The sequence below is a fragment of the Cavia porcellus genome, unplaced genomic scaffold (assembly GCF_034190915.1).
Source record: "Cavia porcellus strain 051 isolate PalLab524CR breed Dunkin Hartley unplaced genomic scaffold, mCavPor4.1 scaffold_5, whole genome shotgun sequence".
Taxonomy (NCBI): Eukaryota; Metazoa; Chordata; class Mammalia; order Rodentia; family Caviidae; genus Cavia; species Cavia porcellus.
Genome location: NW_026947488.1, coordinates 102,816,674 through 102,953,325, shown reverse-complemented (window position 1 = coordinate 102,953,325; position 136,652 = coordinate 102,816,674).

The window sequence follows — 136,652 nt, the reverse complement described above, 5'->3', positions numbered from 1 at the left end:
GGGGTAGGATTAGTTTTACGGTAACGTTTAAGGTTATTGTTAGGGCTAAGTTTAGGATTAGAGTTAGGGGTTAGGTGTTAGGGAGAGGGTTAGAGTTTGGCTTCTGGTTACGTTTAGGTTTTGTGTTACAATTAGGTTTAGTCTTAGGGTTATGGTTACAGTTAGGGTTAGGTTTAGGGTTAGGGTTAGATATAGAGGTAGGGTTAGGTTTAGGGTTAGGGTTAGGGTTAGGGGTTAAGTGTTAGCGATAGGGTTAGGGTTATTGTTAGTGTTAGTGTTAGTGTTAGAGGTATGGGTTAGGGTTAGGGTTAGTGTTAGGTTTAGGGTTATGGTAGGTTTAGTGTGAGGTTAGTGTTAGAGGTTAGGGTTAAGGTTAGTGTTGTGGTTATGTTCAGGGTTAGTGTAGGGTTAGAAGTAACTTTTAGGATTAGGTTTAGAGGTAGGGTTAGGTTTAGGGATAGTCTTATGATAGGTTTATGGTTAGGGTTTGGCTTACATATTACAGTCTGTGTTAGGGTTATTTTAAGGGGTAGGGTTAGGGTTAGGTATTAATGTTAGATTTAGGGTTAGGTTTATGGTTAGGGTTAGTGTTAGGGTTAGGGTTAGAGTTTAGGATTAGGGTTAAGTTTAGGGTTAATGTTAGGCTTAGGGTTAGGTTTAGGTTTAAATTTAAGGTTAGTGTTTCGAATAGGGTTAGGGTTATTTTTAGGGTTAGAATTAGAATTTAGGGTTAGAGTTAGGTTTAGGGTTAGGGTTACAATTACATTTAGGGTTTGTGTTAGGTTTAGGTTTAGGTTTATTTGTTAAGTGTTAGGAAGAAGGTTATGGTTAGGCTTTGGTGTAGGGTTAGGGTTAGTTTTAGGGTTAGGGGTTAGATATTAGGGATAGACCTAGCGTTAGGGTTAGGGTTAGGGTTAAGGTTAGGGTTAGGGTTAGGTCTAGGATTACAATTTATGGTTTTAGTCGTTTTAGGGTTAGTGTTATGGTTAGGGGTTAGGTGTTAGGGATATGTTTAGGGTTAGGATTAGATTTACAGTTAGGGTCAGTGTTAGGTATAGTTATAGGTTTAGAGTTAAGGTTTATGGTTAGTATTAGGGTGTAGGTTAGCTTTAGTGTTAGGTTTAGGGTTAAAGCTTAGGGTTATAGTTAGGTTAGGTATAGGGTTAGTGTTAAGGTTATGGTTAGTGTTAGCATTAGGGTTAGGGTTATGATTAAGGTGAGGATTATTGGTTAGGTGTTAGGAAGTGGGTTAGGGTTAGGCTTTGGGTTAGAGTTAGGGTTAAGGCTACAATTAGGTTTAGAGTTAGGTTTAGGGTTAGATTTAGGGTTTGTTTTAGAGTTAGGGTTAGGTTAGGTTAGGTGTTAGGTGTTAGGGATAGTGTTAGTTTTAGATTTAGGGTTAGGATTAGGGGTAGTGTTAGGGTTAGGGTTAGGGTTAGGATTAGGTTTATGCTTAGAGGTTAGCATTCGGTTTAGTGATAGAGTTTGGGGTTAGGCTGAGGGTCAGTGTGAGGCTTAGAAGCTATCATTAGGGTTATGATGAGGGTTAAGGTTAAAGCTTAGGTTTAGTGTTAGAGTGAACATTAAGGTTAGGGATAGGGTAAGAATTAGGATTAGGTTTAAGGTTAGGTTTACCTCAGGGTTAGGGTTAGGTTTTCATTTAGGTTTAGTATGTGGATTAGGATTAGTGTTAGGGTTATGGTTAGGTTTAGGTGTTAGGTGTTAGGGATAGGGTTAGTGTTAAGCTTCGGGTTATGGTTAGGGTTAGGGTTACAATGAGGTTAGGGTTAATGTTAGGGTTGGGGTTAGGAGTAGCGTTTGCGTTAGATTTAGGGTTAGGTTTAGGGTTATGATTAAGGGTTAGGTGTTAGGGATAGGGTTATATTTAGGGTTAGGGTTATTGTTAGGTTTAGGGTTAGGTTTAGGTTTTAGTGTTAAAATTATGGTTAGTGTTAGCCTTAAGGTGAAGGATAGGTTTAGGGTTAGGGTTAGTGTGATAGGGTTAGGGTTAGGTTGAAGTTTAGGGTTAGGGTTACGGTTATGATTAGTGTTTGGCTTAAGGTTAGGGGTTAGGCTTAGGGTTATTGTTTAGGGCTAGGTGTTTGGTTTTGGGGTTAGTGTTATGGTTAGGCTTAGGCATAGGTTTAGGGTTAGGCTTAGGCTAGGTTTACGGTTATAGTTAGTGTTAGGGTTATGATTAGGTTTAGAGATTATGTTTATGCTTAGGGTAATGGTTAGGGTTAGTGTTACGGTTAAGGTAGAGGTTAGGGTTAGTTATAGGGATAAAGTTAGGGTTAGGTTTAGGTTTAGGGTTAGGGTTAGCCTTAGGGTTAGGCTTAGAAATCAGGGTTAGTGTTAGGATAGGTTTAGGGTTAGGCTTAGTGTTAGTGTTAGTTTTAGTGTTAGGGTGTAGTGTTTGTGCTAGGCTTAGGGTTAGGGTTAGGGTTATGGGTAGGCTCCGGGTTATGGTTAGGGTTAGGGTTACCATTAGGTTTAGCCTTAGGCTTACGGTTAGGATTAGCATTGGGGTTTGGTTCAGTGTTAGTTTTAGGGTTAGGGGTTAGGTTTTAGGGATAGGGTTAGGGTTAGGTAGGGTTAGGCTTAGGTTTACAGTTAGGGTTTGGTTTATGGATAGTGTTAGGTTTATGGTTATGGTTTAGGGTTAGTGTTAGTGTTGGTGTTATCCTTATGGTAAGGATTATGATTAGTCTTCGGATTACAGTTAGGGTTATAGTTATGATAAGGTTTGTGTTAGGGATAGGTTTAGTGTTAGGGTAATTTTACTGTTAGCGTTTAGGGTTAGTGTTAGTGTAGGGTTACAAGTTAGGTTTAGGGTTAGGTTTAGGGTTAAGGTTAGGGATAGGTTTAGGGTTAGTGTTATGGGTTAGGGTTAGTGTTAGGGTTAGGTTTAGGGTTAGGGTTAGAGGTAGGTGTTAGGTTTTAGGGTTAGCGTTAGGGTTAGGATTAGGGTTAGTGTTAGCCTTAGAGGTTATGATTAGCATTAGGGTTAGGGTTAGGATTAGGGTTATGATTAGGAATATGATAAGGGTTAGGATTAGGTTTAGTGGTTTGTTTTAGGGTTAGGGTTATGGTGAGAGTTAGGGTTAGGTTTAGAGGTTAGTATTAGGGTTAGGTTTAGGTTTTGAGTTAGTGTGAGGGTAGGGTTATGGGTAGAGTTAGGGTTAGGGTTACTTTTAGGCTTAGGTTTATGGTTAGAGTTAATGTTACAATTAGGTTAGCATTAGGGTTAGGGTTAGGCTTAGGGTTAGACTTTGCATTAGATTTAGTGTTAGGGTTAGGGTTAGGGTTATGGTTATGGTTATGGTTAGGGTTAGGGTTTCGGTTATGGTTAGGGGTTAGCATTAGGTTTAGGTTTAGGGTTAGGGTTAGGGTTTGGGTTAGAGTTAACGGTTAGGTTTCAGATTAGGGTTATGATTAGAATTTAGTGTTAGTGTAAGAGTTAGGTTAAGGTTAGTGTTAGTGCTAGGGTTAGGGTTAGGGTTATGCTTAATGTTAAGGTTATGTTTAAGGTTAAGGTTAGGAGTTAGGTGTTAGGGAGAGGGTTAGGGTTAGGCTTTGGGTTACGGTTAGGATTAGGGTCACAATTAGGTTTAGGTTTAGGGTTAGTGCTAGGTTTAGGGTTACTTTTAGTGTTAGGGTTAGCGTTAAGATTAGGGGTTAGATCTTAGCAATATGGTTAAGTTTAGTTTTACGATTAGGGTTCGATTTATGGTTAGGTTTAGGGTTAGAGATATTGTTCAGGTTAGGTTTTAGGGTTAGGGTTAGTGTTAGGTTAGGGTTAGGTTTAGGTTTATGGTTAGGGATAGTGTTAGGGTTAGAAGTTAGTTTTAGTGTTAGGGTTAGCGTTAGGATTACCGCTAGGGTTATGGTTAGAGGTTAGCGTTTGGTTTAGGGTTAGATTTAGGGTTATTGTTAGTGTTAGTGTTAGGCTTAGAGGTTATTGGTAGGGTTAGGGTTAGGGTTAGGGTTAGGGTTAGGGTTAGGGTTAGGTTTAGGTTAGGGTTAGGGTTAGGGTTACCTTTAGAGTTTAGGGTTAGTGTTACTGTAAGGGTTAGGGTTAGGGTTAGGTTTAGGGTTAGGTTTCTGTTTAGGGTGAGTGTTAAGGATTATGGTTGGGTTTATTGTTAGGGTTAGTGTTAGAGTTAGGGTTAGGGTTACGCTTAATGTTAGGGTTATGATTAAAGTTAGGGTTAGGATTTAGGTGTTAGGGAGTGAGTTAGGGTTAGGCTTTGGGTTACGGTTAGGTTTAGGGTTACAATTAGGTTTAGGGTAGTGTTAGGGTTAGGGTTTGGTTTAGTGTTAGTTTTAGGGTTAGGTTCACTGTTAGGGTTAGGGGTTAGGTGTTAGGGATAGGATTAGTGTTAGCGTTACGATAAGGGTTAGGTTTACCATTAGGTTTGGGTTAAGGATATTGTTAGGTTTATGGTTAGGGTTTATTGTTAGTGTTAGGCTTAGTGTTAGGGTTAGGGTTACGATTAGGCATCGGTTTATGGTGAGGTTTAAGGTTAGGATTAACTTTAGTGTTAATGTTAGGGATACCGTTAGGTTTAGTATCAGGTTTAGAGTTAGTGTTAGGTTTAGAGTTAGGTTTAGCGAGTAAGTGTAAGGAAAGGGTTAGGGTTAGGGTTAGGGGTAAATTTAGGTTAGTGTTAGGGTTAGTGTTAGTGTTAGGGTTAGGGTTTAGTGTTAGGGTTAGCATTAGGGTTAGCGTTAAGTTTAGCTTTATGTTTAGGATTAGGTTTAGGTTTAGGTTTACAGGTAAGGGTTAGTTTTCGGGTTTGGTTTAGTGTTAGGTTTAGGATTACGGTTAGGGTTTAGTTTAAGGGTTAAGGTTAGGGTTTAGTTTTAGGGTTAAGGTTAGGGTTAGGGTTAGGTTTAGTGTTAGGGTTAGTTATATGTATAGGGTTAAGTTTAGGCTTAGGTTTAGGGTTAAGGGTTAGGGTTAATGTTAAGGTTAGGTTTAGGGTTAGGGTTAGGTGTTAGTGTTACAGTTAGGATTAGGGTTAGGGTTACAGTTAGGCTTAGGGTTAGGTTTAAGGATAGGGTAAGGTTTAAGATTACATTTAGAAGTTACGATTAGGGTTACGGATATTGTTAGGTTTAGGGTTAGGTTTAGGGTTAGGGTTAGTGTTAGGTTTAGGGTTATTGTTATGGGTTACTTTTAGAGGGTTAAGGGTATGGTTAGGATTAATTTTAGGGTTAGGTTTAGGGTTAGGGTTAGTGTTTCTTGTTAAGGTTAGTGTTAGGGTTAGGGATTTGTGATTGGCTTAGGGTTAGTGTTAGGGTTAGGTTTAGATTTAGCGTTAGGGATTATGTTTAGGGTTAGCATTAGGGTTATGGTTAGGTGTAGGTTTATTGTTAGGGTTAGAACTAGATATATGGTTAGGGGTAGTGTTAGGGTTAGGGTTAGGTTTAAGGATTAGTGTTATTGTTAAGGTTAGTGTTAGGGCTCAGTTTTAGGGTTAGGCTTAGCATTAGGGTTAGCTTTAGAGTTAGGGTTAGGGTTAGGGTTAGAGTTAAGGGTTATGTTTAATGATATGGTTAGGGTTTTGGTTAAGGTTTAAGTTAGGGTTAGTGTTAGCTTTAGGTTTTAGGGTTAGTGTTACTGTTAGGGTTTGGGTTAGGTTTAGGTTTAGGTTTAGGTTTAGTATTAGGTTTAGAGGTTAGGCTTAGGGTTAGGCTTATGTTTAGGTTTAGTTTTAGGGTTAGGTTTAGGGTTAGTTTTAGGGTTAGGTTTAGAGTTTAGGGTTAGCATTGAGTTTAGGGTTATGGTTCAGGTTTTGGTTAGATTTAGGTTTAGGGTTCGACAAGGTTAGGTTTCGGGTTAGGGTTAGGTTTAGGTTATGGTTAGGGTTATGGTTAGGGTTACGGTATTGGTTGAATGGTTAGGATTAGGATTAGAGTTAGTTTTAGGGTTCGGGCTTAGGCTTTAGTGATAGGGTTAGCGTTAGGCTTCAGTTTATGGTTAGGTTTAAGGTTACGATTAGGTTGAGTGTTAAGGTTAGGGATACTGTTAGGTTTAGTATCAGGTTTAGAGTTAGTGTTAGGTTTAGGGTTAGGTTTAGGGAGTAAGTGTAAGGGATAGGGTTAGGGTTAGGGTTAGGGGTAAAGTTAGGTTAGGGTTAGGGTTAGGGTTACTGTTAGGGTTAGGGTTTAGTGTTAGGGCTAGCATTAAGTTTAGCATTAAGTTTAGCTTTATGGTTAGGTTTAGGTTATGTTAAGGGTTAGCATTAAGTTTACCTTTATGGTTAGGTTTAGTGTTAGGTTTAAGTTTAAGGTTACAGGTAAGGGTTAGTTTTAGGGTTTGGTTTAGTGTTAGGTTTAGGGTTACGGTTATAGTTTAGTGTTAGGGTTCAGGTTAGGGTTAAGGTTAGGTTTAGGGTTAGGTTTAGGGTTAGGATTATTTATGCATTTAGGGTTAAGGTTAGACTTAGGTTTAGGGTTGAGGGTTAGGGTTAATGTTAGGGTTAGGTTTAGGGTTAGGTTTAGATGTTATTATTACAGTTAGGATTAGGGTTAGGGTTACAGTTAGGTTTAGGGTTAGGGTTAGGGATAGGGTAAGGTTTAGGATTATGGTTAGAGGTTAGGGTTAGGATTAGGGATATTGTTAGTTTTAGGGTTAGGGTTAGGGTTACGGTTAGTGTTAGGGTTAGAGTTAGTGTTTTGGGTTACTTTTAGAGGGTTAAGGTTATAGTTATGATTAGTTTTAGGGTTAGGTTTAAGGTTGAGGTTAGAGTTTGGTTTAGGATTATGATTAGGTTTATGGTTTGGGTTAGGGCAATGTTTAGGTTTAGCGTTAGGTTTAGGTCTAGCGTTGGGATTTAGATTTCTGGTTAGGGTTAGTGTTAGGGTTAGGGTAAGGGGTTAGGTGTTAGGGATAGGCTAGGGGTAGTGGTAGGGTTAAGGTTATTGTTAGGTTTAGGTTTAGGGTTAGGGTTTGAGTTAGTGTGTTAGAGTTAGGGTTAGGGTTTACAATTAGTGTATTGTTGAGGTTTAGGTTTTTGGTTATGTTTAGGTTTGGGTTGAGGTTTAGGGTTAGGGTTATGTTTATTGTTAGGGTTAGGGTTAGAGTTAGAGGTTAGAGTTAGGGTTCTTTTTAAGGTTATGGTTAGGTTTAGGGTTTGATTTAGGATTAGAGGATTAGGGTTAGGGTTAGGGTTAGAGGTTAGTGTTAGTGTTAGGGGTTAGGTGTTAGGGATAGTGTTAGGATTAGGGTTTGGTTTAGGGTTAGTGGTAGGGTATAGTTTAGGTTTAGAGGGCTTGGGTTAGGTTTAGGATTAGGATTAGTGTTAGGGATAGGGTTAGGGTTAGGGTTAGTGTTAGTGGTTAGGGTTAGGGGTAGCGTTAGGTTTAGTGTTCGGGTTTTATTTGTTAGGGTTAGAGTTATGGTTATGGTTACAGTTACGGCGAGGGTTAGGGTTATGGGTAAGGTTATGGTGAGTGTTAGAGTTAAGGTTAGGGTTAGCATTAGGGATAGGGTTAGGGTAGAGATTAGGGTTAGTGTTAGGATTATGTTTAGGGTTACAATAAGGGTTAGGTATTATGGTTAGTTTTAAGGTTAGTTTTACGGTTAGCGTTAGTGTTAGGGTTAGTTATAGGTTAGGGTTAGGGTTAGGGTTAGGTTTAGGGATTAGGATTAGTGTTAGGGTTAGCATTAGGGTTAGGGTTAGAGGATTAGTGTTAGGGTTAGGGTTAGGTTTATGGTTAGGGTTAGAGATTAGGGTTAGTGTTAATGTTAGAGGTAGGGTTATGGTTAGGTTTAGGGTTAGGGTTAGCGTTAGGTTAGGGTTAGGGTTAGGGATATTCTTTGGTTTGGGGTTAGCATTAGGGTTAGTATTAGGATTAAGTTTAGTGTTAGGGTTAAGGTTTAGGGTTTGTGTTACTGTTAGGTTTAGGGTTAGTGTTAGGTTTAGGTTTAGGTTTAGGTTTGGGGTTAGTTTTACATTTAGAGGTTAGGTTTAGGTTTTAGTTAGGTTTATGTTTAGGGTTTGGGTTAGTGTTAGGGTAAGGGTTAGGGATAAGGCTTAGGGTTAGGTTTAGGGTTATGGTTCAGGTAAGGCTAAGGTTTAGGGTTACACAAGGTTAGGGTTGGTGTTAGGGTTAGGGTTAGGTTTATGGATAGGGTTACGTTTAGGTTTGTGGTTTGGGTTTAGGGGTTAGGGTTAGGGTTAGAGATAGGTTTAGGGTTAGGGCTTAGGTGTTAGGGATAGGCTTAGGGTTAGACTTCAGGTTAAGGTTAGGTTTAGGTTAAGGATTAGGTTTATTGTTAGGGTAAGGGTTACGTTAGGTTTAGGATTAGGGTTAGGGTTAGTTTTCGGTTTACAATTAGGTTTAGGAATTAGGTTTTAGGGATAGGGTTAGGGTTAGTGTTAGAGTTAGGGTTAGGTTTATGGTTAGGGGTTACGGTTAGGGTTAGTGTTAGGGTTAGGATTAAAGTTAGGGTTAGTTTTAGGGTTAGTTAGGCTTTGGGTTAGTGTTAGGATTAGGTATAGGTTTATGTTTAGGGGTAGAGTTAGAGTGTTAGGGCTAGGGTTAGGGTAAGTGGTAGAATTAGGGTTAGAGATTAGGGTTAATGTTAGGGATATTGTTAGGGTTAGGTTTAGTGATAGGGTCTGGTGTTAGTGTTACGGTTAGGATTAGTGTTAGGGTTACAGTTATGGTTAGGGTTAGGTTTAGGTATAGGGTAAGTGTTAGGATTATTGTTAGAAGTTAAGGTTAGGGTTATTGATATTGTTAGGCTAAGTGTTAGGGTTAGAGTTAGTTTTAGGTTATGGATTAGTTGTAGAGGGTTAGGGTTATGGTTAGGATTAGGTTTAGGGTTCCTTTAAGTTTTGGCTAGTGTTAGGTTTAGTGTTATGATTAGTGTTAGGTTTGGAATTAGGGATAGTTTTAGGTTGAGGGTTAGTATTTGGGTATGGGTTAGTTTTAGAGGATTAAGTTTATGGTTAGGATTAAGTTTAGGGTTAGAGTTAAGGTTTGGGTTATGGTTAGTTTTAGGGTTAGTGTTAGTGTTAGGTTTAGGATTAGAGGATTAGGGTTAGGGTTAGGGTTAGAGGTTAGGTTTAGTGTTAGGGGTTAGGTGTTAGCGATTGGGTTAGGGTTTGGGTTAGGGATAGTTTTAGGGTATGGGATAGGTTTAGGTTTAGGGTTAGGGTTAGGGTGAGGGTTAGTGATAGGATTAATGTTATTGATCGGGTTAAGGTTGGTGGTATGGTTATGGTTAGCATTAGGTTTAGAGTTAGGCTTATTGTTTAGGGTTAGGGTTATTGTTATGGTTAGGGTTAAGGCTAGTGTAAGGGTTACGGTTAAGGTTACAGTGAGTGTTACGTTTAGGGTAAGTGTTAGCTTTAGGTTTAGTGTTAGGGTAGGGATTAGGGTTATGTTTAGCGTTAGGGTTACGTTTAGGGTTAGGGTTACAATTATGGTTTGGTATTAGGTTTAGAGTTAGGGTTAGGGTTTGCGTTAGTTTTAGGCTTATTTATGGGTTAGGGTCAGGTTTAGGGTTAGGGTTAGAGGTTAAAGTTAGGGTTAGTGTTAGCATTATGGTTAGGGTTAGAGGATTAGGGTTAGGTTTAGGGTTAGGGTTAGAGATTAGGTTTAGTGTTAGGGTTAGGGGTACGATTATGGTTAGTTCTAGGTTTAGGTTTAAGGTTAGGGTTAGGGTTAGGGTTTAGTGGTAGTGTTGTGATTAGTTTTATGGTTAGGTTTAGGTTTAGGGTTAGACATGTTTAGGGTGAGCGTTAGTGATATGGTTTGGCTTGAGGTTAGCATTAGGGTTATTGTTAGGGTTAGGGTTAGCGTTAGGTTTTAGGTTAGGTTTAGGGTTATGGTTAGGTTTAGGTTTAGGGTTAGAGGTTAGGTTTAGTTTTAGGGTTAGGTTTAGTGTTAGGGTTAGGGTTATGGTTAAACTTTAAGGTTAGGATTAGATTTAGGGTTATAGTTATGGTTATGTTTAGGATTAGTTATAGGTTTAGGGTTAAGGTTAGGGTTAGGTTTAGTGTTTGGATTTAGTGTTAGGTTTAGGGTTAGGTATTAGGGATTGTCTTAGGGTTAGTGTTTGGGTTAGGTTTAGTGTTAGCGTTAGGGATTATGGTTAGGGTTAGGGTTAGGGTTATGGTTAGGTGTAGGTTTAGTGTTAGGGTTAGAGCTAGAGATATGGTTAGGGATGGTATTAGGGTTAGGGTTAGGTTTAAGGATTAGTGTTAGGGTTAAGGTTAGTGTTAGGGATCATTGTTAGGGTTACGGTTACGATTAGGGTTAGCCTTAGCATTAGGGTTAGCTTTAGAGTTAGGGTTAGGGTTAGGGTTAGAGGCAAGTGTTATGTTTAATGATATTGTTAGGGTTAGGTTTTAGGTTAAGGTTACGGTTAGTATTAGGTTTAGGGTTTAGGGTTAGAGTTACTTGTTAGGGTTAGGTTTAGATTTAGGGTTAGGGTTATCGTTAGTTTTAGGCTTAGTTATGGATTAGCGTTAGGTTTAGCGTTAGGGTTAGGGTTAGCATTAGTTTTACGCTTAGTTATAGGTGAGTGTTAAGTTTAGGGTTAGGGTTATTGGTTAAGGTTAAGGTTAGTGTTAGCGTTAGTGTTAGTGTTAGAGGATTAGGGTTAGCTTTAGGGTTAGAGTTAGATATTAGCGTTAGTGTTAGGGTTAGGGGTACGATTATGGTTAGTTCTACGTTTAGGTTTAGGGCTAGGGTTAGGGTTAGTTTTAATTAGGGTTAGGTTTATGGTTAGGGTTATTCTTAGTGTTGTGGTTAGGTTTATGGTTAATGTTAGATTTAGGGTTAGACATGTTTAGGGTTACGGTTAGGGTTAGAGATATAGTTTGGCTTGGGGTTAACATTAGGGTTAGTGTTAGGGTTAGGGTTAGTGTTAGGTTTCAGGTTAGGGTTAGGGTTAGGGTTTACTGTTAGGGTTAGCATTATGTTTAGGTTTAGGGTTAGGGATAGAGGTTAGGTTTAGTTTTAGGGTTAGGTTTAGTGTTAGGGTTAGGGTTACAGTTAAAGTTTAGGGTTAGAGTTAGAGTTAGGGTTAGGATCATGGTTAGGGTTATGGTTTTGGTTAGGGTTAGTTATAGATTTAGAGTTAAGGTTAGAGTTAGGTTTAGTGTTCGGAGTTAGGGATAGGTTTAGGGTTAGTATTAGGGATTGGGCTAGGTTTAGGGGTTGGGCTAGAAGGTTATGGTTAGGGTTAAGGTAAGTGTAAGGATTAGTGTTAGGGGTTAGGATTAGGGATATTGTTAGGGTTAGGTTTAATGTTAGGGTAAGGTGTTACTGTTACGGTTAGGATTATGGTTAGGATTACGGTTATGGTTAGGTTTAGGTTTAAGAATAGGGTAAAGGTTAGGATTAGGTTTAGAGGTTAGGGTTAGGGTTAGGGGTATTTTTAGGTTTAGGGTTAGGGTTAGGGTTAGGGTTAGGGTATGGTTTAGTTTTAGAGGGTTAATGTTAGGGTTAGGATTAGGTTTATGGTTAGGGTTAAGGTTGGAGTTAGGGTTAGGTTTAGTGTTAGGATTAGGGTTATGGTTAGGTTTAGAGCTATGTTTAGGTTTAGGGTTAGGGTTAGGGTAAGGGTTACCATTCGACGTTAGGTTTAGGGTCAGGGTTAGTGTTAGTGTTAGGGTTAGAGTTACGTTTAGAGGTTAGGATTAGGGTTTGAGTCAGAGATAGGCTTACAGTTAGTGTTTATATTTAGGATCAGGGTTAAGGTTAGGTTTACAGTTAGGTTTAGGCTTAGGGTTCTGGTTAGAGGGTTTCATTAGGTTTAGGGTTACAGTTAGGGCTAGGGTTAGAGGTTGGTTTATGGTTATGTTTAGGGTTAGGTTAGTGTTAGACGTTAGCGTTAGGGTTAGAGTTTGGGTTATGGTTAGCAATAAGTTTAGTGTTAGTGTTAAGGTTAGGTTTAGGGTTAGGGTTAGTGTTAGAGGTATGTTTTAGTTTATGGGTTAGTTTTAGGGTTAGGTTTAGGGTTAGTGTTTGAGGTATGCGATACAGTTAGGGATAGGGTTCGGGTGAGGGATAGGATTAGGGTTAAGTTTAGTGGTACAGGTTAGGGTTAGGGTTAGGGTTAGGGTTAGGGTTATGGTTAGGGATAGGTTTAAGTTTAGGGTTAGGTTTAATGTTAGGGTTAGTGTTAAACCAGGTTAGGGTTAGAGTAAGTAGGGTTAGGGTTGGGATTCTTGTTAGGTTTCGGGTTAGGGTTTTGATTAGCGTTAATATTAGGCACAGGTTTAGGGTTAGGGTTACTGTTAGTGTAAGGGTTAGGGTTAGGTTTCGTGTTTAGCATTAGGGTTTGGGTTAAGGTTAGGATTATGGTTAGGTTTAGGGGTAGATTGAGGTTAGGGTTTGATTTTAGTATTAGGGTTATGTTTAGTGTTAGGCTTAGCTTTAGGGATCATTTTTGGGCTAGAGTTTAGAGTTTGGGGTTAGGGTTAGGTTTATGGTTAGAGTTTACGGTTAGGTTTAGCGTTATGTTTATAGTTAGGGTGAGAGGTTAGCGTTAGAGTTAGGGTTAGGGTTAGGTTACGGATAGCGTGAGGGTTAGGATTAGGGTTAGAGGTTAGGTTTAGTGTTAGGGTTAGGTTTCTTGTTACGGTTAAGGTTAGGGTTAGGGTTAGAGGTTGGTGTTAGAGTTAGTGTTAGCATTAATGTTAGGGTTAGTTTTAAGGTTAGTTTTAGGTTTAGGAATAGGGTTTAGGGTTAGGGTTTATGTTCGGGTAAGGTTAGGGTTAGGGTTAGTGTTAGGGTCAGTGTTAGGTTTAGGATTACGGTTTAGAGTTATGGTTAGTGTTCGGGTTCAAGTTAGAGTTAGGTTTAGGTTTAGCGTTATGGTTAGGTTTAATATTAGTTTTATGTTTACGGATAGTGATTCGGGTTAGGGTTAGTGTCAGAGTTAGGGGTGGTGTTCGGGTTGGATGGTAAGGTTAGTGTTAAGGTTAGGGATAGGTTATGGTACGGTTACATTTAGAGTTAGGGTTATGCTTAGGGTTAGGGTTAGGGTTAGGTTTAGCATTAGGGTTAGGGTTAGAGGGTTATGGTTAGGTTTAGCATTAGGTTTAGTTTTAGGGTTAGGGTTAATGTTAGGGTTAGAAGTTATGGTTAGGATTAGGGTTAGGATAAGGGCTAGGATTAGGGTTAGGGTTATATTTCGGTTTAGAGTTACAGTTTGGTTAGGGTTAGAGATTAGGGTTAGGGTTAATGTTAGGATTAGGGTTAGATTTAGGGTTAGTGTTATGTTTTGGGTTAGGGTTAAGATTAAGATTAGGGTTAGGTTTAGGGTTAGAGTTAGTGTTTTGGTAGGGTTATGGTGAGGGTTAGGGTTAGAGTTAGGGTTAGGTATATGGGTTAGGTTTAATGTTAAGGATAGCTTTAGGGTTTGGGTTTGGGATTAGGGATAGTTTTAGGGTTAGGTTTATGCTTCGGGTTAGTTTTAGGGATTAGGGTTAATGCTAGTGATAGTTTAAGGGTTAGGGTTAGTGTTAGGCTTAGGGTTAGGGTTAGGGATAGGGTTAGGTTTAGGGGTAGGGTTAATGTTAGTGTTAACGTTACGGTTAGGGATTAGGGTTAGGTTAAATATTAAGGTTATGGATAGGTTTAGGGTTAGGGTTTAGTGTTAGGGTTACGGTTATGGTTAGAGTTAGAGTTAGGGTTAGATTTAGTGGTTTAGCCTGAGGGATAGCATTAGGGTTACGTTTAGGCTTAGGGTTAGGGTTGGGGTTTTGGTTAGGGTTATGGTTAGAGCTTAGGGTTAGGGTTAGGGTTAAGTTTAGCGTTAGGGTTAGTGTTAGGGTTAGGGTTAGGGTTAGTGATAAGATTATCGTTAGGTTTAGGGTTTAGTGTTAGGGATAGGGTTAGTGTTAGGGTTAGGATTAGGGTTAGTGTTACGGTTCTGGTCAGGGTTAGAGTTAGGGTTAGGGATTTGTGTTAGTGTTTATGTTAGGTGATCCGGCCTGCAGATCAACAAGTTAAGAATTCCTGGAGGGGAAATGGGGATTAAATAAAAGACATTGGGGAGAGAAAAAGAGACGAAAGCAAGACAAAATAATCCGATCAAGATTCCAGTTTATTCAGAAAATAATCACACCTTTTATAGGCTGAGGGCGGGAGCTGGGACAGGAAGAGGTTAAACAGATGAATACAACAGGGTCACCATCACATCCGGATACGTGACGTAAGCAGAAGAGGATTATGGTTAATGTAGGCAGACGCAGTGCCCATAGGAGAGAGAGAGAGAGAAAGACATCGAGGCAGCAATGCCTGTCACTCGGCTCCCTACATCTCCTCCCTTTTTATATTATTTAATTAAGAGTATGGCAGGCCCTGTGAGGACAGCGTCTGTCTTAGGTCAAGGACCTCATTGCATGAACCCAACCAAGCCTTACCTGTCATGGGCTTGCAGAACAGCAGTTGGTCCTGTGCCTGTCTTAGGTGGCCATTGGAATTAACATGCATGTCCTAGTTGCCCGTCTCTGACTGCCTGTCCATTGCCCCAGGGCAGTCAGGCCACATCATCATATGGGCCACTCGTGGGAATTCCTTCCCTGTAGGTTTGTTGATCTGCCATCTCCAGCTGATGATAGTGTACCTGAATGGGCTTTGCCATAAATGCGTCTATCTGGTTATTAATGAACATCATAATCCTCTGAAAAATACAAGAACTCACAGAAATGAGAAACAATAGGTCAGCTAGGGGACCCAAAAGGGGCATTAGGTAAGGGTAAAACTCCCCCCCACAAAATCAAGGAGAAGGGGTTGACAGCCATTTGTTGGTGTCTCTGTATGAAGTCATTCTCCTGTGTCTTGGAGCATGCCTTGTATAACACTGGATGCAGTCTATTTCGCTGGTGTATGTTCCTCCAGACCGAGAAGAGCCTCTTCTGCAGTGATGGGGTTCTGTGCATGGCTGTCAGCAGTTGTAGTCTGTTTGGCAGGGGTCAAAATCCACCATGGGTGTGGTGTGGCTCAAGAAGGCTGGCTAAGCAGCATAAGGCTCCAGGGAGATGTGTCACCTGTAAGAGAACACAGAGGATTGTGCCTCAGGAAATAACATTATTCCTGGGCATTACATGGGGTCTTTGAAGAACTGTCTACTTGCTTTACGAGGCGTTCAGGTAGCCATCTAGCTTCTCTATCTTGTTGAGAGTAAACACACACTGAACCTCGTCCCCAGATAAGGACTGGATCAGGGCCATTCCACACATTGGTTAGTGGGTCTCTCCATAAAACAGATGCAAACCGTGTTTGAGTTTGAGTATGCCAAAACCGAGATGCTACGGAGCAGCCTGAAGCATCCAGGGTCAGAAAATTTAAAATAAAAAGGGCATGTGAAAGGACATTTCTAGGGGACCCCTGGGTGGGGTACCATGTCTCCCTTTTTATTTTATCTATGGTGAATTTAAGAGAACGATGCGCACATTCAACAATGCCTTGTCCCTGAGGATTATAAGGTATACCTGTAGTGTGGAGGATATTAAGGCTTTTACAAAATTGAGCAAAGGAGGTACTGGTATAGCCAGGGCCATTATCGGTCTGGAGCTGTTGAGGACATCCCAGAACTGAGAAGGCTGACAGCATATGGGCTATAATGTGTTTAGCAGCTTCTCCAGTCTGGAGAGTGGCAAAAATGAAGCCACTATAAGTGTCAATAATGACATGTACATATTTTAGTTTGCCAAACTCATTGAAATGGGTAACATCCATTTGCCATAAGGCGTTAGGAATTAAACCTCTAGGGTTGACTCCTAGGTGTTGGACAGGTGAGTGGATAGCACAAGATGGACAATTTTTTACAGTTTGTCTGGCTTGCTCACGGGTAATTTTGTAGAGAAGGCGGAGGGTGTGAGCATTGAGGTGGTGTAGCTGATGGGCTTGTTGGGCCTCAGACACCTTGGAGACCTGAGCCATAAAAACCAGTGCTCGTACAGCAACATCAGCCAAATGATTTCCTTGGGCAAGAGGCCCTGGGAGGTTGGAATGAGCTCGCAGATGACCGATAAAGAACTTATGACGGCGAAGCCATATGAAGCATTGTAATTGTTTGAACAGATTTGCAGCTGGGGAAGCATGACATATAGTAGCAACAGTCTCTAATAACGGAACAGACTGGGCAAGATAAGCACTGTCCGTATACAAATTAAATGGTTGGTCAGAGTAAGCAGCAAAAGCTGCAAGAATAGCTTCTAACTCTGCTAATTGTGCAAAGGAAGTATCTGCCTGGAGGGTAGAAACATTGTCTTGAGATACATAAGCAGCCCTTCCGGAGGATGAGCCATCAGTGAATAAAACCAGGGCACCTGGAAGGGGTTGTGAAGCTGTGACTTTAGGGAATATAAATGAGTGACGATTAGCAAAGTCAACTAGCTTATTTGGAGGGTAATGATTGTCAATAGTCCCTGAATAGGAAGCTAAGGCAATAGGCCACACTTCCGTACTCTGAAGTAGCCAATCTATTTGGTCTTTTGTAAAAGGTTGAATGATAATATCTGGTCCTTTGCCAAAGTAACATTTTCCTTGCTTTCTACCCTGCATTATTAGGTCTGAGACAGCTTGGAAATGAGGCAAAAGTGTTCTTTTTGGAGAGACTGATAAATGGACCCACATGAGGGGAGCTTGTTGCCAGAACACTGCTGTGGGGCAAAGCTTTGTGTTAAAAATGAGAAACTGTAAAGTCTCATTGTAGTCCATAAAGGAAACAGTTTGTTGAGCAATAGCCTCTTCTACTTTACTGAGTGCTCTCCTGGCATCAGGTGTAAGCTCTCAGGGGGAAGTTGGATCTATGTCTCCCTGAAGCAGCGCATAAAGGGGCTGTAAATCATGTTTAGTTAGTTTTAAAAATGGTATGAGCCAATTAATGTCTCCCAATAGTTTTTGGAAATCATGAAGTGTTAAGGAATAGAGAAAAGGCAATCTTTAAGATCTATGACAATTTTTAAAAATCCCAAAGGAATGGCACTGGGTGAGGGGAGGCCTGGCTGTAGGGGCCCCATTAAGAACATTGTTTTATTTATCGCCCTAAGGTCTTGTAGCAGCCTCCACTTCCCTGACCTTTTCCAGATAACAAAGATAGGTGTGTTCCAAGGGGAATTACTAGGAACAATGTGGCCTGCATCTAACTGGTCCTGCACCAGCTGCTGTGTGGCTGCAAGCTTTTCAGAGTTAAGGTTGTTTCTAAAGGCTTGTATGAATCCCCAGTTTGCCATGGAGGCACAGAGAGTGGCGGGCTGCCATCCTGGGACCTGCTGATCATGTCAACAGGTGGAAGTGGTGGCAGATCACCATGTATGAGGACCTCTAACAGGCCATCATTCTCTGCATCTGAGAAATTAGAGGCTTCAGATTTTTCTGAGGATGGTTTTGAGGTAGATTTAACGGAGTCGCGCAAGGCAGCCTCACCTAGTGTAACTGTCTCCTCAACCTGAGGGTTTGCATGCCTGTGGGCAAGCAGCTCAGAGATTAAATTTCAACATGTAAAGGTGGTCACAGGAACCTTTTCTGGACCGAAAACTCTATAATAATCTTTTAAAGCATCTCTTATTGTATTCCACCTCTTGGTATCTATAGAACCCTCTAGGGGGAACCAAGGGCAAACCTTATGAATAAATTGAAAATACTGTAATAATTTTTGTTCCAACCCTTATCTCTCTTGTCTTTCATGCCTTTATAAGGCCTCCGACGAACACTTTGTGTTCGCTCAATACTTGACCCGTGTCGGGGAAGGGAAATGGGGTTGCCGTTCACTCACCGTGACTCGGGCAGGACGTCGGGTAGTCGTCTGCGCAGGTCTCGGCACTTGATTTAATGTCCTGTTGCTTTAAGCTTTAATCCTTGATTCAGTTTACTCATTCCTCGACCAAGGTCTCTGATTCAATTTGCTTTCACTTTCAGTTTAAGCCGGCTGTCTCTCGAACGGCTCCCTCGTTAACATCTCCGTGCCAGGAGCCCCCACTCTGGGCGCCACTTGATCCGGCCTGCAGATCAACAAGTTGGGGATTAAATAAAAGACATGGGGGAGACAAAAAGAGATGAAAGCAAGACGAAATAATCCGATCAAGCTTACGGTTTATTCAGAAAATAATCACACCTTTTATAGGCTGAGGGCGGGAGCTGGGACAGGAAGAGGTTAAACAGATGAATACAACAGGGTCACCATCACATCCGGATACGTGATGTAAGCAGAAGAGGATTATGGTTAATGTAGGCAGACGCAGTGCCCATAGGAGAGAGAGAGAGAGAGAGAGAGAGACATCGAGGCAGCAATGCCTGTCACTCAGCTCCCTACAGTTAGGCTTAGGGTTAGGATTGGATTTGGTGTTAGGGATAGTGTTAGTGTTAGATTTATGGTTAGGGTTTGGGTTAGGGATTGTTTAGTGTTAGGAATAGTGTTAGTGATATGGTTAGTGTTAGGTTTAGGAAGAGGTATTTGGTTTAGGGTAAGGGTTATTGTTAGGGGTAGGTTTAGGGTTAGGCTTAGGATTAGGTTTAAGGATAGGGTTAGGTTTGTGTTTAGGGTTAGTGTTAGGGTTAGGATTACAGTTAGGGTTAGGGTTAGGATTAGGGATAGTTTTAGGGTTAGGTTTAGGGGTTAGTGTTAGGGTTAGAGTTATGTTAGACCTAGAGTTAGGGTTAGTGTTAGAGGGTTAGGGTGAGGGTTAGGTTTACGGTTACAGTTAGGGTTAGGGTTATTGTTAGAGGTTAGGGTTAGAGTTAGGGTTAGGGTTATGTTTAGGGTTAGGGTTAGGGTTATGTTTAGAGTTTGCGTTAGGGTTCGTGTTCGTGTTAGGGTTACAGTTAGGATTAGTGTTAGATTGAGTGTGAGAGATTAGGTATAAGGATAGGGTTATTGTTTGGGTTAGGCTTAGGTTTAAGTTCAAGGATAAGTTTAGGTTTAGGATTAGGATTAGGGTTACATTTTGGTGTTCGCTTTAGGGTTTGGATTAGGTTTAGGTTTAGGGTTAGTGTTAGGGGTTAGTGTTTCTGTTAGGGATAGGTTAAGTTACAGTTAGGGTTAGGGTTAGAGTTTTAGGGTGAGGGTTAGGTTCAGGGTTTCGGTTAGTGTTAGGGTAAATGTTAGGTTTAGTTGTTAAGGTTAGGGTTAAGGTTAGAGTTAGGGTTATGGTTAGGGTTAGGGTTACAGTTAAGGTTAGAGATTAGGATTATTGTTAGGGTTAAGGTTAATTTTAGGTGTTAAGGTTACGGTTAGTGTTTAGGTTAGTGTTAGGGATAGAGATTAGGTTTAATGTTAGTGTTAGGATTAGGCTTATGGATTAGGGTTAAGGTTATGGTTAGGGTTAGGATTTGTGTTAGGATTTGGATAGTGATTCAGGTTAGGGTTAGTGTTAGAGTTGGGGGTGGCGTTCAGGTTAGATGGTAGGGTTAGTTTTAGGGTTAGTGTTATGGTTATGGTTATGGTTATGGTTAGGGTTAGGGTTATGGTTAGGATTACAGTTAGTGTTAGAGATTAGGGTTATTGTTAGCCTTAGAGTAAGGATTAGGGTTAGGGTTAGGTATAGGTGTTAGTGTTATGGTAATGTTAGGGATAGGGATTAGGCTTAGTGTGAGGGTTAGTGTTAGGGTTATGGGTTAGGGTTAGATTTAGGGTTAGTGTTAGGGTTAGAGATAGCGTTCAGGTTAGAGGTCCGGATTAGTTTTAGGGTTAACGTTACCGTTAGGTTTAGGTTTAGGTTTAGGGTTAGGATTAGTGTTAGGGCTTAAGCTTAGGGTTAGTGTTAGGTTTAGGGTTAGGGTTAGTAATAGGGTTAGGGTTAGGGCTAGCGTTAGGGTTAGATTTAGCATTAGATTTGGTTTTAGAGTTAAAAGTTAGTGTTAGGGTTAGGGTTGGTGATAGCGTTATCGTTATGGTTAGGGTTTAGGGTTAGAGATAGGGTTTGTGTTAGGATTAGGTTTAGAATTAGTGTTATGTTTAGGATCAGGGTCAGAGTGAGGGTTAGGGATTTGTGTTAGGGTTAAGGTTAGGGTTAGGTTTAGGGTAAGGTTTGGGGTTAGGGATAGTGTTAGGGTTAGTTTTATGGGTAGGGTTAGTGTTATGGATTAGTGTTAGGGTTAGTATCAAGGTTAGCGACAGGGTTAGTGTTAGGTTTAGTGTGAGTGATTTTGTTTAGAGATAGGGTTATTGTTAGGGTTAAGGTTAGGGTTAGGCTTAGGTTTAGATTTAAGGATAGGGTTAGGTTTAGGATTAGGTTTAGTGTTAGGATTAAGGTTACCTTTAGGGGTTACGCTTAGGGTTAGGATTAGGTTTAGGTTTAGGGTTATTGTTAGGTGTTAGTGTTAGTGTTAGGGTTAGGTTAGAGTTAGAGTTAGGGTTAGGGTTAGGGGGTTAGGGTGAGGGTTAGGTTTAGGGTTACAGTTAGGGTTAGGGCTGGGTTAGGGTTATGGTTAGTGGTTAAGGTTAGTGTTTGGGTTACAGTTAGGGTTATGTTTAGGATTAGGGTTAGGGTTACGGTTAAAGTTAGAGATTAGGGTTATTTTTAGGGTTATTGTTAAGTTTACGTGTTAGGGTTACAGTTAGTGTTAGGGTTAGGGTTATAGACAGAGATTAGGGTTAGGGTTAGTGTTAGGATTAGGCTTATTGGTTAAGGTTAGAGTTATGGTTAGGGATAGGATTAGTGTTAGGTTTACGGATAGTGATTTGTGTTAGGGTTAGTCTTAGAGTTAGGGATGTTGTTTGGGTTAGATGGTAGGTTTAGGGTTAGGTTTAGTGTTAGGGTTACGGTTAGGGTTAGAGATTAGGGTTAGTGTTAGGTTTAGCATTAGAGTTAGTTTTAGAGGGTTAGTTTTAGTGTTAGGACTAGCATCAGGTTTAAGGTTAGGGTTAGGGTTAAGGTTAGGGTTAGAAGTTAGGGTTTGGGTTAGGGTTAGGGTTAGGGTTACAGTTCGGTATAGTGTTAGGGTTACAGTTGGGGTTAAAGATTAGGGTTAGGGTTAGGTTTAGGTTTAGGGTAAGGCGTAGAGTTAGGGTTACCATTAAGTTTAAGGTCGCATTTAAGGTTAAGTTTAGGGTTTAGGGTTAGGGTTAGTCTTTTGGTTAGGGTTACGGTTAGGGTTAGGGTTAGAATTAGGATGAGGGATATTGGTTACGGTTAATGTTAGGGATAGGTTTATTGTTAGGGGTTTGGGTTAGGGATAGTGTTAATGTTAGGTTTGTGCTTCAGGTTAGTTTTTGGGATTAGGGTTAGTGTTAGTGTTAGGGATATGGTTAGACATAAGAATATGGTTAGGGATTAGGTTTAGTGCTAGGGTTATTATTAGGGTTAGGGTTAGGGTTAGGCTTAAGGTTAGGGTTAGGGATAGGGTTCAGTACAGGGGTTAGGTTAGTGTTAGGGTTAGGGTTACGGTTAGGGATTAAGTTTAAGGTAAGTATTAGGGTTATGGTTAGGGGTTAGTGTAATGGTTACAGTTATTGTTAGAATTAGGTTTAGCGATTTAGGGTGAGGGATAAGCTTAGGGTTACGGTTAGGGTTAGGGTTAGGGTTAGGGTTATGGTTAGAGGTTAGGGTTAGTGTTAGGGTTATGGTTAGTGTTAGGGTTAAGTTTAGCGTTAGGGTTAGAGGTTAGGGTTAGGGTTAGGGTTAGGGTTAGGGTTAGGGTTAGGGTTAGGGTTACCTTTAGGGGTTAGGCTTAGCATTAGGATTAGGTTTAATTTTAGTTTTAGTGTTAGGGGTTAGTGTTAGTGTTAGGGTTAGGTTAGTGTTAGAGTTAGGGTTAGGGTTAAAAGGTTAGGTTTAGGGTTAAGGTTACCTTTAGGGTTAGTATTAGGGTTAGGCTTAGGATTAGTGGATAGGATTAGGCTTAGGGTTTGGGTTATGGTTACAGTTAGGGTTAGGTTTAGGATTACCATTAGGCTTAGGCATTAGGGTTATTGTTTGGATTAGATTTAGGGTAAGGTTTAGTTTTAGGTGTTAGGGTTACAGTTAGTGTTAAGGGTAGGTTCAGGGATAGAGATTAGGGTTAGTGTTAGGGTTATGGTTAGGGTTAGTGGTTGTGGTTAGTGTTAGTATTAGGGTTAGGGTTAGGGGTTATGGTTAAAGTTAGGATTATTGTTAAGGTTAGGGATAGTGATTCGGGTTAGGCTTAACTTTAAAGTTTGGGAAAGTGTTCGGTTGACATGGTAGGGGTTAGGGTTACTTTTAGGGTTACAGTTAGGTTTAGAGTTAGGCTTACGTTTAGGGTTAGAGATTAGCGTTAGTTTTAGTGTTAGGGTTATGGTTAGGGTTAGTGTTAGGATTCGGGTTACGGTTAAAGTTAGAGCTAGGGTTACGTTTAGGGGTTTAGGGTTAGAGTTAGGGTTAGGGTTACGATTAGTGTTACGGTTAGTGTTAGGGTTTGGTTAGAGGTTAGGCTTAGGGTTAGGGTTAGGGTTAGGTTTATGATCAGTGTTAGTTTTAGGGTTAGCAATTAGTTTAGAGTTAGGATTCGAGTAAGTGTTAGGGTTACTGTTAGGGTTAGCATTACTGTAAGGGTTACAGATAGGATTAGGATTACCTTTAGCATTAGGGTTAGAGTTTTTGAGTTTGGGTTAGGGTTAGATTTAGTATTAGGTTTAGTGTTAGGCTTATGGTAGGGTTCGGGTTAGACTTTAGGGTTAGTGTTGTTACTGTAAGGGTTAGGGTTACGGTTAAGTTTAGAGTTAGTGTTACGGATCAGGTTAGTGGTTAGGGTTAGTGTTAGGGTTAGGTTTATTGTTACTGTTGGGTTTAGGTGTTAGGATAGTGTTAGGTTTAGTGTTAGGGTTAGTGTTAGGGTTGGGTTTAGGGTTAGGGTTTAGGGTTAGGGTTAGGGTTAGGGTGAGGGTTAGAATTAGTGTTAGGGCTTAAGGTTAGGGGTTACGATTCGTGTTATGGCTTAGGGTTATGAGTTAGGTTTAGGGGTTAGTGTTGTGGTTATGGTTAGGGTTAGTGTTAAGGTTAGGGTTATGGTTAGGATTAGGGTTGTGATTCGGGTTAGAGATTATCGTTACAGTTATGGTTAGGGTTAGTGATAGGGTCAGGGTTAGGGGTTAGGGTGAATGTTACCTTAGGGTTAGGGATAGGGTTAGGGTTAGAGCTTAAGATTAAGTTTACTGTTAGTGATATGGTTATCCTTAGATTTTGGGTTTAGAGTATGGTTTAGGGTTAGGGTTAGGGTTATGGTTGGGATTATGGTTAGGGTTAGGGTTAGATTTAGGGTTAGGAATTTCGGTTAGGTTTAAAGTTAGGGTTAGGGTGAGGGGTTGGGGTTAGGAATAGTGTTTGGTTTAGGTTTATGGTTGGGGTTAGGGTTAGATATTAGGGTTAGGTTTAGTATTAGTGTTAGGGATAGCGTTAGTTTTAGGTTTAGGATTAGGAATTAGGGTTAGGGTTATTGTTAGAGTTAGTGTTAGGGTTAGGGTTAGAGTTAGGGTTAGAGTGAGAGTTAGGGCTAGGGTTATGGTTAGGGTTACGGTTATGGTTACGTTAGAGGTTTAAGTTAGAATTAGTGTAAGGTTAATATTAGGGTTAGGGTTAAATTTAGCATTAGGGTTAGAGGTTAGGGTTAGTGTTAGGGTAAGGTTTAGGTTTAGGCTTAGGGTTCAGGCTCGTGTTAGGGTTATAGTTAGGCTTAGCTTTACCTTTAGGTTTAGTGTTAGGGTTAGGGTTAGGGTTACCATTAGGGTTAAGTTTAGCATTAGGTTTAGTATTAGGGTTATGTTAGAGTTCAGGGTTAAAGTTAGTTTTTGGGTTATGATCAGGATTAGGGTTACATTTAGACTTAGGTTAAGTGTTAGTGTTAGGGTAAGGTTTAGATTTCGGGTTCGAGTTAGGGTTACAGTTAGGATTAGCGTTACTGTTATGGTTATGGCTAGGGTTAGTGTTCGGGTTAGGGTTTGATGGCTAGGGTTAGGGTTAGATTTCGGGTTAGAGTTATTTTTAGGCTTTTGGAAGTGTTAGGATTAGGCTTAGGGTTAGGCTAAGGGATACCATTTGAGTTAGAATTAGGGTTAGGCTTAGGGTTAGGGTAAGGGTTAGGGTTAGGTCTAGTGTTAAGTTTAGGATTAGGGTTAGGCTTAGGGCTAGGGTTATGCTTAGAGATTTTGTTTAGGGTTAAGTCTATGGTTAGTGTTAGTGTTAGTTGTTGGGTTTAGGGATAGTGTTCGGTTAGGTTTATGGTTACGGTTAGGTTTAGGGATTATGTTTAGGGTTAGTGTTAGTGTTATTGATAGGGTAAGTGTTAGGTTTAGGGTTAGGGATTAAGTTTAGACTTAGGGTTATTGTTAGGGTTATGATTAGGGTTAGGCTTAGGGTTAGAGTTAGTGATAGGGTTAGGTTTATGGTTCTGGTTAGGGTTCGGGTTCGGCTTAGGGTTAGGGGTTAGGGTTCAGGTTATTGTTAGTGTTAGGATTAGGGCCACGGTTAGTTTTAAGGTTGTAGTTATGTTTAGGGTTAGGGTTAGTGTTAGTGTTAGGGTTAGAGTTACCGGTAGCGTTCTGTTTAGAGTTTATGGTTAGGGTTAGGTGTAGAGTTACCTTTAGGTTAAAGGTTAGGGTTAGGATTAGGAATATTGTTAGATATTAATGTTAGGCGTTAGGCTTAGGGTTATGGCTTAGTGTTATGGGTTAGTTTTATTGGTTAGGGTTAAGGTTAGTGTTAGTGTTAGGGTTAGCGTTCGGGTTCGTGTTACGTTTACAGTTAGGGTTAGTGTTACCGTTAGGGTTACGGCTAGGTTTAGGTTTAGGGTTAGGGTTAGAAGGATAAGGTTAGGGTTACTGTTAGGTTTAGGGTTAGGCTTAGTGTTAGGGTTTTGGTAGGGTTAGGATTAGGTTTAGGGTTTTAGCTTAGGGATAGCGTTCTGGTTAGAGGTTAGGGTTAGAGTTAGCGGTATGTTTAATGTTACGTTTAGGTTTAGAGGTTAGGGTTAGTATTAGGTTTAGGGTTACATTAGGGTTAGGGTTAGGGTTAGGGTTAGAGTGTTAGGGTTAGTGTTAGGGTTAGGGTTATCATTAGAGCTTATGGTTAGTGTTAGGTGTAGGGATACGGTTAGGGTTAGACGTAGGGTTAGGGTTAGGGCTAGGGTTAGGATTATTGTTAGGTATTAATGTTATGGGTTAGGCTTAGGGTTATGGCTTAGGTTTAGGGGTTAGTTTTATTGGTTAGGATTATGGTTAGGGTTAGGTTTACGGTTAGGTTTAGGGTTAGGGTTACTGTTAGGGTTAGAGATTAGGGCTAGTGTTAGTGTTAGGGTTAATGTTAGGGTTAGGGTTAGGTTTAAGGATAGGGATTAGGGTTAGGGAAAGGGTTAGGGTGAGGGTTAGGTTTAGGGTTAGAGTTAGGTTTAGGTTTAGGGTTAGGTTTAGGGTTAGGGCTAGGAAAAGTGATTAGGATTAGGGTAAGGTTTAGAGTTAAGTTTAGGGATATCATTTGGGTTAGACGGTAGTGTTAGTTCTTGGTTGTAGGTTTAGGTTTATGGTTATGGATAGAGGTTAGGGTTAGTGTTAAAGTTAGCGTTAGGGTTAGGGCTTAAGTTTAGTGGTCAGAGTTGCAGTTAGGTTTATGGTTAGGGTTAGGATTTTGGTTAGAATTAGGGTTAGGCTTAAGGATAGGTTTAGGGTTAGGGTTAAGGTTAAAGTTAGGGTTTGGGTTATGGTTAGGGTTTGGGTTATGGTTAGGGTTAGAGTTAGGTTTAGGTTAGTGTTAGGGTTCGGGTTAAGGTTAAGGTTAGTGTTATGGTTATATTTAGGGTTAGGTTTAGGGATAGGGTTAGGGTTCAGGTTAGAGGTTAGGGTTAGGTTAGGGTTAAATTTATAATTAGGGATAGAGGATATGGTTGGTTTAGGGTTAAGGTTAGGTTTAGAGTTATGGTTACGGTTAGGTTTAGAGATTAGGGTTAAGGTTAGGGTTAGAGTGTTAGTGTTAGGATTAGGGTTATGGTTATGGTTATGGTTATGGTTATGGTTAGGGTTAGGTTTAGGGGTTAGGGTTAGGGTGAGTGTTCGGGTTCATTTTGGTATAGGGTTAGGGTTAGGGTTAGTGTTAGGGTTAGGGTTAGAGGGTTAGGGTTAGGGTTAGTTTTCGGTTTCATGTTAGGATACGGTTAGGGTTACGTTAGGGTTAGGGTCAGGGTTAGAGTTTTAGGTTTAGTTTTAGGGTTTGGGTTAGTGTTAGGGTTATGGTTGAGTTATGGTTGGGTTAGGGTTAAGTTGAGGTTTAAGGTTAGTGTTAGCGATAGGTTTTGAGGTTAGGGTTAGAGTTATGACTAGTGTTTGGGTTACAGTTAGGTTAGGGTTATGGTTAGGTTTAGTGTTTGACTTAGGGTAAGTGTTAGGGTTCCGGTTATATGTCCCTTTTAGTGTTACGGTTAGATTTATGGTTAGGGTTAAAGGTTAGGTTTAGCATTAGGGTTAGAGTTTTGGTTTAGAGTTAGGGTTAAGGTTAGTGTTATGTTTAGGTTTAGGGTTAGGGGTTAGGGTTAGGGTTTGCGCTACGGTTAAGTTTAGGGTTATGGTTAGGTTTAGGGTTAGGGTTAGGTTTAGGGTTAGTGTTAGTGTTAGTGTTCAGGGTAGATGTTAGGGTTAGGGTTAGTGTTAGAGGTTAGTGTTAGGATAAATTTAGTATAAGCGATATGGTTAGGTTTAGAGTTAAAGTTTTTGTTATGGTTAGAGATTTGTGTTAGGTTTAGGGTTATGGTTATGGTTAGGGTTAGGCTTCGGTTTTGAAGTTAGGGTTACGGTTAGCATTAGTGATAGGGTTATCTTTAGAGTTAGGGTTTAGGGTTAGTGTTAGATATAGGGTTAGGGTTAGTTTTAGGGTTACGGTTATGGTTAGGGTTAGGGTTAGGTTTATTGTTAGGGTTAGGTTTAGGCTTAGAAATTTTGTTTAGGGTTGAGGTTATGGTTAGGGTTAGGGTTAGGGGTTGGTGTTAGGGATAGTGTTAAGGTTATGTTTATGGTTAGGGTTAGGTTTAGGGATTAGGGTTATGGTTAGTGTTAGTGTGTTTGATAGGCTTAATGTTAGGTTTAGGGTTAGTGATTAGTTTTAGGCTTAGGGTTATTGTTAGGGTTATGGTTAGGGTTAGGCTTAGGGTTAGGGTTAGTGATAGGGTTAGGTTTATGGTTAGGTTTATGGATCAGGTTCGGGTTAGGGTTAGGGTTAAGTTTTGGATTAGAGTGATCCGGTTAGGGTGAGGGTTAGGGTTAGAGTGTTCGTGTTAGGGTGAGGGTTAGGTTTAGGGTTTGGGTTAGTGTAAGGGTTATAGTTGGATTAGGGTTAGATTATGTTTAGGGTTAGGTTTAGGGTTAGTGTAATGGTGAGAGGTTAGGGTTAGAGTTAGGTTAGTGTTATGGTTAGGGTTAGGGTTAAGTTTAGAGTTAGGGTTAGAGGTTACGGTTAGGGTTAGCTTTAGGTTTAGAATTAGGGTTAGGGGATAGAGTTAGGCTTAGTGTTAGCGTTAAAGTTCGGTTTCGTGTTAGGGTTACAATTAGGGTTAGCGTTAGCGTTAAGGTTATGGCTAGGTTTAGTGCTAGGGTTAGGGTAATAGGGCTAGGGTTTGGGTTAGGGTTAGATTTAGGTTTAGTGTTATTGTTAGGGTTTTGGTAGGGTTAGGATTAGGCTTAAGGTTAGACTTATGGATAGCGTTCCCATTAGAGGTTAGGGTTAGGGTTAGGGTTAGTAGTATGATTAGGGTTATGTTAGGGTTAGAGGTTAGGGTTAAGTTTAGGGTGAGGGTTAGGATTAGGGTTACAGGTAGGGTTAGGGTCAGGGTTAGAGCTTTAGGGTTAATGTTAGGGTTAGGGTTATGGTTAGAGGTTCAGGTTAAACTTAGGATCAGGCTTAGGGTTATGGTTAGGGGTTTGGGTTAGGGTTAGGTGTGTGTTAGTGTTATGTTTAGGCTTAGGTTTAGGTTTAGTGTTAGGGATAGTGTTCTGGTTAGAGTTTAGGTTTAGGGTTACTGTTAGGGTTAGGCTTAGAAATAGCTTTCGGGTTAGAGTTTGGTGTTAGTGTTAAGTTAGGGTTGTGTTTAGGATTAGGGTTAGGAGTAGGGATTAGATTTAGGATAAGGGTAAGGTTATGTTTAGGCATAGCTTTTGGGTAAGATGGTAGGGTTTGGTTTACGGGTAGGTTTCGGGCTTAGTGTTATGGTTAGAGTTATAGTTAGGATTAGTGTTAGAGGGTTAGCGTGAAGTTTAGGGTTAGGGTTACGGTTCAGCTTAGGTTTAGGTTTAGGGATAGGGTTATGGATAGTGGTTAGTGTTAGTGTTAGGGTTAGGGTTATGATTAGGGTTAGCATTAAGTTTAACCTTAGGGTTAGAAGTTAGTTTTAGGTTTATGGTTATTGTTGGGGTTAGGGCTTAGGTGTTAGGGTTAGGGTTAGATTTCCTGTTCGTGTTAGGGTTACGGTTAGTGTTAGCATTACCGTTAAGTTTATGGCTAAGGTTAGGGTTAGTGTTAAGGTTAGTGTTAGTGTTAGTGGGTTAGGGGTAGGGTTAGGCTTAGGTTTAGGGTTAGTGTTAGTTTTAGTATTATGGTAGGTTTAGTGTTAGGGTTAGGTTTAGAGATTCGGTTTAGAGTTAGGTTTAGCCTTAGGGTTATTGTTAGGGTTAGCGTTGGGGTTTAGGTTTAGGGTTAGGATTAAGGTTATGGTTAGTGTTAGGGTTATGTATAGTTTTAGGGTTAGGTTTAGGATTGGGGATAGTGTTTGCTTTAGACGTTACAGTTAGGGTTAGGGTTAGTGTTAAGTTTAGGATTAGAGGTTAGGGTAAGGGTTAGGATTAGGGTAGGAGCTTATGGTTATTTGTTAGGGTTAGGGCTATGGGTACGGTTTATGGTGATTTTTAGGGTTAGGTTTGTGTTAGGTTTAGATTTAGGTTTGGGTTAGGGTTAGGGTTAGTGTTAGGGGTCAGGGTTAAGTGTTAGGGTTATGGTTACGGTTAGCTTTATGGTTAGTGTTACAGTTAGGTTTAGGGTTATGGTTATGGGTATGGTTAAGGTTGCAGTTAGAGTTAGAGTTAGGAATTTGGGTTAGGGTTAGGGTTAGATTTAGGGTTATGGTTAGGATTACGGTTACAGTTAGGGGTTAGTGTTAGGGTTAGGGTTAAGATTTAGTTTTAGGGTTAGAGTTAGGGGTTAGTGTTAGAGTTAATGTTAGGGTTAGGGTTACGGTTAGGGTTAGGTTTAGAAGTTAGGGTTAGGGTTAGCGTTAGTGATAGTGTTATTGTTAGAGTTAGGGTTTAGGGTTAGGGTTTTGTTTAGGGTTACGGTTAGGTTTAGGGTTACAGTTATAGTTAGGTTTATGGTTATGGTTAGGTTTATTGTTAGGGTTAGGGTTAGGGTTGGTGTTAGGGCTAGGGTTAGGCTTATATTTTTTTGAGTGTTAAGGTTATAGTTAGTGTTATGGTTAGGTGTTGGGGTTAGGGTAAGTGTTAGGGTTATGTTTATGGTTCTGGTTAGGTTTAGGGATTAGGGTTATGGTTAGTGTTAGTGTTATTGATAGTGATAGTGTCAAGTTTAGGGTTAGGGATTAGGTTTATGCTTAGGGTTATTGTTAGGGTTAGGGTTAGGTTTAGGGTTAGTGATAGTGTTATTTTAATGATTAGCATTAGGGTTCGGGTTTGGTTTAGAGTTAGGTTTGGTGTTAGGATTATTGGTTATGTTTAGGGTTAGGGTTAGGGTTAGAGTGTTAGGGTTAGGGTGAAGGTTAGGTTTAGGTTTTGGGTTAGTGTAAGGGTTGTAGTTGGTTAGGGTTAGGTTACATTTAGGTTTAGGGTTACGGTTAGGGTTATGGTGAGAGGTTAGTGTTAGAGTTAGGTTAGGGTTATGGTTAGGATTAGGGTTAAGTTTAGAGTTAGGGTTAGAGTTTAGGGTTAGGGTTAGCGTTAGTTTTAGAGTTAGGGTGGGGGTTAGGGCTAGGCTTAGTGTTCAGGTTAGGGTTCTGTTTCGTGTTAGGTATACAGTTAGGGTTAGCATTACTGTTAGGGTAATGACTAGGTTTAGGGTTAGGTTTAGTTTTAGGGTTAGGGTTAGAAGGCTAAGATTAGGTTACGGTTACTTTTAGGGTTAGGGTTAGTGTGAGGGTTTTGGTAGTTTTAAGATTAGGCTTAGTGTTAGGCTTAGGGATAGCGTTCAATTTAGTGTTTAGGTTTAGGCGTAGCGGTATGGTTAGGGTTACTTTTAGGGTTAGAGGTTAGGGTTAGTTTTAGGGTTAGTGTTAAAGTTAGCGTTATGGTTAGAGGTTCGTTTTAGAGTTAGGGTTAGGCTTAGGCTTAGGGATATGGTTAGTGTTAGGGCTAGGGGTTTGGGTTAGGGTTAGGTTTAGGGATAGGATTATTTTTACAGTTTTTGTTAGGGTTATGGTTATGTTTAGGGTTAGGTTTAGGGTGAGGGATAGTGCTCTGGGTAATTTTAGTGTTAGGGTTAGTGTTAGGGTTAGGCTTAGGGATATCATTTGGGTTAGAGTTTGGGGTTAGGGTTAGGTTTAGGGTTAGGCTTAGGAATAGGGATTAGGATTAGGATAAGGGTAGGGTTAAGTTTAGGGATAGTATTTGGGTTAGATGGTAGGGTTAGTTTTAGGGGTACGTTTAGGTTTAGTGTTTGGGTTAGTATTAGGGTTAGCGCTTAAGATTAGTGGTCAGAGTTGGGGTTAGCTTTATGGTTAGGGTTAGGATAAGGGTTAGAGTTAGTGTTAGGGTTAGGGTTAGGGTTAGTGTTAGGGTTAGAGTTTGGGTTATGGCTTGGTTACGGTTAGGGTTAAGTTTAGGGTTTGTGTTACAGTTAGGGTTAGAGTTAAGGTTATGTTTAGTGTTAGGGTTTTGATTAGGGTTAGATGATAATGTTGGTTTTAGGGTTAAAGTTAGTTTTAGAGTTAAGGTTATGGTTAGGGTTAGAGATTAGGGTTACGCTAATGTTAGGGTTAGGGTTAGGGTTAGAGGTATAGGGTTAGGGTTAGTGTTTGGGTTAGGGTTAGGGTTAGGGTTAGGGTTAGGGTTAGGGTTAGGGTTAGTGTTAGGGTTAGTGTCAGGGTTAGTTTTAGGGTTAGGGGTTAGCGTTTAGGGTTTGTGTTACGGTTAAGGTTTAGGTTATGGTTAGGTTTAGGGTTCGGGTTAGGGTTAGTGTTAGGGTTCAGGTTAGAGGATAGTGGGTGGGTTAGGGTTATGGTTAGTGTTAGAGGCTATGGTTAGGGTTACGGTTAGATTTAGAGTTTAGGTTACGGTTAGGTTAGAGATTTCGGTTAGGGTTAGGCTTATGGTAAGGATTATGGTTAGGGTTAGGGTAAGGGTTAGAGAGTTATGTTTAGAGTTAGGGTTAGCTTTAGGTTTATGGTTAGGTTTTGAGGTTAGGGTTAGGGTTAGGGTTATTGATAGGGTTATCGTTAGAGTTAGGGTTTAGGGTTAGAGTTAGGGTTAAGGTTAGGGTTATGGTTATGGTTAGGTTTAGGCTTAGACATTTTGTTAGGGTTAAGGTTATGGTTAGGGTTATGGTTAAGTGTTGGGGTTAGGTATAATATTAGGGTTAGGTTTATGGTTAGCATAAGGTTTAGAGATTAGGGTTTAGGTTAGTGGTAGTGTTATGGATAGGGTTAGTGTTAGGTTTATGGTTTGGGGTTAGGTTTAGGCTTAGGTTATTGTTAGGGTTAGGTTTAGGCTTACGTTTTGGGTTAGGACTAGGCTTAGGCCTATGGTTAGGGTTAGGGTTAGTGTTAGTGTTAGGGTTAGGGTTAGGATTAGGATTAAGGGTAGGGTTAGTGTTAGGGTTATGGTTAGTTTTAGTATTAGGGTTATGTTTAGGGATAGGGTTAGGTTTAGACTTTAGTGTTAGGGTAGGGTTAGCGTTACGGTTAGGGTTACATGTTAGGGTTAGGGTTAGGATTACGGTAAGAGCTTATGGTTAGTTGTTAGTGTTAGGGTTCAGGATTAGGGATTAGGGTGATTTTTAGGGTTATGTTTAGTGTTAGGTTTAGGTTTAGGTTTAGGGTTAGGGTTAGCATTAGGGATAAGGGACAAGGTTACTGGTTAGGGTTATGGTTATGGTTAGCTTTATGGTTTGTTTTGGTTAGGTTTAGGGTTATGTTTAGGGTTACTGTTAGGGTTAGGGTTAGAGTGAGAGTTAGAGTTAGGAATTTGGGTTAGGTTTAGGGTTAGATTTAGGGTTATGCTTAGGTTTATGGTTACAGTTAGGGGTTAGGGTTAGGATTAGTGTTAGAGTTAGAGTTAGGGGTTAGTGTTAGTGTTAAGGTTAAGTTTAGGGTTAGTGCTATTGTTAGGGTTAGGTTTATGAGTTTGGTTTAAGGTTAAGTTTAGGATTAGGGATAGTGTTAGGGGTTGGGTTAGGGATAGTTTTCGGGTTAGGTTTAAGTGTAGGGTTAGGCTTATGTATTACAGTTAGGGTTAGGGTTAGAGTTAGGGATATAGTTAATGTTATGTTGAGGGTTAGGGATTAGGGTTAGGATTAGGGTTAGGGTTATTGTTAGGGTTAGGGTTAGGCTTAGGCTTAGGGTTTGCTTTAGGGATAGGGTTAGGTTTAGGTTTAGGGTTAGGGTTTGGGTTAAGGCTATGGATAAAGTTTAGGGTTAGAGTTAAGGTTACGTTTAGGGTTAGGGTTATGAATAGGGATTAGGGTTAGGGTAAGGGTTAGTGTTAAGTTTAGGAATAACGTTTGGTTTAGAGGTAGGGTTAGGTTTAGATGTAGGTTTATGTTCAAAGTTAGGGATAGAGGTTAGGGTTAGTGTTAGGGTTAGTGTTAGGTTTAGGGTTTAAGTTTAGGGGCCATGAGTTGGGGTTTGGTTTATGGTTAGGTTTAGGATTAGGGTTAGAGTTAGGGATAGGGTTAGGGTTACGGTTAGGGTTAGGTTTAGGGTAAGGGTTAGGGATAGGCTTAGGGTTAGGCTTAGGGTTAGGGTTTGGGTTACGGTTAGGGTTAGGGTTAGGGTTAGGGTTAGGGTTAGGGTTTGGGTTACCGTTAGGATTAGAGTTAGGGTTAGCTTTTGGGTTAAGGTTAGTGATAGGGTTATGGTTATGTTTACGGTTAGTGATAGGGTTATGGTTATGTTTCAGGTTGGATGTTAGGGTTAGGTTTAGGATTAGGGTTATGATTAGGGTTAGAGGATAGTGTTGGTTTTAGGGTTAAGGTTAGGTTTACAGTTAAGTTTACAGTTAGGGTTACAGATTAATGTTAGGGTTAGGGATACCTTAGGGTTTGGGTTATGTTTGGGGTTAGAGGGTTAGGGTTAGGATTACAGTTAGGATTAGGGATAGCTTTAGTTGTTAGGGTTAGGTTTATGTTTAGTGTTAGGGTTCGTTTTGGGATAGGGTTAGGGTTAGGGTTAGGATTAGAGAGTTAGGGTTAGTGTTAGTGTTCGGGTTAGGGTTACGATAGTGTTATGGTTATGGATAGGTTTAGAGTTAGGGTAAGGGTTTGGGTTCTGTTATTGTTCAGGTTTAGGGTTAGGGTTAGGTTTAAGGTTAGGGTTAAAATTTGGTTTAGGTTTAGGGTTAGAGTTTTGGGTTAGAATTAATGTTAATGTTAGTGTTATGTTTAGGGTTAGGTTTAGGGTTAGGGTTAGGTTTAATGTTAGGGCTACGTTTAGTGTTAAAGGTTAGGGTTTGGGTTATGGTTAGCATAAGGAATACGGTTAGGTTTACAGTTAAGGTTTTGGTTAGGGTTAGAGATTTGGGTTAGGTTTAGGGTTATGGTTACGGTTAGGTTTAGGTTTAGCGTTTAGGGTTAAGGTTAGCCTTAGGGATAGTGTTATCGTTAGAGTTAGGGTTTAGGGTTAGGATTAGGTTTACAGTTAGTGTTAGGTCTAGGGTTATGGTTATGATTAAGTTTATGGTTAGGGTTAGGTTTATTGTTAGGGTTATGGTTAGGGTTACAGTTAGAGTTAGGGTTAGGCTTAGAGATTTTGTTTAGGTTTAAGGGTATGGTTAGGGTTAGGGTTAGGGGTTGGTTTTCGGGATAGTGTTAGGCTTAGGTTTATGGTGAGGGTTAGGTTTAGGGATTTGGGTTATGGTTAGTGTTAATGTTCTTAATAGGGTTAGGGTTAGGATTAGGCTTAGGGTGAGGGTAAGTGATAGGGTTATGATTATGTTTAGGGTTAGGGTTCGGGTTTTGGCTAGAGTTAGGATTAGGGGTCAAGTTTATGGTTAGTGTTAGAGTTAAATTGTTAATTTTAGGTTTAGGGTTTGCATTAGTTTAGGGTTATAGTTTGGTTAGGGATACATTACGTTTAGGGTTAGGGTTAGGGTTAGGGTTATCGTGTGAGGTTAGGGTTAGAGTTAGGTTAGGGTTATGGTTAGGGTTAGGGTAAAGTTTAGAATTAGGCTTAGAGGTTAGGGTTAAGGTAAGCATTAGGTTTAGAGTTACGGTTAGGGTTAAGTTTTAGGCTTAGAGTTAGGGTTAGTGTTCGGGTTCGTGTTAGGGATACAGTTAGGGATAGCGTTACCGTTGGGGTTACGGCTAGGTTTAGGGTTAGGTTTAATGTTAGGGTTAGGTTTAGAGGGCTAGCATTAGCGTTAGGTTTAGGTTTAGGGTTAGGGTTAGTGTTAGGGTTTTGGTAGGGTTAGGATTAGGATTAGGCTTAGGGTTAGGCTTAGGGATAGCATTTGGTTAGAGATTAGACTTAGTGTTAGCAGTATAGTTAGGGTTACATTTAGGGTTAGAGGTTAGAGTAAGGGTTAGGGTTAGTGTTAGGGTTAGGCTTATGGTTACAGTTAGTGTTAGGGTTAGGGGTTTGTGTTAGGGTTAGGGTTGGGGATAGGATTATTGTTACAGTTAGTTTTAGGGTTATTGTTAGGTTTAGGGTTACGGTTACGGTTAGGGATAGTGTTCTGGTTAGGGTTTAAGGTAAAGGTAAATGTTAGGGTTAGGCTTAGGAATAGCGTTTGGGTTAGAGTTTCGGGTAAGGGTTAGGGTTTGGTTTAGGGTTAGGGTTAGGGTTAGATATAGGGATTAGGTTTAGGATTAGGTGTAGGGTTAAGTTTAGCGATAGCGTTTGAGTTAGATGGTAGGGTTAGGTTTATGGGTAGGTTTAGGTTTATGGTTAGGGTTAGAGGTTAGGTTTAGTGTTAGGGGTAGGGCTTAAAGTTAGGGGTCAGAGTTGAGTTAGCTTTATGGTTAGGTTTAGGATTAGGCTTAGAGGTAGGGTTAGTGTTAGTGTTAGGGATAGGGTTAGGGTTTGGGTTATGGTTAGGTTGAAGATTAGGGTTAGGCTTAGGGTTAGGTTTAGGGATTGGGTTATAGCTTGTTTATGGTTAGGTTAGGGCTAGGTTTAGGGTTAGGGTTAAGATTAGGCTTAGAGGTAGGTTTATTGTTAGTGTTAGGGTTAGGGTTAGGGTTTTGGTTATGGTTAGGTTGAAGATTAGGGTTAGGCTTAGGGTTAGGTTTAGGGATTGGGTTATGGCTTGTTTACGGTTAGGGTTAGGGCTAGATTTAGGGTTAGGGTTTGTGTTACGTTTAGGGTTAGGGTTATGGTTATGTTTAGGTTTTGGTTTAGGGTTAGGGTTACTATTAGGGTTAGAGGATAGGGTTGGTTTTAGGGTTAAGTTTAGGTTTAGAGTTAAGGTTACGGTTATGTTTAGAGATTAGGGTTAGTGTTAGTGTTAGTGTTACTTTAGGCTTAGTGTTAGGGTTAGGATTAGGGTTAGTTTTAGTGTTATGTTTAGGGTTAGGGTTAGAGGTTAGTGTTAGATTAAGGGTTATCAATAAGGTTATCATAAGAGTTAGGGTTTAGGGTAAGGTTTAGGTTTAGTGTTAGGGTTAATATTAGGGTTAGGGTTATGGTTAGGGTTTTGGTCGAGTTAGACTTCCAGATTTTGGTTTGGGTTAAGGTTAGGGTTAGGGCTTGGTTTAGTGGTTGGTGTTAGGAATAGTGTTAGGGTTAGGTTAGTGTTAGGGTTATGGGTTAGGGTTAGGGTTAGTGTTCAGGTTCTTGTTAGGGTTAGGGTTACGGTTAGGATTAAGTTTTGAAGGTTAGGGTTAGTGTTAGGTTTATTGTTAGGGTTAATGTTAGGGTTAGTGTTAGGGTTAGTGTTAGTTTTAGGGCTAGGTGTTAGGGTTAGAGTTACGTTTTGTTTTCAGGTTCATTTTGGGATACTGTTAGGTTTAGGGTCAGGGTTAGGGTTAGGGTTAGGGTTAGAGGGTTAGGGTTATGTTTAAGTTTAGGGTGAGTGTTAGTGTTAGCGTTATGGTTGGGTTTTGATTGGCTTATGGTTAGTGTTAGGGTTAGGGTTAGGGTTAGTTTTTGGGTTCATGTTAGGATAGGGTTAGGGTTAGGGTTAGTGTTAGGGTTAAAGGCTTTAAGTGAGGTTTAGGTTTAGGGATTGGGTTAGTGTTAGGGTTATGGTTGGGTAGGGTTAGGTTTAGGTTTAGGGTTAGTGTTAGGGTTAGGTTTTGAAGTTAGTCTTAGGGTTAAGGTTATGGTTAGGGTTTGGGTTACAGTAAGGTTAGGGTTATGGTTAGGTTTAGGTTTAGAGTTAGGGTTAGGTTTAGAGTTTGGTTTATAGGTTAGGGTTAGGGTTATGGTAAGGTTTACGCTTAGGGTTAGAGGTTAGGTTTAGGTTTAGGGTTAGAGTTTCACTGTAGAGTTTGCGATACGGTTAGTGTTATAGTTAGGATCATGTTTAGGAGTTAGGGTTAGGGTTTGGGTTACGGTTAAGGTTAGTCTTATGTTTAGATTTAGGGTTAGGTTTAGGTTTCCTTTTAGGGTTTGTGTTATAGCTTAGTGTTAGGGTTAGGGTTAAGGTTATGGTTAGTGTTAGAGGTTACATTTAGGGCTAATGTTAGCGTTATGGTTATGGTTAAGTTTAGAATTTAGGTTACAATTAGGGTTAGAAATTTGGGTTAGGATTAGACTTAAGGTTAGGTTTAGGATAAGGGTTAGGGTTAGGGTTAGAGAGTTAGGTTTAGAGTTAGGTTTAGCGTTAGGTTTATGGTTAGGATTTGAGGCTATGGTTAGGGTGAGGGTTACTGATAGTGTTATCGTTAGAGTTAGGGTTTAGGGTTAGGGTTAGGGATAGGTTTAGGGTTATGGTTAGGGTTAGGGTTAAGGTTAAGGTTAGGTTTAGGCTTAGACATTTTGTTTAGGGTTAGGGTTAGGGTTAGTGTTATTGATAGCTTTAGTGTCATGTTTAGAGTTAGCAGTTAGGTTTAGGCTTAGGATTACTGTTAGGGTTAGGTTTAGGTTTTGGCTTAGGTTTAGGGTTAGACTTACAGTTAGGGTTAGGGTTAGTGTTAAGGTTAGGGGTTAGTGTTAGGGTTAGGATTAGGTTTATTGTTAGTGTTTGGTTTAGGGCTTAGTGTTAGGATTAGTGTCACCGTTAGAGTTAGAGTTAGTGTTCAGATTAGAGGATTAGAGGTTTTGGTTGAGGGTTAGGGTTATGGTTACTGTAAGGATTAGGGTTATGGTTAGGGTTATGGTTAGAGTTTAGGGTTAGGGTTAGTGTTAGGTTTATCGTTAGGGTTATGGTTAGATGTTCCGGTTAGGGTTGGGGTAGGGTTAAAGTTAGCGTTATGGTTAGAGGTTCCGTTTTGGGTTTTGTTAGGGTTAGGCTTAGGGGTTAGTGTTAGGGTTAGTGTTCGGGTTCATGTTTGGATTAGGGTGAGGTTTATCATTACCTTTAGTGTTACGGCCAGGGTTATGTTTAGTGTTAGATTTAGGTTATGGTTAGAGGGTTATGGTTAGGTTACTGTTAGGGTTATGGTAGGGTTAGAGTTAGGGTTAGGATTAGGGTTAGGGTTAGTCTTAGCATCTGGGATAGCGTTTGGGTTAGAGGTTAGGGTTTGTGTTAGGGATAGTGTTAGGTTTACGATTAGGGTTAGAGTTTAGCATTAGGGTTATGATTAGGGTTAGTAATTAGGATTAATGTTAGTGTTAGTGTTAGTCCTAGGGCTTAGGGTTAAGGGTCAGTGTTAGGGGTTAGGGTTATGGATAATGTTAACCTTAGCATTAGAGTTAGGGTTAGGTTTAGTGGTAGGGTTAGAGTTTTAGTTTTAGGGTTAGGGTTAAGGTTAGGTTTAGAGGTTTGGGTAAGTGTTAAGGTTAGGCTTTGGGTTATGGTTAGTGTTAGAGTTAGGGGTTAGGGTTAGCATTATTGTTACGGTTAGCAATATGGTTACAGTTAGTGTTAGGGTTAGGGTTAGGGTTACGTTTAGGGTTAGGCTTAGGTTTAGGGATAGAGTTTGGGTTAAAGTTTAGGGTTAGGGTTAGGGTTAGCATTACATTTAGGGTTAGAAGTTAGTGTTAGGGTTATGGTTAGGATTAGGGTTAGAGTTTAAGGTTAGGGTTAGTGTTCGAATTCCTGTTAGTGTTAGCATTAGCGTTATTGTTACAGTTAGGATTATGGCTTGGTTTAGGGTTAGGGTTAATGTTAGAGGGTTAGGGTTAGGGTTATGGTTACGGTTAGGGTTAGTGTTAGGGTTATGGTACTGTTAGAATTAGGGTTAGGGTTAGGTTAGTGTTAGAGTTAGGGTTAGTGTTAGAGGGTTAGTGTGAGCGATAGGGTTAGTGTTACCATTAAGGTTTGTGTTAGGTCTAGGGTTATGCTTATTGGTTAGGGTTAGTGTTAGGGTTAGGGCTATGATTTGGGTTAGGATTATGTTTGGCGTTAGGGTTAGATATTAGGGTTTGGGTTATGGTTAGTGTTGGGGTTAGGGGTTATGGGTTAGGGTTACGGTTAGGATTAGCCATATGGTTAGGTTTACAGCTAGGGTTGGAGTTAGTGTTAGGGTTAGGATTAGGTTTAGAGGGTTAGGGATAGGGTTAGCCTGAGGTTTAGGGTTAGGGTTAGTTTTAGAGTTACGTTAGGTTTAGGGGTAATTGTAGGGTTAGAGGTTCGGTTAAGAATTATGGTTAGCCTTAGGGTTTTAGTTAGGTTTAGGGTTGGGGGTCAGGTTTAGGGTTAGTGTTAGCGTTAGGATTAAGGTTACGGATAGTGTTAGGGTTATGGTTAGGTTTAGGTTTAGGATTACGTTTAGGGATAGTTTTCAGTTTAGAGGTTAGGGTTAGGGTTAGCGTTAATTTTAGGGTTAGATGTTAGGGTTATGGTTAGGGTAAGGGTTAGGGTAGGAGTTTATGGTTAGTTGTTAGGGTTATGGTTAGGGATTATGGTTAGGTTTAGTGTTAGGTTTAAGGTAACGGTTAGTGATCGGATAGTGTTAGGTTTAGGCTTAGGTTTAGGTTTAAGGATAGGTTTAGGTTTAGTGTTAGGGATAAGATTATGGTTAGGGGTTAGAATTAAGGTTAGGTTTAGGGATATGGTTAGGGGTTAGTGCTAGGGTTAGGGTTAGGTTCATGTGTTAGTGTTAGATTTAGGGTTTTTGTTAGTGGGTTAGGGTGAGGGATAGGTTTAGTGTTATGGCTAAGGTTAGGGTTAGGCCTAAGGGTTGCTTAGTGGTTAGGGTTAATGTTAGGGTTAGAGTTATGATTATGGTTAGGGTTAAGTTTAGTGTTAGGGTTAGAGGTTAGGATTTGAGTTATGGTTAGCATTGGGGTTAGGGGTTATGGATTAGGGTTACGGTTATAGTTTGTGTTTGTGTTAGGGTTACACTTAGCGTTAGCATTAAGTTTAGGTTTACAGCTAGGGTTAGGGTTAGTGTTAGTGTTAGGGTTAGGGTAAGAGGGTTAGGGATAGTGTTAGGCTTAGGTTTAGGGTTAGGGTTAGTTTTAGGGTTATGGTAGGTTTAGGGTTAAGTTTAGGGTTAGAGGTTCAGTTTAGAATTAAGGTTAGCCTTAGGGTTTTAGGAGGGTTATGGTTGGGGATCAGGGTTAGGGTTAGTTTTAGGGTTTGGATTAAGGTTATGGTGCGTGTTAGGGTTGTGGTTATGTTTAGGGTTAGGGTTAGGGTTAGGGATAGTGTTCAGTTTAGGGGTTAGCTTTTAGGGTTAGGGTTAGCATTACGGTTAGGGTTAGGGTTACGGTTAGGATTAGAGTTGGAGCTTATGGTAAGTTGTTAGGGTTATGGTTAGGGGTTAGGGTTAGGGGTAAGGGTTATTGTTAGGCTTAGGTTTAGTGTTAGGTTTAAGGTAACGGTGAGTGTTTTGGTTAGGATTAAGCTTAGCGTTAGGTTTAGGGTTAGGGTAAGTTTTAGGATTACAGGTCAGGTTTAAGGGTTAGGGTTATGATTAAGGTTAGCCTAAGGGTTAGTGTTGCACTTAAGTTTAGGGTTATGTTGAGGGTTACTTTTAGGGTTAGTGTTAGAGTTAGGGTTAGGAATTTCAGTAAGGGTTAGGGTTAGGTTTAGGGTTATGGTTAAGTTTACGGTTACAGTTAGGGGTTAGGGTTCAGGTTAGGATTAGTTTTAGTGTTAGTGTTAGGGTTAGGGGTTAGTGTTAGAGTTAAGGTTAGGTTTAGGGATAGAGTTAGGGTTAGGGTTATGGTTAGCGTTAGTGTTACCTTTAGGGTTAGGGTTAGGCTTAGGGTTAGTGCTAAGGTTAGGGTTAGGTTTAGAGTTAGGGTTAGGGATTTGGGTTAGGGTTAGGGGTAGGGTTAGGTATAGAGTTCATGTTAGGTTTAGGTTTAAGGATTAGGGTTAGGGTGATGGTTATTATTAGGGTTAGGGTTAGGGTTAGGCTTAGGTTTAGCCTTAGGGATAGGGTTAGGTTTAAGTTTAGGTTTAGGGTTTGTGTTAGGGTTACGGTTAGGGTTTAGGGTTAGGGTTGGGATTAGTGTTAGGGTTCGTGTTAGCGATGGGATTAGTGTTAGTGTTAGGGTTAGCGATAGAGATAGAGTTAGGATTAGGGTTAGTGGATTAGGGTGAGGGTTAGGGCTACTGTTAGGGTTAGGTTTAGGGTTAGGTTTATGTTTAGAGTTTAGGGTTAGGGTTTGTGTTAGGGTTAGGGTTTGTGTTAGGGTTATGGTTCGGGTTAGCATGATCGTTAGGGTTAAGTTTAGGGTTAGGGTTTGAGTTAGGGTTAGGGTTAGGCTTAGGTTTAGGCTTTGGGTTAGTGTTAGGGTTATGGTAGGGTTAGGGTTAGAGGTTCGGGTTAGAGTTAGGTTTACACTTGTGGTTATGTTTAGCGTTAGGATTAGGTGTTAGTTTTAGGGTTAGTGTTAGTGTTAGGAATAGTGTTACGGTTAGTGTGAATGTTTCGCTTAGGTTTAGGGATAGTGGTAGAGTTAGAGATAGGTTTCGTGTTAGAAGTGAGGGTTAGGGTTAGGGTTAGTGTTACGTTTAGAGTTAAGGTTAGAGTTAGATTTAGGGTTAGGATTAGGGTTAGATCTTATGGATAGGTGTTAGGGTTAGTGTTAGGGTTTAGTTGTCAGGGTTAGGGTTATTGTTAGAGTTAGTGTTAGGGTTATTGTTAGGGTTAGGGGTAGGTATCAGGGTTAGAGTAAGGGTTACGGTCAGGGTTAGGGTTAGAGTTAAGGTTACAGATAGGGATTAGGGTTAGGGTAAGTATTTGGCTTAAGTTAATGGATAGCATTTGGGTTAGATGGTAGGGTTAGGTTTAGGGGTAGGGGTAGGTTTACGGTTAATATTAGAGTTTCGGGCTAGTGTTAGGGTTAGTGTTAGGGTTAGGGCTTAAGATTAGGGGTCAGAGTTGTGGTTAGGTTTATGACTAGGGTTAGCACTAGGGTTAGAATTAGGTTTATGTTTAGGGTAAGGGCTGGTTGAGAGAATTAAAATCAGGGTTAGGGTTAGGGTTAGAGTTTCGGGTTAGAGTTAGTGTTAGGATTAGTGTTATGGTTAGGTTTAGGGTTATGGTTAGGTGTAGGGTTAGGGATAGTTTAGGGTTAGGGTTCGGATTAGAGGTTATGGTTATGGTTACGTTTAGGTTCACGATTAGGGTTAGAGGATAGAGTTGGTGTTAGGGATAAGGTTAGCTTCAGATTTAAGGTTATGTTTAGGGTTTGAGATTAGGGTTAGGTTTAGGGTTACGTTAGGGTTGGGGCTAGGTTTAGGGTTAGAGGTTTATGGTTAGGGTTAGGGTTAGCGTTAAGTTTAGGGTTAGAGTTAGAGTTTAGGGTTAGGTTTAAGTTTAGTGATAAGGTTATCCTTAGAGATAGGGTTTAGGATAAGTGTTAGGGTTAGTATTAGCGTTAATGTTAGGGTTATGTTTAGGGTTAGGGTTAAAGTTAGGCTCAGAGATTTTGGTTTGGGTAAAGGTTAGTGTTAGGGTTAGGGTTAGGGTTAGGGTTAGTGTTCCGGTTCATGTTAGGGTTAGGGTTACAGTTAGGGTTAGGGTTAGAGGTTTAGGGTTAGGGTTAGGGTTAGGTTTAGTGTTAGGTTAGGGTTAGTTTTAGGGTTAGGGTTAGGGTTAGTTTTAGGGTTAGAGATTAGTGTTAGATTTAGAGTTAGTTTTAGGGTTAAGGTTAGGGTTAGGGTTAGGTTTACTGTTTACGTACAGGTTAGGATTAGTGTTAGGTTTAGGGGTATGGTAGCTTTAGAGTTAGGGTTAGTGCTAGAGGATAGGTTTAAGGTTAGGGTTGTGGTTAGTGTCAAGTTTAGGATAGGGTTAGAAGTAAGGTTTAGATTTAGGTTTAGGGATAGGGTTAGGTTTATGGATAGTGTTATGGTAGTTTTAGGGTTAGGGTTCGTTTTAGCTATTACAGTCAGTGTTAGGGTTCGTTTAAGGGGTAGGTTTATGGTTAGGGTTAGGGATTAATGTTAGGTTTAGAATTAGGTTTATGTTTAGGAATAGGGTTAGTGTTAGGGTTAGGGTTAGGTTTAGTGTTAAATTATAGCGTTAGTCTTCTGTTTAGTATTAGGGATATTTTTAGGGTTATAATTAGAATTTAGAGATAGGTTTAGGGTTAGTGTTAAGGTTACGGTTAGATTAAGGGTTAGGTTTAGGGGTTAAGTGTAAGGAAGTGGGTTATGGTTAGGCTTTGGGTTAGGGTTACTGTTAGGGTTAGTGGTTAGGTATTAGGATAGAGTTAGTGTTAGGGTTACAGTTAGGGTTAGGGTTAGTGTTAAGGTTACGGTTAAGGTTAGGGTAAGGTTTGGGGTTAGGGATAGTGTTAGGTTTAGTGTTAGGTTTAGGTTTATGTATAGTGTTAGGTTTAGTGTTAGGGTTAGGTTTAGCATTACAGTTTACTTTTAGGGTTAGGTTTAATTTTATTGTTAGGGTTAGATTTAGGATTACAATTTATGGTTGGGGTAGTGTTTGTTTTAGTGTTACATTAAATGTTAGGGTTAGGGCTAGGTTTAGGGTTAGAATTTAGTTTTAGGGTTAGGTTTAGGGTTAAGGTTAGGGTTAGGGTTAGGTTTAGGATTATAATTTATGGTTGTGGTAGGGTTAGTTTTAGGGTTACGTTTAAGGTTAGGGTTAGGGCTAGGTTTAGGGTTAGAGTAAGGGGTTTGTTGTTATGGAGAGGGTTAGTGTTAGGTTCCAATTATGATTAAGTTTTGGGTTGCTATTAGGTTTAGGCTTAGGTTTATGTTTAGGGTTAGGGTTAGGTTTCGGGTTAGGGTTAGATTTAGTGGTAGGGTTAGGGTTAGAGTTAGGGATTATGTGTTAGCGACAGGGTTAGGATTAGGGTTAGTGTTATGTATTACAGTCAGGCTCTGGGTTAGTTTAAGGGGTAGAGTTAGGGTTAGGGTAAGGGATTAATGTTAGGTTTAGGGTTAGGCTTAGGATTATAGTTTAGTGTTAGTGGTAGGGATGGATTATGGTTACAGTTATGGTTATGGTTAGTGTTAGAGTTAGGGTTAGAGCTAAGGCTTAGGGAATTGCACGAGGCTTAATGTTAGGCTTTGGATTACGTTTAGGTTTAGGGTTAGGGTTAGGTTTAGGTTTAGGGTTAGGGTTAGGTTTAGGGTTAAGGTTAGAGTTTAGTTTTATGGTTAGGTTTAGGGTTAAGTTTAGGGTTAGGTTATGTTTAGGATTACAATTTATGGTTGGGGTAGGGTTAGTTTTAGGGTTACGTTTAAGGTTAGGTTTAGGGCTAGATTTAGGGTTAGAGTTATGGGCTAGGTGTTAGGGAGAAGGTTAGAGTTAGGCTTCCGGTTACGATTACGGTTAGGTTTAGGGTTAGCGTTAGATTTAGGGTTAGTTTTAGAGTTAGGGTAGGGTTAGGAGTTAGGTTTTAGGGATAGTGTTAGGGTTAGTGTTAGGTTTAGGTTTAGGGTTAGGCTTAGGGATAGAGTTAAAGGTCAGGATTAAAGTTAGGGTTAGGAGTTTGGTTTAGTGTTAGTTTTAGTGCTAGGGTTAGGGTTAGTGTTAGGGCTAGATGTTAGTCTTAGTTTTAGAGTTAGGTTTAGGGTTAAGATTAGGGTTGAGTTTAGGTTCAGGCTTAGAGGTACGGGTTAGTGTTAGGGTTATGGTTAGTTTTAGGGTTAGAGTTATGGTTAGGCTTAGGGTTAGGTTTAGGTTTAGTTTTAGGGCTAGGGTTAGTGTTAGAAGTATAGGTTAGGGTTAGGTTTAGGGTTATGTTAGGGTTAAGTTTAGGGTTATGGTAGGTTTAGGTTTAGTGTCAGGGTTAAGGTTAGAATTTAGAATTAGGGTTGGGTGTTGTGTTAGTGTTTTGGTTATGGTTAGAGTTTAGGGTTAGGGATAGTGTTAGGGTTAGTGTTAGCTTTAGGGTTGTGGTTATAGGTTAGCGTTAGGGTTATGGTTAGTTTTAGGGTTAGGGTTATGGTTAGGCTTAGGGTTAGCTTTAGGTTTAGTTTTAGGGCTAGGGTTAGTGTTAGAAGTATAGGTTAGGGTTAGGGTTAGGGTTAGGTTTAGGGTTATGTTAGGGTTAAGTTTAGGGTTATGGTAGGTTTAGGTTTAGTGTTAGGGTTAAGGTTAGAATTTAGAATTAGGGTTGGGTGTTGTGTTAGTGTTTTGGTTACGGTTAGAGTTTAAGGTTAGGGATAGTGTTAGGGTTAGTGTTAGCTTTAGGGTTGTGGTTATAGGTTAGTGTTAGGTTTAGTTTTAGGTTTAGGTTTAGGTTTAGGGTAGGGTTAGTGTTAGGGTTAGGGTTAGGGTTAAAGCTTAGTTTTAGGGTCAGGGTTAGGGTTATGGTTAGGGATAGAGTTAGGGTTAGCATTACATTTAGGGTTAGGGTGTGGATTAAGATTAGGGTTAGGGTTAGGGTTGGGATTAGGTTTAGGGTTAGGGTTAGGGTTAGCATTTGCGTTAGATTTATGGTTAATTATAGGGTTAGGGTTAATGTTAGGTTTAAGGTTAGGTGTTAGGGATAAGGTTGCATTTAGGGTTAGGTTAGGCTTGGGTTAGAGTTTAGGTTTAGAGTTAGGTTTAGGGTTAGTGTTACGGTTAGTGTTATGAGTAGAATTAAAGTTTAGGATTGGGTTAAGGTTAAGGTGATGGTTACTGTTAGGGTTAGGGTTAGCTTCAGGCCTAGGGTTAAGCTTTAAGTGTTAGGGAGAGGGTTTTGATTAGGCTTCGGGTTATGGTTAGGTTTTGGGTTACGATTAGCTTTAGGGTTAGGGTTAGGGTTAGTGTTAGGGTTAGGGTTAGGGGTTAGGTGTTATGGATAGAGTTTAGCATTAAGGTTAGGGTTAGGTTTAGTGTTAGTCTTATGTTTAGGATTAGGTTTAGGGTTAGGGTTAGGGATAGTGTTAGTTTTAGGGTTAAGTTTAGGGTTAGGGAAAGGGTTATGGTTAGTGTTTGCCTTTAGGGTTAGCGTTAGGGTTAGGGTTACTGTAAGGTTTAGGGTAGTTTGAGGTTTAGGTTTATGGTTAGGGTTAGGGTTAGTGTTAGGGTTAGGTTTATTGTTAGGGCTAGGTTTAGGGTTAGCTTTAGGGGTTAGTTGTTAGGTAAAATGTTAAGGTTAGGCTTCGGGTTACGGTAGGTTTAGGGTTATGATTAGGTTTAGGCTTAGGCTTATGGTTATGGTTAGGGTTATGTTTAGGTTTAGGTTTAGATTTAGAGCTAGGATTAGGGTTAGGGTTAGTGGTTAGGTGTTAGTGACAGGGTTAGGTTTAGGGTTAGGGTTAGGTATTACAGTCAGGCTTCGGCTTTGTTTAAGGGCTAGAGTTAGAGTTAGTGTAAGGGATTAATGTTTGGTTTAGGGTTAGGGTTATGGTTAGTTTTAGGGTTAGGTTTAGGATTAGAATTTAGGGTTAGTGTTAGGATTAAGATTATGGTTATGGTTAGGGTTAGGGGTTAGGGGTTAGGAGAGGCTTAAGGTTAGGCTTCAGATTACGCTTAGGGTTACGGTTATGATTAGCTTTAGGGTTAGGGTTAGTGTTAGGGTTAGTTTCAGTGTTAGTTTTAGGGTTAGGTTTAGCTTTAGGGTTAGGTGTTAGGTGTTAGGGATAGGGTTAGGGTTAGGGTTAGGTTTACGGTTAGGTTTAGGTTTAGGAATATGTTAGGTTTAGTGTTAGCGTTTAGTGTTAGTGTGAGGGTTATGGTTAGGGTTAGGTTAGGGTTAGGTTCAGAGTTTAGGGTTATGGTTAGGTTAGGGTTAGGGTTATTTTTAGGGTTAGGGCTATAGTTATGATTAGCGTGAGGGTTAGAGGATAGGTGTTAGGAAGAAGGTTAATATTTTGCTTTGGGTTAGGGTTAGAGATAGGGTTACAATTAGGTTTAGGGTTAGGGTTAGGGTTAGATTTAGGGTTAGTTTAGGAGTTAGGGTTAGGGTTAGGATTAGGGTTAGGTTTAGGGGTTAGGTATTAGGGATTATTTTAGGGTTAGTGTTAGCTTTCGGGTTAGGGTTAGTTTTAGGGATAGTGTTACGGTTTGAGTTAAAGGTTAGGATTAAGGTTAGGATTAGAAGTTTGGTTTAGTGAGTTTTAGGTTTAGGGTTAGTGTTAGTGTTAGGGTTAGTGGTTAGTGGTTGGTTTAGTGTTAGGTTTAGGATTATGGTTAGGGTTAGGTTTACGGTTCGAGGTACGGGTTAGGTTTAGGGGTAGGGTTAGGTTTAGGGTTAGGTTTATGGTTAGGGTTAGTTTATAGGTGTGGGTTAGGGTTAGGGTTTCTGTTAGTTTTATGGTTTTGGTAGGTTTTGGGTTAGGCTTAGGGTTACGTATTTTGGTCAGTGTTATTGTCAGTTTAACGGTAGGTTTAGGATTATGGGTAGGGATTAATGTTAGGTTTAGTGTTAGGTTTATCTAGGGTTAGGGTTCGGGTTAGTGTTAGTTTTAGGATTAGAGTTTGGGATTAGTGTTAGGTTTAGCGTTAGTGTTAGGTTTAGGTGTAGAATTTAGGTTAAGGTTAGTGTTAGGGTTAGGCTTAGAGGTTATGGTTAGGGTCATTGTTAGTGTTAGGGTTAAAGCTTAGGTTTAGGTTTAGCATCACAGTTAGGGTTAGGTTTAGAGGTTAGTGTTAGGGTTATGTTTAGGGTTACTGTTAGTGTTAGGGTTTAGTTTAGGTTTAGAGTTATGTTTAGGTTTCGGGTTAATTTTGGGGTTAAGGATAGAATTAGGGTTAGGCTTAGGGTTAGGGTTAAGTTTAGGGTCACGTTAGGCTTTGGGTTTCGGTCATGGTTAGTGTTAGGTTTATGGTTAGGGTTAGGGTTAGGTTGAGGTTTAGGGTTAGAAGTTAGGTTTAATGTTAGGTTTAGGGTTAGGTTTAGGGATAGGTTTAGGTTTAGGGTTAGTTTTAGAGGTTAGGTTTAGGGTCAGCATTAGTGTTAGTGTTAGGGTTAGGGTTAGAGGTATGGGTTAGGGTTAGTCTTAGGGCTAGGGTTAGATTTAGGTTTTGAGTTAGTATTACGGTTAGAGTTTAGGGTGAGTGTTAGGGTTAGAGTTAGGGTTAAAGTTAGGGTTAGTTTTAGATTTAGATTTAGGGTTAGGGTTAGGGTTTAGGTGTTAGAGAAAGTGCTAGGGTTAGGCTCGTGTTACAGTTAGGGTTAGGATTAGGGTTAGGGTTAAGGTTAGAGTTTAGAATTAGGGAAAGCGGTAGCGTTAGTGTTTTGGTTACAGTTAGAGTTTAGGGTTAGGTTTATGTTTAGGGGTAGTGTTAGGTTCAGGGTTAGGGTTAGGCTTAGTTTAGGGTTGGGGTTATGGTAGTGTTAGGGTTAGGGTTAGTTATTACTGTCAGATTACCATTTTTTTAAGGGACAGTTTTATGGTTTGGGTTAGGGATTAATGTTAGGTTTAGGGTTAGTGTTACGATTAAGGTTAGGGTTAGGTTTAGTTTTACGGTTAGGATTAGGCTTTGTGTTACAGTTTTGGGTTAGTGTTAGGGTTAGGGTTAGTATTAGGATTAGTGTTCTGGTTACGATTAGGATTAGAATTTAGGGTTAGGGTTATGTTTAGGATTAGGGTTACGGTTAGGGTTAGGGTTAGGTTTAGGTTTAGGGTTAGGTTTAGGGGTTAGGTGTTAGAGAGAATGTTAGGGTAGGTGTTAGTGTTAGGGATTAGGTGTTCGGGAGAGCGTTAGGATTAGGCCTTGTGTTAACCATTAGGGTTAGGGTTATGATTAGGTTTAGGCGTAGTGTTAGGTTTAGGGTTAGAAGTTAGGTTTAATGTTACCTTTAGGTTTAGGGTAACGAATAGGTTTAGGGTTAGGGTTAGTGTTAGAATTTAGGGTTAGTGTTAGGGTTAGCATTTGTGTTTGGGTTAGGGTTAGAGGTATGGCAGAGGATTAGGTTTAGGCATAGGCTTAGTTTTAGGGTTAGGGTTAGTGTTATGGTTATAGTTTAGGATTAGTGTTAGGGTTAGGGTTAGAGTTAGGGTTAATTTTAGGGTTAAGTTTAGGTTTAGGTTTAGGGTTAGAGTTAGGGGCGAGGTGTTAGGGAGTGTTTTAGGATTAGGCTTTGTGTTACTGTTAGGGTTAGGTTACGATTAGGTTTAGGGTTAGTGTTAGGGTTAGGGTTAGAGTTTAGAATTTGTGTTAGGGGTAGCATTAGGGTTTTGGATATGGTTAGTGTTTAGGGTTAGGGTTAGGGTTAGGGTTAGGGGTCGTGTTAGCATTAGGGTTATGGTTAGGGTTTAGCGTTATGTTTAGGGTTAGGGTTAGGTTTAGTGTTAGAGTTAAATGTTAGTGTTAGTGTTAGCGTTAGAGTTTAGGGTTAGTGCTAGCTTGAGTGTTAGGGTGAGTGTTAAGGTTAGGTTTAAGGTTAAATTTTAGGGTTAGGGATAATGTTAGGATTAGAAGTTTGTGTTAGGGGTAGGGTGAGGGTCATGCTTATGATTAGGGTTAGGCTTAGTGTTACAGTGAGTTTTAGAGGTTAGGTGTTAGGAGGGGGTTAGGGTTAGGCTTCGGGTTATGGTTAATGTTATGGTTACGATTAGGTTTAGGGTTAGGGTTAGGGTTAGCGTTAGGGTTAGGTTTAGTTTTACGGTTAGTTTTAGGTTTAGGTTTAGGGTTGGGGTTAGGTGTTAAGTGTTAGGGTTAGGATTAGGGGTTGGTTAGAGTTAGTGTTAGGTTTACCTTTACAGTTAGTTTTAGGTTTAGAGGTAGGGTTAGTGTTACGGGTTAAGTGTTAGGGGTAGGATTAGGGTTATGGTTAGGGTTAGGGTTAGGATTAGGGTTAGGGTTAGGTTTAGGGTAGGTTTAGGGTTACGGATAGTGTTAGGGTTAGGGTTAGGATTTAGGATTCGGGTTAGGGTTAGGATTATGTTTAGGGTTATGGTTAGAGTTTAGCGTTAGGTTCAGTGTTAGAGTTTTGGGATAGGGTTACGGTTAGGCTTAGTGTTTATGGTTAGGGTTAGGTTTATGATTAGGGTTAGGGTTATGTTTAGACGTTAGCATTAGGTTCAGTGTTAGAGTTTGAGGTTAGGGTTAGGGTTAGGCTTAGTGTTTATGGTTAGGTTTAGGGTTATGGTTAGTGTTAACGTTAGATTTAGGGTTAGGGTTAGAGGTATGGGTTAGGGTTATGGTTAGATTTACTGTTAGGGTTAGGTTTATGGTTATGCTTTGGTTAGGGTTATTGTTAGGGTAGGTTTTACAGTCAGGTTTACCGTTAGTTTAAGTGGTAGGATGAGGGTTAGGGTTAGGGATTAATGTTATGTTTAGGGTTATGATTATGGTTAGGGTTATGTTTAGGGTTAGTGTTAGGGTTAGGATTAGATGTTAGGGTTAGTGGTAGGGTTAGGGTTATGGTTATGGTTAGGTTTAGGTTTAGTGTTAGATTTAGGGTTAGGGGTTAGTTGTTAGGGAGAGGCTTAAGATTAGGCTTCGGGTTATGGCTAGCGTTAGGGTTACGATTAGGTTTAGGGTTAGGCTTACAGTTAGGGTTAGTGTTAGGGTTAGTTTTAGTATTAGTTTTAGGTTTAGGTTAAGGATTTGGGTTGGGGTTAGGTGTTAGGGATAAGAATAGGGTTAGGGTTAGAGTTATGGTTAGGTTTAGGGTAAGGGTTAGGCTTATGGTGAGGTTTAGGTTTAGGAATAGTGTTTGGTTTTAAGGTTAGGGTTTAGGGTTAGGGTTAGGGTTTGGGTTAGGTTTAGGTTTAGTGTTAGTGTTAGTGTTAGGGTGAGAATTTGGTTCAGTGTTTTGGTTAGGTTTAGGGTTATGGTAGGTTTCATGTTAGGGTTAGGGTTACGTATTACAGTCAGTGTTAGTGTTAGTTTAACCGGTAGGTTTAGGGTTAGGGGTAGCGATTAATATTAGTTTTAGAGTTAGGTTTATGGCTATTGTTAGGTTTAGGCTTAGGGTTAGTGTTAATGTTAGGGTTAGGGTTAGTGTTAGGGTTAGGCTTATGGGTTATTGCTAGGGTTAGTGTTAGTGTTAGGGTTAAACCTTAGGTTTAAGGTTAGCATCACGGTTAGGGTTAGGGTTAGGTTTAGAAGTTATTTCTATGGTTATGTTTAGGGTTAGTGTTAGTGTTAGGGTTTGGGTTAGGTTTAGAATTATGTTTAGGTTTAGGGTTAGTGTTACGGTTAAGGACAGAATTAGGGTTGGGCTTAGGGTTAGGGTTAGGTTTAGGGTCACAGTAAGGCTTTGGGTTACAGTTATGGTTAGTGTTAGGGTTATGGTTAGGGTTAGTTTTAGGGTGAGGTATAGGATTAGGGTTAGGGTTAGAAGTTAGATTTAATGGTAGGTTTAAGTTTAGGTTTAGGGATAAGTTTAGGGCTAGGGTTAGTGTTAGGGTTAAGGTTAGAGGGTTAGGGTTAGTGTCAGTTTTCAGATTCATATTAGGATAGAGTTAGGGTTACGTTAGGGTTAGGGTCAGGGTTAGAGTTTTAGTTTTAGGTTTAGGTTTAGGGTATGGGTTAGTGTTAGGGTTATGGTTGAGTTATGGTTGGGTTATGGTTAGGTTGAGGTTTAAGGTTAGTGTTAGTGATAGGTTTTGAGTTTAGGGTTAGCGTTAGATTTAGGTTTATGGTTTGGGTTATGGTTAGGTTAGGGTTATGGTTAGGTTTAGGGTTAGACTTAGGGTAAGGGTTAGGGTTCGGGTTATAGGTCGGTTTTAGTGTTATGGTTAGGTTTATGGTTAGAGTTAAAGGTTAGGCTTTGCGTTAGGGTTAGTGGTTTGGTTTAGAGTTAAGGTTAGGGTTTGTGTTATGTTTAGGTTTAGGGTTAGGGGTTAGGGTTAGGGTTTGTGTTACAGTTAAGGTTAGGGTTATGGTTAAGTTTAGGGTTAGGGTTAGGTTTATAGTTAGGTTTAGTGTTAGGGTTCGGGTTAGAGGTTAGGGTAAGGGTCAGGGTTAGAGGTTAGGGTTAGGATAAATTTATCGTAACATATATGGTTAGGTTTAGAGTTCAGGTTTTTATTAGGGTTAGAGATTTGGGTTATGTTTAGGGTTATGGTTATGGTTATGGTTAGGATTAGGTTTTGAAGTTAGGGTTATGGTTAGCGTTAGTGATAGGGTTATTTTTAGAGTTAGGGTTAGTGTTAGGTTTAGTGTTAGGGTTAGTTTTAGGGTTACACTTATGGTTAGGGTTAGGGTTAGGTTTATTGTTAGGGTTAGGGTTAGGTTTAGGCTTAGAGATTTTGTTTAGGGTTGAGGTTAAGTTAGCGTTAGGGTTAGGGGTTGGGGTTAGGGATAGTGTTAGTGTTAGGTTTATGGTTAGGGTTAGGTTTAGGGATTAGGGCTATGGTTAGTGTTAGTGTTTTTGATATGATTAGTGTTAGGTTTAGGGTTAGGGATTAGGATTAGGCTTGGGGTTATTGTTAGGGTTATGATTATGGTTAGGTTTAAGGTTAGGGTTAGTGATAGGGTTAGCTTTATGGTTATGCTTAGGGTTCGGGTTCGGATTAGGGTTAGGGTTAGGTTTAGGTTTAGAGTGTTAGGATTAGGGTGATGGTTAGGGTTAGAATGTTAGTGTTATGGTGAGGGTTAGGTTTAGGGTTAGTGTTAGTATAAGGGTTATAGTTGGATTTGGGTTAGATTATGTTTAGTGTTAGGTTTAGTGTTAGTGTAATGGTGAGAGGTTAGGGTTAGTGTTAGGTTAGAGTTATGGCTAGGGTTAGGGTTAAGTTTAGAGTTAGGGTTAGAGGTTACGGTTAGGGTTAGCATTGGGTTTAGAGTTAGGGTTAGGGGATAGAGTTAGGCTTAGTATTAGCGTTAAGGTTCGGTTTCATGTTAGGGTTACAGTTAGGGTTAGTGTTAGCGTTAAGGTTACGGCTAGGTTTAAGTTTAGGTTTAGTGTTAGGGTTAGGGTAAGAGGGCTAGGGTTTGGGTTAGGGTTAGGTTTAGGGTTAGGGTTATTGTTAGGGTTTTGGTAGGGTTAGGATTAGGCTTAAGGTTAGGCTTAGGGATAGCTTTTGGGTTAGAGGTTAGGGTTAGGGTTAGCGGTTTAGTTAGGGTTACGTTTAGGGTTAGAGGTTACAGTTAGGGTTAGGGTTAGGGTTATGGTTAGAGGTTCTAGTTAGAGTTAGGTTTAGGCTTATGGTTATGGTTAGTGTTAGGGTTAGGCTTATGGTTATGGTTAGTGTTAGGGTTAGAGGTTTGGTTTAGGGTTAGGGTTGGGGATAGGATTATTGTTACGGTTAGTGTTAGGATTACGGTTAGTTTTAGGGTTACGGTTAGTGTTAGTTATAGTGTTCTGTTTAGAGTTTAGGTTTAGGGTTAGTGCTAGGGTTAGGCTTAGGTATAGCATTCAGATTAGAGTTTGGTGTTAGGGTTAGGTTAGGTTTAGTGTTAGGGTTAGGAATAGGGATTAGGTTTAGGATTAGGGTTAGAGTTAAGTTTAGGGATAGCATATGGTTTAGATGGTAGGGTTAGGTTTAGGGGTAGGTTTAGGTTTATGCTTGGGGTTAGAGGTTAGGTTTAGTATTAGGGTTAGTGTTAGGGTTTGGCTTAAGGTTAGGTCAGATTTGGGTTTGGTTTATGGTTAGGGTTAGGATTAGGGTTAGAGGTAGGGTTGGTGTTATTGTTAGGATTAGGGATAGGATTAGTGTCAGGGTTAGGTTTAGGGTTAGGGTATGCGTTACGGTTACGTTTAGGGTTAGGTTTAGGTATAGGGTTTGGGTTATGGCTTGGTTTACGGTTAGGGTTAGGTTTAGGGTTAGGGTTAGGGTTAGGGTTAGGGTTACGATTCGGGTTAGAGAATAGGGTTGGTTTTAGGGTTAAGGTTAGGTTTAGGGTTAAGGTTACGGTTAGGTTTATAGATTAGGTTTAGGGTTAGGGTTACTTTAGGATTAGGTTTAGGGTTAGGATTAGGGTTAGGGTTAGCATTATGTTTAGGGTTACGGTTAGAGGTTAGTGGTAGATTTAGGGTTAGTGATAGGGTTATCGTTAGAGTTAGGGTTTAGTGTAAGTGTTAGTGTTAGTGTTAGGGTTAATGTTAGGGTTAGGCTTATGATTAGGGTTTTGGTTAGAGTTAGGCTTAGATATTTTGGTTTGCGTTAAGGTTAGGGTTAGGGTTCGGTTTAGGGGTTGGTGTTAGGAATAGTGTTAGGTTTAGGTTAGTGTTAGGGTTATGGGTTAGGGTTAGGGTTAGTGTTCGGGTTCTTAGGTTTAAGGTTAGCGTTAGAGTTAGGTTTAGCGGCTTAGGGTTAGGGTTAGTGTTAGGTTTAGAGTTAGGGGTTAGGGTTAGGGTTACGGTTTGTGTTCTGGTTTGTTTTGGGATTGGGTTAGGTTTAGGGTTAGGGTTAGGGTTAGAGGGTTAGGGTTATTTTTAAGTTTAAGGTTTGTGTTAACGTTATGGTTGGGTTTTGATTGGGTTACCGTTAGGGTTAGGGGTTAGGATTATTGTTCGGGTTCGTGTTAGGATAGGGTTAGAGTTAGGGTTAGGGTTAGAGTTAGAAAGTTAGGGTTAGGTTCAGGATTAGGGATTGGGTTAGTGTTAGGGTTATGGTTCGCTTATGTTTTGGTTAGGGTTAGGTTTAGTTTAGGGTTAGTGTTAGGTTTAGGTTTTGAGGTTAGGCTTATGGTTATTTTTAGGTTTAGGGTTAGAGTTATGATAAGGGTTAGGGTTCGTGTTATAGGTTAGGGTTAGGCTTAGGGTTAGTTTTACGGTATGGGTTAGAGATTAGGTTTAGGGTTAGGGTTAGAGTTTCACTGTAGAGTTAGCATTAGGTTTAGTGTTATGGTTAGGTTTAAGTTTAGGGGTTAGGATTAGGGTTTTGGTTATGGTTAAGGTTATTGTTATGGTTTGGTTTAGGGTTAGGGTTTGGGTTCGTGTTAGGGATTGGGTTGGAGATTAGGGTTAGGGTTACGGTTAAGTTTAGAGTTATTGGTCAGGGTTAACCATTAGTGTTATGGTTACGGTTAGCTTTATGGTCAGTGTTACGGTTAGGTTTAGGGTTATGTTTAGGGTTACGGTTAGGTTTAGTGTTTGGAATTTGGGTTAGCTTTAGGGTTAGATTTATCGTTAGGTTTACAGTTACAGTTAGCGGTTAGGTTTAGGGTTAAGATTAGTGTTAGTGTTAGGGTTAAAGTTAGGGGTTAGTGTTAGGGTTAAGATTAGGTTTAGGTTTAGGGTTAGGGTTAGTTTTATGGATTTGTTTTAGTGTTAAGGTTAGAGTTAGGGATAGGTTTAGGGCTTGGTATTAAGGATAGTGTTAGTGTTATGTTTATGGGCAGGGTTAGGGTTAGTGATTAGATTTAGGGTTAGGGTTAGTGTTAGGGATATAGTTAATGTTAGGTTTAGTGTTAGGGATTAGGGTTAGGATTAGGGGTATTGTTAATGGTAGGTTTAGGGTTAGGGATAGGGTTAGTGTTAGGGATAGGGTTAGATTTAAGTTTAGTGTTAGGGTTTTTTTAAGCCTACGGTTAAGGTTTAGGCTTAGGGTTAGGATTAGTGTTAGGGTTAGGATTAGTGTTAGTGTTAGGGTTATTGTTACTGGTTAATGTTAGGGTTAAGGTTAGTGTTAGAGATAGAGTTAGGGTTAGGGTTAGGTTTGTGGATTAAGGTGAGGCTTAGGGTTATGGTTAGGGTTAGGGTTAGGGTTATGGTCAGGGTTAGGGTTATGGTTAGAGGTTAGGGTTATGGTTATTTTTAGAGGTTAGGGATAGGGTTATGGTTAGGGTTAGGGTTAGGGTTAGAGGGTTAGTGTTAGGGTTATGTTTAGTTTTAAGGTTTGGGTTAGTGTTAGGGTTATGGTAGCGTTAGGTTTAGAGGTTTGGGTTAGAGTTAGTGTTAGGCTTGTCGTTATGTTAGGTTTAGGATTAGGGGTTAGGGTTAGGGTTAGTTTTAGTGTTATGATTCATGTTACATTTTGTGTTAAGGTTATGTTTCGGTTTAGGGTTAGTGTTAGTGTTAGGATAGGTTTCGGATTAGAGGTTAGGATTAGGGTTAGGGGTACCGTTTCGGTTAAGGTTATTTGTTAGAGTTAGAGTTAGGGTTAGGATTAGGGTTAGATCTTATGCTTAGGTGTTTGGGTTATGGTTAGGGTTTAGGAGTAGGGTTAGGGTTAGGGTTATGGTTAGGTTTAGGTGTTTGAGATAGGTTTAGGTTTAGAGTTAGGATTGGGGTTACAGTTAGGGTTAGGTTTAGGGTTAGTGTTAGGTATAGGGACTAGGGTCAGGGTAAGGGTTAGGGTTATGATTAGGTTTAGGGTCAGTGTTAAGATTAGGGTTAGGGTTAGGTTTAGGGTTACGGTTAGTAATAGGGCTTAGGGTTAGTGTAAGTGTTAGGGTTTTAAGTTCAGGGATAGCATTTGTGTTAGATAGTAGGGTTAGGTTTAGGGGTAGGTTTAGGTTTACGTTTAGATATAGAGGTTAGGGTTAGTGTTAGGGTTAGTGTTAGGGTTAGGACTTAAATTTAGGGGTCAGAGTTGGGGTTAGGTTTATGGTTAGGTTTAGGATTAGGGTTAGAGTTAGGGTTAGGGTTAGGGATAGGGTTAGGGTTCGGGTTATAGGTCAGGTTTATGGTTAGGTTTAGGTTTGTGGTTAGGGTTAAATGTTAGGTATAAGGTAGGGTTAGAGTTTCAGGATAGGGTTAATGTTAGTGTTAGTGTTATGTTTAGGTTTATGGTTAAGGGTTAGGATTAGGGCTTGCATTACCGTTAATGTTATGGTTATGGTTATGGTTATGGTTATGTTGAAGGTTAGTATTAGGGTTAGTATTAGGGTTCGGGTTAGAGGTTAGGGTTACAGTTACTGTTAGGGATACGGTTAGTGTTAGAGGTTAGGGTTAGGGTTAGGATTAGCTTAAGGGGTACGGTTAGGTTTACAGTTAAGGTTACGGTTAGAGTTAGAGATTTGGGTTAGGTTTAGGGTTACGGTTAGGTTGAGGGTTAGGTTTAGAGTTTAGGGTTAGTGTTAGCCTTAGTGATAGGGTTATCATTAGAGTTAGGGTATAGGGTTAGCATTAGGTTTATGTTTAGTGTTAAGTTTAGGGTTATGGTTATGATTAAGGTTAGGGTTAGGGTTAGGTTTATTGTTAGGGTTACGGTTAGGCTTAGGGTTAGCTTTAGGGTTAGGATTAGAGATTTTGTTTAGGTTTAAGGTTATAGTTAGGGTTAGGGTTAGGGGTTGAGGTTTGGGATAGTGTTAGGCTTAAGTTTGGTTAGGGTTAGGGTTTGGGTTATGGTTAAGGTTAGTTTTATGGTTAGATTTAGGGTTAGGGTTAGGTTTCGTGTTAGGGTTTGTGTTATAGCTTAGTGTTAGATTAGGGTTAGGGTTACTGTTAGAGTTAGAGATTACGTTTAGGGTTAGGGTTAGCGTTAGGGTTATGGTTAAGTTTAGAGTTTAGGTTACGATTAGGGTTAGAGATTTGGGTTAGGATTTGGCTTATGGTTAGGGTTAGGGCAAGGGTTAGGATTAGGTTTAGAGAGTTATGTTTAGAGTTATGGTTAGCATTTGGTTTATGGTTAGGGTTTGAGGTTTAGGTTAGGTTAGGGTTACTGATAATGTTTTTGTTAGTGTTAGGGTTTAGGGTTAGGGTTAGGGTTAGGTTAAGGGTTATGGTTAGGGTTAGGGTTAGGGTTCGGGTTAGGGTTAGGTTTAGGCTTATTTTTAGGGTTAGGTTTAGGGTTAATGTTAGGGTTAGCTTTAGGGTTAGAGGGTTAGGGTTAGGGTTAGCGTTAGTTTTAGGCTTAGAGTTTAACTTAGTGTGAGTGATAGGTTTGGTGATAGAGTTATTGTTAGAGTTAGGGTTTAGGGTTAGAGATAGGGTTACTGTCAAGATTAGGGTTAGACATAGGGTTACGATTAGGATCAGGGTTCGAGTGAGGTTTAGGGATTTGTGTTAGGATTAAGGTTAGGGTTAGGGTTAGGTTTAGGGTAAGGTTTGGGATTAGGGATAGTGTTATATTTAGTCTTATGGTTATGGTTAGGGATTAGTGTTAGGGCTAGGATTAGGGTTAGGTATAGGGTTAGTGTTAGACTGAGTGTGAGAGATTAGGTTTAGGGATAGGGTTATTTTTTGGGTTAGGCATAGGTTTAAGTTTAAGGATAGGTTTAGGTTTAGGATTAGGGTTAGTGTTAGGTTTAGGGTTACATTTTGTGGTTAGCCTTAGGGTTAGGATTAGGTTTAGGTTTAGGGTTAGTTTTAGGGGTTAGTGTTTGGGTTAGGGATAGGTTAAGTTACAATTAGTGTTAGGGTTAGAATGTTAGTGTGAGTGGTAGGTTCAGGATTACAGTTAGGGTTAGGGTAGGTGTTAGGTTTAGTGGTTAAGGTTAGGGTTAAGGTTAGAGTTAGGGTTATCGTTAGGGTTAGGCTTATGGTTAGGGTTAGAGATTAGGGATATTGTAGGGTTAGCGTTAATTTTAGGTGTTAGGGTTATGGTTAGTGTTTAGGTTAGTGTTAGGGATAGAAATTAGGTTTAATGTTACTGTTAGGATTAGGCTTATGGGTTAGGATTAGGGTTATGGCTTGGGTTAGGATTAGTGTTAGGGTTATGTATAGTGATGCAGGTTAGGGTTAGTGTTAGAGTTAGGGTTGGCGTTCAGGTTAGATGGTAGGGTTAGTGTTAGTGTTAGTGTTATGGTTATGGTTATGGTTAGGGTTATGGTTACGGTTAAGGTTATGGTTAGGGTTAGAGATTAGGGTTATTGTTAGCCTTAGAGTAAGGGTTAGGGTTAGGGTTAGGGTTAGGTATAGGTTTTAGTGTTATGGTAATGTTAGGGATAGGGATTAGGCTTAGTGTGAGGGTTAATGTTAGGGTTATGGGTTAGGGTTAGATTTAGGATTAGTGTTAGGGTTAGAGATAGCATTCGGGTTAGAGGTTAGGATTAGGGTTAGGTTTAGCGTTAGGGTTAGAGGGTTAGGGTTAGGTTTAGCGTTAGATTTAGTGTTAGAGTTAAAAGTTAGTGTTAGGGTTAGGGTTGGTGATAGTGTTATCGTTAGGGTTAGGGTTTATGGTTAGAGATAGAGTTTGTGTTAGGATTAGGTTTAGAATTAGTGTTACGTTTAGGATCAGGGTCAGAGTGAGGGTTAGGGATTTGTGTTAGGGTTAAGGTTAGGGTTAGGTTTAGGGTAAGGTTTGGGGTTAGGGATAGTGTTTGGGTTAGTTTTATGGGTAGGGTTAGTGTTATGGATTAGTGTTAGGGTTAGTATTAGGGTTAGGGATAGGGTTAGTGTTAGGTTTAGTGTGAGTGATTTGGTTTAGGGATAGGGTTATTGTTAGGGTTAAGGTTAGGGTTAGGCTTATGTTTAGGTTTAAGGATAGGGTTAGGTTTAGGATTAGGTTTAGTGTTAGGATTAAGGTTACCTTTAGGGGTTAGGCTAAGGGTTAGGATTAGGTTTAGGTTTACGGTTATTGTTAGGTGTTAGTGTTAGTGTTAGGGTTAGGTTAGAGTTAGAGTTAGGGTTAGGGTTAGCGGGTTAGGGTGAGGGTTAGGTTTAGGGTTACGGTTAGGGTTAGGTCTGGGTTAGGGTTATGGTTAGTGGTTAAGGTTAGGGTTTGGGTTACAGTTAGGGTTATGTTTATGTTTAGGGTTAGGATTAGGGTTACGGTTAGGGTTAGAGATTAGGGTTATTTTTAGGGTTAATGTTAATTTTACGTGTTAGGGTTATGGTTATTGTTAGGGTTACCTTTAGGGATAGAGATTAGGGTTAGGGTTAGTGTTAGGATTAGGCTTATGGGTTAGGGTTAGGGTTATGGTTAGGGTTAGGATTAGTGTTAGTATTACGGATAGTGATTCATGTTAGGGTTAGTGTTAGAGTTAGGGATGTTGTTCGGGTTAGATGGTAGGGTTAGGGTTAGGTTTAGTGTTAGGGTTACGGTTAGGGTTAGAGATTACGGTTAGTGTTGGGTTTAGCATAAGGGTTAGAGTTAGGGGGCTAGTTTTAGGGTTAGAGTTAGCATCAGGTTTAAGGTTAGGGTTAGGGTTAAGGTTAGGGTTAGAGTTTAGGATTTGTGTTAGGGTTAGGGTTAGGGTTAGGGTTACAGTTCAGTTTAGAGTAAGGGTTACAGTTGGGGTTAGAGATTAGGGTTAGAGGTAGGGTTAAGTTTAGGTTTAGCGTTAGGGTTAGAGTTAGGTTTCCCGTTATGTTTAGGGTCGGGGTTAAGGTTAAGTTTAGGGTTTATGGTTAGGGTTAGTGTTAGTCTTTTTTTAGGGTTACTGTTATTGTTAGGGTTAGAATTAGGGTGAGGGATATGGGTTACGGTTAATATTAGGGATAGGTTTAGTGTTATGGTTTGGGTTTAGGGATAGTGTTAGTGTTAGGTTTATGCTTCGGGTTAGTTTTTGGGATTAAGTTTAATGTTAGTGTTAGTGTTAGGGATAGGGTTAGTCATAAGTATATGGTTAGGGATTAGGTTTAGTGTTAGGGTTATTATTAGGTTTAGGGTTAGGGTTAGGCTTAGGGTTAGGGTTAAGAATAGGGTTCGGTTAAGGGGTATGGTTAGTGTTAGGGTTAGGGTTACAGTTAGGGATTAAGTTAAAGGTAAGTATTAGCTTTATGGTTAGGGGTTATTGTTAGGGTTTCTGTTATGGTTACAGTTATTGTTAGGATTAGGCGTACAGATTTAGGGTGAGGGATATGCTTAGGGTTACGGTTAGGGTTAGGGCTATGGTTAGAGGTTAGGGTTAGTGTTAGTGTCAGGGTTATGGTTATGGTTAGGGTTAGGGTTAAGTTTAGCGTTAGGGTTAGAGTTTAGGATTAGTGTTAGTGTTAGGGTTAGGGTTAGGGGTTAGGTTTAGGGATGGGTTCGAGTTTGTGTTAGGTTTATGGTTAGGATTAGTGTTACCATAAGGATTACAGAAAGGTTTAGGTTTAGGTTTAGGTTTACGATTAGCGTACGGTTAGAGTGTTAGGATTAGGGTTAGGGTTAGATTTAGGGATGGAGTTAGTGTTAGGCTTATAGTAGGGTTAGTGTTAGACTTTATGGTTAGTGTTATTGTTACGGTAAGGTTTAGGGTTATGGTTATGTTTAGGGTTAGGCTTACGGTTAGGGTTAGAGATTAGGGTTAGTGTCTGGGCTAGGTTTTGTGTTAGGTTTAGGTGTAGGTGTTAGGGTTAGGTTTAGGTTTAGGTTTATGTTTAGGGTTAGGGTTAGGGTTAGGCTTTAGGGTTAGGGTTAGGGTTAATCTTAGGGTTAGAGTTAGGGTTAAGGTTAGGGATAGCATTCGGGTTAGAGGTTAGGGTTAGGGTTAGGGTTAGGATTAGGGTTAGTGTTATGGTTAGGGTTAGTGTTTAGTGTTAGGGTAAGGGTTACGGTTAGGGTTAGGGTTACGATTAAGGTTAGAGATTATGGTTACGGTTAGTGTTAGGGTTAGGGTTGGGGTTAGGGTTAGAGTTTAGTTAGGGTTAATTTAGGGTTAGTGTTAGGGTTAGGGTTAGTGTTAGGGTTAGGGTTAGAGTTAGTGTTAGAGCTTAGGGTTAGGGTTACAGTTAGTGATAGGATCATCTTTAGGTTTCGGTTTTAGTGATAGGGTTAGGATTAGGGTTAGTGTTATGGTTAGGGTTAGTGTTTAGTGTTAGGGTAAGGGTTACGGTTAGGGTTAGGGTTACGATTAAGGTTAGAGATTATGGTTACGGTTAGTGTTAGGGTTAGGGTTGGGGTTAGGGTTAGAGTTTAGTTAGGGTTAATTTAGGGTTAGTGTTAGGGTTAGGGTTAGTGTTAGGGTTAGGGTTAGAGTTAGAGTTAGTGTTAGAGCTTAGGGTTAGGGTTACAGTTAGTGATAGGGTCATCTTTAGGTTTCGGGTTTAGTGATAGGGTTAGGGTTAGTGTTAGTGTTAGTTTTACAATTTGGGTCAGGGTTAGGGTTTGGGTTATATTTAGGGTTAGGGATTTGGGTTAGCTTTAAGGTTAGAGTTAGGGTTAGAATTAAGGTTAGGGGTCTGGGTTTGGGATACTGTTAGCATTAGTGTTAGGTTTAGGGTTAGCGTTAGCTTTAGGGTTAGGGTTAAAGGTTAGTGTTAGGGTTAGGTTTAGTGTTAGAGATAGGATAAATTTTAGGATTAGGGTTAGGTTTAGGGTTACGGTTAGGTTCAGGGTTAGAGGTAGGGTTACAGATTTGGGTTATGCCTAAGTTTAGGGTTAGCATTAGGATTAGGTATTGGGGTTAGGGATAGTGTTAGTGTTAGGTTTATGGCTAGCTTTAGGGTTAGGGCTAGGGATTAGAATTAAGGTTAGGATTAGGGTTAGGGATATGGTTAGTGTTAGGTTTAGGGTGAGGGATTAAGTTTAGGGTTAGGGTTATTGTTAGGGTTAGGATTAGGCTTAGGGTTAGGTTTAAGAATAGGGTTAGGTTTAGGTTTAGGGTTAGTGTTAGCATTAGGGTTACCTTTAGATGTTAGGCTTAGCGTTAGGATTAGGTTAAGGTTTAGGTTTAGTGTTAGGGGTTAGTGTTAGTGTTTGGGTTAGGTTAGAATTAGAGTTAGGATTATGGTTAGATGTTTAGGTTTAGGGTTAATGTTAGGGTTACGGTTAGGGTTAGGGGTAGGGTTAGGCTTAGGTTTAGGCTTAGGATTAGTTGTTAACGTTAGAGTTAGGGTTAGGGTTTGGGTTAGGATGAGGGTTACGGTTAGGTTTAGAGTTAGGGTGACGGTTAGGATTAGAGATTAACGTTAGGTTTGGGTTACGGTTAGGCTTAGAGGTTTAGGTTTAGGTTTTGGGTTAGTGTTAGCCCTAGCTTAGGTTTAGGGCTAGGGTTATAGTTAGGGTTAGTGTTAGGATTCGGGTTAGGGTTATAATTAGAGTTAGGGTTACCTTTAGAGGTTTAGGTGTTAGGGTTAGGATTAGGTTTTTGGTTAAGGATACGGTAAGGGTTTACGTTTAGTGTTAGCGTTAGTCTTAGGGTTAGGGTTAGGATTAGTGTTAGGGCTTAAGTTTAGGGGCTACGCTTAGTGTTATGGCTTAGAATTAGGAGTTAAGTTTGGGGGTTAGTGTTATGGTTATGGTTAGGGTTAGGGTTAGTGTTAGGTTTAGGTTTAGGATTAGGGTTACAATTTGTGTTAGAGATTATGGTTAGGGTAGGGTTAGGTTTAGGGTTAGGGATTAGTATTAGGGTTCGGATTAGGGTTAGAGATATGGTTAGTGTTAGGTTTAGGGTGAGGGATTAGGTTTAGGGTTTGGGTTATACTTAGCATTAGGGTTAGGCTTAGGGTTAGGTTTAAGGATAGGTTTAGGTTTAGGGTTAGGGTTAGTGTTACCTTTAGTGGTTAGGCTTAGCATTAGGATTAGGTTTAGGTTTAGTTTTAGTGTTAGGGGTTAGTGTTAGTGTTAGGGTTAGGTTAGTGTTACAGTTAGGGTTAGGGTTAGAGGGTTAGGGTTAGGGTTAAAGTTACCATTAGGGTTAGGATTAAGGTTAGGCTTAAGATTAGTGGTTAGGTTTAGGGTTAGAGTTAGGGTTTGGATTATGGTTACAGTTAGGGTTAGGGTTAGGGTTACAGTTAGACTTAAGCATTAGGGTTATTGTTTGGATTAGATTTAGGTTTAGGGTTAGTTTTAGGTGTTAGTGTTACGGTTAGTGTTAGGGGTAGGATCAGGGATAGAGATTAGGGTTAGTGTTAGTGTTAGGGTTAGGGTTAGGGTTAGGGGTTGTGGTTAGTCTTAGGGTTATGGTTAGGGGTTATGGTTAGGGTTAGGATTATTGTTAAGGTTAGGGATAGTGATTCGGGTTAGGCTTAGGTTTAGAGTTTGGGAAATTGTTCGGGTGAGATGCTAGGGTTAGGGTTAGTTTTAGGGTTACAGTTAGGTTTAGAGTTAGGCTTACTTTTAGGGTTAGAGATTAGCATTAGGTTTAGGGTTAGGGTTATGGTTAGGGTTAGTGTTAGGATTCGAGTTATAGTTATAGTTAGAGTTAGGGTTATGTTTATGGGTTTAGGGTTAGGGTTAGGTTTAGGGTTAGGTTTAGGGTTAGGTTTATGGTTAGAGGTTAGGCTTAGGGTTAGGGTTAGAGTTAGGTTTATGGTCAGTGTTAGGTTTAGGGTTAGCAGTTAGTTTAGAATTACTACTCAAATAAGTGTTAGGGTTACTGTTAGGGTTTGCATTACCGTAAGGGTTACAGATAGGATTAGGATTACCGTTAGCATTAGGGTTAGAGTTTTTGAGTTTGGGTTAGGGTTAGATTTAGGATTACGTTTAGTGTTAGGCTTATGGTAGGGTTCGGGTTAGACTTTAGGGTTAATGTTGTTACTGTAAGGGTTAGGGTTATGGTTAAATTTAGAGTTAGTGTTACGGTTCAGGTTAGAGGTTAGGGTTAGTGTTAGGGTTAGGTTTAGTGTTACTGTTAGGTTTAGGTGTTAGGATAGGGTTAGATTTAGGGTTAGGGTTAGGGTTAGTGTTGAGGTTAGGGTTAGTGTTTAGGGTTAAGGTTATGGTTAGGTTTAGGGTGAGGGTTAGAATTAGTGTTAGGGCTTAAGGTTAGGGGTTACACTTTGTGTTATGGCTTAGGGTTATGAGTTAGGTTTAGGGGTTAGTGTTACGGTTATGATTAGGGTTAGAGTTAAGGTTAGGGTTATGGTTAGGATTAGGGTTATGATTTCGGTTAGAGATTATCGTTACGGTTATGTTTAGGGTTAGGGATAGGGTTAGGGTTAAGGGTTAGAGTGAGGGTTACATTAGGGTTATGGATAGGGTTATGGTTAGAGCTCAGGGTTAAGTTTACTGTTAGTGATATGGTTATTGTTAGGTTTTGGTTTAGAGTTAGGGTTAGGGTTAGGGTTAGGGTTATGGTTGGTGTTATGGTTAGGTTTAGGGTTACATTTAGGGTTAAGAATTTAGGTTAGGTTTAAAGTTAGGGTTAGGGTTAGGGGTTGGGGTTAGGGATAGTGTGGTTTAGGTTTATGGTTGGGTTAGGTTTAGAGATTAGGGTTAGGTTTAGTATTAGTGTTAGGGATAGGGTTAGTTTTAGGTTTAGGCTTAGGGTTAGGTTTAGGGTTACGTTTAGGGGTTACGGATAGGGTTAGGTTAGGGTAAGTGTTAGGTTTTAGTGTTAGGGTTACAGTTAGGGTTAGGGTTAGGGTTAGGGTTAAGGTTAGGGCTAAGGCTAGGGTTACGGTTAGGGTTAGGGTTAGGGTTAGCTTTAGGGTTAGGGTGAGAGTTAGGGCTAGGTTTAAAGTTAGGGTTAAAGTTATGGTTATGTTAGAGGTTGGGGTAAGAGTTAGTGTAAGGTTTAATATTAGGGTTAGGGTTAAATTTAGCATTAAGTTTAGAGGTTAGGGTTAGTGTTAGGGTTAGGGTTAGGTTTAGGATTAGGATTAGGGTTCATTTACATGTTAGGTTTACATTTAGGCTTAGCTTTACCATTAGGGTAATTGTTAAGGTAAGGGTAAGGGTTAGGGTTAGTGTTAGGATTACCATTAGGGTAGGTTCAGCGTTAGGTTTAGGATTAGGGTAATGTTAGAGTTTAGGGTTTAAGTTAGTATTTGGGTTATGATTAGGATTAGGGTTAGGTTTAGACTTAGGGTTAGGTGTTAGTTTTATGGTAAGGGTTAGATTTTGGGTTCGAGTTAGGGTTACAGTTAGGATTAGCGTTACTGTTAGGGTTACGGCTAGGGTTAATGTTAGGGTTAGTATTAGTTGGCAAGGGTGAGGGTTAGGGCTAGGTTTCGGTTTAGGGTTATTTTTAGGTTTTAGGTAGGGTTAGGATTAGGCTCAGGATTAGGTTTAGGGATAGCATTCGGTTCAGAATTTGGGTTAGGCTTAGGGTTAGGTTTAGGTCTAGGGTTACTGTTAGGATAAGGGTTAGGTTAGGGTTAGGGTTATGCTTAGAGATTTTGTTTAGTGTTACGTTTAGGGTTAGTGTTAGGGGGTGTGTTTAGGGATAGTGTTAGGGTTAGGTTTATCGTTACAGTTAGGTTTAGGGATTATGGTTAGGGTTAGTGTAAGTGTTATTGATAGGGTTAGGGATTAAGTTTAGACTTAGGTTTATTGTTAGGGTTATGATTAGGGTTAGGTTTAGTGTTAGGGTTAGTGATAGGGTTAGGTTTACGGTTCGGGTTCGGGTTAGGTTTAGGGGTTAGCGTTCAGGTTATTGTTAGTGTTAAGATTGGGGTCACGGTATGTTGTAATTACGTTTAGGGTTAGGGTTAGTGTTAGTGTTAGTGTTAGAGTTATGGATATCGTTCTGTTTACAGCTTATGGTTAGGGTTAGGTGTAGAGTTACGCTTAGGGTTAAAGGTTAGGGTTAGGATTAGGAATATTGTTAGGTATTTATGTTAGGCATTAGGCTTAGGATTATGGCTTAGTGTTATGGGTTAGTTTTATTCGTTAGGGTTAAGGTTAGTGTTAGTGTTAGGGTTAGGTTTCAGGTTCGGGTTAAGTTTACAGTTAGGGTGAGTGTTACCATTAGGGTTACGGCTAGGTTTAGGTTTAGGGTTAGGGTTGGAGGGCTAAGGTTATGGTTACGGTTAGATTTAGGTTTAGGGTTAGTGTTAGGGTTTTTGTAGGGTTAGGATTAGGTTTAGGGTTAGGCTTAGGGATAGCGTTCTGGTTAGAGGTTAGGGTTAGAGTTAGTGGTATGGTTAGTGTTACATTTAGGTTTAGAGGTTAGGGTTAGTGTTAGGTTTAGGGTTACGTTAGGGTTAGGGTTAGGGTTAGAGGGTTAGGGTTAGTGTTAGGGTTAGGGTTATTGTTAGAGGTTCGGGTTAGAGTTAGGGTTAGGCTTTGCATTATTGTTAGTGTTAGGGTTAGGTTAGGGTTAGGGATAGTATTATTGTTACCATTAATGTTACGATTATGGTTCGCTTTAGGGTTAGGGTTAGGGATAGTGTTCTAGTAAGAGGTTAGGTTTAGGGTTAGGGTTAGGTTTTGGGTTAGTGTTAGGGTTAGGGATTGTGTTCTGGTTAGAGATTAGGTTTAGGGTTAGGGTTAGTGTTAGGCTTAGGGAAAGCATTCGGGTAGAGATTGGGTGTAGGAGTAGCAGTAGAGTTAGGGTAATGTTTAGGGTTAGAAGTTAGGTTTAGGTTTAGGGTTAGTGTTAGAGTTATTGTTAGGGTTACAGTTACGGTTAGGGTTAGAGAGTTAGCGTTAGGCTTAGGGTTAGGGTTATGGTTAGGGTTAGGGGTTAGGTTTTGGGTTAGTGTTAGTGTTAGGATTAGGGTCATGGTTAGCTTTAAGGTTATAGTTATGTTTAGGGTTAGGGTTAGTGTTAGGGTTAGTGTTAGGGATAGCATTCTGTTTAGAGCTTATGGTTAGGGTTAGGTGTAGGGATACGGTTAGGGTTAGATGTTAGGGTTAGGGTTAGGGCTAGGGCTAGGGTTAGGATAATTGTTAGGTATTAATGTTAGGGGTTAGGCTAAGGGTTATGGCTTAGGGTTAGGGTTTAGTTTCATCAGTTAGGATTATGGTTAGTGTTAGGGTTAGGGTTACGGTTAGGTTTAGTTTTACGGTTACGTTTAGGGTTAGAGATTAGGGCTAGTGTTATAGTTAGGGTTAGGGTCAGCGTTACGTTTAGGGTTAGAAGTTATTGTTAGTGTTAAGGTTAGGGTTAGGGTAAGGGTGATTGTTATGTTTATGGCTTAATGTTAGGGGTCAGGGTTGGTGTTAGGGTTATGGTGAGTGTTAGGATTAGGGTTAGAGTTAGGGTTAGGTTTAGGATTAGGATTAGTTTTAGGCTTAGTGTTAGAGGTTTAAGGCAATGTTATGGTTAGTGTTAGTGTTATGGTTAGATTTAGGGTTAGAGGTTAGGGTTTGGGTTAGGGTTAGTGTTAGAGGTTAGGGTTAGGGTTAGTGTTATGTTTAGGTTTCGAGTTAATGTTACGGTTAGTGTTAGAGATTTGTGTCAGTGTTAAGGTTATGGTTAGGGTTAGTTTTAGGGTTAGGTTTAGATAGTTAGGTTTAGAGTTAGGGTAAGAGTTAGGTTTAGGGTTAGGGTTAGAGTGCTAGGGATAGCATTAGGGATAGTTTTATTGTTAGGGTTAATGTTCGGGTTAGGGTTAGGTTTTGGGTTAAGGTCAGGGTTAGTGTTCGGGTTCATTTTGGGATAGGGTTACGTTTAGGATTAGCATTAGGATTAGGGTTAGAGGGTTTGGGTTAGGTTTAAGTTTAGGGTTTGGGATAGCGCTAGGGTTATGGTTGTGTTATGATTGGGTTAGTGTTAGAGATAGGTTAAGGGGTTAGGGCTAGTGTAAGTGTTCGGGTTCATGTTAGGATAGGTTTTGGGTTAGAGTTAGGGTTAGGGTTAGTTTTAGAGGGTTAGGGTTAGGTTTAAGTTTAGGGTTTGGGGTAGTGTTAGGGTTTTGGTGGGGTTATGGTTGGGTTAGGATTAGGATTAGGGTTAGGTTTAGTTTTAGGTTTAGGGTTTGAGGTTAAGGTTAGGGTTAGGGTTAGGTTTAGGTTTTGGGTTATGGTTACTTTACAGTTATGGTTAGGTTTAGGGTTAGAGTTAGGGTTAGGTTTAAGGTTTGGGTTATAAGTTAGGGTTAGGGTTAGGGTTACAGTTAGGGTTAGAAGTTAGGGTTAGGGTTAAGGTTATAGTTTTGCTTTAGAGTTAGGGTTAGTGTTAGTGTCAGGGTTAAGTTTAGGGTTAAGGATTAGGGTTAGTGTGTGGTTGGGTTTAGGGTTAGGGGTTAGCGTTAGGGATTGTGTTATGGTTAAGGTTAGGATTATGGTTAGGTTTAGGGTTCAGGTTAGGTTTAGTGTTAGGGTTCGGGTTAGAGGTTAGTGTTAGGGTTAGGGTTACAGTTAGTGTTAGAGGATATGGTTAGGGTTAGGGTTAGTGTTAGGGTTACAGTTAGGTTTAGAGTTTAGGTTATGGTTAGGGTTAGAGATTTCAGTTAGGGTTAGGCTTATGGTAAGGATTAGGGTTAGGGATAAGGTAAGGGTTAGAGAGTTATGTTTAGAGTTAGGGTAAGCTTTAGGTTTATGGTTAGGTTTTGTGTTTAGGGTTAGGTTTAGTGACAGGGTTATCGTTAGAGTTAGGGTTTAGGTTTAGGGTTATTGTTACTGTTAGGATTATGGTTATGGTTAGGTTTAGGCTTAGACATTTTCTTTAGGGATAAGGTTAGCATTGGCATTAGGGTTAAGTGTTGGGTTTAGTGATAGTATTAGGGTTAGGTTTATGGTTAGCATTAGGTTTAGGGATTAGGGTTTAGGTTAGTGGTAGTGTTATGGATAGGGTTAATGTTAGGTTTAGGGTTTGGGATTAGGTTTAGTCTTAGGGTTATTGTTAGGGTTAGGGTTAGGTTTAGGCTTAGGTTTTGGTTTAGGGCTAGGCTTTGGCTTATGGTTAGGTTTAGGGTTAGTGTTAGGGTTAGGGTTAGGATTAAGGGTAGGGTTAGTGTTAGGGTAATGTTTAGTTTTAGGATTAGGGTTAGGTTTAGGGAAAGGGTTCGGGTTAAATTTTAGGTTTAGGGTAGGGTTAGCATTACAATTAGGGTTAGAGTTTAGGGTTAGTTTTAGGATTACAGTAAGAGCTTATGGTTTGCTGTTAGGGTTAGGGTTAGGCCTTAGGATTTGGGATTGGGGTTAGGGGTTAGGGTGATTTTTAGGTTTAGGTTTAGTGTTAGGTTTAGGTTTATGGTTATGGTTAGGGTTAGGGTTAGTGTTAGGGATAGGTGTCAAAGTTACCGGTTATGGTTATGGTTATGGTTATGGTTAGCTTTATGTTTCATGTTACGGTTAGGTTTAGGGTTATGTTTAGGGTTACTGTTAGGTTTAGGGTTAGGCATTTGGGTTAGGTTTAGGGTTAGATTTAGGGTTATTGTTAGGTTTACGGTTACAGTTAGGGGTTAGGGTTAGGCTTAGGATTAGTGTTAGTTTTAGGGTTAGAGTTAGGGGTTAGTGTTAGTGTTAAGGTTAGTTTTAGGGTTAGGGTTATTGTTAGGGTTAGGTTTATGAATTTGGTTTAAGGTTAAGTTTAGGGTTAGGGATAGTGTTAGGGGTTGGGTAGTGATAGTGTTCGGATTAGGTTTAAGTGTAGTGTTAGGCTTATGTATTAGAGTTAGGGTTAGTGTTAGAGTTAGGAATATAGTTAATGTTAGGTTTACAGTTAGGGATTAGGTTTAGGATTAGGGTTAGGGTTATTGTTAGGGTTAAGGTTAGGTTTAGGCTTAGGGTTAGCATTAGGGATAGGGTTAGGTTTAGGTTAAGGGTTAGGGTTTGGGTTAAGGCTATGGTTAAGTTTTAGGTTAGGGTTAGGGTTAGTTTTAGGGTTAGGTTAGGAATAGGGATTAGGGTTAGGGAAAGGGTTAGTGTTAAGTTTAGGGATAACATTTGGGTTAGAGGTAGGGTTAGGTTTAGAGGTAGGTTTATGTTTTTGTTTAGGGTTAGAGGTTCGAGTTAGTGTTAGATTTAGTGATAGAGTTAGGCTTTAAGTTTAGGGGTCAGAGTTGGGGTTAGGTTTATGGTTAGGTTTAGGATTAGGGTTAGAGTTAGGGTTATGGTTAGTGTTATGGTTCGTTTTGGGTTAGGGTTAGGCTTAGGGTTAGGATTAGAGAGTTAGGGTTAGCGTTAGTGTTCGGGTTCGTGTTAGGATAGGGTTATGGTTATGGACTGATTTAGCGTTAGGGTTAGAGTTAGGGTAAGTGTTTGGGTTCTGTTATATGTCAGGTTTAGGGTTAGGTTTAAGGTTAGGGTTAATAGTTAGGTTTAGGTTTAGGGTTAGAGTTTCTGGTTAGAATTAATGTTAGTGTTAGTGTTATGTTTAGGTTTAGGGTTAGGGGTTATGGTTAGGACTTGTGTTACAGTTAAGGTTAGGGTTATGTTTAAGTTTAGGGTTAGTGTTAGCGTTAGTGTTAGGGTTCGGGTTAGAGTTTAGCATTAGGGTTAATGTTAGGGCTACTATTAGTGTTAGAGGTTATGGTTAGGGTTAGGGTTAGTGTTAGCGTTAGGGATATGGTTAGGTTGAGAGTTAAGGTTATGGTTAGGGTTAGATATTTGGGTTAGGTTTAAGGTTATGGTTATGGTTAGGGTTAGATTTAGAGATTATTGTTAGGTTTAACCTTAGTGATAGGGTTATCGTTAGAATTAGGGTTTAGTGTTAGTGTTTGATTTACTTTTAGGGTTAGGTTTAGGGTTGCGGTTATGGTTAGGGTTACGGTTAGGGTTAGATTTATTGTTAGGGTTAGGGTTTGTGATAGGTTTAGGCTTAGGCTTAGGCTTAGAGATTTTGTTTAGCATTAAGTTTACGGTTAGGTTTAGGGTTAGGTTTTGGGATTTGGGATAGTGTTAGGCTTAGGTTTATGGTTAGGGTTAGGTTTAGGGATTAGGGTTATGGTTAGTGTTAGTGTTCTTAATAGGGTTAGTGTTAGGTTTAGGCTTAGGGATTATGTTTAGGCGTACGTTTCTTGTTAGGGTTGAGGTTAGGATTAGCCTTAGGGTTAGGGTTAGTTATAGGAGTAGGTTTATGTTTAGGGTTAGGATTCAGGTTTGGGTTAAATTTAGGATTATGGTTAGGATTAGATGTTATGGTTATGGTTAGGGTTAGGTTTAAAGTGTTATGGTTAGGTTTATGGTTTGGGTTAGTGTAAGGGTTATAGTTTGGTTAGTGTTATGTTACGTTTAGTGTTAGGGTTAGGGTTATGGTGTGAGTTTAGGGTTAGAGATAGGTTAGGGTTATGGTTATGGTTAGGGTTAAGTTTAGAGTTAGGCTTAGAGGTTAGGGTTAGGTTTAGCATTAGGTTTATAGTTACGGTTAGGTGTTAGGGTTAGGCTTAGGGATAGGGTTAGTGTTTGTGTTTGTGTTAGGATACAGTTAGGGATAGCATTACCGTTGGGTTTATGGCTAGGCTTAGGGTTAGGTTTAGTGTTATTGTTAGGGTTAAAGTGCAAGGATTATGTTAAGTGTAAGGTTTAGGGTTAGGGTTAGTGTTAGGGTTTTGGTAGGTTTAGGATTAGCCTTAGGGATAGCGTTCACGTTAGAGGTTAGGGTTAGGGTTAGTTGTATAGTTAGTGTTACATTTAGGGTTAGAGGTTAGAGTTAGGGTTAGGGTTATTGTTATGGTTAGTGTTAGGATTAGGGTTACGGTTAGCAGTTCTGGTTAGAGTTAGGGTTAGGCTTATGGTTATGGTTAGTGTTAGGGTTAGAGGTTTGTGTTAGGGTTAGGGTTGGGGATAGGATTATTGTTACAGTTAGTGTTACGGTTAGGTTTAGGTTTATGGTTAGGGTAGGGATAGTGTTCTGTTTAGAGTTTAGGGTTAGTGTTATGGTTAGGTTTAGGGATAGTATTCAGGTTAGAGTTTGGGGTTAGGGTTAGGGTTAGGCTTAAAGTTAGGAATAGGGATTAGGTTTAGGATTAGGGTTAGAGTTACTGTAAGGGTTAGATTTCAGGTTATAGGTTTGCATCTGGGTTAGGGTTAGGGTTAGTTTTATGGTTTGGGTTAGAGGTTAGGTTTAGGGTTAGTGTTAGAGTTTCACTGTAGAGTTAGCATTAGGGTTAGGGTTAGGGTTAGGGTTAGGGTTAGAGTTACGGTTAGGTTTAGGGTTTGGAATTTGGGTTAGGTTTAGTGTTAGATTTAGAGCTATGGTTAGGTTTACGGTTACAGTTAGGGGTTAGGTTTAGGGTTAGGATTAGTGTTAGTGTTAGGGTTAAAGTTAGGGGTTATTGTTAGGGTTAAGCTTAGGTTTAGGGTTAGGGTTATGGTTAGGTTTATGGATTTGGTTTAGGCTTAAGTTTAGGGTTAGGCTTGGTGTTAAGGATAGTGTTAGGGTTATGTTTATGGGTAGGGTTAGGGTTAGAGATTAGAGTTAGGGTTAGGGTTAGAGTTAGGGATATAGTTAATGTTAGGTTTAGGGTTAGGTATTAGGGTTAGGATTAGGGTTATTGTTAGGGTTAGGTTTAGGTTTAGGGTTAGGCTTAGGGTTAGCGTTAAGGATAGGGTTAGATATAGATTTAGGGCTAGGGTTTTTTTTTAAGGCTACAGTTAAGGTTTAGGGTTAGGGTTAAGATTAGTGTTAGTGTTAGGGTTATTGTTAGTGGTTAATGTTAGGGTTAGGGTTAACATTACAGATAGAGTTAGGGTTAGGTTTAGTGGATTAAGGTGAGGCTTATGGTTACAGTTAGGGTTAGGGTTATGGTTAGGGTTAGGGTTATGGTTGCAGGTTAGGGTTAGGATTACGGTTAGGGTTAGGGTTAGTGATAGGGTTAAGTATATGTTTAGTGTTAGGTTTTGGGTTTTGGTTAGAGTTAGGATTAGGTTTAGGATTAGGGTTTAAGGTTATGATTAGGTTTAGGGTTAGATTGTTAGTGTTAGGTTTAGGGTTTGCATTAGTTAGGGTTATATTTGGGTTAGGGATACGTTACGTTTAGGGTTAGGATTAGGGTTAGGGTTATGGTGTGAGGTTAGGTTTAGAGTTAGGTTTGGGTTATTGTTAGGGTTAGGGTAAAGTTTAGAATTAGGATTGAGTTTAGGGTTAGTGTAAGCGTTAGGTTTAGAGTTATGGTTAGGGATTAGGTTTGGGTTATGGTGTGAGGTTAGGTTTAGAGTTAGGTTAGGGTTATGGTTAGGGTTAGTGTAAAGTTTAGAATTAGGATTGAGTTTAGGGTTAGTGTAAGCGTTAGGTTTAGAGTTACAGTTAGGGTTTAGGTTTAGGCTTAGATTTAGGTGTTCGGGTTCATGTTAGGGATACAGTTAGGATAGCATTACTGTTGGGGTTACTACTAGGTTTAGGGTTAGGTTTAGTGTTAGGGTTAGGTTTATAGGGCTAGGGTTAGGGTTAGTTTTGGGGTTAGTGTTATTCTTAGGGTTTTGGTAGGGTTAAGATTAGGCTTAGGGTTAGCCTTAGGGATAGCTTTTGGCTAGAGATTAGACTTAGTGTTAGCGGTATAGTTAGGGTTATGTTTAGGGTTAGAGGTTAGAGTTAGGGTTACGGTTATTGTTAGGTTTAGGGTTACGGTTCAGGTTAGTGTTAGGGTTAGGGTTATGGTTAGAGTTTCTGATTAGAGTTAGGGTTAGGCTTATGGTTACGGTTAGTGTTAGGGTTAGGGGTTTGTGTTAGAGTTACTGTTGGGGATAGGATTATTGTTATGGTTAGTTTTACAGTTATTGTTAGGTTTAGGGTTATGGTTAGGGTGACAGTGTTCTGGTTAGAGTTTAGAGTAAAGGTAAGTGTTAAGGTTAGGCTTAGGTGTAGCATTCGGGTTAGAGTTTGGAGTAAGGGTTAGGGTTAGGGTTAGGTTTAAGTTTAGGGTTAGGAATAGGGATTAGGTTTAGGATTAGGTTTAGGGTTAAGTTTAGCGATAGAGTTTGGGTTAGAATGGTAGGGTTAGGTTTAGGGGTAGGTTTAGGTTTACGGTTAGGTTAGAGGTTAGGTTTTGTGTTGGGGGTAGGGCTTAAAGTTAGGGGTCAGAGTTGGGTTAGGTTTATGGTTAGGTTTAGGATTAGGGTTAGAGGTAGGGTTAGTGTTAGGGTTAGGGTTAGGGATAGGGTTAGTGTTAGGGTTAGGGTTTGGGTTACGGTTAGGTTGAGGATTAGGGTTAGGCTTAGGGTTAGGTTTAGGGATTGGGTTACGGCTTGTTTACGGTTAGGGTTAGGTTTAGGGCTAGGTTTAGGGATAGGGTTTGCGTAACGTTTAGGGTTAAGGTTATGGTTATGTTTAGGTTTTGCTTTAGGGTTAGGGTTACGATTAAGGTTAGAGGATAGGGTTCATTTTAGGTTTAAGGTTAGTATTAGAGTTAAGGTTACAGTTAGGTTTAGAGATTAGGGTTCGTGTTAGGGTTACTTTAAGGTTAGTGTTAGGGTTAGGGCTAGAGTGTTAGGGTTAGGATTAGTGTTAGTGTTAGCGTTATGTCTAGGGTTAGGGTTAGAGGTGAGTATTAGATTTAGGGTTAGCGATAGGGTTATCGTTAGAGTTAGGGTCTAGGGTAAGGGTTAGGGTTAGTGTTAGGGTTAATGTTAGGGTTAGGGTTATTGTTAGGATTTTGGTTAGAGTTGGGCTTAGAGATTTTGGTTTAGGTTAATGTTAGGGTTAGGTTTTTATTTAGGGGTTGGTGTTAGGAATAGTCTTAGGGTTATGTTAGAGTTAGTGTTATGGGTTAGGGTTAGGGTTAGTGTTCAGGTTCTTGTTAGGGTTAGGGTTACGGTTAGGATTAAGTTTAGATGGTTAGGGTTAGTGTTAGGTTTATTGTTAGGGTTAATGTTAGGGTTAGTGTTAGGGTTAATGTTAATTTTAGGGATAGGTGTTAGGGTTAGTGTTATGTTTTGGGTTTGGGTTCATTGTTAGATAGGGTTAGGTTTAGGGTTAGGTTTAGGGTTAGGGTTAGAGGGTTAGGGTTATGTTTAATTTTAGGGTTTGTGTTAGCGTTAGTGTTATGGTTGGGTTTTGATTGGGTTAGGGTTAGGGTTAGGGTTAGTGTTTGGTTTCGTGTTAGGATAGGTTTAGGGTTAGGGTTAGGGTTAGTGTTATGGTTAGAGGGTTAGGGTTAGGTTTAGGTTTAGGGATTTGTTTAGTGTTAGGGTTATGGTTGGGTTAGAATTAGGTTTAGGGTTAGTGTTAGTGTTAGTGTTAGGTTTTGAGATTAGTCTTAGGGTTTCAGTTAAGTTTAGGGTTTGGGTCACAGTTAGGTTAGGGTTATGGTTAGGTTTAGGTTTAGAGTTAGGGTTAAGTTTAGGGTTCGGGTTATAAGTTAGGGTTAGGGTTAGGGTAAGTTTTACGGTTAGGTTTAGAGGTTAGGTTTTGGTTCAGAGTTAGAGTTTCACTTTAGAGTCAGTGATACGGTTAGTGTTACAGTTATGTTTATGTTTAGGGGTTATGATTAGGGTTTGGGTTACGGTTAAGGTTAGTTTTATGGTTAGATTTAGGGTTAAGGTTAGGTTTCGTGTTAGGGTTTCTGTTAGATCTTAGTGTTAGTGTTAGTGTTAGGGTTATGGTTAGTGTTAGAGGTTATGTTTAGGGTTACAGTTAGCGTTAGGGTTATGTTTAAGTTTAGAGTTTAGGGTTTGTGTTAGGGATTACGGTTAGGGTTAAGGTTAGGGTAAGTGTTTGGCTTAAGTTTAGGGATAGTGTTTGGGTTAGATGGTAGGGTTAGGTTTAGTGATAGGGTTAGGTTTACGGTTACTGTTAGAGGTTAGGGTTAGTGTTAGTGTTAGTGTTAGTGTTAGGGTTAGGGCTTAATTTAGGGGTCAGAGTTGGGGTTAGGTTTATGAATAGGGTTATCATTAATGTTAGAGTTAGGGTTAGTGTTAGGGTAAGGGCTAGGTGAGTGGTTTAAAGTCAGGGTTAGGGTTAGGGTTAGAGTTTCGGGTTAGAGTTAGTGTTAGGGTTAGTGTTATGGTTAGGTTTAGGGTTAGGGTTTAGGGTTAGGATTAGGGTTAGTTTTAGGGTTTCTGTTACAGCTAGGGTTAGGGTTATGGTTGCGTGTAGGGTTATGGTTAGTTTAGGGTTAGGGTTTGGATTAGAGGTTATTGTTATGGTTAGGTTTAGGTTTATGATTAGGGTTAGAGGATAGAGTTGGTGTTAGGGATAAGTTTAGCTTTAGATTTAAGGTTATGTTTAGGGTTTGAGATTAGGGTTAGGTTTAGGGTTACATTAGGGTTGGGGCTAGGATTAGGGTTAGAGGTTTATGGTTACAGTTAGGGTTAGGGTAAGCGTTAGGTTTAGGGTTAGAGTTAGAGGTTACAGTTAGGTTTAAGTTTAGTGATAAGGTTATCCTTAGAGATAGGGTTTAGGGTAAGTGTTATTTTTAGTATTAGTGTTAATATTAGGGTTATATTTAGGGTTAGGGTTAAAGTTAGGCTTATAGATTTTGGTTTGGGTTAAGGTTAGGGTTATGGTTTGGGTTAGGGGTTGGGGTTAGGAATAGAGTTAGGGTTAGGTTAGGGTTAGGTTTAGGGGTTAGGATTAGTGTTCTGGTTCGTGTTAGGGTTAGGGTTACATTTAGGGTTAGGGTTAGAGGTGTAGGGTTATGGTTAGGGATAGGTTTAATGTTATGTTTAGGGTTAGGTTAGGGTTAGTGTTAGTGTTAAGGTTAGGGTTAGTGTTAGGGTTAGAGGTTAGTGTTAGGTTTAGAGTTAGTTTTAGGGTTAAGGTTAGGGTTAGGTTTAGGTTTATTGTTTGACGTACATGTTAGGGTTAGTGTTTGGTTTAGGGTTAGGTTTAGCATTAGGGTTATGGTTAGGTTTAGGGTTAGGTTTAGGTTTGGTTTTGGGTTAGTGTTAGTGTTAGAGGTATGGGTTAAGGTTAGGGTTAGGGTTAGGTTTAGGGTTATGGTTGCTTTAGGTTTAGGGTTTGTGCTAGAGGTTAGGTTTAAAGTTAGGGTTGTGGTTAGGGTCAAGTTTAGGATAGGGGTAGAAGTAAGGGTTAGTGTTAGGTTTAGGGGTAGGGTTAGGTTTAGGAATAGTGTTATGGTAGGTTTAGGGTTAGGGTTCGGGTTAGCTATTACAGTCAGGGTTAGTTTAAGAGCTAGGGTTAGGGTTAGGGATTAATGTTAGGTTTAGAATTAGGTTTATGGTTAGTATTAGTTTTAGGGTTAGGGTTAGGGTTAGGGTTAGGTTTAGGGTTAGAGTTTAGTTTTAGGGTTAGGTTTAGGTTTAAGGTTAATGTTAGGGTTAGGTTATGTTTAGGATTACAATTTATGGTTGGGGTAGGGTTAGTTTTAGGGTTACATTTAAGGTTAGGGTTAGGGCTAGATTTAGGGTTAGAGTTAGGGGCTAGGTGTTAGGGAGAAGTTTAGAGTTAGGCTTCCAGTTACGGTTAAGTTTTGTGTTATGATTAGGTTTAGGCTTAGGGTTATGTTTAAGGTTAGGGTTAGGTTTAGGATTAGGGTTAGATTTAGAGGTAGGGTTAGGGTTAGGGTTAAGGTTTAGGTGTTAGTGACAGGGTTAAGTTTAGTGTTAGTGTTAGGTATTAAAGTCAGGCTTCAGGTTAGTTTAAGGGATAGAGTTAGGGTTAGGGTATGGGATTAATGTTAGGTTTAGAGTTAGGGTTACGGTTAGGTTTATGGTTAGGGTTAGGATTAGAAGTTAGGGTTAGTGGTAGGGTTAGGATTATGGTTATGGTTACGGTTAGGGTTAGTTTTAGGGTTAGGTTTAGGTTTTAGGGGATAGCGTGAGGCTTAAGGTTAGGCTTCGGATTACTATTAGGGTTAGCGTTACGATTAGCTTTAGGGTAAGGCTTAGGGTTAGGGTTAGTGTTAGGTATTACAGTCAGGCTTAGGGTTAATTTAAGGGGTAGAGGTAGGGTTATGGTAAGGGATTAATGTTAGGTTTAGTGTTAGGGTTATGGTTACGGTTAGAATTAGAATTTAGGGTTAGTGGTAGGCCTGGGTTATGGTTACGGTTATGGTTACAGTTAGTGTTAGTGTTAAGGTTAGGGTTAGGGTTTAAGGGATAGCGCGAGGCTTAAGGTTAGGATTCGGATTACGGTTAGGTTTAGGGTTACGGTTAGGTTTAGTGTTAGAGTTTAGTTTTAGGCTTAGGTTTAGGGTTAAGGTTATTGTTAGGGTTAGGTTTAGGATTAAAATTTATGGTTGGGGTAGTGTTAGTTTCATGGTTACATTTAAAGTTAGGGTAAGGGCTAGGTTTAGGTTTAGAGTTTAGTTTTAGGGTTAGGTTTAGTTTTAAGATTAGGGTTAGGGTTAGGTTTAGGATTACAATTTATGGTTGGGGTAGAGTTAGTTTTAGGGTTATGTTTAAGGTTACTGTTAGGGCTAGGTTTAGGGTTAGATTTAGGGGTTAGTTGTTAGGGAGATGGTTAGAGTTTGGCTTCCGGTTACGGTTAAGTTTTGGATTACCATTAGGTTTAGGCTTAGGGTTATGTTTAGGGTTAAGGGTTAGGTTTAGGATTAGGGTTAGATTTAGAGATAGGGTTAGGTATTAGTTGTTAGTGACAGGGTTAGGGTTATGGTTAGTGTTAGGTGTTACAGTCAGGCTTCAGGTTAGTTTAAGGGGTAGAGTTAGGGTTAAGGTAAGGGATTAATGTTAGGCTTAGGCTGAGGGTTATGGTTAGGTTTAGGGTTAAGGTTAGGGTTAGGTTTAAGATTAGGGTTAGATTTAGAGGTAGGGTTAGGGTTATGGTTAGGGGGTAGGTGTTAGCGACAGGGTTAGGGTTAGTGTTAGGATTAGTGTTAGAGGAATGGGTTAAGGTTAGATTTAGTGTTTTGTTTAGGGTTATGGTAGGTTTTGGATTAGCGTTAGTGTTGGAGGTTAGGGTTATTTTTAGGTTTGTAGTTAGGGTGACGGTTAGGGTAGAGTTAGAAGTGAGGGTTAGGGTTAGGTTTAGGTGTAGGGTTACCGTTAGTTATAGTGTTATGGGAGGTTTAAGGTTAGGGTTCGGGTTAGGTATTACGGTCTGTGTTAGGGTAAATTTAAGGGGTAGGGTTAGGATTAGGGTTAGGGATTAATGTTAGTTTTAGGGGTAGGTGTATGTTTAGGGTTGGTTAGAGTTAGTGTTAGGGTTAGGGTTAGAGTTTAGGAATAGTGTTAGGTTTAGGGTTAGTGTTAGGATTAGGATTAGGTTTCGGTTTAAATTTTAGTGTTAGTGTTCAGATTAGGGTTAGGGTTATTTTTGGGTTACGATTAGAATTTAGGTTTAGAGTGAGGTTTAGGGTTAGGGTTATGGTTATGGTTATGGTTACAGTTACTGTTAGGGTTAGGGTTAGGGTTAGGGTAAGTTTTAGCTTTAGGTTTAGGTTTAGGTGCTTAGTGTTAAGAAGAGGGTTATCGTTAGGCTTCTGGTAATGGTTAAGGTTAGAGTTAGGGGTTAGATATTACAGATAGACTTAGCGATAGGGTTAGGGTTGGGGTTAGGATTAGCGTTAGGTTTAGGGTAATATTTAGGGTTAGGAATAGTGTTAGTTTTAGGGTTAGTGTCAGGGTTAAGGTTAGGTTTAGTTTTAGAGTTTAGGTTTAGTGTTACGTTTAGCTTAAGGTTAGGGTTAGGGTTAGGTTTAGGATTACAATTTATGGTTGGGGTAGAGTTAGGGTTAGGGTTAGTGTTACATTTAAGGTTAGGGTTAGGGCTAGGTTTAGGGTTAGAGTTAGGGGTTAGGTGTTAAGGAGAGTGTTAGTGTTACGCTTTCAGATACGGTTAGGTTTTAGGTTATGATTAGGTTTAGGCTTATGGTTATGGTAAGGGTTGGAGTTAGGTTTAGGATTAGGGTTAGATTTAGAGGTAGGTTAGAGTTAGGGTTAGGGGTTAGGTGTCAGTGACAGGGTTAGGGTTAAGGTTAGGTTTAGGGTTTAGTGTTAGTTTTAGGGTTAGTGTTAGGGTTAGGGTGAAAGCTTAGGTTCAGGGTTAGGTTTAGGGTTCGGGTAAGTGTTAGGGATAGAGTAAGGGTTAGGATTAGGGTTAGTTATTAGTTTTAGGGTTTGGGTTAAGGTTAGGGTTAGGGTTAGGGTTAGGGCTTAGGTGTTAGGGATAGGGTTAGGTTTAGGGTTAGGTTTATGGTTTGGGTTAGTGTTAGGGATAGTGTTAGTTTTAGAGTTAGCGTTTAGGGTTAGTACTAGGGTTAAGGTAAGTGTTAGGGTTAGGTTTTGTGTTACAGTTTAGGGTTATGGTTAGGTTAGGGTTAGGGTTTGGATTAGGCTTAGAGATTATGGTTAGGGTTAGGGTGAAAGCTTAGGTTTAAGGTTTGGTTTAGGGTTAGTGTAAGTGTTAGGGATAGAGTAAGGGTTAGGATTAGGGTTAGTTATTAATTTGAGGGTTAGGATTATGGCTAGGTTTAGGGTTAGCTTTAGAGGTTAGCTTTAGGTTGAGGGTTAGGGATAGTGTTAGTGTGAGAGTTTGGATTAGGGTTAGAGTTAGGGTTAGGTTTAGGGTTAGGCTTAGCATTATGGTTAGTGTTAGGATTACATTTAGGTTAATGTTAGTGTTAAGGTTAGGTTTAGGGTTAGGGTTAGGTTTTGCGTTAGATGTAGTGTAAGGGTTAGGGTTAGGTTTAGGATTATTGTTAGGGTTAGCATTTAGGCTTAGACTTAGGGTTAGGGTTAGTGTTATGGTTATGGTTAGGGATAGGTTGAAGTTAAGTTTAGGTTAGGATTAGGGTTACAAGTTAGGTTTAGTTTTATGTTTAGGGTTAGGGTTATGGATAGGTTTATTGTTCGGTGTGGTGTTTTAGGTTAGTGTTAGTATTATGTTTAGAGTTAGGGTTAGGGTTAGGGTTAGAGGTATGTGTTAGGGTCCTGGTTAGTGTTAGGGGTAGGGTTAAGGTTAGGGTTAGGGTTAGGTTTATGCTAGGGTTAAGTTTAGAGGTTACTGTTAGTGTTAGGTTTAGTGTTGGTGTTAATGTTAGCGTTAGGGTTAGGTTTAGAGTTAGGTTTAGCTTTATGGTTAGGGTTAGGGTTAGGGTTAGGGTTAGTGTAAGCATTAGGGTTACGTTTAGGGTTAGGCATAGGTTTAGGTTAGGCTTTTCATTATGGTTAGTGTTATGGATAGGGTTATGTTTAGAGGTATGGGTTAGGGTTAGCTTTAGTTTAAGGGGTAGCGTTAGGGTTAGTGTAAGGGATTAATGTTAGGTTTAGGGTTAGTGTTATGGGTATGGTTAAGGTTAGGGTTAAGGTTAGGGTTAGGGTTAGGATTAGATGTTAGTGTTAGGGATAGGGTTAGGCTTATGGTTACATTTAGGGCTAGGGTTAGTTTTGGTGGTTAGGTGTTAGGGAGAGTGTTAAGATTAAGTTTCGGGTTATGGTTAGTGTTACGGTTATGATTAGGTTTAGGGTTAGGCTTAGGGTTAGCGTTAGGTATAGGGTTAGGTTTAGTGTTAATTGTAAGGTTTAGCGTTTGGGTTAGGAGTTAGGTGTTAGGGATAGGGTTAGGCTTAGGGTAAGTGTTAGGGTTGGCTTGACGTTTAGGGTTAGGCTTTGGGATAGTGTTAGCTTTAGAGTTAGGGTTTAGGGTTAGTGCTATGGTTAGGGTTCGGATTACAGTTAGGCTTCGGGTTATGGTTAGGATTAGGGTTACTATTGGGTTAGAGTTAGGTTTAGGTTTAGGGTTAGGTTTAGGGTTTGATGTTAAGGATAGTTTTAGGGTTAGTGTTAGTGTTACAGTTAGAGTTTAGGTTTAGGGTTAGGGTTAGTGTTAGGGTTATGGTTAGAGGTTAGTGTTAAGTTATAATTAGGGTTAGGGTTAAAGCTTAATTTTATGGTTAGGGTTAGGGTTACGGTTAGTGTTCGGTTTAGGGTTATGGTTAGGTTTAGGGTTATTGCTTGCTGTTAGCGTTTGGTTTAGGGTTAGAGTTAGGGTTAGTTTTAGGCTTAGAGGTTATGGTTAGTGTTAGGTTTAGGGTTAAAGCTTAGGTTCTGGCTTAGGGTTAGTGTTAGGGTTAGGGATAGTTTAATGTTTAAGATTAAGGTTACTGGTTAATTTTAGGGTTTGGGTTACCGTTAGGGTTAAGTTTAGAGGTTACTGTTAGTGTTAGGTTTAGTGTTAGTGTTAATGTTAGCGTTAGGGTTAGGTTTAGAGTTAGGTTTAGGTTTAGCTTTAGGGTTAGGGTTAGGGTTAGGGTTAGTGTAAGCATTAGGGTTACGTTCAGGGTTAGGCATAGGTTTACAGTTAGGCTTTTCATTATGGTTAGTGTTATGGATAGGGTTATGTTTAGAGGTATGGGTTAGGGTTAGCGTTATGGTTAGAGTAAGGGTTATGATTATGCTAGGGTTAGGGTTAGGAATTAAAGTCAGGCCTAGGGTTAGTTGAAGGGGTAGGGTTATGGTCAGGCTTACAATTAGGGTTAAAAATTATGGTTACAGATAGGTTATGGTTAGGGTTAGTGTTACGGTTAGCGTTAGATGTTAGGTTTAGGTTTAGGGTTAGGGTTAAGTATAGGTTTAGGGTTAGGTTTAGGGTTACGGTTAGAAATTAGTGTTAGTGTTAGGGTTAGGGTTAAGTTTAAAGATCGGTTTAGTTTTAGGCTTAGGGTTGGGTTAGGTTAAGGTTTAAAAATCGGGTTTAGTATTAGTTTTAGGGTTAGGGTTAGGAATAGGTTAGTGTTAGGTTTAGGGTTAGGGTTAGAGGTTAAGGTTAGGATTAGGGTTAGGATTAGCGTTAGTGTTAGGGTTAGGGTTATAGGTAGGGGTTAAGGTTAGGTTTAGCGGTAGGGTTAGGATTAGGGTTAGTGTTAGGGTTAAGGATAGGGTTACGGTTAGGCTTTGGTTTATGGTTAGGTTTAGGGTTAGGGTTATGGTTAAGTTTAGGTTTAGGTTGAGGTTTAGGGTTAGGTTTAGGTTTAGAAGTTAGGTTTACTGTTAGGTTTAGGGTTAGGGATAGGTTAGTGTTAGGATTAGGTTTAGGGTAAGAGGTTAATGTTATGGTTAGAGTTAGGGTTAGGTGTTAGTAATAGTGTTAGGGTTAGTGTTAGTGTTAGGGTTAGGGTGAGGGTTAGGCTTAGTGTTAGGGTTAGGTTTATGGTTAGAGTTAGGGTTAGGGCTAGCGTTAGGCTTAGGATTATAGTTAGGGTTAGGCTTACAATTAGGTTAGGGTTAGGGTTAGGGTTAGTGTTAGGTTAGGGTTAGGGTTAGTGTTGGTTTAGGGTTTGAGTTAGATTTAGTGGCATGGTTAGGGTTAGGGGCTAGGTGTTATGTATAGGTTATGGGTGAGGTTTAGTGTTAGGGTTATGGTTAGGGTTAGTGTTTAAGGTTAGGGTTAGTGTTATGGTTAGGGTTAGGGTTAGGATGAGGTTAAGGGTAAGGTATAGGGTTAGGGTTAGAATTTAGGTTTAGTGTTAGGTTTAGGGTTAGCGTTAGGGATAGGTTTAGGGTTAGGGTTAGTGTTAGGGTTAGAGTTACTGTTATGCTAGGGTTAAGGTTAGGTATTACAGTCAGGGTTAGTGTTAGTTTAAGGGGTAGGGTTAGCGTTAGGGTACGGGATTAATGTTAGTTTTAGTGTTAGGGTTATTGTTAGAATTAAGTTTAGGGTTAGGGTGAGGTTTAGAAATTAGTGCTAGTGTTAGGGTTAGGGTTAGTGTTATGGTTAGATTTTAGCGTTAGGTTTAGGGTTAATGTTAGTGTTACGGTTAGAGTTTAGGGTTAGCTTTAGGGTTAGCATTAGTGTTATGGTTAGGGTTAAGGTTAGTGTTATGTTTAGAGGTTAGCATTCAGTTTAGGGTTAGAGTTAGGGTTTAGATTAGGGTTAGGGTTAGCCTTAGAGGTGATGGTTTGGTTTTTGTTTAGGCTTAGGGTTAAAGCTTAGGTTGAGTGTTAGGTTTAGTGTTAGGGTTAGGTATAGGGTAGGGGTTAGGATTAGGTTTAGTGGTTAGGTTTAGGGTTAGGATTATGGTTAGTGCTAGGGTTAGGTTAAGATGTTAGTGTAAGTTTTAGGATTAGAGTTAGGGTTAGGGTTATGTTTAGAGTTAGGTTTAGGTTTAGGTTTAGGCTTGGGGTTATGGTTAGGGTTAGGGTTACAATTATTTTTGGGTTCGGGTTAGTGTAGGGTCAGTGTTAGGATTAGAATTTAGGGTTAGTGTTAGGTTTACGTTTGAGGGTTAGTTTTAGGTTTAGGATTATGTTTAGGGTTTGCGTTAGATTTAGGTTTATGGTTAGGATTAGGGTTAAGTTTAGGGTTTGGGTGTTAGGTATAGGGTTGTGGTTATGGTTATGGTTAGGGTTAGTGTTAGTTTTAATGTTAGGGTTAGAGTTAGGGTTATGATTAGTATTTTGCGTTAGAGTTAGTTTTACGGTTAGGTTTAGGGTTTAGGTGTTAGGGATAGGGTTATGCATATGGTTATGTTTAGGGATAGGTTAGTTTTAGTGTTAGGGTTAGGTTTATGGTTACGGTTAGGGTTTGAATTAGGGTTAGGTTTATGGGTTAGTGTTAGGGTTAGGGTTATTGTTAGATATTTGTGTTAGTTTTAGAGTTACGGTTAGTGTTAGGGTTAGGTTTAGGGTTACTTTTAGAGTTAGGTTTAAGGTTAGCGTTAGGGGATAAGTTTTATCAAAAGCGTTAGAGTTAGGGTTAGGGTTAGGATTTGGTTTATGGTTAGGGTTAGGCTTAGGAATAGTGTTACTGTTAGGTTTAGGGTTTTTGGTTATTGTTAGGGTTATGGTTAGTGTTAGGTTTAGGTTTAGGGTTAGGGTTAGTGTTATGGTTAAAAGTTAGGTTTAGTGTTATGGTTATTGTTAGGGTTAAGGTTAGGGTTAGGTTTATGTTTCGAGGCTAGAGTTTGGTTTAGCGTTAGAGTTCGGGTCAGGGTTAGGGTGAGGGTTAGGCTTAGAGGTTATGGTTATGTTTATGGTTAGGGTTAGGTTTAAAGCTGAGGTTCAGGGTTACTGTTAGTGTTAGGGTTAGGGTTATGGTTAGAGTTATTGTTAGAGGTTAGTGTTTGGTTTAGTGTCAGATTTATGGTTAGTGTTAGGCTTAGTGTTAGGCTTAGAGGTTATGCTTAGGGTTAGGGTTAAAGCTTAGTTTCAGTGTTAGGGTTAGTCTTAGGGTTAGGGTTAGGAATAGTGTAAGGGTTAGGATTAGGTTTAGTGCTTAGTTTCAGGGTTAGAGTTAGGGTTAGTGTTAGTCTTAGGTTTAGAAGTTAGTGTTAGGGTTAGGGTTAGGTTTGGTGTTAGGGTGAGGCTTAGGTAAGTGTTAGAGTTAGGGTTAGGTTTAGGTTTAGTGTTAGTTTTAGGGTTAGGTTAACGTTAGGGTTAGGTGTTAGGGATAGGGTTAGGGTTAGTGTTAGGGTTAGGTTTAGGGTTAAGTTTACGGTTAGGGTTTGGGTTAGGTATAGTGTTATGTTTAGGGTTAGGGTTTAAGGTTAGTGTTAGGGTTAGGTTTAGGTGTACGGTTAGGCTTCAGGTTCTTGTTAGGGATACATTTACATTTGGGTTAAGGTTTGGGTTAGGTTTAGGGTTCGGGTTAAATGTTAGGGATAGGTTTATTGTTATGGTTAGTGTTTGTGTTACGGTTAGAGTTTAGGGTTAGGGTTTGGGTTAGTGGTTAGCATTAGGTTTGGGTTAGGGTTAGGGTTAAAGCTTAGGTTTAGTTTTAGATTTAGGGTTAAGGTTAAGTTTAGTGTTAGGGTAAGGGTTAGGGTTATGAATATATGTTAGCGTTAGGTTTAGTGATACAGTTTGTGGTTAGGGTTAGGTTTAGAGTGAGTCTTAGAAGTTATGGTTAGGGTTAGGTTAAGTTATGGTTAGGTTCATGGTTAGGGTTAGGTTAAAGCTTAGGTTTAGGTTTACTGTTAGCATTAAGGTTATGGATAGAGTTAGTGTTAGGGTTACGGCTAGGCCTAGGGTTATGGTTAGGGTTAGGATTACATTTAGGATAGGGTTAGGGTTAGAATTTAGGTTTAGTGTTAGGTTTAGTGTTAGAGTTAGGGATAGGTTTAGGGTTAGGCTTAGTGTTCGAGGTTAGGGTTAGTGTTAGGGTTAGGGTTAGGATTAGAATTTTGTTATAGGGTTAGGTTTACTTTTAGTGGTTAGGTGTTAGGGATCGGGTAATGGTTATGGTTAGGTTCAGGTTAGGGTTAGGTTTAGGTATAGGTTTAGGGTTATGATTAGAATTTAGGGTTAAGTTATGTTTAGGGTTAGGGTTTTTGTTATTGTTACAGGTTTTCATTAGGTTTAGGTTTAGGGTTAGGGTTTGCTTTAAGATTGGGGTGATGGTAGTGTTAGCGTTAGGTTTTGTTATATTGTCAGGTTTAGTGTTTGTTTAAGGGGTAGTGTTAGGGTTTGGGTTAGGGATTAATGTTAGCTTTAGGGTTAGTTTTATGTTTAGGGTTAGGATTATGTTTAGTTTTACGGTTAGGGTTAGGTTTTTGGTTAGAGTTTAGGGTTAGGGTTAGGGTTAGGATTTGGGTTATGATTAGGGTTAGGGTTAGGTTTAGATTTAAGGTTAGGGTTAGGGGTTAGGTGTTAGGGAGAGTGTTAGGGTAGGTGTTAGTGTTAGGGATTAGGTGTTAGGGAGAGTGTTAGGGTTAGGCTTTGTGTTACCATTAGGTTTAGAGTTACAATTAGGTTTCGGGTTAGTGTTAGAGTTTAGAATTAGGGTTAGGGGTAGCGTTAGGGTCTTGGTTATGGTTAGAGTTTAGCATTAGGGTTTGTGTTAGGGGTAGTGTTAGCTTTATGGTTATGGTTAGACGTTAATGTTAGGTTTACGGTTAGAGTTAGTTTTAGGGTTAGATTTAAAAGTTAGTGTTAGGGTTAGGGTTAGTGTGAGCATGAGAACTTTGTGTTAGTGCTAGCGTGAGGGTTAGGGTGAGTGTTAGGGTTAGTATTAGGGTTAACGCTTATGGTTAGGGTTTCGTTTATGTTTAGGGTTAATGTTAGGAATAGAATTTTGTGTTAGGGATAGGGTTAGGGTTATGGTTATGGTTAGGGTTAGTGTTAGGGTTAGTGTAGGGGTTAAGTGTTAGGAAGATGGTTAGAGATAGGCTTCGCGTTACAGTTAGTGTTACGGTTACAATTAGGTTTAGTGTTAGGGATAGGGTTAGGGTTAGGTTTAAGTTTACGGTTAGTTTTGGGGTTAGGTTTAGGGTTATGGTTAGGGGTTAAGTGTTAGGGATAGGATTAGGATTAGGGTTAAAATTACGGTTAGGGTAAGGTTTACAGTTAGGTTTAGGGTTAGAGTTAGGGATAGGGTTAAGAGTTAAGTATTAGGGGTAGGATTTGTGTTATGGTTAGGATTAGGGTTAGGGTTACAGTTAGGGTTAGGGTTAGGTTTATGGTTATCTTTAAGGTTACAGATAGTGTTAGCGTTAGGGTTAGGCTTTAGGTTTAGTGTTAGGGTTATGGTTTAGAGGTTAGCATTATGTTCAGTGTTAGAGTTTTGGGTTAGGGTTAGTGTTAGGGTTAGGCTTAGTGTTCATGGTAAGGGTTACGGTTAGGGTTAGTCTTAGGGTTAGAGTTACGTTTAAGTTAGGGTTAGGGTTAGGGTTAGGTTTAGGTTTAGGGTTAGATGGTAGGGATAGGTTTAGGGTTTGGGTTAGTGTTATGGTTAGAGTTTAGAGTTACAGTTAGGGTTAGGGTTAGAGTTAGGGTTAGTGGTTTGCATTAGGTTTGGTTTAGGGTTAGGGTTAGGGTTAGGGTTAGGGTTAGGGCTAGGGTTAGTGTTAGGGTTAGTGTTAATGTTAGGGTTTGGGTTTGGGTTAGGGTTAGGGTTAGGGTTAGGGTTAGAAGTTAGCATTAGGTTTACTGATAGAGTTTGTGGTTAGGGTTAGGGTGAGGCTTAGAATTTATGGTTAGTGTTATGGTTAGGGTTAGGTTTAAAGCTTGTGTTTAGGATTAGGGTTAGCGTTAGGGTTAGGGATATGGTTAGTGTTAGTTTTAGGGCTAGGCTTAGGGTTATGGTTATAGTTAGGATTACATTTAGGTTAGGGTTAGGGTTAGGGCTAGAATTTAGGTTTAGTGTTAGTGTTAAGGTTAGGGTTAGGGATAGGTTTAGGGTTAGGTGTAGTATTAGAGTTTAGGGTTAGTGTTAGTGTTACATTTAGTGTTAGGGTTAGAGTTATAGTTAGAGGTTAGATTTAGGGTTAGGGTTAGTGTTTGTGTTAGGGTTAGGGTTTGGGTATGTGTTAGTGTTAAGTTTAGGGGTAGGGTTAGTTTTAGGGTTAGAATTAGTGTAACGGTTAGAGTTTATGGTGAGTGTTAGGGTTAGAGTTAGGTTTAAGGTTAGGTTTAGCTTTAGGTTTATATTTAGGGTTAGGGTTAGGGGTTAGGTGTTAGGGAGTGTGTTAGGGTTAGGCTCATGTTACGGATAGGTTTAAGGTTACGTTTAGATTTAGGGTTATTGTTAGGGTTAAGGTTAGAGTTTAGAATTAGGGATAGGGGTAGCATTTTTTTTTTGGTTGTGGTTAGAGTTTAGGGTAAGTTTTGGTATTAGTGTTAGGGTTCGGGTTCGGGTTAGGTTTAGAGTTATGTGTTGGTTTCGGTTTAGTGTTAGGGTTAAGGATAGAATTAGGGTTAGGTTTAGGGTCACGTTAGGCTTTGGGTTGCGGTTATGGTTCGTTTTAGGGTTATGGTTAGGGTTAGGGTTAGGTTGAGGTTTAGGGTTACGGTTAGGGTTAGAAGTTAGGTTTAATATTAATTTTATAGTTAGGTTTAGGGATTGGTTTAGTGTTAGGGGTAGTGTTAGTGGTTAGGGTTAGTGTTAGGGTTAGTGATAGTTTAGTGTTACGGTTAAGGTTAGAGGTATGGGTTAGGATTAGTGTTAGGGTTAGAGGTATGGGTTAGGGTTAGGGTTAGGGTTAGGTTTATGGTTAGGGTTATTTTAGGATTAGAAGTTAGTGTTAGGGGTAGAGTTAGGGTTATTGTTACGATTAGGGTTAGTGTTATGGTTATTGTTAGGGGTTAGGTGTTAGGGAGAGGGTTAGGGTTAGGCTTCAGGTTACAGTTAGTTTTATGGTTACAATTAGGTTTAGCATTAGGTTTAGGGTTAGGGTTAGGATTAGGATTAGAATTTAGGGTTAGGGTTATGTTTAGAATTAGCGTTATGGTTATGGTTATGGCTAGGGTTAAGTTTAGGGTTAGGTTTAAGGGTTAGGTGTTAGGGAGAGTGTTAGGTTTAGTGTTAGGTATAGGGGTTAGGTGTTAGGGAGAGTGTTAGGTTTAGGCTTCGTGTTACTCTTACGGTTAGGGTTATGATTAGGTTTAGGGTTAGTGTTAGGGTTAGGGTTAAAGTTTAGAATTAGTGTTAGGGGTAGCGTTAGGGTTTTGGTTACGGTTAGAGTTTAGGGTTAGTGTTTGGGTTAGGGGTCGTGTTAGCATTAGGGTTATGGTTAGAGTTTAGGGTTAATTTTAGGATTAGAAGTTAGTGTTAGGGGAAGGTTTAGGATTATGGTTACAGTTAGGGTTAATGTTAGGGTTAGTGTTAGTGGTTAGGTGTTAGGGAGAGGGTTAGGGTTAGGCTTTGGGTTTACGGTTAGTGTTACAGTTATGATTTGGTTTAAGGTTAGGGTTAGGTTTACATTTAAGGTTAGTTTTAGGTTTAGTTTTAGTGTTGGGGTTAGGGTTTAAGTGTTAGGGATAGGATTAGGTTAAGTGTTAGAGTTGGGGTTAGGGTTAGCTTTACGGTTAGTTTTAGGGTTAGAGGTAGGGTTAGGGTTAGGGGTTAAGTGTTAGGGGTAGGATTAGGGTTATGGTTAGGGTTAGGTTTAGGATTATGTGTAGGGTTAGGGTTAGGTTTACGGTTAGGTATAGAGTTACGGATAGTGTCAGGTTTAGTGTTAGGCTTTAGGGTTTGGATTAGGGTTATGGTTAGGGTTAGGATTAGGGTTAGGGATATTGTTAGAGGTTAGTGTTAGGTTCAGTGTTAGAGTTTGGAGTTAGGGTTAGGGTTAGGCTTAGTGTTTATAGTTAGGGTTAGGGTTAGGGCTAGTGTTAGGGTTAGTCTTAGGGTTAGGGTTAGAGATATGGGTTAGGGTTATGTTTATGGTTAAGTTTATGGTTATGCTATGGTTAGGGTTACTGTTAGGTTTAGGTATTACAGTCAGGTTTATGTTTCTTTTAAGGGGTAGGGTTCGGGTTAGGGATTAATGTTAGGTTTAGTGTTATGGTTATGGTTAGGGTTAGGTTTAGGGTTAGTGTTAGGGTTAGGGTTAGATGTTAGGGTTAGTGGTAGGGTTAGGGTTATGGTTACAGTTAGGTTTAGGTTTAGTGTTAGGGTTAGGGTTAGGGGTTATTTGTTAGGGAGAGGGTTAAGATTAGGCTTCGGGATATGGTTTGTGTGGGGGTTATGATTAGGTTTGGGGTTAGGATTAAGGTTAAGTTTAGATTTAATGTTAGTTTTAAGGTTAGGTTTAGGATTAGGCTTAGGGGTTAGGTGTTAGGGTTAGGTTTTATGGAGAGGGTTGGGTTTAGGCTTAGGGTTACGGTTAGGGTTAGAGTTACGTTTAGGTTAGTGTTAGTGTTAGGGTTAGGTTTAGGGTTAGATGTTAGTGATAGGTTTAGGGTTTGGGTTAGTGTTATGGTTAGAGTTTAGGGTTACAGTTAGGGTTAGATTTAGTGTTAAGGATAGGGTTAGGGATAGTGGTTTGCATTATAGGGTAAGGGTTATGGTTAAATCTTAGGGTTTGGTTTAGGGTTATTGTTAGTGTTAGGGTTAGGGTTTGGGTTAGGGTTAGGGTTAGGGTTAGGGTTAGGGTGAGGGTTAGGGTGAGGCTTAGAATTTATGGTTAGTGTTATTGTTAGGGTTAGGTTTAAAGCCTATGTTTAGGGTTCATGTTTGCGTGAGGGTTAGAGGTAGTGTTAGTGTTAGGGTTAGAGCTACGCATAGGGTTATGCTTAGGTTGAAGATTACATTTAGATTAGGGTTAGAGTTAGGCTTAGGGTTAGAATTTAGGTTTAGGGTTAGTTTTAGGGTTGGGTTAGGGATAGGTTTAGGGTTAGGTTTAGTGTTAGAGGTTAGGGTTAGTGTTAGGGTTATGTTTAGAGTGAGGGTTAGCGTTAGAGTTAAAATTAGGGTTTGTGTTACTTTTAGGGTTGGGGTTAGGTTTACGGTATGTGTTAGGTTTAGGGTTAGAGGTATTGGTTAGGGTTAGGGTTAGGGTTAGGTTTGGAGTTAGGATGAGGGTTCTGGTTAGGGTTACGGTTAGACTTAGGGGTTAGGTGTCAGGGAGAGTTTTAAGGTTAGGCTTCATATTACAGTTAGCGTTAGTGTTAAGATTATGTTTAGGGTTAGCCTTAGGGTTAGGGTTAGGGTTACGGTTAGGTTTAGTGTTATTTTTATGGTTATGTTCAGCGTTAAGTTTAGGAGTTAGGTGTTACTGTTAGGGTTAGGGTTCGGGTTAGTTCTACGGTTAGAGTTTGATTTAGGGATAGTGTTAGGTTTAGGATTAGTGTTTAGGGTTATTGTTAGAGTTAGGGTTAGTGTTAGGGTTAGGCTTAGGCGTTAGGCGTTAGGGTTAGGTGTTACGAGAGGGTTGTGTTTAGGCTTAAGGTTACGGTTAGGATTAGAGTTACGTTTAGGTCAGGGTTAGGGTTAGGGTTAGGTTTAGGTTTAGGGTTAGATGGTAGGGATATGTTTAGGGTTTGGGTTAGTGTTATAGTTAGAGTTTAAAGTTACAGTTAGGGTTAGTGGTTTGCATTAGGTTTGGTTTAGGGTTATGGTTAAAGCTTAGGGTTAGGGTTAGGGTTAGAGTTATGGTTAGGGTTAGGGTTAGGGTTAGTGTTAGTGTTAGGGTTTGGGTTTGTGTTAGGGTTAGGTTTAGGTTTAGGGTTAGGGTTAGGGTTAGGGTTAGAAGTTAGCATTAGGTTTACTAATAGAGTTTGTGGTTAGGGTTAGGGTGAGGCTTAGAATTTATGGTTAGTGTTATGGTTAGGGTTAGGGTTAAAGGTTAGGTTTAGGGTTAGCGTTAGCTATAGGGTTAGGGATAGGGTTAGTGTTAGGGTTAGGGCTAGGCTTAGGGTTATTGTTATGGTTAGGGTTAGGGTTATCGTTAGGGTTAGGGTTAGGGTTAGGGTTAGAATTTAGGTTTAGTGTTAAATTTAGGGTTAGGTTTAGCGATAGGTTTAGGGTTAGGTTTAATGTTAGAAGTTAGGGTTAGAGTTAGTTTTATGTTTAGGGTTAGGGTTAGTGTTAGAGGTTAGGTTTAGTTTTAGCCTTAGGGTTAGGGTTAGGTTTATGGGTAGGGTTAAGTTTAGGGTTAGACTTATTGTTATGGTTCGAGTTTATTATGAGCATTAGGGTTAGAGTTAGGTTTAAGTTTAGGGTTAGGTTTAGGTTTAGGGTTAGGGTTAGGGGTTAGGTGTTTGGGAGAGTGTTAGGCTTAGGCTCGTGTTACAGTTAGGTTTAAGGTTATGATCAGGTTTATTGTTAGTGTTAGGGTTAAGTTTAGAATTTAAAATTAGTGATAAGGGTAGCATTATTGTTTTCATTACAGTTAGAGTTTAGGGTTAGTGTTAAGTTCAGTGTTAGGGTTAGGGTTAGCTTTAGAGTTGATGTTATGGTAGTGTTAGTGTCAGGGTTAGTTATTACTGTCTGGTTTAAGGTTTGATTAAGGGGTAGTGTTAGGTTTTGTGTTAGGCATAATATTAGGTTTACGGTTAGTGTCATATTTAGGTTTAGGGTTAGTGGTAGAAGTATGGGTTAGGGTTAGGGTTAGGGTTAGTGTTTTGGTAGGTTTCGGGTTAGGGTTAGGGTTACATAGTACGGTCAGCGTTAGTGTTAGTTTAAAAGGTATGGTTAGGGTTAGGGGTAGCTGTTAATGTTAGGTTTAGTGTTAGGTTTATGTCTAGCGTTAGTTAGGGTTAGTGTAAGTGATAGGGTTAGAGTTTAGGGTTAGTGTTAGGTTTGGGGTTATTGTTATTGTTAGGGTTAGGTTTAGGTGTAGAGTTCAGGGTTAGGGTTAGTATTAGGGTTAGGCTTAGAAGTTATGGTTAGGGTTTGTGTTAGTGTTAGGGTTAAAGCTTAGGTTTAGGTTTAGAGTCACGGTTAGGGTTAGGATTAGGTTTAGAGGTTAGTGTTAGGGTTAGGCTTAGGGTTAGAGTTATGTTTTGGTTTCGGGTTAGTGTTAGGGTTAAGGATAGAATTATGGTTAGGCTTAGGGTTAGGGTTAGGTTTAGGGTCACGTTTTGCTTTGGGTCACGGTTATGGTTAGTTAGGGTTAGAGTTAGGTTGAGGTTTAGAGTTAGGGTTAGGGTTAGAAGTTAGGTTTAATGTTAGGTTCACAGTTAGAATTAGGGATAGGTTTAGGTTTAGCGTTAGTGGTAATGGTTAGGGTTAGTGTTAGGGTTAGCATTAGGCTTAGTGTTAGATTTAAGTTTAGAGGTATGTTTTAGGGTTAGCTTTAGGGGTAGGGTAGGTTTAGTATTAGAGTTAGTGTTTCGGTTAGAGTTTAAGGTGAGGTTTAGGGATAGAGTTAGGATTAAGGTTAGGGTAAGGTTTAGGTTTAGGTTTAGAATTAGGGTTAGTTTTTAGGTGTTTAGGAGAGTGTTAGGGTTAGACTCATGTTACATTTAGGGTTAAGGTTACGGTTAGGGTTAGTGTTAGTGTTAGGGTTAAGTTTAGAGTTTAGCATTAGGGATAGGGGTAGCGTTAGTGTTTTGGTTATGGTTAGAGTTTATGGTTAGGGTTAGTGTTAGGGTTAGTGTTAGGTTCATGGTTAGGATTAGGGTTAGCTTTAGGGTTAGTGTTATGGTTAGGTTTAGGTTTAGGTTTAGGTATTACAGTCAGGTTTAGCGTTAGTTTAAGGGGTAGGGTTAGGGTTAGGGTAAGGGATTAATGTTAGTTCTGGGTTAGGGTTATTGTTATGATTATGGTTAGGGTTAGGGTTAGGAATAGGATTAGAAATTAGGGTTAGTACATGGATCATTTTCTAAAATAGACCATATATTAGCTCACAGATCATATTTAAGCAAATGCAAAAGAGTTGAAATCATCCCTTGCATGTTATCAGATCATAGCACTCTGAAATTAGAAATTAATGATAAAAGATACTGCAAAAATTCCACAAACACATGGAAACTGAATAACACACTCTTGAGCAATCAGTGGGTCACAGAAGAAATTAAACAATACCTAAAGGAAAATGAAAATGCAGATACATCTTACCGGAATCTGTGGGATGCAATGAAAGCCATCCTGAGAGGAAAATTTATTGCACTGAGTTCCCACATCAGGAAAACAGAACGAATACAAATAAATAACTTGATGCTACACCTCAAACAGCTAGCAAAAGACGAGCAAGTCAAGCCCAAAGCCAAAAGAAGAGAGGAAATTATAAAAATCAGAGCAGAAATCAATGCAATAGAGACGAAGAAAACAATCCAAAGAATCAGCGAATCAAGAGTTGGTTCTTTGAAAGAATAAATAAAATCGATAAGCCCCTAGCCAACCTTATTAAAAAAGGGAAGAAAAAGCTCAAATTCTTGCAATAAGAAATGAAAAAGGAGAAATCACTATAGATCCAATAGAAATACAGAAGATCATCAACACCTATTTTGAAAACCTCTACTCTCAAAAGTTTGATAACACAGAAGAAATAGACAGATTCTTAGAAGCATATGAAGTACCAAAGCTAGATCAAGAGGATGTAAAACTGTTGAATAACCCAATCTCTGCTAATGAAATTGAAAATGTAATTAAGTCCTTACCCACCAAGAAGAGCCCAGGCCCAGATGGATTCACTGCAGAATTCTACAAGAAATACAAAGAAGACCTAATGCCGACACTCCTCAAACTATTCAATGAAATTGAAAGGGAAGCAATCCTTCCTAAGTCATTCCTGGAAGCAAATATTACTCTAGTACCAAAATCTGAGAAAGACCCAACTATAAAAGAGAACTATAGACCGATCTCCTTGATGAACACAGATGCAAAAATCCTCAATAAAATATTGGCAAATAGGATCCAGCAAATCAGCAAGAAGATTATACACCATGACCAAGTGGGATTCATCCCAGGAATGCAAGGATGGTTCAACATACACAAATCAATAAATGTAATCCACCATATCAATAAAGCCAAAAATAAGAATCACATGATCATTTCTATAGATGCAGAAAAAGCCTTTGATGAGTCCAACACTTATTCATGATAAGAACTTTACAGAAAATTGGAATAAATGGTCTTACCTCAATATAATAAAGGCCATTTATGACAAACCAACAGCCAGCATCATACTAAATGGCCAAAAATTGAAAGCCTTTACTTTAAAATTGGGCACAAGACAAGGATGTCCTTTATCACCACTCCTATTTAATATAGTACTGGAAGTACTAGACAGAGAAATTAGGCAAGAAAGAGAAATAAAAGGGTAAAGATAGGAATAGAAGAAGTTAAATTATCCTTGTTTGCAGATGACATGATACTCTACATAGAAGACCCTCTAAGCTCCATTGAAAGACTTTTCGATACAATAAATAAATCCAGTAATGTGGCTGGATACAAAATCAGTACTCAGAAATCAATAGCATCCTATACACGAACAACAAAATCACAGAGAGGGAAATAAGTGAAACTGGACGATTCACATTAGCAACCAAAAAAATGAAATATTTAGGAATTACTCTTACAAAAGAAGTGAAAGACTTATACAGTGAAAATTATAATACACTGAAAAAGGAAATTGAAGCTGATCTCAGAAAATGGAAAGACATCCCTTGCTCATGGATAGGAAGAACAAACATTGTGAAAATGGCCATTCTCCCAAAACTGTTATACAGATTCAATGCAATCCCAATAGAAATACCATCAACATACCTTACAGATCTAGAGAAATCACTCCTAAATTTCATCTGGAACCAGAAGAGACCTAGAATCGCAAAGGCAATTCTAAGCAGCAAAGACAAAGCAGGAGGCATCACAATCCCTGACTTGAAGTTATACTACAAAGCAACAGTAGTAAAATCAACATGGTATTGAAATCAAAACAGAACTGAAGATCAATGGAATAGATTAGAAGATACAACCACAACTACAAACACACTCAACCACCTTATCTTTGATAAAGGAGCCAAGCAGGTTCACTGGAAGAACGACAGTCTCTTTAATAAATGGTGCTGGAAAAACTGGCTCTCCATTTGCCGAAAACTAAAGCTAGACCCAAGTCTATCACCATGTACTAAATTAAAATCTAAATGGGTCAAAGATCTGAATATTAAAACAGAAACACTAAATCTATTGGAAGACAAATTAGGTAGAAACCTTGGAGACATAGGAGTAGGTAAAGAATTCATGTATAGGACTCAAACCGCACAGGAAATACTTCCCAGAATCAATAACTGGGACCATTTCTTATTAAAAAGTTTCTGCATGTCAAAAGAAATCTCCAGCATAATGAAAAGAAAACCCATAAGCTGGGAAATTATTTTAGTGAACTCTCTCTCAGACAAGGGACTCTTGTCTAAAACATATAAAGAATTAAAAAAACTCAGACCTCCAAAATTCAAAGATCCAATCCAAAATTGGACATCTGAGATGAATATGCAATTCTCAGATGAAGAAATGCAAATGGCAAATAAATACATGAAAAAATGCTCATCATCATTGGTCATTAGAGAAATGCAAATTAAAACCACACTGAGATACCATCTCACTCCTGAAAGAATGGCCAGGATCAAGAAAACCAACAACAAATGCTGGAGAGGCTGGTGGGAAAAAGGAACTCTCCTGCACTGTTGGTGGGAGTGTAGACTGGTACAGCCTTTGTGGAGATCTGTCTGGAGATTTCTCAAAAAGCTGGGATTGGAAATCCCATTTATTCTAGCTATTCCACTTCTAGGCATATTCCCAGAAGAACTGAAAGCATCATACCACAGTGATATATGTGCACCTATGTTTATAGCAGCACAATTTGTAATTGTCAGATCTTAGAAACAACCCAAGTGTCCATCAACTGAGGAATGGATAAAAAAGTTGTGGTATTTCTATACAATGGAGTATTATTCAGCTATAAAGAAGGATCACATTGAGATATTTATCAATAAATGGGCGCAGCTTGAGACCATACTCATAAGTGAAATAAATCAATCTCGCATGTGTGAATACCGAATAGTTTCCCTAATGTAAGTAATGATTCAAATATATAAAAATATGTGGTAATCATGATTCCCCATTAGGTGGCCTTGAAGCCTTATAAAGTTTTCACTCACTAATTAGAAAGGCTTTATTCTGGGCTTCTTGATATGGAAATATTTGAAGCTAGAGTATATGAAGTTTTATCCAAATATTTCAAGGAAAAAGACAGACACTATGGTAACTACTATTAAGTCGGGTTATATGGTGGTGAAGTACTAGGTTGCTGAAACAGTCATGCTTTGACCTCTATTGTTATATTATTGTGTCCTGTTTTATCTCAATCTCCCCCTTATTCTTTTAAAAAATTATTTAGTCATTTCTTATGTTTGTCTTAATTAAGGGAAAAATTTTTAAAAATTAGGATATATAAATAGTAACTCTTTTTGATTTCCTATTAACTTGTTTTGAAGTCCTGTAATACTCCCACGATCTTGCTTTGACTGATTAGACTCTGTTCCATTCTGTATGATAGTATCAAGTTTGAGGATATAGGCAACTACTTTGAAGGCAATAAGATTCACTAGGATGCCCATTCTGGTTTGACTATTGTCTTCTTTGGAAGTCCGGTAATGTTTACAATGCATAAGTTTTATTGGTCTTGTTCTCTACTGTTTTGTCCAACTTTATAATATCTAATGAGATAGACAATTCTTTTTAGGAAACAAGAGACAACGTTGATAACCATTGTTGATAACCTTGTACTCTGTTCTACACCATGTGCTATGTCTAACCTTGGTTTTGACTGACAGCTTTGTTTTGCCATATTTGACTGTATTCTCTCCCCCCCCCCAAAGTAATAAGCACTAAGGAGTACTAAAATCCAAAATGTGTAAATTTTGTTGTAAAAATCATAGGGGGAAAAAAGAGCTCTAATGGATATAATAGCAAGTGTGCTTAGGGGTGTTAAATAGCTGACTATATCAATGTTTTTGGATCATTGAACACAGCTGTTTGCAGTCTCCCTGTTTGAATGTCCACCTTGTATTCTTTGACACTGTGATTTGAGCAACTATTTTCAAGATGATAATATGTAATCTATCAACAGGTGATTTCTTACTGTTTTTTTTTTTGTAGTTCTGTATTACGTGTACCCTTACACCACTTTGTTTTGTTTTGTGTTTTTCTCTTTTTCCTCTTAAATAAAATAAAATTTAAAAAAAAATAGAAATTAGGGTTGAGGTTAGGGTTAGGGTTAGTGTTAGTTTAAGGGTTAGGTTTAGGGTTAAGGTTAGGATTAGGGGTTAGGGCTTAGGGAGAGGTTAAAGGTTAGGCTTCACATTATGGTTAGCGTTAATGTTACGATTATGTTTAGGATTAGCCTTAGGGTTAGGGTTAGGGTTACGGTTAGGTTTAGTGTTATTTTTATGGTTATGTTCAGCGTTAAGTTTAGGGGTTTGGTGTTAGGGTTAGGGTTAAGGTTCGGGTTAGGTTTACGATTAGGGTTGGGTTTAGGGATAGTGTTAGGTTTAGGGTTAGTGTTTAGGGTTATTGTTAGGGTTAGGGTTAGTGTTAGGATTAGGCTTAGGGGTTAGGGGTTAGGGTTAGGTGTTACAAGAGGGTTGGGTTTAGGCTTAGGTTTTAGGTTAGGATTAGAGTTACGTTTAAGTTAGGGTTAGGGTTAAGGTTAGGTTTAGGTTTAGATGTTAGGGATACGTTTAGGGCTTGGGTTAGTGTTATGGTTAGAGTTTACGGTTACGGTTAGTGTTAGGGCTAGGGTTAGGGTTAGGGTTAGTGGTTAGAGTTAGGTTTGGGTTAGGGTTATGGTTAAAGCTTAGGGTTAGTGTTAGGGTTAGGGTTAGTGTTAGTGTTAGGGTTAGGGTTTTGGTTAGGTTTAGGGTTAGTGTTATGTTTAGAGGTTAGCATTAGGTTTAGTGATAGATTTGTGGTTAGGGTTAGGGTTAGGCTGAGGCTTAGAATTTATGGTTCATGTTATTGTTAGGGTTAGGTTTAAAGCTTATGTTTAGGGTTAGGGTTAGCATTAGGGTTAGGTATATTGTTAGTGTTAGGTTTAAGTCTAGGCTTACGGTTATGGTTAGGGTTAGGATTATATTTAGGTTTGGGTTAGGGTTAGGGTTAAATTTAGTTTTAGTGTTAGGTTTAGGGTTAGGATTAATGATAGGGTTTAGGGTTAGGTTTAGTGTTCGAGGTTAGGGTTAGTGTTAGGGTTAGGTTTAGGGTTAGGGTTAGTGTTAGAAGTTAGGTTTAGGGGTAGGGTTAGGGTTAGCATTAGGGTTACGTTTAGGGTTAGGGTTAGAGGTATGGGTTATGGTTAGCTTTAGGGGTAGGGTTAGGTTTAGGGTTAGAGTTAGTGTTACGTTTAGGGTTTAGCGAGAGTGTTAGGGTTAGAGTTAGAGTTAAGGTTACAGTTAGTTTTAGGTTTAGGTTTAGGGTTAGGTTTAGGGTTAGGTGTTAGGTGTTAGGGAGAGTGTTAGGGTTAGGCTTGTTTTACAGTTAGAGTTAAGGCTAAGATTAGATTTAGGGTTTATGTTAGGGTTAAGGTTAGAGTTCAGAATTAGAGATAGGGGTAGCATTAGTGTTTTGGTTATGGTTAGAGATTATGGTTAGGTTTAGCGTTTGGGTTAGTGTTAGGTTCATGGTTAGGGTTAGGGTTAGCTTTAGGGTTGGGGTTATTGTAGTTTTAGGCTTAGGGTTAGGTATTACTGTTAGGTTTAGGGTTTGTTTAAGATGTAGTGTTAGGGTTTTTTTTTAGGGATTAATGTTAGGTGTAGGATTAGTGTTATGTTTAGCGTTAGTATTAGAGGTATGGTTTAGGGTTAGGTTTAGCATTTTGGTAGGTTTCAGGTTAGGGTCAGGGTTAGTGTTAGGGTTAGGATTAGGATTAGAATTTAGGGATAGGGTTATGTTTAGGATTAGGGTTACAGTTATGGTTAGTGTTAGGGTTAGGTTTAGGGTTAGGTTTAAGGGTTAGGTGTTAGGGAGAGTGTTAGGGTTAGTGTTAGGTATAGGGGTTAGGTGTTAGGGAGAGTGTTAGGGTTAGGCTTCATGTTTCTGTTAGGGTTAGGGTTACGATTGTGTTTATAGTTAGTGTTAGGGTAAGTTTTAGATTTTAAAATTAGGGTTAGGGGTAGCATTAGGGTTTTGGTTACGGTTAGAATTTAGGGTTAGTTTTAGGGTCAGGGGTCATGTTAGCATTAGGGTTATTGTTAGAGGTTAGCATTAGGTTTACTGTTAGGGTTAGGTTTAGGGTTAGACTTAAAGGTTAGTGTTAGGGTTAGGGTTAGTGTTAGCAATAGAGTTTAGTGTTAGTGCTAGCTTGAGTGTTAGGGTGATTGTTAGGTTTAGGTTTATGGATAAAGGTTAGGGTTAGTGTTAGGTTTAGGGTTATGGTTAAAGTTAGGATTAGAAGTTAGTGTTAGGTGTAGGGTTAGGGTTATGGTTACAGTTAGGGTTAGTGTTACGGTTAGTGTTAGGGGTTAGTTGTTAGGGAGAGGGTTAGAGTTAGGCTTCAGGTTACAGTTAGTGTTTCGGTTACGATTAGGTTTAATGTTAGGTTTCGGGTTAGGTTAAGGTTTATAGTTAGTTTTAGGTTTATGCTTAGGTTTGGGGATAGGGTTTAGGTGTTAGGGATAGAATTAGGGTTAGGGTTAGTGTTAGGGTTAGGGTTAGCTTTACAATTAGTTTTAGGGTTAGAAGTAGGGTTAGGGTTAGGGGTTAAGTGTTAGGGGTAGGATTAGGGTTATGGTTAGGGTTAGGATTAGGATTATGGTTAGGGTTAGGTATAGGTTTACGGTTAGGTTTAGAGTTACGGATAGTTTCAGGGTTAGGGTTAGGCATTAGGGTTAGGGTTAGGGTTAGGATTAGGGTTAGGGATATGGCTAGAGCTTAGCATTAGGTTCATTGTTATTGTTTGTGGTTAGGGTTAGTGTTAGGGTTAGGCTTAGGGTTAGGGTTAGTGTTAGGGATAGTCTTAGGGTTAGGGTTAGTATTATGAGTTAATGTTATGGTTAGGGTTAGTGTTAGGGTTAGTTTTATGTTTATGCTATGGTTAGGGTTAGTATTAGATTTAGGTATTACAGTCAGGTTTAGGTTTAGTTTAAGGGCTAGGGTTAGGGTTAGGGTTAGGAATTAATGTTAGGTTTATTGTTATGGTTATTGTTAGCGTTAGTTTTAGTGTTAGTGTTAGGGTTAGAATTAGATGTTAGGGTTAGTGGTAGGGTTAGGGTTATGGTTACGGTTAGGGTTAGGGTTAGGGTTAGTGGTTAGGATTACATTTAGATTAGGGTTAGAGTTAAGGTTAGGGTTACAATTTAGGTTTAGTGTTAGGTTTAGGGATTGGTTTAGGGTTAGGTTTAGTGTTAGACGTTAGGATTAGTGTTAGGGTTAGGTTTAGGGTTAGGGTTTGTTTTAGAGGTGAGTTTAGGGTTAGGGTTAGCATTATGGTTCCGTTAGTGTTAGGCTTAGAGGTATGGCTTAGCTTTAGGTTTAGGGGTAGGGTTAGCTTAGGGTTAGAGTTAGTGTTATGGTTAGAGTTTAGGGTGAATGTTAGGGTTAGAGTTATGATTAATGTTAGGTTAGGTTTAGGTTTAGGTTTAGTGTTAGGGTTAGGTGTTACTTGTTAGGGAATGTGTTAGGGTAAGGCTCGTGCTACTGTTAGGGTTAAGGTTACGATTGGGTTTAGGGTTAGTGTTAGGGTTAGGGTTAATTTTAGAGTTTAGAATTAGGGATAGGGGTAGCATTACTGTTTTAGTTACGGTTAGAGTTTAGGGTTAGGGTTAGGGCTAGGGATTAATGTTAGGTGTAGGATAGGGTTAGCTTTAGGGTTGGTGTTATGGTAATGTTAGGGTTAGGCTTAGGTATTACTGTCAGGTTTAGGGTTTGTTTAAGGGGTAGTGTTAGGGTTTGGGTTAGGGATTAATGTTAGGTTTACAGTTAGTGTTATGTTTAATGTGAGGGTTGGTGTTAGAGGTATGGGTTAGGGTTAGGTTTAGGGTTTTTGTAGGTTTCGTGTTAGGTTTAGGGTTACGTATTACGGTCAGTGTTAGTGTTAGTTTAACAGGTAGGGTTAGAGTTAGAGGTAGGGATTAATGTTAGGTTTAGTGTTAGGTTTATGTCTAGGGTTATTTAGGGTTAGTGTTAGGGTTAGAGTTTAGGGTTAGTGTTAGGTTTAGGGTTATTGTTAGGGTTAGGGTTAGGTTTAGGTGTATAGTTTAGGGTTAGGGTTAGTGTTAGGGTTAGAATTAGAGGTTATGGTTATGGTTAGGGTTAGGGTTAAAGCTTAGGTTTAGGTTTATCGTCACAGTTAGGGTTAGGTTTAGAGGTTAGTGTTAGGTTCATGTTTAGTGTTAGTGTTAGTGTTAGTGTTTGTTTTAGGTTTAGAGTTATGTTTAGGTTTCAGGTTAGTGTTAGGGTTAAGAATAGAATTAGAGTTAGGCTTAGGGTTAGGGTTAGGGTTAGGGTTAGGTTGAGGTTTAGGGTTAGGGTTAGGGTTAGAAGTTAGGTTTATTGTTAGGTTTACGTTTAGTTTTAGGGAAAGGTTTACGGTTAGGTTTAGGGTTGGAGGTTAGGGTTAGTGTTAGGGTTAGCCTTAGGGTTAGGGTTAGGGTTAGTGTTAGAGGTATGAGTTTAGTATTAAGTTTAGTGTTAGGGTTAGGTTTAGTGTTAGAGTTAGTGTTACCGTTAGAGTTTAGGGTGTGTGTTAGTGTTAGATTTAGTGTTAAGGTTAGGGTTAGGTTTAGGTTTAGGTTTAGGTTTAATGTTAGTTGCTAGGTGTTAGGGAGAGTGTTAGGGTTAGGCTCTTGTTACTGTTAGGATTAAGGTTACGATTAGGTTTAGGGTTAGTGTTAGGGTTAAGAGTAGAGTTTAGAATTAGGGATAGGGGTAGCATTTGTGTTTTGGTTACGGTTAGAGTTTAGGGTTAGCGTCAGGGTTAGGGTTAGTGTTAGGTTCAGGGTTAGGGTAAGGGTTAGCTGTAGGGTTGGGGTTATGGTAGTGTTAGGGTTAGGGTTAGGTATTACTCTCAGGTTTAGGCTTTGTTTAAGGAGCAGTGTTGGGGTTTGGGCTTGGATTAATGTTAGCTGTAGGGTTAGTGTTATGTTTAGGGTTGGGGTTAGTATTAGAGGTATGGGTTAGGGTTAGGTTTAGTTTTAGAGTTTTGGTAGGTTTGGGGTTAGGGTTAGGGTTAGTGTTAGGGTTAGGATTAGAATTAGAATCTAGTGTTAGTGTTATGTTTAGGATTAGGGTTACATTTATGGTTATGGTTAGGTTTAGGGTTATGTTTAAGTGTTAGGTGTTAGGGAGAGTGTTAGGGTTAGTGTTAGGTATAGGGATTAGGTGTTAGGGAGAGTGTTAGGGTTAGGCTTCATGTTACTGTTAGGGTTAGGGTTACGATTGTGTTTAGGGTTAGTGTTAGAGTTAGGGTTAGAGTTTAGAATTAGGGTTAGGGGTCGCATTAGGTTTTTGTTTATGGTTAGAATTTAGGGTTAGTGTTAGGGTTAATGGTCATGTTAGCATTAGGGTTATTGTTAGAGGTTAGGGTTAGGTTTATGGTTAGAGTTAGGTTAGGGTTAGACTTAACGGTTAGTGGTAGGGTTAGTGTTAGCGTTAGAGTTTAGGGTTAGTGCTAGCTTGAGGGTTAGAGTGAGTGTTGGGGTTAGGTTTAGGGTTAGGGTTAGGTTTAGGGTTAGGGTTAAAGTTAGGATTAGAAGTTAGTGTTAGGGGTAGGTTTAAGGTTATGGTTACGGTTAGGGTTAGTGTTATGTTTAGTGTTAGGGGTTAGGTGTTATCGAGAGGGTTAGGGTTAGGCTTCGGGTTATGGTTAGTGTTACAATTATGATTAGGTTTAGGGTTAGTGTTAGGGTTAGTGTTAAGGTTAGGGTTGGGTTTAGGGTTAGGTTTAGGTTTATGGTTAGTTTTAGGTTTAGGTTTAGGTGTGGGGTTAGGGTTTAAGTGTTAGGGATAGCATTAGGGTTAGGGCTAGATTTAGGCTTAGGGTTTGCTTTACGGTTAGTTTTAGGGTTTGGGGTAGCGTTAGGGTTAGGGATTAAGTGTTAGGGGTAGGATTAGGGTGATGGTTAGGTTTAGGGTTAGGATTATGTTTAGGGTTAACGTTAGGTTTACGGTTAGGTTTAGTGTAACACATAGTGTCAGTGTTATTGTTAAGCTTTAGGGTTAGTGTTAGGGTTAGGATTAGGATTAGGATTATGGTTAGAGATTAGCGTTAGTTTCAGTGTTAGAGTTTGGGGTTAGGGGTAGCGTTAGGGTTAGGCTTAGTGTTTATGGTTATGGTTAGTGTTAGGGTTAGTCTTAAGGTTAGGGTTAGAGGTATGGGTTACAGTTATTGTTAGGGTTATGTTTATGGTTATGCTATTGTTAGGGTTAGTGTTAGGGTTAGTTATTACAGTCAGGTTTAGTGTTATTTTAAGGGGTAATGTTAGGGTTAGGGTTAAGGATTAATGTTACGTTTAGTGTTATGTTTATGGTTAGGGTTAGGTTAGTGTTAGAATTGGATATTAGTGTTAGTGGTAGGGTTAGTGTTATGGTTACGGTTAGGTTTTGGTTTAGTGTTAGTTTAGGGTTTGGGTTTAGTTGTTAGGGAGATGTTTAAGATTAGGCCTCGAGATACAGTTAGAGTTAGGGTTACAAATAGGTTTAGTGTTAGGCTTAGTGTTAGGGTTAGGTTTAGTGTTAGTTTTAGGGTTAGGTTTAGGGTTAGGCTTAGGGGTTAGGTGTTAGGGTTAGGTGTTACGGAGAGGGTTGTGTTTAGGCTTAGGGTTACGGTTAGTGTTAGAGTTACGTTTAGGTTAAATTTAGTGTTAGGATTAGGCTCAGGGTTAGATGTTAGGGATAGTTTCAGGGTGTGAGTTATTGTTATGGTTAGAGTTTAGGGTTACAGTTAGGGTTAGTGTTAGGGTTAGTTGTTAGCATTAGGTTTGGGTTAGGGTTATGGTTAAATCTTAGGGCTAGGGTTAGGGTTAGGGTTAGTGTTAGTGTTAGGGTTAGGGTTTGGGTTAGGGTTAGGTTAGGGTTAGGGTGAGGCTTAGAACTTACGGTTACTGTTATGGTTAGGTTTAGGTTTAGGGTTAGGGTTAGTGTTAGGGTTAGAGGTAGGGTTAGTGTTAGGGTGAGGGCTACGCTTAGGGTTATGGTTAGAATTAGGATTACATTTAGGTTAGTGTTTTGGTTAGGGTTAGGGTTAGAATTTAGGTTTAGTGTTAGGTTTTGTGTTAGGGTTAGGGATAGGTTTAGGGTTAGGTTTAGTGTTAGAGTTTAGGGTTAGTGTTAGGGTTATGTTTAAGGTTAGGGTAGCGTTAGGGTTAGGGTTAGATTTAGGATTAGAGGTATGTGTTAGTGTTAGGTTTAGGGGTAGGGTTAGGTTTAGGGTTAGAGTTGGTGTTACGGTGAGTGTTTATCGTGAGTGTTAGGGTTAAGGTTAGGTTTTGGTTTAGTGTTAGGGTTAGGGGTTAGAGGTTAGGGAGAGTGTTAGGGTTAGTCTCGTGTTATGGTTAGGGTTTAGGTTACGATTAGGGTTAGGGTTAGTGTTAGGGTTAAGGTTAGAGTTTAGAATTAGGGATAGGTTATCATTAGTCTTTTGGTTACGGTTAGAGTTTAGGGTTAGGGTTAGTGTTATGGTTAGTGTTAGGTTTAGGGTTAGGGTTAGGGTTAGCTTTAGGGTTGGGATAATGGTAGTGTTAGGGTTAGGGTTAGGTATTACTATCAGTTTAGGGTTTGTTTAAGGGGTAGTGTTAGGGTTTGGGTTAGGAATTAATTTTAGGTTTACGGTTAGTGTTATGTTTAGGGTTAGGATTAGGATTAGAGGTACGGGTTAGTGTTAGGTTTAGGGTTAGGTTTACGGTTTTGGTAGGTTTCCGGTTAGTGTTAGGTTTACGTAATTCAGTCAGTGTTAGTGTTAGTATAACAGGTAGGGTTAGTGTTAGGGGTAGGGATTAATGTTAGGTTTAGTGTTAGGTTTATGTCTAGGGTTAGTTAGGGTTAGTGTTAGGGTTAGGGTTAGAATTTAGGGTTAGTGTTAGGTTTAGGCTTATTGTTAGTGTTAGGGTTAAGTTTAGGTGTAGAGTTTAGGGTTAGGGTTAGTGTTAGGGTTAGCTTTAGAGGTTATGGTTAGGGTTAGTTTTAGGGTTAAGGTTAAAGCTTAGATTTAGGTTTATCATCACAGGTAGGGTTAGGGTTAGGTTTAGAGGTTAGTGTTAGTGTTATGTTTAGGGTTAGTGTTTGTATTAGGGTTTGGGTTAGGTTTAGAGTTATGTTTAGGTTTTGGGTTAGTGTTAGGGTTAAGGATAGATTTAGGGTTAGGCTTAGGGTTAAGGTTAGGTTTAGGGTCACGTTAGGCTTTGGGTTATGGTTATGGTTAGTGTTAGGTTTATGGTTAGTGTTAGGGTTAGGTTGAGGTTTAGGGTTAGGTTTAGGGTTAGAGTTAGTGTTATGGTCAGAGTTTAAGTTGAGTTTTATGTTTAGAGTTAGGGTTAAGTTTTGGGTTAGGTTTATGTGTAGTTTTAGTGTTAGGTGTTAGGTTTTAGGGAGAGTGTTATGGTTAGGCTCGTGTTACAGTTAGGGTTAAGGTTACGATTAGATTTAGCGTAGTGTTAGGGTTCAGGATAGAGTTTAGAATTAGGAATAGGGATAGCATTAGTGTTTTGGTTACGGTTAGAGTTTAGGGTTAGGGTTAATGTTAGGGTTAGTGTTAGGTTCAGGGTTAGGGTAATGGTTAGCTTTAGGGTTGGGGTTATGGTAGTGTTAGGGTTAGGTATTACTGTCTGGTTTAAGTTTTGATTAAGGGGTAATGTTAGGGTTTGGGTTAGGGATAATGTTAGGTTTACGGTTTGTGTCATGTTTATGTTTAGGTTTAGTGTTAGAGACATTGGTTAGGGTTAGGGTTAGGTTTAGTGTTTTGGTAGGTTTCGGGTTAGGATTAGGGTTACATATTATGGTCATTGTTAGTGTTAGTTTAACAGGTAATGTTAGGGTTAGGGGTAGCTATTAATGTTAGGTTTAGTGTTAGGTTTATGTCTAGGGTTAGTTAGGTTTAGTGTTAGTGATAGGGTTAGAGTTTAGGGTTAGTGTTAGGTTTAGGGTTATTGTTAGTGTTAGGGTTAGGTTTAGGTGTAGAGTTTAGGGTTAGGGTTAGGATTAGGGTTAGGCTTAGAAGTTATGGTTAGGGTTTGCATTAGGGTTAGGGTTAAAGCTTAGGTTTAGGTTTAGAGTCATGGTTAGGGTTAGGGTTAGGTTTAGAGGTTAGTGTTAGGGTTATATTTAGGGTTAGTGTTAGTGTTAGGGTTTGTGTTACGTTTTAGAGTTATTTATTGGTTTCGGGTTATTGTTAGGGTTAAGGATAGAATTGGGGTTAGGCTTAGGGTTAGGGTTAGGTTTAGGGTCACATTTGGCTTTGGGTCATGGTTATGGTTAGTGTTAGAGTTATGGTTAGGGTTAGAGTTAGGTTGAAGTTTAGAGTTAGGGTTAGGGTTAGAATTTATGTTTAATGTTAGGTTCATGGTTAGATTTAGATATAGGGTTAGGGTTAGCATTAGTGTTAGAGGTTATGGTTAGTGTTAGGGTTAGCATTAGGGTTAGGATTAGCGTTAGGTTTAGCAGTATGGGTTAGGGTTATGTTTAGGAGTAGGGTTAGGTTTAGGGTTAGAGTTAGTGTTACAGTCAGAGTTTAGGGTGAGTGTTAGTGTTAGAGTTAGGGTTAAGTTTTGGGTTAGGTTTATGTTTAGTTTTAGTGTTAGGTGTTAGGTTTTAGGGAGAGTGTTAGGGTTAGGCCCGTGTTACAGTTAGTGTTAAGGTTACAATTAGGTTTAGGGTCGTGTTAGGGTTAAGGTTAGAGTTTAGAATTAGGAATAGGGGTAGCGTTAGTGTTTTGGTTACAGTTAGAGTTTAGGGTTAGGGTTAGTGTTAGGGTTAGTGTTAGGTTCAGGGTTAGGGTTAGGGTTAGCTTTAGGGTTGGCGTTATGGTAGTGTTAGGGTTAGGGTTAGATATTACTGTCAAGTTTAGGGTTTGTTTAAGGGCAGTGTTAGGGTTTGGGTTAGGGATTAATGTTAGGTGAAGGGTTAGTGTTATATTTAGCATTAGGGTTAGTATTAGAGGTATGGGTTAGGGTTAGGGTTAGGTTAGGGTTAGGGTTTGGGTTAGGTTAGGGTTAGGGTTAGGATTAGGATTAGAATTTAGAATTAGGCTTATGTTTAGGATTAAGGTTACGGTTATGGTTAGGATTAAGATTAGAATTTACGGTTAGTGTTATATTTTGGTTTAGGGTTACTTTTATGGTTAGGGTTAGGGTTAGGTTTAGGGTTAGGTTTATTGGTTAGGTGTTAGGGAGAGTGTTAGTGTTAGTGTTAGGTATAGGGGTTAGGTGTTAGGGAGAGTGTTAGGGTTAGGCTTTTTGTTACTGTTAGGGTTAGGGTTACGATTAGGATTAGGGTTAGTGTTAGGGTGAGGGTTGGAGTTTAGAGTTAGGGTTAGGGGTAGCGTTAGAGTTTTGGTTACGTTTAGAGTTTAGGGTTAGGGTTAGGGTCAGGTGTCGTTTTAATATTAGGGTTATGGTTAGAGGTTAGCGTTAGGTTTACGGTTAGGGTTAGGTTTTAGGTTAGAGTTAAAGGTTAGTCCTAGGGTTAGGGTTACTGTTAGCGTTAGAGTTTAGGGTTAGTGCTAGCTTGATTGTTAGGGTGAGTGTTAGGTTTAGGTTTAGGGTTAAAGTTTAGGGTTAGTGTTAGCTTTAGGGTTAGGGTTAATGTTAGGATTAGAAGTTAGTATTAGGGGTAGGTTTAGGGTTATGGTTACGGTTTGGGTTAGTGTTAGGGGTTAGGTGTTTGTTAGAGGGTTAGGGTGAGGCTTCGGGTTACGGTTAGCCTTACAGTTATGATTAGTTTTAGTGTTAGGGTTAGAGTTAGGGATAGGGTTAGGTTTAGATATGTGGTTAGTTTTAGGTTTAGGTTTAGGGTTGGGCTTAGAGTTTAAGTGTTAGGGATAGGATTAGGGTTAGGGCTAGCTTTACGGTTAGTTTTAGGGTTAGAAGTAGGGTTAAGGTTAGGGGTTAAGTGTTAGGGGTAGGATTTGGGTTATGCTTACGGTTAGGTTTAGGATTATGGTTTGGGTTAGGTTTAGGTTTACGGTTAGGTTTACGGTTACAGATAGTGTTAGGATTAGGGTTAGGCTTTAGGGTTAGGGTAAGGCTTAGGGTTAGGATTAGGGTTAGGGATATGTTTAGAGGTTAGCATTAGGTTCATTGTTATTTTTTGGGGTTAGGGTTAGGGTTAGGGTTAGGCTTAGTGTTTATGTTTAGGGTTAGGGTTAAGGTTAGGGTTAGTGTTAGGGTTAGTCTTAGGGTTAAGGTTAGAGGTATGGGTTAGTTTTATTGTTAGTGTTAGGGTTAGGGTTAGTGTTAGGTTTAGGTATTACAATCAGGTTTAGGGTTAGTTTACGGGGTAGTGTTAGGGTTAGGGTTAGGGATTAATGTTAGGTTTAGGGTTATCGTTATGGTTATGGTTAGGTTTAGGTTTAGTGGTAGGTTTAGGATTAGATGTTAGGCTTAGTGGTAGGGTTAGGGTTATGGTTATGGTTTGGTTTAGTTTTACTGTTAGCTTAGGGTTAGGGGTTAGTTGTTAGGGAGAGGGTTAAGATTAGGCTTTGGGATATGATTAGCGTTAGGGTTACGATTAGGTTTAGGGTTAGGCTTAGTGTTAGGGATAAGTTTAGTGTTAGTTTTAGGGTTATTTTTAGGGTTTGGGTTGGGGTTAGGTGTTAGGAATAGGGATAGGTTTAGGGTTAGGGTTAGGGTTAGGTTTAGTGTAAGCGTTAGGTTTACTGTGAGGTTTAGGTTTAGGAATAGTGTTAGATTTATGGTTAGGGTTTAGGGTTAGATTTGGGGTTAGGTTTAGGGTTAGGGTTTGGTTTAGATTTAGTTTTAGTGTTAGGGTTAGTTTTAGGGTTAGAATTTGGTTCAGTGTTAGGGTTAGGGTTAGGTTTATGGTTATGGTAGGTTTTCGGGTTAGGCTTAGGGTTATGTATTACAGTCAGTATTAGTGTTAGTTTAATGAGTAGGGTTAGGGTTTGGGGTAGGGATTAATGTAAGTTTTAGTGTTAGGTTTATGGCTAGCATTAGGGTTAGTGTTAGTTTTAGTGTTAGGTTTAGGGTTAGGGTTAGGGTTAGTGTTAGGGTTAGAGTTTAGGGTTATTGTTAGTGTTAGGGCTAGGTTTAGGTGTAGAGTTTAGGGTTAGGGTTAGTGTTAGTGTTAGGCTTAGGGTTTATTATTAGGGTTAGTGTTAGGGTTAGATTTAAAGCTTAGGTTTAGGTTTACTGTCACGGTTAGGGTTAGGGTTAAGTTTAGAAGTTATTGTTAGGGTTATGTTTAGAGTTACTGTTTGTGTTAGTTTTTGGGTTAGGTTTAGAATTATGTTTAAGTTTCCGGTTAGTGTTAGGGTTAAGGATATAATTAGGGTTAGGCTTAGGGTTAGGGTTAGGTTTAGGGTCAAGGTTAGGGTTTGGGTTACGGTTATGGTTAGTGTTAGTTTTTTAGTTAGGGTTAGGGTTAGGTTGAGTTTTACTATTAGGGTTAGGGTTAGGGTTAGAAGTTAGGTTTAATGTTAGGTTTAGGGTTAGGTTTAGGGATAGGTTTAGGGTTAGGGTTAGGATTAGATATAAGTGTTAGTTTTAGGGTTAGCGTTAGGGTTAGTGTTAGGTTTAGAGGTATGGGTTGGGGTAAGTTTTAGTCATAGGGTTAGTTTTAGGGTTAGAATTAGTGTTACAGTTAGATTTTAAGGTGTGTGTCAGGGTTAGAGTTAGGGTTAAAGTTAGGGTTAAACTTAGGTTTAGGTTTAGGGTTAGGGATTAGTTGTTAGGGAGAGTGTTAGGTTTAGGCTTCTTGTTACTGTTAGTGTTAGGGTTATGATTAGGTTTAGGGTTAGTGTTAGGGTTAGGGTTAGGTGTAGTTTTAAGGTTTTGGTTACAGTTAGAGATTAGGGTTAGAGTTAGGGTTAGGGTAGTGTTAGCTTTAGGGTTATGGTTAGAGCTTAGCGTTAGGTTTACATTTAGGGTTAGGTTTAGGATTAGAGTTAAAGGTTATTGTTAGGGTAAGGGTTAGTGTTAGCGTTAGAGTTTAGTGTTAGTGCTAGGTTGAGTGTTAGGGTGAGTATTAGGGTTATGTTTAGGGTTAAAGTTTAGGGTTAGAGTTAGGTTTAGGGTTAGGGTTAATGTTAGGATTAGAAGTTAATGTTAGTGGTAAGGTTAGTATTATGGTTGCGGTAAGGGTTAGGGTTAGTTTTAGGTTTAGTGTTAGGGGTTAGCTGTTAGGGAGAGGGTTAGGGTGAGGCTTCGGGTTTTGGTTAGTGTTACGGTTATGATTATGTATAGGGTTAGGTTTAGAGTTAGGTTTAGGTTTAGGGTTAGGGTTAGGGTTAGGATTATGGTTAGGATTAGCGTTAGGGTTAGGTTTAGGGTTAGGATAAGGTTACGGTTAGGCTTTGGGTTACAGTTAGTGTTATGGTTAGGGTTATGGTTAGAGATGTGTGTTAGGGTTTGTGTTAGGGTTAGGGTTAGGCTTAGGTTTTGGCTTAGGTTTAGGCTTAGGGTTGTAGTTAGGGTTAGGATTAGGGTTAGGGGTGAGGTGTGAGGTATAGGGTTATGGGTTAGGGTAATGGTTAGGGTTATGGTTAGGGTTATCATTTAGGGTTAGGGTAAGGGTTAGTGTTATGGTTAAGGTTAGGGTTAGGTAGAGGTTTAGGATTAGGGTTAGTGTTAGGATTAGAAGTTAAGTTTAGTCTTAGGTTTGGGTTAGGGTAGCGATAGGTTTATTGTTAGGTTTAGTGTTAGTGGTTATGGTTAGTGTTAGGGTTAGGGTTAGCGTTAGGATTAGTTATAGGCTTAGGGTTAAAGGTACATGTTAGGGTTAGTGTTAGGGTTAGGGTCATGGTTAGGGTTAGGCCTGGGTTATGCTAGGTTTAGGATTAGGGTTAGGGTTAGGTATTACAGATTGGTTTAGGGTTAGTTTAAGGGGTAGGGTTAGGGTTAGGGTAAGTGATTAAGGTTAGGTTTAGGGTTATGTTTATGGTTAGAGTTAGGGTTAGGGTTATGGTTAGGGTTAGTGTTAGAGATGAGTGTTAGTATTAGGGTTAGGTTTAGGGTTAGTGTTACGGTTAGAGTTAAGGTTGCTTTTAGTGTTAGGGTTAGTGTTATGGTTATGGTTAGGGTTAGGGTTATGGTTAGAGGTTTGCATTCTGTTTAGAGTAAGAGTAGGGTTAGTGTTAAGTTTAGGTTTAGGCTTAGGGTTAAAAATTAGGTTTAGGGTTTGGTTAGGTTTAGGTTTAGTTTTAGGGATAGGGTAAGGGTTAGGATTAGGGTTAGTGGTTAGGTTTAGGGTTAGGATTACAGTTAGTGCTACAGTTAAGTTTAGAGGTTAGTTTTAGTGTTAGGATTAGGGTTAGGTTTAGTGTTAGGGTTAGAGTTAAGGTTAGAATTAGACTTAGGGTTATGGTTAGTGTTAGGGTTACTACTAGGTTCGGGTTAGGGTTGTGTTTAGGTTTTGCGTTAGATTTAGCTTAAGGGTAGGGTTAGGGTTAGGTTTAGGGGTTGGGTGTTAGGGATAGGGTTAAGGTTATGGTTACGGTTATGGTTAGGATTTGTGTTAGGGGTAGTTTTAAGGTTAGGGTTAGGGTTATGTTTAGGCTTAGGATTAGAATTTTGGGTTAGTGTTAGGTTTAGGGGTTAGGTGTTAGGGATAGGGTTATGGTTATGGTTAGATTTAGGGTTAGGTTAGGGTTAGGGTTAGGTTTAGGGTTAGGGTTAGGGTTACTTTTAGGGTTAGGATTAGGGTTAGGATTAGAATTTAGGGTTAGGGTTAGGGTTAGGTTTATGTGTTATGGTTAATATTAGTGTTATGGTTAGAGGTTAGCGTTAGGTTTAGGTTTAGGGTTAGGGTTACAGTTAAAGGTTAGTGTTAGCGTTAGGGTTATGGTTAGAGTTTAGGGTTAGTGTTAGTTTAAGGGTTAGGTTTAGGGTTTTGTTTATGTTTAGGGTTAGAGTTTAGGGTTATGGTTAGGTTTAGGGTTAGGGTTACTCTTAGGGATAGCCTTAGGTTTAGGGTTACGGTTGGGTTAGGGTTAGATTAGGGTTAGGGTTAGGGTTAGGGTTAGGGTTAGGGTTAGTGTTAGTGTTATGATTAAGGTTGGGGTTTGTGGTTAGCTGTTAGGGAGATGTGTAATGTTAGGCTTTGTTTTACGGTTTGGGTAGGATTTAGAATAGTTTTAGGGTTAGGGTTAGGCTTACGGCTAGGGTTAGGATTATGTTTAGGTTTAGGGTTAATGTTAGGGTTAGAAATTAGGTTTAGTGTTAGGTTTAGGGTTAAGATTAGGGTTAGGGTTAAATTTAGATTTATGGTTAGTGGTTAGCGTTTGTTTTAGGGTTAGTGTTAGGGTTAGGATTAAGGGTAGGGTTAGGCTTAGATGTTATGGTTATGGTTATGGTTATTGTTATGGTTATGGTTAGGGTTAGGTTTAAAGCTGAGGTTCACTGTTACGGTTATGGTTAGGGTTAGGGTTACGGTTAGGGTTATGGTTAGAGGTTAGCATTTGGTTTAGGTTTAGATTTAGGGTTATTGTTTGGGTTAGTGTTAGACTTAGAGGTTATGGTTAGGGTTAGGTTTTGGGTTAGGGTTAAATCCTTGGTTAAGGGTTAGGGTTAGTGTTATTTTTAGGGATAGGAATAGCATAAGGTTTAGGATTAGGGTTAGTGGTTAGTTTTAGTGTTAGGTTTACAGTTAGGGTTAGGGTTAGATTTAGAGGTTAGTGTTAGTTTTAGGGTTAGGGTTAGGGTTAGTGTGAGTGATAGGGTTAGTTTTAGAGTTAGGCTTAGGGTTAGGGTTAGGCTTAGGGTTATAGTTAGGATTAGGGTTACAATTTGGTTAGTGTTAGGTTTAGGGTTAGGGTTAGGTTTAGGTTTTGCGTTAGATTTAGTGTTAGGTTTAGGATTAGGATTAGGGTCAGGTTTAATATTTAGGTGTTAAATATAGGGTTATGGATTAGGGTCAGTGTTAGAGTTAGGCTTTGGGTTAGGGTTAGGGTTAGGGTAATGGTTAGGGTTAGGTGTTTAGTGTTCGGGTTAGGATTAGGGTTAGTGGTATGGTTAGCTTTAGGGTTAGGTTGATGTTAAGGGTTAGGGTTAGGGTTAGGTTTAGATGTTAGGTTTAGTGCTAGGTTTAGGGTTATGTTTAGGGATAGTTTAGGGATAGGGTTAGTATTAGAAGTTAGGTTTAGTGTTAGTGTTAGTGTTGGGGTTAGCTTTAGGGTTAGAGGTATGGGTTAGTGTTAGGGTTAGGTTTAGGTATTACAATCACGTTTAGCGTTAATTTAAGGGGTAGGGTTAGGGATTAATGTTAGGTCTGGGTTAGGGTTATTGTTATGTTTAGGGTTAGGGTTAGTGTTAGTGTTAGGGTTAGGGTTAGGATTAGAAATTTGTGTTGTGCTTAAGGTTAGGTTTAATGTTAGGGTTAGGGTTAGGTTTAAGTTTAGGGTTAGGCTTAGGGGTACTTGTTAGGGAGAGGGTTAAGGTTAGGGTTCGCATTATGGTTAGGGTTAGTGTTACGATTTAGTTTAGGGTTAGCCTTAGGGTTTTGTTTAGTGTTTTACGGTTAGGTTTAGTGTTATTTTTATGGTTATGTTCAGCATTAGGGTTAGGGTTTATGTGTTAGGGTTTGGGTTAGGTTTATGGTTATCATTGGGTTTAGGGATAGTGTTAGGTTTTGGGTTAGTGTTTAGGGTTATTGTTAGGATTAGGGTTAGTGTTAGTGTTAGGGTTAAGTTTATTGTTAGGGTTAGGCTGATTGGTTAGGCGTTAGGTTTAGGTGTTACGGAGAGGGTTGGGTTTAGGCTTAGGGTTACAGTTAGCTTTAGAGTTACATTTAGGTTAGGGTTAGGGTTAGGGTTAGGTGTTAGGGATAGGTTTAGGGTTTAGGTTAGTGTTATGGTTAGAGTTTAGGGTTACGTTTAGAGTTAGGGTTAGGGTAAGTGTTAGTGGTCAGCGTTAGGTTTGGGTTAGGTTTATGGTTAAAGCTTAGGGTTAGGGTTAGTGTTAGTGTTAGTGTTAGGGTTAGGGTTTGGTTTAGGGTTAGGGTTAGGGTTATGGTTAGAGGTTAGCATTAGGTTTAGTGATAGAATTGGGGTTAGGGTTAGGGTGGGGCATAGAATTTATTGTTAGTGTTATGGTTAGGGTTAGGTTTAAAGCTTAGGTTTAGGGTTAGGGTTAGCGTTAGCGTTAAGGACAGGGTTAGTGTTAGGGTTAGGGCTAGGCTTAGGGTTAGGTTTAGGTTTAGGATTACATTTAGTTTAGTGTTAGGGTTAAAATTTAGGTTTAGTGTAAAGGTTAGGGATAGGTTTAGGATTAGGTTTAGTGTTAGAGGTTAGGGTTAGTGTTAGGGTTAGATTTAAGGTTAGGGTTAGAATTTTGGATTAGGGTAAGTTTTAGATATAGGGGTTATGTGTTATGGATAGGGTAATTGTTATGGTTAGGTTTAGGGTTATGGGTAGTGTTATGGTTAGAGTTTAGGGTTACGGTTATGGTTAGAGGTTAGCGTTAGGTTTAGGTTTAGGGTTAGTGTTGTGGTTAGAGTTAAATATTACGGTTAGTGTTAGGGTTACGGTTACAGTTTAGTGTTAATGTTAGAGTAAGTGTTAGCTTTAGAGTTATTGTTAGGTTTAGGGTTAGAGTTTAGGGTTATGATTAAGTTTAGGGTTAGGGTTAGGGTTAGGGTTAGAATTAAGGTTAGTTTTATAGTTAGGTTTACGGTTATGGTTAGGGGTTAGGTGTTAGCAACTGGGTTAGGGTTAGGTTTAGGGTTCGGTTTAAGGTTAGGGTTAGGGTTAGCGATAGTGTTAGCATTAGGGATAGGGTTAGAGTTAAAACTTAGGTTCAGGGTTAGGTTTAGGGTTCTGTTTAGGGTTAGGGTTAGGGATAGGGTAAGGATTAGAATTGGGGTTAGTGTTTAGGTTTAGGGTTAGGATTACGGTTAGTGCTAGGCTTAGGTTTAGAGGTTAGTGTTAGTGTTAGAATGAGGCTTAGGGTTAGTGTTAGGGTTAGGGTTAGGGTTATGGTTAGAGTTAGGGTTAGGTTTAAGTTTATGCTTATGGTTATGGTTAGGGTTAGGGTTACAGTTAGTTTGGATTCAGGTTAGCGCTAGGGTCCGGGTTAACATTAGAACTTAGGGTTGGGTTAGGTTTGTGGTTTAGGGTTAGTGTTTGCGTTAGATTTAGTGTTAGGTTTAAGGTTTGAGTTAGGGTTAGGTTTAGTGGTTAGGTGTTAGGGATAGGGTTATGGGTAAGGGTTATTGTAAAGGTTAGGCTTAGGGTTAGGTTAACAGTTATGGTAATGGTTAGAGGTTAGCATTAGCTTTAGGGTTAGGGGTAGTCTTAGGGTTACAGTTTGGGTTAGAATTAAAGGTTAGGATTAGGGTTTGGGTTAGAGTTAAAGGTTAGAGTTAGGGTTAGGGTTGTGGTTAGAGTTTAGGGTTAGTGTAAGGGTAAGGGTTAGGTTTAGGGTTAGGATTAGGTTTAGGGTTAGAGTTAAGGGTTATGGTTCAGTTTAGGGTTAGGGTTAGTGTTAGGAATAGGGTTAGAGTTACGCTTAATGTTAGGGTTATGATTAAGGTTATGGTTAGGCGTTAGGTGTTAGGGAGTGGTTTAGGGTTAGGCTTTGGGTTATGGTTAGGGTTAGGGTCCCGATTAGGTTTAGGGTTATGGTTAGGGTTATGGTTAGTGTTTGATTTAGGTTTAGTTTTAGAGTTAGGGTTAGGGTTAAGGTTAGGTTTTAGGTGTAAGCGATAGGGTTAGGGTTAAGTTTAGGATTCGCTTTAGGTTTAGGGTTAGGGTTAGGGATAGTGTTAGGGTGAGGGTTAGGCTTTAGGGTTAAGGTTAGTGTTAAGGTTAGGGTTTGTTTTAGGTTTAGGGTTAGGTTTAGTGTTACGGTTATAAGTTAGGTTTAGTGTTAGGGTTAGGGTTATGGTTATCGCTATGGTTAGAGGTTAGCATTTGTTTTAGGGTTAGATTTAGGGTTATTGTGTTAGTTTTAGACTTAGAGTATATCGATAGGGTTAGGTTTAGGCTTAAGGCTTAGGTTGAAGTGTAGGGTTATTGATTAGTTTTAGGGTTAGGGTAACTGTTAGGGTTACTTTAGGTTTAGAGGTTAGTGTTAGGGTTATGGTTAGGTTTAGTGTTAGTGTGAGGGTTAGGCTTATGGTTAGAGTTAGGGTTATGGTTAGGGTTAGGTTTACAATTAGGTTTGCATTAGGTTTAGAGTTAGGGTTAGGGTTAGAGTTTGCATTAGACTTAGGGTTAGGGTTTGAGATAGGGTTAGGTTTAGGGGTTAGGTGTTAGGGATAGGGTTATGGGTAAGGGTTAGTGTAAGGGTTGGGGTTAGGGTTAGGGTTAGGTTTAGGGTTACGGTTTTGGTTAAAGTTTAGCATTAGGCTTAGGGTTAACGTTAGGTTTTGGGTTAGAGTTAAAGGTTAGGGTTAGGGTTACGGTTACGGTTAGAGTTTAGGTTTAGTGTTAGTGTAAGGGTTAGGTTTAGGTTTAGGTTTAGGTTTAGGTTTAGGCTTAGGGTTAGGGTTAGGGTTAGGTTTAGGGTTAGGGTTACAGTTAGTTTTAGAGTTAGGGTTAGTGTTAAGTTTAGGGGTTAGTTGTTAGTGATATGGTTAGGGTTAAGGTTAAGATTAGGGGCTAGGTGTTAGCGATAGGGTTAGAGTTAGGGTTAAGTTTAGGGTTATGGTTATGATTAGAGTTAGGTTTAGAGGTTGATGTTAGGGTTAGGGTTCGGTTTAGGGTTAGTTTGAGGCTTAGGGTTAGGGTTAGAGTTAGGGTTATGTTTAGGGTTAGGCTTAGGGTTATGGTTAGGTTTAGGGTTTCAATTAGTTTAGCGTTAGGCTTAGGGTTAGGTTTAGGGTTTGAGTTAGATTCAGTGTTATGGTTATAGTTAGGTTTAGGTTTAGGTGTTAGGTGTTAGGGATAGGGTTATGGATTAGGGTTAATGTAAGTGTTTGAGTTAGGGTTAGGCTTAGGGTTACGGTTAGGGTTATGGTTAGGGTTAGAGTTTTGGTTAAAGATTAGGATTAGGGTTAGTGTTATGGTTAAGGTTGGTGTTAATTTGAGGTTTAGGGTTAGGGTTAGGGTTAGAAGTTAGGTTTAGTGCTAGGTTTAGGGTTAGGGTTAGGTATAGTTTAGGTTTATGTTTAGTGTTAGAGGTTATGGTTAGGGTTAAGTTTAGGGTTAGGGTTACGGTTATGTTTAGGGTTATATATATGGGTTAGGATTAGGTTTAGGTTTAGGTTTATGGTTAGGGTGAGGGTTAGGTTTAGGTATTACAGTCAGGCTTAGGGATAGTTTAAGTTGTAGGGTTCGGGTTAGGGTAAGGGAGTAATGTTAGGGGTTAGGTTTATGGTTATGGTTATCGTTAGGGTTAGGTTTAGGATTAGATGTTCGGATTAGTGGTAGGTTTAGGGATATGGTTACATTTAGGGTTAGGGTTAGTTTTAGGGTAAGGTTTAAGTGTTAGGTGTTAGGGAGAGTGTTAAGGTTAATCTTCGGGTTACGGTTAGGTTTAGTGTTACGATTAGGTTTAGGGTTAGGCTTAGGGTTAGGTTTATGCTTAAGTTTAGTTTTTGTTGTAGGGTTAGGTTCAGTGTTAGGGTTAGGGGTTAGGTGTTCGGGATATAGTTAGTGTTAGGGTTGCGGTTAGGCTTAATTTTACTCTTACAGTTGGGCTTGGGATAGTGTTAGGTTTATGGTTAGGGTTTAGTTTTAGTGTTAGAATTAGGGTTACAGTTAGTTTTCCGGTTACAGTTAGGTTTAGAGTTACGTTTAAGTTAGGTTTTAGAGTTACGATGAGTGTTAAGGCTAGTCATAGGTTTAGGGTTAGATGTTAGGGGTATGTTTAGGGTTTCGGTTAGTGTTATGGTTAGAGTTTAGGGTTAGGGTTAGGGTTAGTGTTAGGGTTAGGGTTAGTGTTAAGTTCAGGCTTAGGGTTAGGGTTACTGGTTAGCTTTAGGTTTGGGTTAGGGTTAGGGTTAGGGTTACGCCTTAGGTTTAGGGTTAGGGTTAGGTTTAGGGTTAGCGTTAATGTTAGCTTTAGGGTTAGGGTTAGGCTTAGGGTTTGGGTTAGAGGTAAGCATTAGGTTTAGTGATAGAGTTTGTGGTTAGGGTTAGGACTAGGGTGAGGCTTAGATGTTATTTTTATAGTTATGTTTAGGGTTAGAGTTAGCGTTAGGTTTAGGGATAGTGTTACTGTTAGGGTTAGGGCTAGGCTTATGGTTATGGTTAGGGTTAGGATTACATTTAGGTTAGGGTTAGGGTTAGGGTTAGAATTTAGGGTTAGTGTTAGGTTTAGGGTTAGGGTTAGGGATAGGTTTAGGATTAGCGTTAGTGTTAGAGGTTAGGGCTAATGTTAGGGTTAGGGTTAGCCTTAGGTTTAGGGTTAGGATTAGAATTTATGTTAGGGTTAGGTTTAGGGCTAGGCTTAAGGGTTAGGTGTTAGGCATAGTGTAAGGGTTATGGTTAGGTTTAGTGTTAGGTTAGGGATATGCTAAGGGTTAGGATTAGGGTTAGTGGTTAATTTTAGTGTTAGGTTTACCATTAGGGTTAAGGTTAGGTTTAGAATTTCGTGATAGTGTTAGGTTTAGGGTTAGGGTTAGTGTGAGGGTTAAGGTTAGGGTTAGAGTTAGGGTTATAGTTAGGGTTAGGCTTAGGGATATTGTTAGGGCTAGGGTTACAATTACGTTAGCGTTAGTGTTATGGTTACGTTTTGCATTAGATTTAGTGTTAGTGTTAGGGTTAGGGTTAGGTTTAGGTTTTAGGTGTTAGGGATAGGGTTATGTGTTAGAGTTACTGAGAGGGTTAGGGTTAGGGTTAGCGTTAGTGTTACGGTTAGAGTTAGGGTTACGGTTATGATTAGAGGTTAGTGTTAGGTTTAGGGTTAAGGTTAGGGTTAGGGTTTGTTTTAGAGTTAAAGGTTAGGTTTAGGTTTAGCTTTACAGTTAGAGTAAGGGTTAGTGTTATGGTAAGGGTTAGGTTTAGGGTTACGGTTAGGTTTAGATGTAGAGTTTGGGTTATGGTTCACTTTAGGGTTAGGTTTAGTTTTTGGGTTAGGTTTAGGGTTATGCTTTGTGTTAGGGTTATGATTAAGGTTAGGGTTAGGACTTATGTGTTAGGGAGTGGGTTAGGTTTAGGCTGTGGCTTACAGTTGAGGTTAGGGTTACGATTAGGTTTAGTGTTAGTGTTAGGGTTAGGGTTAGGGTTAGGTTTAGTGTTAGTTTTAGTGTTAGGGTTACGGTTAGGGTTAGGGTTAGAGGGTTAGGGTTCTGGTTAGTGTTAAGGTTAGAGATTAGGTTTAGGGTTAGGGTTAGGGTTATGGGTAGGGTTAGACACAGTTAAGGATAGGATTAGGGTTATGGTTAGGGTTAGGTTTTCGGTTAGGTTTGAGGTTAGGTTCAGGCTTAGGGTTAGGGTTAGGAGTAGGGTTAGAGGATAAGGGTTCGGGTTCGGGATAGGGTTTGTGTTAGATGTTAGGGTTTTGGTTAGTGTTAGGTTAGGGGTAAGGTTAGACAGAGTTATGGTTAGGTTTATGGTTAGGGTTAACGTTATGGTTAAGTTTAGGGTTAGGCTTAGGGTTGGCTTAGGGTTAGACATGTTTAAGTGTAGGGTTAGTGTTAGGTTTAAGGTTAGTGTTAGGTTTAGAGGTAGGGTTAGAGTTAGGGTTCGGGTTATACTGGGTTAGGGTTAGGGATAGGGTTAGGTTTGGGGTTTGGTTTAGTGTTAGGGTTAGGGTTAGTGTTAGACAGAGTTAGTGTTAGGGTGGTAATTATGGTTAGGTTTAGTGATAGGGTTAGGTTTAGACAGGGTTATGTTTAGGGTTAGGGTTAGGGTTAGACCAGGTTAATGCTAGAGTTAGGGTTAGTGTTAGGGTTAGTTTTGGGTTTACGTCTAGTGTTAGTGTTAGTATTAGGGTTAGGGTTAGGATAGGGTCTTGCTTTATGTGTTAGAATTAGGGTTTGATTCTTTGATACTGTAATTTGAGGAACTATTTTCAAGAAAATAGTGTGTAATCTACTAGCATGTAATTTCTTACTGTTATGGTGTTTTGTTTTGTTTTGTTTTGTTTTGTTTTGTTTTGTTTTGTAGTTCTGTATTGCGTGTACCCTTACGCCGCTTTGGTTTGTTTTGTGTTTTTCTCTTTTTCCTCTTAAATAAAAAAAAAAAAAAGAATTAGGGTTTGGGTTAATGTTAGGGTTCGGCTTATTGTTAGAGTTAGGATTAGAATTTAGGTTTAGGGTTCGGGTTAATGTTAGTGTTAGGGTTAAGGTTACCGTTAGTGGTTAGGTTTAGGGTTACAGTTAGAGTTTTCGGTTAGGGTTAGGGTTAGGTTTTGGATTAGGGTTTATGGTTAGGATTAGGGTTAGGGTTAAGGTTAGAGCGTTAGGGTTAGGGATACTGTTAGTCTTAGTGTAAGGTCTAGGATTAGTGTTAGGATTAGTGGTTACGGTTAGGCTTAGGTTTAGGCTTCGGGATAGGGTTACAGTAAGAGTTAGGGTTATTGTTAAGGTTAGGGTTAGTGTTAGGGCTAGGGTTAGGGTTAGGCTTAGGGTTAGGGTTTGGGTTAGGGTTAGGTTTTGGTTTAGGGTTAGGGTTAGGGTTAGTGTTAGGGTAAGGGTTAGGATTAGGGTTTTGCATTAGGGTTTAGAATTAGGTTTAGGGTTAGCATAGGGTTAGGGTTAGGGCTAGTGTAAGAATTGGGGTTAGGGTTAGGGTTATGGTTAAAGTTAGTGGTTTAGAGATTAGTTTGAGTTTTCGGGTTAGGTTTAAAGTTAGGTTTATGGTTAGGCTTAGGATTAGAAGTTAGTTTTAAGGTTATGGTAAAGTCTAGGGCTAGTTTCAGGTGTATGGTTAGAGGTTAGGTTTAGGGTTTGTCTTGCATTAGGGTTAATGTTAGTGTGGGACACGGTTAGGGTTAGGGTTATTGGTATGTTTGGGGTTAGGGTTAGTTTTAGTATTAGGATTAGTGTTAGGATTAGAATTTTGCATTGGTGTTAAGATTAGGGTTAGTGTTAGGGTTATTTTTAGCGTTAGGTTTAGGATTAGGTTTAGGGTTAGGTTTGGGGTTAGGGTAAAAGTTAGAGGATTAGGTTTAGGGGTAGTGTTAGGCTTAGGGTTAAAGTTAGGTTGGTTTAGCATTAGGGTTAGGGTTATGGTTAGGGTTATGGTTTGGGTTAGGGTTGAGTTTAGGGTTAGGCTTCGGGTTAGGATTAGGGCTAGAGGGTTATTTTTTGGGTTCAAGTTAGGGTTAGAGTTAGAGGTTAGGTTTACGGTTAGGGTTGGGGTTAGGGTTAGGGTTAGACAGAGTTAAGTTTAGGGTTAGTGTTAGGGTTACGGTTATGGTTATGGTTAGGGCTTGTTTTATGTTTGAGGTTAGGTTTAGGCTTCTGGTTAGGTTTAGGATTAGGGCTAGAGAGTTAGGGTTCGGTTTCGGGTTAGGGTTAGTGTTAGAGGTTAGGGTTAGGGTAAGTGTTAGGGTTAGGGGTTGGGTTAGACAGAATTAATGTCAGGTTTATGGTTAGGGTTATTGTTATGGTTAAGGTTAGGTTTAGAGGTTAGGGTTAGGGTTAAGGTTGGCTTAGGGTTACGGTTAGGGTTACACAGGTTTAGGGTTAGGATTTGCGTTAGGGTTAGGGTTAGGGTTACGGTAAGTGTTAGGGTTAGTGTTAGGGTTAGGGTTAGGTTTAGACTGGGTTAACGTTAAGGATAGTGTTAGGTTTTGGGTTAGGGTTAGTGTTAGGGTTAGGGTTAGGGTTAGTGTGTGAGTTAGTGTTAGGGTTAGGTTTAGACTGGGTTAGGGTTAGGGTTATGGTTAAGGTTAGTGGTTTAGAGATTAGTTTGAGTTTTGGGGTTAGGTTTAAAGTTAGGTTTATGGTTAGGCATAGGATTAGAAGTTAGTTTTAAGGTTATGGTAAAGTCTAGTTCTAATTTCAGGTGTACGGTTAGAGGTTAGGTTTAGGGTTTGTGTTGCGTTAGGGTTAATGTTAGTGTGGGACAGGGTTAGGGTTAGGGTTATTGGTATGTTTGGGGTTAGGGTTAGTTTTAGTATTAGGATTAGTGTTAGGATTAGAATTTTGCATTGGTGTTAAGATTAGGGTTAGTGTTAGGGTTACTTTTAGCGTTCGGTATAGGATTAGGTTTAGGGTTAGGTTTGGGGTTAGGGTTAGACTGTTAGTGTTAGGGTTAGGTTTAGGGTAAGGGTAAAGGTTAGAGGATTAGGTTTAGGGGTAGTGTTAGGCTTAGGGTTAGAGTTAGGGTTGGTTTAGCGTTAGGGTTAGGGTTATGGTTAGGGTTATGGTTTGGGTTAGGGTTGAGTTTAGGATTAGGCTTCGGGTTAGGATTAGGGCTACAGGGTTATTTTTCGAGTTCAAGTTAGGGTTAGAGTTAGAGGTTAGGTTTACGGTTAGGGTTGGGGTTAGGGTTAGGGTTAGACAGAGTTAAGTTTAGGGTTAGTGTTAGGGTTACGGTTATGGTTATGGTTAGGGCTTGTTTTATGGTTGAGGTTAGGTTTAGGCTTAGGGTTAGGTTTAGGATTAGGGCTAGAGAGTTAGGGTTCGATTTCGGGTTAGGGTTAGTGTTAGAGGTTAGTGTTAGGGTTAGTGTTAGGGTTAGGGGTTGGGTTACACAGAATTAATGTTAGGATTATGGTTAGGGTTATGGTTATGGTTAAGGTTAGATTTAGATTTTAGGGTTAGGGTTAAGGTTGGCTTAGGGTTACGGTTAGGGTTACACAGGTTTAGGGTTAGGATTTGGGTTAGGGTTAGGGTTAGGTTACGGTAAGTGTTAGGGTTAGTGTTAGGGTTAGGGTTATGTTTAGACTGGGTTAACGTTAAGGATAGTGTTAGGTTTTGGGTTAGGGTTAGTGTTAGGGTTAGGGTTATGGTTAGTGTTAGAGTTAGTGTTAGGGTTAGGTTTAGACTGGGTTAGGGTTATGGTTAGTGTTAGGGTTAGGTTTGGGTTTAGGTTTATGGTTAGTGTTAGGATTAAGGTTAAGGTTAGGATTAGGGTTTTGCTTTGTGGATTAGCATTAGCGTTAGTGTCAGTGTTTGGGTTAGGTTTAGGTTAAGTTTAGGATTAGAAGTTAGGTTAAGGTTAGGATTCGTGTTAGTGTTAGGGTTAGGGTTAGTGTTAGAGGTTAGGGTTAAAGTTTAGATTATGTGTTAGGGTAAGTGTTAGCAGTTAGTGTTAAGGTTAAGGTTAGGGTTAGGGTTAGATTGAGGTTTAGGTTTAGGTTTAGGGTTAGGGTTAGGTTTAGAATTAAGATTGTGTTAGGGATAGTGTTAGGTTTTGAGTTAGAGGTTAACTTTAGGGTTAGGTGTTGGTTTTGGCTTAGGGTTTTGGTTAGGTTTAGTGTTAGGTTTAGGGTTAGGGTTAGGGCTAGACAGAGTTAGTATTAGGGTTGTAATTAGGGTTAGGGTTAGGGTTATGGTTAGACAGGTTTAGTGTTAGGGTTAGAGTTAGATTTAGGGTTAAGTTTAGGGTTAGAGATTAGGGTAATTGTTAGGGTTAGGGTTACGGATAGAGTTAGGGTTAGACAGGGTTAATTTTAGGGTTATGGTTAGAGTTAGGTTTAGGTTTGGGTTTAGGTTTAGCGTTAGTGTTAGGATTTCGGTTAGGGTTAGGATTAAGGTTTTGCATTAGGGGTTAGGACTAGGGCTAGGGTTAGGGTTAGCATTAGTGTTAGGGTTAAGTTTAGGGTTAGGTTTAGGGTTCGGGTTAGGGTCAGGTTTAGTGTTAGACAGAGTTAGTGTTAGGGTTAGGGTTATGGTTAGGGTTAGGGTTAGACAGGGTTAATGTTAGGGTTAGGGTTAAACTTATTGTAAGGGTTAGGGCTAGAGTTAGTGTTAGAGTTAGGTTTAGACAGGGTTAAATTTAGGGTTATGTTTAGGATAAGGGTTATGTTTGGTGTTCGGTTTAGGGTTAGTGTTAGGAATAGAGTTAGGTTTAGGATTAGTGTTTTGCATTAGTTTTTGGGATTAGGGTTAGTGTTAGGGTTAGGTCTAGGGATTAGGGTTAGGATTAATGTTAGGGTTTGAGGGATAGGGTGATTGTTAGGGTTAGGGTTAGGTTTATGGTTAGAGGTTATGGTTATGGTTAGGATTAGGGTTATGGTTAGGGTTTGGGTTCGATTTAGCGCTAGGCTGATCGGTTACACTTCTGGATAGGGTTAGAGTGAGGGTTAGGGTTAGGGTTACACAGGTTAGGGTTAGCGTTGGGGTTAGGGTTGAGGTTAAGGTTAGGCTTAGGGTTAGGTTTAGGATTAGGGTTAGAGGGTTAGTGTTCGGGTTACAGTTAGGGTTAGGGTTAGAGGTTAGTTTTAGTGTTAGGGTTAGGGGTAGGGTTAGACTGTGCTAAGGTTAGCTTACGGTTAGAGTTAGGGTTAGGGTTATGGTTAGGGTTAGGTTTTGGGTTAGGGTTGAGCTTAGGTTTATACTTAGGGTTAGGGTTAGGATTAGAATTAGGGCTAGAAAGTTAGGGTTCAGGTTCGGTTTAGTGTTAGTGTTAGAGGTTATGGTTATGGTTAGGGTTAGGGTTAGGGTTCAGTTTAGGGTTAGAGCTTAGGGTAAGTGTTAGGGCTAGTGTTAGTGTTAGGGTTAGGGTTAGACAGGTTCAAGGTTAGGGTTATGGTTATGATTAGGGTTAGGTTTTGTGTTAGGTTTAGGGTTAGTGTTACTAATAGGGTTAGATTTAGGATTAGGGTTTTGCGTTAGGGGTTAGGTTTAGGGTTAGGATTAGGGTTAGGTCTAGGATTAGGGTTAGGGTTAGTGTTAGTGTTTGAGGGATAGGGTGAGTGCTAGGGTTAGGGTTAGTGTTAGTGTTTGAGGGATAGGGTGAGTGCTAGGGTTAGGGTTAGGGTTATAGTCAGAGCTTATTGTTACGTTTAGGCTTAGGGTTCAATTTAGTGCTAGGCTTATAGGTTACACTTCTGGATAGGGTTAGAGTTAGGGTTAGGGTTAGGGTTAGTTTAAACTTTAATGTTATTGTTAGGATTAGGGTAAGCATTAGGGTTAGGTTTATTGTTAGGTTTAGGGTTAGAGTTTTGTTTTAGGGTTAGGGTTCGGTTTAGCATTTGGGTTAGGGTTTGGTTTAGAGTTTATGGTTAGGTTTAGGGTTAGGTTTAAGTTTAAAAGGTTAGTGTTAGGGATAGTGTTAGACTTAAGGTAAGGATTAGGGTTAGTGTTAGGGTTTCTGGTTAGGGTTAGGCTACGGTTTAGTGTTAGGGATAGGGTTAAAGTAAGAGTTAGGGTTATTGTTAAGGTTAGGTTTAGGGTTAAGATTAGGCCTAGGGATAGGGTTAGGGTTTGAGTTAGGTTTGGTTTTAGAGTTAGGTTTGGTGTTAGGGTTAGTTTTAGGATTAGAGTTTTGCATTAGGTTTTGGAATTAGGCTTAGGGTTAGGGTAGGGTTACAGTTAGGGTTAGGGTTAGGGTAGGATTACAGATAGGGTTAGGGTTAGGGTTATGATTAGGGTTTGGGTTAGGGTTACAGTTAAGGTTAGATGTTAGGATTTGGGTTAGGGTTAGGGTTGCATTAGGGTTAGTGTTAGCGCTAGACAGGGTTAGTGTTAGGGCTAGGGTTATGGTTGTTTGGGGTTAGGATTAGTTTTAGGGTTAAAGTTAGTTTTAGGAAGAATTTTGCATTGGGGTTTGGATTAGGGTTAGTATTAGGGTTAGATTTAGCATTGGGTTTAGGAATAGGGTTAGGTTAGGGTTGGGGTTAGGGTTAGACTGTTAGTGTTAGGGTTAGGTTTAGGGTATGGATAAAGGTTAGAGGGTTAAGTTTAAGGTTATGGTTAGGCATAGGGTTAGAGTTAGGGTTGGGTTAGCGTTAGGGTCAGCGTTATGTTTAGGGTTAGGGTTTGGTTTAGGGTTGAGGTTAGGTTTAGGCTTAGGGTTAGGGTTAGGATTAGGGCTAGAGGGTTAGGGTTCTGGTTAGGGTTAGGGTTAGAGATTAGGTTTAGGGTTAGGGTTAGACACAGTTAAGGTTAGGATTAGGGTTATGGTTAGTGTTAGGTTTTGGGTTAGGTTTGAGGTTAGGTTCAGGCTTAGGGTTAGGGTTAGGATTAGGGCTAGAGGGTAAGGGTTCAGGTTCGGGTTAAGGTTAGTGTTACAGGTTAGGGTTTTGCTTAGTGTTAGGGTAGGGGTAGGGTTAGACAGAGTTATGGTTAGGTTTATCGTTAGGGTTAGCGTTATGGTTAAGCTTAGGGTTAGGCTTAAGGTTGGCTTAGGGTTAGACATGTTTAAGGGTAGGGTTAGGGTTAGGGTTAGAGGTTATATTTATGGTTCGGATTAGGGTTGTGGTTAGTGTTTGGGTTTGATCTTCGCTAGGCTTATAGATCACAATTCTGGATAGGCTTAGATTTATGGTTAGGTTAGGGTTAGAGTTACAGTTTAGCATTAGTGTTAGGATTAGGGTAAGCATTAGTGTTAGGGTTAGAGGTACGTTTTAGCGTTAGGGTTAAGTTTAGGGTTAGGGTTAGGTTTTGGTTTAGGTTTTATGGTTACAATTAGGGTTAGTGTTTAGGTTAGAGGGTTAGGGTTAGGGATAGGGTTAGACTTAGGGTAAGTTTTAGGGTTAGTGTTAGGGTTAGTGGTTAGGATTAGGATTAGGTTTAGGGTTAGGGATAGGGTTAAAGTAAGAGTCAGAGTTAATGTTAATGTTAGGATTATTGTTAAGACTAGGTTTAGGGTTAGGGTTAGGTTTGGGTTTAGCTTTAGGGTTAGTGTTAGGGTTAGGGGTAGGGTTAGACAGAGTTAAGGTTAGGTTTATGGTTAGGGTTACAGTTAAGGTTGGCTTAGGGTTAGGGTTAGACAGGTTTAGGGTTAGGATTAGGGTTAGGGTTAGGGTTACGTTTAGTGTTAGTGCTAGGGTTATGGTTATGGTTAGGGTTAGCATTAGGGTTAGGGTTATGGTTAGGGTTAGACGGGGTTAGGGTTTGGGATAGGGTTAGGTTTGGGGTTAGGGTTAGTGTTAGGGTTAGGCTTACTCTTAGAGTTAGTGTTAGGGTGGGAATTAAGGTTAGTGTTAGGGTTAGGGTTAGGGTAAGGGTTAGGGTTAGACAGGGTTAGGGTTAGGGTTAGTTTTAGGGTTAGAGTTAAGTTTAGTGTTACAGCTTAGGGTTTGGGTTAGGGTTAGGGTTAGATTGGTTTAATTTTAGGGTTATGGTTAGTGTTATGGTTAGGTTTGGCGTTAAGTTTAGAGTTAGTGTTAGAATTAGGGTTAGGGTTAGGATTAGGGTTTGATTTAGGGTTTAGGATAAGGGTTAGGGTTCATATTAGTGTTAGGCTTAGAGTTAGGGTTAGGATTAGAAGTTAGGTTTAGCGTTAGGGTTCGTGTTATTGTTAGGGTTGGGTTTAGTGTTGGAAGTAGGGTTACAGTTAGAGTTTAGTGTTAGGGTTAGGGTTAGGTTTAGGGTTAGGGTTAGTTTGAGGTTTAGGTTTAGGGTTAGGGTTAAGGTTAGAATTTAGGTTTGTTTTAGGGTTTTTGTTAGGGTTTGTGTTAGAGTTTAGGTTTATGGTTCGGTTTAGGTTTAGGTTTAGGTTTCAGGTGAGGGTTCTGTTTATGGGTCTGGTTAGGGTTAGGGTAAGGGTTAGTGTTAGACAGAGTTAGTGTTAGGGTGGCAATCACGGTTAGGGTTAGGGTTAGATTGGGTTAGTGTTAGGCTTAGGGTTAGGGTTAGTGCTAGGTTTAGTATTAAGTTTAGGGTTAGAGCTTAGGGTAAGGATTCGGGCTAGAGTTAGTGTTAGGGTCAGGGTTAGACAGGGTTAAGGTTAGGGTTATGGTTAGGATTAGGGTTAGGTTTAGGATTAGGGTTAGTGTTAGGGTTAGGTCTAGGATTTGGTTGAGGGTTATTGTTAGGTTTAGAGGGATAGTGTGACTGCTAGGATTAGGGTTTGTGTTATGGTAAGAGTTAGGGTTAGGGTTAGTGTTAGGGTTATGGTTAGGGTTCAGGTTCGATTCAGCACTAGGCTTATAGGTTACACTTCTGCATAGAGTTAGAATTAGGGTTAGGGTTACAGTTTAGCGTTATTGTTAGGATTAGGGTAAGCATGAGGGTTAGAGTTAGTGTAAGGGTTAGGGTTATCGGTATGTTTTAGGTTTAGGGTTAGGTCTAGCATTAGGGTTAGGGTTTGATTTAAATTTTATGGTTAGGGAAGTGTTAGTGTTAAGCTTAGAGGGTTAGGGTTAGGGAAAGGGTTAGACTTAGGGTAAGGTTTAGGATTAGCGTTAGGGTTAGTGGTTAGTGATAGGGTTCGTTTAGGGTTAATGTAAGAGTTAGGGTTATTGTTAAGGTTCGGGTTAGGGTTAGGGCTAGGATTAGTGTTACGGTTAGGGTTACGTTTGGGTTTAGGTTTAGGGTTAGTGTTAGGGTTAGGGTTAGGATTAGGATTAGGATTAGGGTTAGGGTTATGGTTAAGGTTAGAGGTTAGGGTTAGTGTTAGCGTTAGGTTTAGGGTTAGGTTTATGGTTAGGGTTAGTGTTAGGGTTGCATTATGGTTAGTGTCAGGTTTAGACAAGTATAGGGTTAGGTTTAGGTTTATGGTTATGTTTGGGGTTAGGGTTAGTTTTAGTGTTAGGATTAAAATTTGCATTGGGATTAGGATTAGGGTTAGTGTTAAGGTAAATGTTAGAGTTAGGTTTAGGATTAGGGTTAGGGTTAGGGTTGGGTTTAGGGTTAGACTGTAAATGTTAGGGTTAGGTTTAGGTAAAGGTTAGAGAGTTAGGTTTAGGGATAGGGTTAGGCTTAGGGTTAGAGTTATGGTTGGGTTAGCATTAGGGTTAGGGTTATGTTTAGGGTTAGAGTTGAAGTTATGTTTAGGCTTAGGGTTAGGGTTAGGATTAGGGCTAGAGTGTTAGGGTTCGGGTTCGGGTTAGGGTTAGGGTTAGAGGTTAGGTTTAGGGATAGGGTTACTGTTAGGGGTAGGGTTAGACAGAGTTAAGGTTAGGGTTAGGGTTAGGATTAGGTTTAGGGTTAAGGTTAGGATTTGGTTTAGGTTTGAGGTTAGGTTTAAGATTAGAGCTAGGGTTAGGATTAGGGGTAGAGGGTGTGGGTTCAGGTTTGGGTTAGGGTTAGTGTTACAGGTTAGGTTTTGGGTTAGTGTTTGGGTTATGGTTAGGCATAGTGTTAGACAGAGTTAAGATTAGGTTTATGCTTAGGGTTAGCGTTATGGTTACGGTTAGATTTAGAGCTTAGGGTTAGGGTTCGGCTTGGCTTAGGTTATGTTTATGGTTAGACATGTATAGGATTAGGGTTAGGGTTAGGGTTACCGTTAGTGTTAGGGTTAGGGTTAGACTGGGTTAGAGTTAGGGATTGGGTTAGGTTTGGGGTTAAGTTTAGTGTTAGGTTTAGGGTTAGTGTTAGAGTTAGTGTTAGAGTGGGATTATGGTTAAGGTTTGGGTTAGGGTTAGGTTTAGACAGGCTTAGGTTTAGGGTTAGTGTTAGGGTTAGTTTTAGGGTTAGGGTTAAGTTTAGTGTTAGAGCTTAGGGTTAGGGTTAGATTGGGTTAATGTTAGGGTTATGATTAGTGTTAGGGTTAGTTTTGCAGTTAGGTTTAGGGTTAGTGTTAGGTTTAGTGTTAGGATTAGGATTAGGGTTTTGCTTTAGGTGTTAGGATTAGGGTTAGGTTTAGTGTAAGGTTTAGGCTTAGTGTTAGGGTTAGGATTAGAAGTTAGGTTTAAGGTTAGGGTTAGTGTAGTGTTAGGGTTAGGGTTAGGGTTAGTGTTAGAGGTTAGGGTTAGGGTTAGTGTTAGAGGTTAGGGTTAGGGTTAGTGTTACAGTTAGACTTTTGGGTTAGGGTTAGTGTTAGGGTTCGGGTTATGGTTAAAGTTTCAATTTTGTGTTAGGGTTAAGGATAGAAGTTAGTGTTAGGGTTATGGTTAGGGTTAGGGTTACATTGAGGTTTTGGTTTAGGGTTAGGGTTAGGGTTAGAATTTAGGTTTCTGTTAGAGTCAGTGTTAGAGTTAGGCTTAGGGTTAGGGATAGTATCAGAAGTTAGATTGAGGCTTAGGGTTAGGGTTGTGATTAGGGCTAGAGTGTTAGGCTTTGGGTTCGGGTTAGGGTTAGTGTTAGAGGTTAGGGTTAGGGTTAGTGTTAGGGTTAGGAGTAGGGTTAGACAGAGTTAATGTTAGGTTTATGGTCAGGGTAAGCGTTATGGTTAAGGATAGGTTTAGTGTTTAGGATTAGTTTTAGGGTTGGCTTAGTGTTAGCGTTAGGGTTACACAGGGTTAGGGTTAGGGTTAGGGTTACGGTTAGTGTTAGGGTTATGGTAAGGGTTTAGGTTAGGGTTAGGGTTAGACTAGGTTAGGGTTAGGGACAGGGTTAGGTTTGGGGTTAGGGTTAGTGTTAGGGTTAGAGTTAGTGTTAGACAGAGTTAGTGTTAGGGTGGGAATTAGAGTTAATGTTAGGGTTAGGTTTAGACAGGGTTAGGGTTATTGTTAGGGTTAGGGTTAGTTTTAGGGTTAGGGTTAAATTTAGGGTTAGAGCTTAGGGTCAGGGTTAGGGTTATGGTTAGGGTTAGACTGGGTTAATGTTAGCCTTATGTTTAGTGTTAGGTTCAGTTTTGGGGTGAAGTTTAAGATTAGTGTTAGGATTAGGTTCCGGGTTATGATTAGGGTTTTGCTTTAGGGGTTAGCATTAAGGTTAGGGTTAATGTTATGTTTAGTCTTAGGGTTAGGGTTAGGATTAGAAGATAGGTTTAGAGTTAGTGTTAGTGTTAATGTTAGGTTTAGGGTTAGTGCTAGATGTTAGTGTTAGGGTTACAGTTAGAGTTTAGTGTTAGGGTTAGGATTAAGGTTAGGGTTAATGTTTATATTTTGTCTTTGTGTTAGTATTAGAAGTTAGTTTTAGGTTACGGCTAGTGTTAGTGTTAGATTGAGGTTTAGGTTTAGGGTTAGGGTTAGAATTTAGGTTCGTGTTAGGGTTAATTTTAGGATTTGAGTTAGAGGTTAGGTTTAGGGTTAGGTGTAGGTTTTATGTTAGAGTTCTGGTTAGGGTTAGGGTTAGTGTTAGTGTTAGTGTTAGGGTTAGGGTTAGGCTTAGTATTAGATGTTAGGTTTAGGGTTATGGTAAAGGTTAGGGCTAGGGTTAGATTTAGCTTTAGTGGTTAGTGTTAGTGTTAGCATTGTGTTAGGGTCAGTGTTAGGATTAGACACGGTTAGGGTTAGGGTTTGTTAAGTTAGTTTTAAGGTTTTGTTTGGGGTTAGGGTTAGTTTTATGGTTAAGTTAGTGTTAGGATTAGAATTTTGCATAGGGGTTAAGATTAAGGTTAGTTTTAGAGTTAGTTTTAGCGTTAGGTTTAGGATTAGGGTTAGGGTTAGGGTTGGGGTTTGTGTTAGACTGTTAGTTTTAGGGTTAGGTTTAGGGTAAGGGTAAAGGTGAGAGGGTTAGGTTTAAGGATAGGGTTAGGCTTAGGGTTACACTTAGGGTTGCGTTAGTGTTAGGGTTAGGGTTATGGTTAGGGTTAGGGTTTGGGTTAGGGTTGAGGTTAGTGTTATGCTTAGGGTTAGGGTTAGGATTAGGGCTAGAGGGTTAGGGTTATGGTTAGGGTTAGGGTTATGGTTAGAGGTTAGGTTTAAAGTTAGGGTTAGTGTTATTGGTAGGGTAAGACAGAGTTAAGGTTAGGGTTGAGGTTAGGGTTAGGGTTATGGTTAGGGTTATGGTTTGTGTTAAGGTTGAGGTTAGGTTTAGACTTTGGGTTAGGGTTAGTATTAGGGCTAGAGGGTTAGGCTTCGGGTTCGGGTTAGTGTTAGATTTAGAGGTTAGTTTTAGTTTTAGTGTTAGGGTTAGAGTTAGGGTTAGACAGAGATAAGGTTAGGATTATGGTTAGGTTAGCGTTATGGTTAAGGTTAGTTTTAGAGGTTAGTGTAAGGGTTAGGTTTGGCTTATGGTTACGGTTAGGGTTATACAAGTTTAGGGTTAGGGTTAGGGTTACGGTTAGTGTTAGGGTTAGGGTTAGGGTTAGACAGAGTTAGTGTTAGGGTGGGAATTAGGGTTAGGGTTAGTGTTAGGGTTAGGGTTAGACAGGGTTAGAGTTAGGGTTAGGGTTAGTGTTAGGGTTAGACTGGGTTAAATTTAGGGTTATAGTTAGTGTTAGGGTTAGGTTTGGGGTTAGGTTCAGTGTTAGTGTAAGTATTAGGGTTAGGGTTAGGATAGGGGTTTGCTTTAGGGTTTAGGATAAGGGTTAGTGTTAGTGTTAGTGTTAGTGTTAGGCTTAGTTTTAAGGTTAGGATTAGAATTTAGGTTTAAGGTTAGGGTTATTGTTAGTGTTAGGGTTAGGGTTACTGTTATAGGTTAGGTTTAGATTTACAGTTAGAGTTTTGGGTTACAGTTAGGTTTAGGGTTAGGTTTTAGGTTAGGGTTTATGGTTAGGATTAGTGTTAGGGTTAAGGTTAGAGCGTTAGGGTTAGGGATACGGTTAGGCTTAGTGTAAAGTTTAGGGTTAGTGTTAGGGTTAGTGGTTACGGTTAGGCTTAGGTTTAGGCTTAGGGATAGGGTTACAGTAAGCGCTAGGGTTATTGTTAAGGTTAGGGTTAGGGATAGGGTTAGGGTTCTGTTGGGGTTTAGGGTTAGGGTTAGTGTTAGCGTTAGGGTTAGGATTAGGGTTTGGCATTAGGGTTTAGAATTATGGTTAGTGTTAGGGTAGAGTTATGTTTATGGTTAGGGTTAGAATTAATGTTAGGGTTAGGGTTATGGTTAAGGTTAGTGGTTTAGAGATTAGTTTGAGCTTTCGGGTTATGTTTAGGGTTAAGCTTAGTATTAGAAGTTAGGTTTAGGGTTATGGTAAAGGTTAGGGCTAGGGTTAGGTTTATGGTTAGATGTTAGTGTTAGGGTTAGTTTTGCGTTAGGGTTAGTGTGAATGTTAGACAGGGTTAGGGTTAGGGTTAGGGTTAGGGTTAGGGTTATGGTTATGTTTGTGGTTAGGTTTACTTTTAGTGTTAGTGTCAGTGTTAGGATTAGAATTTTGCATTGGGGTTATGATTAGGGTTAGTGTTAGGGTTAGTTTTAGCGTTAGGTTTAGGATTAGGGTTAGGGTTAAGTTTAGGGTTAGGGTTAGGGTTAGGGTTAGGATTAGGTGTAGGATTAGGGTTAACTTTAGAGGGTTAGAGATTAGTTTGAGTTATAGGGTTAGTTTTAAGTTTAGGTTTAGTGTTAGTGTTATGGTTAGGGTTAGGATTAGAAGTTAAGTTTAGGGTTATGGTAAAGTTTAGGGTTAATGTTAGGGTTAGGTTTAGGGTTATGGTTAGAGGCTAGCATTAGATTTAGGGTCAGGGTTAGATTTAGGTTTAGGGTTATTGTTAGGGTTAAGCTCAGAGCTTAGAATTAGTGTTAGTGTTAGGGTTAGGTTTAAAGTTTAGTTTTTGTGTTAGGGTTAGAATTAGATGTTAGGGTTAGGGTTATGTTTAGGGTTAGGTTTAGGTTGAGGTTAAGCTTTATTTTAGGTTTGGAGTTAGAAGTTAGGGTTGGAGTTAGAAGTTAGGATTAGTGTTAGGGTTATGGTAGTGGTTAGGGATAGACATGGTTAGTGGTAGGGTTCGTGTTAGGGTGAGAGTTTAGTGTTAGTGTTACGGTTAGGGTAAGTGTTAGTGTTAGGGTTAGGGTTAGGGTTAGAGTTAGAGGTATGTGTTAGGGTTAGGGTTAGGTTTTTGGTTACAGTTAGGGTTAAGTTTAGGGTTTATAGTTAGGGTTACGGTTAGGGGTAGGGTAAGGGTTAGGGTTAGAGGTTTAGGGATAAGGATAGAGTTAGGGTTAGGGTTTGGGTTAGGGTTAAGCTTAGAGTTACTGTTAGCTTTTAGGGTTAGTGTTGGGGTTAGGGTTAGGGTTAGAGTTAGAGGTTAGTGTTAGGGTTAGTGTTAGGGTTAGGGTTAGTGTAGGGTTAGACCGGTATAGGGTTAGGGTTAGGGTAAGGGTTAGGGTAAGGGTTAGGGTTAGGGTTAAGGTTAAGTTTAGGTTTGGGGTTAAGGTTAGGGTAAGTGTTAGGGTTAGGGTTAGGGTTAGGATTAGGGTTTTGTGTTCGGGATTAGTATTAGGGTTAGCGTTAGGATTAGTGTTACACTTAGGTTTAGGGTTAGGGTTAGGTTTGAGATTAGGGTAAGGGTTAGTGTTTGGGTTATTATTATGGTTATGGTTAGGGTTAGGGTTACGATTAGTTTTTTGCATTAGGGTTAGGATTAGGGTGAGTGTTAGTTTTAGTGTTAGGTTTAGGGTTATGGTTAGGGTTAGGGTTAGATTTGGGGTTAGGTTTAGGTTTAGTGTTAGGGTTAATTTTAGGGTTACAGTTAGGGTTAGGGTTATTGTTAAAGGGTTAGGGTTAGGGATAGGAGATGCTTAGGGTTAGGGTTAGGTTTAGGGTTAGGTTTAGTTTTACGGTTGAGGATAGGGTTAGATTTTATTAGGGTTAGGGTTAGAGTTTGAGTTAGAGGTTATTGTTAGTGTTAGGGTTAGGGTTAGGGTTAGTGTTAAATTTAGACCGGTTAGGTTTAGGGTTAGCTTTAGGGTTAGTGTTACGTTTAAGGTTAGTGTTAGGGTTAGAGGTTAGGGTTAGGGTTAGATTTAGGATTTAAGTTTGGATTTAGTGTATGGGGTATGTTTAGGGTTAGAGGGTTTGGGTTAGGGATAGGATTAGGCTTCAGTTTTGGGTTAAGGTTAGGGTTAAGATTAGCGTTAGATTTTATAGTCAGTGTTAGGGTTACGATTAGAGTTTAAGTCAGAGGTTAGTGTTAGTGTTAGGGTTAGGGTTAGTGTTAAAGTTAGACTGGTTAGGTTTAGGGTTAGGCTTAGGGTTAGGGTCAGGGTTAGGGTTAGGTCTTGGGTTAGAGTTAGAGGTAGGATTAGGGTTAGGATTATGGTTTTGTGTTATGGATTAGGATTAGGGTTAGCTTTAGGGTTAGTGTTAGGTTTATGGTTAGGGTTACGGTTAATGTTATGGTTGAGGTTAGTATTTGGTTTAGGGTTAGGGTTAGTGTGAGAAGATCAGTGGTTTGGGTTAGGGCCAGGGTTATGGTTTGGTTTAGGGTTAGTTTTAAGGTTAGAGTATCGGATTACAAGTTAGGTTTAGGGTTAGTGTTTTGGTTAGGGTTAGGGTTAGGTTTAGGTTTAGGGTTAGTGTTATGTTTAGGGTTATGGTTAGGGTTAGAGGTTAGGGTTAGGGTTAGGTTTAGGATTTAACGTTGGGTTTAGGGTTAGGTGTAGGTTTAGGGTTAGAGGGTTAAGGTTAGGGATAGGATTAGGCTTAGGGTTAGGGTTAAGGTTAGGGTTAGGATTAGGGTTAGATTTTACGGTCATTTTTAGGGTTAGGATTTAAGTTTGAGTCAGAGGTTAGTGTTAGTGTTAGGGTTAGGGTTAGTGTTAAAGTTAGACCGGTTAGGTATAGGGTTAGGCTTAGGGTTAGTGTCAGGGTTAGGGTTAGGTTTCGGTTTAGAGATAGGGGTAGGGTTAGGGTTAGGACTAGGGTTTTGTGTTATGGATTAGGATTAGGGTTAGCGTTATGGTTAGTGTTAGGTTTATGGTTAGATTTACGGTAAGGTTTATGGTTGAGGTTAGTGTTAGGGTTAGTGTTAGGGTTAGTGTGAGATTGTTAGTGGTTAGGTTTAGGGCCAGGGTTATGGTTTGTTTTAGGGTTAGTTTTAAGGTTAGAGTTAGGATTACAAGTTAGGTTTAGGGTTAATGTTTGGGTTAGGTTATGGTTAGTGTTAGAGGTAAGGGTTAGTGTTAGTGTTCGGGTTATGGTTAGAGGTTAAGGTTAGGGTTAGGTTTAGGGTTAAAGTT